This window comes from Xyrauchen texanus, chromosome 8 (genome assembly GCF_025860055.1).
Source record: "Xyrauchen texanus isolate HMW12.3.18 chromosome 8, RBS_HiC_50CHRs, whole genome shotgun sequence".
Taxonomy (NCBI): domain Eukaryota; kingdom Metazoa; phylum Chordata; class Actinopteri; order Cypriniformes; family Catostomidae; genus Xyrauchen; species Xyrauchen texanus.
The window spans coordinates 2152254-2286974 of NC_068283.1; the positions used below are offsets into that span (position 1 = coordinate 2152254).

Genomic DNA, 134721 nt, shown 5'->3' on the forward strand with positions numbered 1-134721 from the left:
TCAGTGAATTATTATGCAAATAAAGAATAATTCAGCTTAATGGCTAAATTCTGAGTACGTTTTGAAATGTATCTGTATGTTTTGCCTCTCTATATGTTATTATGTTAATCAAGTAATGATTGATATACTCAGCATGAAATAAAACATTGCAGGAGTGAAGGAAGCAGTAAACTCCCAGCTCGTAAGTCTTCCCCACAGTGGATTATGGGTAATTAACCGTTGTCGAGTGTACGTCGAATGTGGCTCATTTAGAATTCTGACACTTGTACAAGTGGATAGGGGACGGTTTGAGACACAGCAAGTGTTCTGTGACCGGGGTTGGTGCCCTACCCAGGCTGTGTACTCTGCATTTAGAGAGCGGTGGTATTGCTGTACAGAACTAATGATCTAAATTCTTTCGACACTGAAAAGTGTAACTACACTGAAATAAGAACCCACGCAGGACTTTAAAAGCCATGAAATAGCGAAAGTAGGCATTAATAAAGCATGATCTTGCTTTGGTTTATATTTCAGCATTTTATATATATATATATATATAATGTTTTCACTGTAATAATTTTTTCCCAAACCTCTCTTCTTATTGACAAATTCATCCAGATCTGACAAGAACCCTTAAAAGGATAGTTCACCCCAAAATTACAATTCTCTCGTCATTTACTCGCTCTCATGCGATCACAGATGTGTATGACTTTCTATCATCTGCTGAACAAAAATAAATATTTTGAGAAGAATTTCTCAGCTCTATTGATCCATACAATTCAAGTGAATGGTGATCAGACCTTTGTAGCGTACTTAAGTGGGTTATGAATTGAGTGCTGATACATTTCACAACGCATGAAATGTGCGTCTGCGTTCACGTACTTGCGTAGAGTATGTTTGGGCCTTGACTCGCGCAATTAACTGAACATGAAGCGCTGCCGGCTCGTGATGCACGAATGGCTTGCACACGGTGCACGAGTCTTTTGGATGTACTGCAGTCTCGTGACATTTTGACTTTTTGTTTAGCCTCCCATTCAGCCCATGCCAGGTTGCCGACCCCTGGAGAGCGGATTGTGCTTAATACATGGTTACTTAGCAAAGAAATACCTAATTGCTCACAAATAATTGATGTGAGATTAAATTATTTTATTATTCTAAAATAACGTGAAATGCATGAAAAGACATTGGTGTAGTAGCCCAGGCAGCATATAGTAATTGCCCCGAGCTCAGCAGCCTAGTGGCATCGGCAGGTATGATACCTGCTGCCAGCTGCCTTGCATGTTTTCTGTCTGTCCGTCTGTCCATCCATCTATCCACAGTGCATAAGACTTTTTACACAAAGTAGCAAAATATCTTTCCTAGCCAAAATCAAAGTCTGTGCAGATGAACTTCCCTTTTCTTGTTTTATTTTACCATAATAGAGAACTATGCACAGCTGTGCAAAATAAATACATAAAAATAAAATAAATAATAATAATAATAAATATGTTTTAAATTGATTTGTATAACTCTTAGTTTATGATGGGTAAATACTTCTAAAGGCACTGTACACAAATACATACATATATGTAAATGCATATTGATCTCAGAGGGGAAATTCATTGTCAAAAAAACAAGTCATTCTAATGGAATCATATTAAGGATCACAAAGAATAACATGATTCTGAGAGGATTTTTGTTTGAACCACTGATCTATATATATAACATATATATTATATGTAATGTATATATTACATTATATATATATAGATAGATCAGTGGTTTGAACCCATCAGGATTGGTTATAATATAAAAATACAATATCATTCATTATATATCATTATAAAGAAATATTATATAAAATACAATATTTACAACATATAAAGGAAATAATACAATTATATAATTATATTATAAATATTATGATTTTATAAGCATGCTGTTAATTATATAGTATAATTATATAACTATGATTAATATTGCCATCATAAATATCCAATTACTGTAAAAGGAAACAAAATATAAATTATTATATCAAAAAGGAAAACAAGATAAATATTAAATTAACCTTTTTTGACAAGGGATAGGGCAACATCAAAGACCGAGTGCTGAAAAACTGTATATATTGAGCAATTATGTGCATAGGCTATGTAAAATTAGTACTGTATTTATGTGCCTGTGGAGCTACACGATGAATCACGTGAAATAACGCCCATTTTTCACGAAACGAAAGTTCAGAGATGAGTGAAAGCCCCGCTCCTCATCAGCAGCTTCAGTGTGTGTGGAGAGCTTCTGGACGTGATCTGATCTGTGTGACTGAGTGCCAAACACACGATGACATATCGTGACATGTGTGTTCATCTGTGAATTCACACACCTGTACTGTACTGGATCAGGTAAGAGACAAACTAGAGAGTCCACTCGCGTTTATTACGTGTGTACCTCTTTAGCTTTAGCATGACAGATGAGGAAGAGATCAGACAGCATGACGATCCTCTCGATCGGACGCTAATATCATCATTATCAAATTATATAAAGATGAAATAACACGTTCATTGGCTCATCGTGAATGTAATTAACCTGTCTGTGGACAATTCTGGTTAGCTCGCTTGTCAAGTTTTGTACTGCGCTATCTGGTTGGTTTCGGGTAACTGCGCGGTTTGTTGTGGCAGTTTAATGATATATAAATGATTAGATTATAATGCACCAATCGTGATATTAACCTGATATGTGCAAGTTTACTGTGTTTATTGGGGCAGAAGATGGATGTCTGTGAATTACAGGTTCACCATTCCGACACTTGATGTGACCTTACTTTACTAATAATATAAAGTTAAATGAAAAGCTCGTCACATGTTGGTGTTCAAAATATTTCTCAACATGTATTCCTGTGCGCTTGATTATCACATTAATAAGCGCTACATGTAATTAGTTTCATTTCTGTTGGTGGTTTTGTCTTATTCGTACTAGTTTTAATGTGTAGTGAATTGAGCCACAGCGGCCTCTGTTGGTGGACTTCACGTCAGCGCCATCTTTGACATAACTGGAAATGAAAACAAGGCTGTGAGGGATACACTGACAGTCCCTTCAATGGCACGAACGTTAATAACTCATGTTGTCTGGAGTTATTTGTGTACTGACTGTTCTTGTACAGATCATTTATCAATGGCTATCAATGCAGATTGATCCAAAAGACTTTAAACTGCAGTACAATCCATTGAAGAGACAGTAACTGTGTCCCTCACGGTCTCGTTGTCATTCCCAATAAAAATCAACAGGTACTAGTCGAGTGAATAAGATCTATTGGGCAAAATACAGTAAATGAAGAAATCACGAATTCGTGTATTTTTGTATGATTTGACTTTCAGTATTGTATTGTTAAAAAAAAAAATGTATACATTTTTTATTTTATCTAAATATTTATTGACTTTCTCTAATAGTAAAACTTTATTGGTAAAATCACTGGAATGGATGGTCTCGAGTGGCTTTGTTGGTTTTATAAAATGTTGTCAGCAGCAATGCTTAATAAAAGACACCAATGCTTAATAATAGTTAATAAGCCTAAATAAGTGAGTGAGTGAATTTGGATGCTGACATATACACTGAGCGTTGGAGCTCTGTGGCTGTCGCAGAAACAACTTAACAATGTACTTTTAAAATATTTGGGACATACTTGTTATTCTTATTAAATAATATATTAATCAAATTAATCTTCTTGTTTGTCAAAAAGTTCTACCAAAAGTTGATAAAAAATTTAATGATTGCCACAATAAAAGAATATTCCAAGTTCAATACGAGTTAAAGGTGCTGTAAGTGATTTTAGCGTTATGACGCTTTCACGTGACTGAGCCGTTGAATTAGCCACGCCCCCTCATTCCAAAACCCCGCACTCCAAAGATAATTTTAAGGCCAAAACTGAGCAAAAGAGCAGCGTTGTTTGTTCCTGTAGCTGTCAAATTCAACAGAGGCAAAATAGCGCCCTTCACTGACAGACATTATGAATCATACCTTGAATGCAACTCTTGAGAACAAGCAAAGTGATTGACAAGCGTCAATGTCCACAGACACATATTTCTTTGCTGTTTATAAAGTCTACAGCTGTCACAGAGACCAGTGAGATATCTCAGGACACTTATTTCATTAATATCTTTAATTGAGTAGGAACATGTTTAGTACTTTTCCATGAAAAATGGCTTACAGTACCTTTAAGCTCAGTTGACATTTGTGGCATCATGTTGAGTACTAGAGAAAATATTGACTCATCCCTCATTTATTGAAAAACAAAAGAAAAAATGGCAGTTATGGAAGTGAATGTGGTTCACAAGTCATAAACATTACAGGTTAACATGACTTTAGTGTGATATAATCCCTTACTAATTTTAGAGCCAGATCTATTTTAGAGGATTGCTTGGTGATTTTGTTAAAAATTATCCTTTTTTAAGAACGACGCTTTTAAAATGCATTTAAGAAAAATTATTGTGGCAATAGATGAAGTGAAAAACCAAAAAGAACAAAATAAACAGTTGTTACAGCAATTATTTGTATTCTTATTAGGCCTTTATATGCACAATCCTAAACTATCCCCAGTCAAAGATGTTTTCTGAAGTAATAAGTTCATTCTTATTCGGTTTTTGGAAACGTCTTAATAAGGTGTGGTAGGGCTGGGCTTTATATTTGAAGATGAATGCCTACCTCATAGATTTACACTATGTTGACCTCTACACACTATAGTAGACATTGACTTCAGTGTTAAACATGTATGCTTACCAAGGTTTGCTGTCAGATAAGGTTGAGACCGTAGAAAAATTGTTAGAGGTGACAGATGGGATAGAGACACATGACTGTGTCATATTGAGATCAAAAGTGTTGTATAAGAACAACCATACTACATTTCAAATGTAATGCACTGGACATTTCATATGCTTGCTCTCTACCTGATAGGTTTATTAGGGATGATTTGTACAGTGATATTCCGGAGACGTACACCACAATGTGTAAAATAAAGAAAAGTAATAGTGCAGCAAAAAAAAAAAAAGTACATGTATTTATTTAAGGTTTTGAACCATTTCTAGGTCCCTAATCACATTTTTACTTGTTTGAAAGGTCAGATTTACTTGCTTCCATTGTAGCACACGCTAAGATGCTCTTGGGAACCTCCTGAAATCATGCTGGAGAACATAATCTTTAGGTTTTGTTTACGCCAGCTCATTTGCATGCTGTCAGGAATAGTTCAACCAAACATAAAAATGAAAATTCTCTCATCATTCTCTGCAGTACACAAATGAAGATTTTTTTAAAAAAAATATCTCAGCCCTTGTGGTCCATACAATGCAAGTAAATGGTGAACAGAACTTTGAAGCTCTAAAAAGGACATAAAGGAAACTTAAAAGTAATCCATACGACTTAAGTGGTTTAATCATTGAAGACAATTCTGAAGACGAGATCCAATCGGTTTTGGGTGAGAACAGAACAAAATATAACTCCTTTTTTTACTATAAATCTTGACAGCAGTCTCTTTGGCGATCATGATTTCAAGCTTGATTACACTTCCGATAGCTCTGTGTGCATGCGTCAAGTACTAGGAAGTGTAATCGAGCTTGAAATCATGATGGTGCCTAGAGACTACATTGCCAAAATGTACAGTGAAAAAGGAGTTCCATTTTGGTCTGTTCTCACCCAAAACCAACTGGATCTAATTTGATTATATGGATTTAACCACTAGAGTCTTACTTTTATGCTGCCTTTATGTGCTTTTTGAGCTTCAACATTTTGGACCCTGTTGACTTGCATTAAATGGACCTACATAGTTAAATATTCTTCTAAAAATCTTTATTTGTGTTCTGCAGAAGAAAGAAAGTCATATACATCTGGGATGGCATGTGAGTGAGTAAATGATGAGAGAATTTTCATTTTTGGGTGAACTATCCCTTTAATGCTAATGGAGGACATACTTAATATTAATAAACTTTTATTATGTTTAAACAGTTTGTAATGAACATTTGTGTTAAATTAGAAAAATATATATATTTAGAAATCTAGTGATCCTATGGCATGTAGTCTTGTGTTTATTGCATTCTGTCTATTGCAAAGTTTTTTTAAGGTGGATCTAACTCGATCTGAATTTATTGCCCCTGTTTCTAGACGATGAACTTTGATTTATAAGGAAATGGAAATTGAAAGTGTAAAAGTTCTTGGAATCCATGTGACTGCTTGTGAGTGATCATAAAGTTCTTGAATAGTGGGTAAATTCCCTTCTCTTAGTCTTGTGCTCTTCTTGTCCTAGTTTTCCAGACATCAGGTCAGAATGAAGTGTCCTCAATGCAAACACTTGTCTTTGGAAAATAATCCGAAATTCTGCAGTGAGTGTGGCTGTAAACTGTCACTGCAGTCCTCTGTCAAAGCACCAGGTAAGCACTTGAGTCTTCATACATATTTTACAAAAAACGAATTTTGCAAATGCAAAAAAAACCAAACAGATTTTGCTTTTGAACCGTATGTCAGTCTGAAATGTCATGATTGGGAGTTGTTGTTTTTTGTCACCCTGGATGTATCCGTTTTTATTCTTGCATTCATTTTGAATACATTTTTGTTTGTTTCCTGCATTTATTTGATTCTGTATTTTTTTTTTTTTTTTGCTCACTCTTTTTTCCATCTAATGAACTGTGTGGCATCTGCTATGTAGTGACTAGTGAATGAGTGAGCAGTTGCTGACATTGCAGGAATGTGTGTCTATTCAAACTGGTGCATCTCGTTCGGTTACAACAATAGGGCTTGCTTTAATGACATAACACTGGCATGATGCATCTAAAGGTGCCATTTTTTAATATAGGATTAGTTCACTCAAAAATTATAGTTCTCTTAATGCTGTCTCAAACTCGTATGACCTTCTTTCTTTTGTGGAACACAAATAAAGATTTTTTTGATGGATATATGATGTATATTTGCCCATAAAATGCAAGTCAGTGAGGCCCAAAACTTTAATGCTCCAAAAAGGACATATAGGCAACATAATAGTAAGCCATACAACTCATGTGGTTTAATCCATGTCTTCTAAAGCTATACAACCAGTTTTGTGTGAGAAACAGACCAAAATGCAACTCCTTTTTCCACTGTAAATCTTGCTATCTGCAGTCATTTTGGTGTGATCAAGAGAGAAGCTTAAATAAAAGTTATTGTATTCCTCTGTATTCCTCTTTCTTGTATCTACGAACACATCTGTTCTTCAAAACATTTTCTTTTAGAGTTTGAGATGTTATAAAGGTATTGAATGATGAGAGAATGAACATTTCTTGGTGAATTATCCCTTTAACTGAAGCGTGAATGGAATTTGAGAGCTGCAGTTATCAACTTGTGTTTTTCTTAGCATGTTGAAATGTGTCTGCTGTGTGACCTTTGCTTTTGTTTTATCAGACAAGCCACAAGACCAGTCTCAGACATCCTCAAACATTCACCATACCACTGATGTAGAAATGACTGATATTGGGCCTGACTCTGTATCACTGGATGACAAGAACTCCAATATATCTCCAAAACGACCAAGCGAAGATGTCATCCCCATCCTAAAGAAAAAGGTGCTGGAAATTGAGCATCTTAATTAACATTCAACTATGTTTAAACTGTCACTCCTAGCTTTGTTAAGCCTACATCAGTTTGTCTAGTTGAGCCTTCCTTCACTAGCTCTGAAATGTTGTTGTTAGTGTTTTGTGACTCATGTTTTGTATTTATCCTGCTTCCACAGATAAGAAAGAAAAAGAAGAAGAGAATGAAAGCAGGTGGTGGGGAGGGGCCTTCGTCTCTGACCTCTGACCGCTCTGATATATCTCTGACTGATAAAGAGATGAGAATGGAGGAAGTGTCTTCTGACAGTGAGGGTTCAATCCGCACTGTGGACGAAAAATCCTCTGAGCTGAACCCACCAGAGAGTGACACTGCTGGGCCAAAACAACTCAACAACCCTGCTACACCCATCAGTGCTGCTGCTGGTCAGTCTGTTGAGCAGTCAAAATGTAACGAGGAGAGTTTTGTAGCAACTGCAATGACAGAAACATCACAGTCAAACCAAGAGCTGGGTAGGAACACAAGTGTTGAGAGCACCAGCACCACCAAAGCTTCTCCAGAAGTGTCTGAGGATGCAGCTCAGAAGACTGAAAAAGAGAAGCCGAAATCTAAGAACAAGGGTCAGAAGATTGTGAGAACAAGAGCACAAACAGCTCTAGAGGAGAATGCTAATATGAACCAGAATGCAAACATAAAGAGCAGCAGTACATGCGATCAAAGGGAGCAAGATCTTCAGAATGTGGAACCGCAGAAGCAGCGCCGGTCCAGTGGAGATTCACAGGTGATTGTTGAGCACAGTCAGAAACAGCAGTCTGCTCATGGGATAAAAGATTCTGCCCCTGACAAGAAGAATCCGCAAATCAAGAAACTACAAGAAAGTTGCGATACACAAACCAATAATGACAATCATTCTGCCCCTGACAAGAAGAATCCGCAAACCAAGAAACTACATGGAAGTGGCGATACACAACCCAATAATGACAATCGTTCTGCCCCTGACAAGAAGAATCCGCAAACCAAGAAACTAGATGAAAGTGACGATACACAAACCAATAATGACAATCAGCAAGCCGCACATCCAAAAAGGTATGCAAATAATTTTATGAATGCACTATATAGAAATTGTTTATAAATTACATTGCATAGATGAATCTTTTTCTCCTAGTTTATTATCTGAACAGATATAATGTAATTTTTCAATTGCAGCAATCAGAATGAGGAACCACAGAAATCTTCTGATAAGAAAATGATGTTTGGCCCAGAGAGCAGACCAGAGGTATTACAAAATGTATGTAGTACGGTCACGTAAGGTGCCCCTAGATAACAGGGAGGGAATTTATTTTCTGAAATGGTTTTGCGCTCCTTCGCAATACTTTGTTTCCTTGCAATAAGTTTTGCATTCCCTCATTTATTTTGGGATCCCTCACAATAGCTTTATTCATCATTTACAAAAATTACCCATGATTGTACCTCAGTAACCAGTATGTATTTGTAGTAAAGTCATAGTAACCACAATATTAACTTTTTTTTTTTTTTTTACAGTAACCATATATTACCCATGATATTTGTGGTAAAACTGTGGTAATAATTCAGGAAAAACTAAACTATGGTAATAAAAATCATAATCATGAACCATAGTTAAAGGCCCCTTAAAGTGCTTTGACAAGCACAGTTTGATTTGGTGTTTTGACTTGTTTCCTACTAAACAGGAAGTGGGGGTGGAACATGTTAAATGACTCTTAAAATGACTTTTAAAAATGGCCAATAGATTTTAGTTTACAGAAATACACACACAGACACACACACACTTAAACACTCCTTTCCACCATGCTGCTAATGTCAGAGCCGCTTACAGGGGAAACAAATTTGGAACATAAAACATGCTTAATTTTGGAAAGGTGAGGTGGTAATTTGAGGCAGACTGCCACCGGACTAATGACCTTAACGATGGGAAACGATCCGATAAATTTGGGGCCCGCCTTACATGAGGGGAGATGGAGTGGGATGTCCTGGGAGGACAACCAAACCCTCTGCCTGCACACATAAGCTGGGGGCTTAGACCGGTGTCAGTCTACTGACCTCTTAACCTGAGCTTCAGTCTGTTACAAGGATTCTCTGACGGCTTTCCAGGTGTGTCGGCACATCTGCAAAAACTCATAGATGTACGGAACCTGAGCATTAGGCTCTTGAGTGGGGAACAGAGGTGACTGGTAGCCGAGGCTACACTGGAAGGGTGATAACCCTGGAGATACTTGGCCCAAAACAAATTCTCGCTCAAAGAAAAAGGTTTACAGGAGGCCATACAATGCAGGGTCTTCTCCAGCTCCTGTTTCGCTCGCTCAGCCTGCCCATTTGTCTGGGGATGAAACCCAGAAGACAAACGTTTCCCCCAGCTGTCAACAGAACTCGGCCCAAAAATGAGACACAAACTTTTTTTGAGGGGGATAAAATGAGCCACCTTCGAGAACTGGTCCACAACAGTCAAAATGACTGTGTTGCCATAGGAAGAGGGGAGACCAGTTACAGAATCCATGGTGATGGAACCCTGCGATCAGGGTCTTGAAGGCACCGACAGCGGTTGAGGATTTGAACTGGTCGTGGAACAAACAGTTTGCTTGCTGGGCAGGCAGCAGGAGACGCGGTTTGTCGAAGCACTGTGCAGACTTTAGCCTCCACCTTCCAGGATACCATGCCCACCACTCGAGGAGCAGGGAGGATGGTATCCGCTGGGGTGGTGTAGGTCTTGATTTGTAAAACATTGATATAGAGAGTCTGGTTTAACGTTCTTGCAGCCTGGACAATACGAGAGGGTGAAATCAAAATTTGTAAAAAATAAGGCCCAGCGAGCTTGCCTAGAATTTAGACGTTTAGCGCTGTACTCTAGGTTCTTGTGATCAGTCAAGACCACAAAAGGTATCCCCAAACCCTCTTACCAATGATGCCACTCGCCCAAGCTATCCAGTTGGCTTGGGCGAGTGGCATCATTGGTAAGAGGGTTTGGGGTAATTTATTTGTAATAAATTACCCCATAAATTTGTAATGAGTAATTCCCGGTTACCGACATCGTAATTACGCTCCATGGGGGTCAGCGGTGCGAAAAGAACGCACGTGGATGCATCTTTCCATTATGCATCCAACTTCACAATGAACTGACTAGCAGGGTCGGGGAAAATATAAAATGAGTGCGGTGGAAAACCGCTTAAGTTTAGTAAACTTCAGCCCGCGGGGACCAACTAAATCAGTGCGCGTAGGAGGTGAGATCCGTCAGTGGTGCAGCCTATAGTTGACTATAAGTTGACTATAGTTCCGAAAAAACCTCCGGTAAAAGATGGCAAACCCCATAAACCTCTGCAATGCCTTGCGAGATTCTGGTGCTGGTCACTCGTAAATGGCTTTTACCTTAGCCAGGTCCATATGTACTCCCTTGGATGAAACGATGAACTCTAAGAACAGAACCGACTGTGTGTGAAAAGCGCTCTTCTCCACCTTGACAAATAGCTGGTTCTCTAACAGCCTCTGAAGCACCTGCCAGACAGCACATAGTCCTGCATATTCTGGGAGAAGATCAGAATCGTCAAGATAAACAAAGACAAAATGATCTACCATGTCTCTAAGCACGTCATTCACAAGCCTCTGGAAGACGGCGGGGGCGTTGACCAATCTGACAGGCATTTCCAAATATTCAAAGTGCCCCAATGCATGTTAAATGCTGTCTTCAACTCATACCTCTTCCTGATACGAACCAGGTGGTAAGCATTGCGTAAGTCCAACTTTGTAAAGAGGGATGCCCCCTGCAAGAGTTCGAAGTCTGAGGACCGATCAGCTGCCTAGCCAGGAGGTGATGTGTCCGAGGGCTTTGTCCCAGGGTGTCGTGCACACCAGTAACCCCCTAACTACTGACAAGCGTTGTCTTTTAGCGGACAGGAGGCAACAAGGTGGCCAGAATGGTTGTAGATGTGAAACACAAACACTTTTGAAGTTGTCTCTGCCTTTCCTTGTGGGGCATGGGAAGTCTACCCACCAGCATGGGTTCAAAGTCAGGAGGAGAATCGGAAACTCTGGTTGCAGGCGTGAACAGCGGCAGAAACAATGCTTATTGCATTGAGTTAAATGGTGATCCACCCGGAGGGCTAAGTTCACCAAATCGTCGAACTGCGGGGGAAGGTCCAGAGAGTAAATTTAATCTTGAATAGTGTCTGAGAGACCTCGCAAGAACAAATCGCTAAATCATTGCGGAATCATTCCAATCACTGGAAGCGGCCAGTGAATTCAATGCCTTTAATCGACAAGTGATCGATTACCCTGGAACAGCCCTGAAAATATCCTCCCAGCTTCCCGACCTTGAGCTGCCCAGTCAAACAGTCTGTGAAGTTCAGAGGAGAAAGCTTTATATGAGGAGCAACGCGGGTGCTAATTATCCCACATCGCCGTTCCCCATTCTTCAGCCCTCCAGGAGAGTAATGTGATGAGACATGCAATCTTCAAAGTGTCTGAGTAGTACATTGAGGGCTGCAAGGAGAAGAACAGTGAACATTGTGAGAGGAAAGCCCTAAAAGACCCCTCACCTGAGAATGGCGGTGGAGGAATAGTGCGTGCCTTCAGGGGGCGTGAGAAGCTGCCAGAGGAGTGGGGGGTATGTTCTGCGCTGGACTCGGATCAAAGGGAGAGCGGAGCTGCTGAACCATCATGGTCAGATCCAAGAGCTGTGAAGACACTACCTCTAAAGCATGGTTAGAAGCAGATACAATATCTGTCATGCTTCTAAATCGGGGAATCTTCCTCCACAGTCCTGGGCACCAAATGGTGAGAGTGAATGTAAGCAGACAGGTCATCACACCTCAATAGACAGGCAACCAACAGACACTCAAGTTCGTTCCAACTACACAAGAGAGAAGATTTAGACTTCACAGTAAACAGCGCACATGTGAACAGTAACAGGGAACAATAAACTGGCAAAGAAGGAGAGGAAACTTGAGGAATAAGAAGGGAGTGCAATTAGAGGAAAGCAGGTGGCAGTGAGCATGTAACTCATCACCTTGATCAGCGTCTCGACGAGAACGATCAGCATTCCCATGGTAAAGCTGATCACGCGTGCTGGCTCCACCTGTGAGACATGAGGGGGAGAAAAACAAACAAAAGTTAGAGCCGGCACACATGCCGTGACAGATATTGACAAAAACCAGCAACATTTTTATTTTGATTTCGTGGGGCCTTTAATGGGAAGGAGTGTGTTTTTTATTGAAAACCATGATTTTAAGAACCATTGTATTTGTACCACAGATTAATCATGGTGTTTCTATAGTTGTACTGTACTGTACTGTTTTTTTTGTGTGTTTTTTTTTTGGCACAATGATTATGATTTTTGCTATCATAGTTTTGGTTTTATTAGAATTATTATGGTTTTACTATGAATACCATGGTTAAATATGCTTACTGTGTTAAAAACATGGTATATTTTGTGGTTATGGTATTATTACGAATGACATAGTTCAAATATTGTTGATGTAGTAAAAAGTTTCACTTTTGTAAAGAATGGATAAAGCTATTGCGAGGGAAAACAAAATAATTGCCATGGAACAAAACTTATTGCCAGGGAATGCAAAACATTTTGTGAGAAAACAAAGTTTAAGCTTGAGAGAACACACAACCCACATACAAAAAAAAGGCTTTTCCAAAAAAATTATTATAAATGGGGTCGCACACCAAATGCATCTGGCGAGCGACATGACGTGTTCTGAAATTCGAATCAACTGTTTGACACACACTGCCGTCGCTACTTGGCATCAGTCGCCGCCTTACTACGACTCCGGAGGCTGCTCAAATTTCTGCCGAGCCATGGAGCGCAACTCGCATATTTTCCATTCAATTCAACCCAAATCATTATCAATGGACATAGATTATTTACTCTAGCGTTGTTCATTCTTGAAGAAGGGAAAGACCTTGGTAACATTTGTATGTGTAATGTCTGCCATCTGAACAACATCAACATGCCCTGTGTTTGATACCTGTGCCGTGTCCTAGCTGCGACATGATGTAGCGCTTCTCATCTTATGCGTGACCGTCTAAAGGGGTAACTTTTTGCTCTAGGTGTAAATAGCACCTGCTACACACAGTGCAGCTATCTGTACTCAGATATTCTGGTGGAAACTCCGAAATGAAAGAGAACTGCGCCCCCAAGTGTCGCTGCAGTGGTATACATTTTGAAGATGCTGTGGATGTGTTTTTTATGACAGACGGACCATGGTTTGATTCCCAGTTTTCGACATCTTGTTTCCTGTCTACGCTCTTGATATTTCCTTAAATACTTTTAATAATAGATAGAAATATATAATGTAAAGTTTGATTGCCGAACATTAATTTGGTCACCTGACAGTTTAGGAGTTGAGAGAAAGATTTGATACGGGTAAAATTAATCATGGGTTTACTACAGTAGTATTGTTGAAACTATGTTTTTTAGCTGAAGCCAAAGTTTTAATGCAATTAACCACAATGTATCTACAGTAATAGGGTGTTAATATACTACACTGATTCTTGAGATAAGGGACAAAACACACAAAAGTCTAGATACATTGTTCTACATACAAAAGTCATCTTTATGTTAAAAATCAAGAAATGAATTCTAATAAAAATACTGGAAACGTTAAATGTATAGGAAATGTGTATACTCTCATTTCAAACAAAGTCATGTTCAGATATAACTCTGAGGATCCCTTTCCCACTTCCTGCTCATGGTGGATGCAACAGTAGGACATGTGGTCTGGTAAATTGGATATGTTTTAAACAATGTTTAAGTCTCTATGGTCACAGGTTTTTCAATATATTTTTTTTAAATTCTGGAATAATTTGGTCATTTTCGTTTAGGATATAGAAGTAGCTTCAACTGATGGGAAAAAATGAAATGGCTCCACTTTGCAACACATTGCTCAGATGGGAAAATATTCAATTTTGTCAACTCCGTCAGAATTTTCAGGATAGTGTGAAAACAGAAAAATGTAACCCCTTTAAAGTCTTTACACTCTTGTTGAAAGAATCAAGTAAAATAGCAGGCTTTTTGTGTGTCTGATGGATTTGACATAAATGGAAGTAAGATTTACTGTAAGTTGTGAAATTAATAAAAGTACATTTTCTGAAAAAAGCATTTTTATAAAAACATGTTCCCTTACATGGTTTGTTTGCTGATACATTTGTCTGCAAATTTATCCATTTCAAATTAAGTATTAAAAAATTACAAATAAGATTTTCAACATGTTTTGTCTAATATCTCAAGAATCAGTGAATAACCATGTTTAATTTTGTGGTCACTATGATGTTACAACAAAATACCATGGGTGTACTATGGTACCATAGTTAATGTTTGTAAGGTTAGGGGTTGGGGTTGTTGTAGGGTGTCTGTGGGATTCTAAATTAACAATAAACAGTAAACACTATGCTATTTGATTAAGATTGCAAATAGTATCTGCCACTGTTTGCACCCGAGCCATTTCTAGAGACCAGAAAATCCCAGTAGAGATTTGGAGGTGTGACATGTAACTGTAAGCAACGACTCAGAACTCCCCGTTGCGCCATTCAGACAACACGTGTTTGTTTTCAATGGAGATGGATGCAGCTCAACACATGGCACATAATGCAGGTGTCTCAAAAAGTTTTTAAAAGTACAAGTTTAAACTTGACACCGCACCTTAAAAAAGTGGCGAAAATGCTCAGGGTGCTAAAAATACAATTATCAAAATAATCAAATTAAAAGTTCTAGATAATTATTGTCTCTATTTGATTTATTATTCAAGATAATATAAGAGTCCTCCGGTGCATGTCATGGTCCTGATCACCATGTCAGGGTTTATTTTGTGATAAGAACTGGCTAACTGTACATTATCCCATACTTATTACACAAATCTCTTGAATACTTGATTCTGATTGGTCAATGGTGCCATCCATTGGTCAGATTATTGCTCTGTAACAATCGGACATCCAGGGATTTAGACGTATCAGACCGATCATCAGGGTTGTGCGAGCCGTCTCTGTTGCTTCTCGGTTCACTGTGCGATCTCTACAAGTTAGCTAATAAAATAATTTAAACTCAAATCAATGTTTATTGTGCATTTATTTATTTATTTGGCATGTAATAGATTGAAAATTGAGGAGTCAGATGGTCATTTTTACAATGTAAACGGCGAAAAACTGTGATGCAATCCGGAGTTGGATTTCAGCTGTTCAGTGATTTTTCTTCTCACATAATTACATAATTTCAACGCAAATCAATATTTTATGTCCATGTATTTCTTTATTTGATTAGTAGCCATGTAGGGATACTGTACAGTCAGGCGGTTGCTATCGCAAAATAAACCCTTCAGCGTTAGTCCTGATCACCTGTTGGGTATTATTGTGCACTAACAACCAGCTGAATGTAGATGATCCTTAACATAGAGTATATAATATTGATCATTAAACTACTACAAAAAGAGTGCAAATTACTTTACTGAAAAATCCCATTTGGGGTGATTTCCTAATGAATGAGTCATTAAGAAGGTATTTCGCTATCATTTAGCGATTGGATTAAATGACTTGGCTAATACATTGGTCTATCACTTTAAATTACAAGCACATTGATTTGATTGAGAATAGATATTAGCCATTTCTATTTTTTTGTTTTGTTTTTTAGAAGAATCAGAATTCCAGTCAGAAGGAGCTGTCTGCTCATGAGAAGAAGGATTCAGTGGCTAACAAGAAGAATCCACAATCCAACAAACAAAGTGAAAGTGATGATGCACAAACCGGTGAAGAAAGTCAGCTTGTCTTGCCTCCCAAAAGGTTTGCAAAATTGCTTATCGAATGCACTTTTTTTTATCTTTTATTTTATCTCAGTGATCAACTCAAATGCTGTTTAATATTTTTGAATTGCAGAAATCCAACATCATCTCAGCATATAAACTCCAGTGACAGACTCACCATTTACTTTCATGCAGTCCTGTCAAAAGACTTCAAGTTTAACCCAAAAGAGGATCTGATCTACATAAGGGCTGGGGATCACATTGGTGACTGGAATAAAGATTTGTTTGAGCTGTCTGTGTCACGGTTAGTTTAATAAAGAACAGTTTTTCTGGACCATTTATTGATTCTTCTTCTCTGGAACGAATTAAAAGCATGCGTATTTTGATTTCAGGGATCTTGGAGAACATGGATTTCTTGTGGAAGGGAACTTTGTATGTAAAAAAAAAGATGCAGAATCTGTGTCCATACCCTACAAGTATGTTGTGTATAAAGCCAAAAAGAAAAAGTATGAATTACATTATGAATACATCTATAAGCTGGATTCAAATGAAACCACCAACAGATGTCTGTTTGTCAAACAACATCTACTGAATGATGAAGGTGGGTTTTACCCTCAGGTGATTTTCCACATGAACAATTAAACCTCAGGACTACCCCATAGTGCAATGATGTAAATACATATCTAATGTACATATGTAAATTCACATATTTAATTCAATAACTGTACATACCCTCTTGCACATGTACATATGCCATGCTGTTATATGTCCTATTATTTGTGTGTCTGTTTATACTCTTACCTTGTTTTATATTCTGTGTCTCACTGTAATGTTCTGTGTGCACTTGAATCTCCTAGCACCAAACACAATTCCTTGTGTACGTGAGAACACTTGGCAATAAAGCTGATTCTGATTCTGAAGTTCATCAGAAGTCTGTTTGATCAGTATTTAGTATTTAATAACTTGGATGTTGTTTTTGTCTATTGTAGGAGAATGGCATCAGTATGATGATATCATCTGTGCAGAACCAGCTAAAAGTATGTTGAAGCGACTTAAAGAAACTTTTTGGCCTGACCAGCGGAAAAGTGTAATCCAGGGGAGAGAAATTGCTGGCACATTCATGCTGGAAACAATCTTTGACCTCCTGAGAAGCTGGAGCAAAGTCAACGTCAGCAGCTTCTTTTCTCAGCTCCGACAGTTTTATGAAGTCTACGGAAACCCTTTTGTATTTGAGAAGAAACAGATGAAATGGTTCTCACTGGATTACAGTGAAAAAGATGTAATTAACCATATTTAAGGAATAGTTCAACTGTTTTTAAAGGAAGACATGAAAGAGTGTTCAAATGTAAATGTCACTGGCATTTTTCATATTGTCTCATTTTCATCCTGTCAGGTGAGCAAACTCCTGAATCAGTTCATGATGGATCGGGTGACTCCAGAGCTACAGAAAGATGCTGAAGAAAAGAGTGCCTTCATCAGGGAGCCACTGAAGGCCGCTCTCATCATGCTCTATGTGTGGAAACAGTATCATCTGGAATTAGACAACGGGACTCTCTCTCGTCTCTGTATTGCCCTCTGCCTGCCAAAACTACCTAAAGATGAATTCCTGCCATTCTGGACTGATGTAACCGAATCATTCTCAGCAATAACAAAGTGAGTGCAGTTATCTCGTTTACAGTGTAACATTCTTTGTCACGTTTTCTTGATTATTGTGGCCGAAAACGACTAATTGTGCTAAATATTTTTGTGTTGTTTTGCAGTGTATACTCACAAATAATCATAGTATGCTTGTGTAATGTGATGTCAGTGATGTATAAATGCAATTACCTGTGCATAATAACAAAGCATATGCAATTAGCAAGCAAAACATAATAAATACTCAGAAATGCAATACATTTAATGGAAGACCATTAATACATTTTGTATTACAAGTACATTTTGGTAAGGTTAAAAAGGTAGACCTACATTAAAACAGAACACTGAAAGCACACAAGAGGATTCAAATTAGGCCTGTCACAATTATTACATTGCCTAATTGCAATCTTTTGATATAACCACTATTATTTGAGATAATTGTGATCGTTATATTTTACTTTCCAAATAAGGGAATTTTAATTGAAAATTGAAGTGCTATGAACACTTGCATCTGTGCATTATGTGAGCACTCCAAATTAACTTGAAATGTCCCCCACCGGCACCATAGGCCACACTTACAACAGCTCCAGAAAAGAGCATTTAAAGATTAAACGTTAGCTGTCAAGTATGCTCGCTGCCGTCCCGCGAAAGTCAAACAAGGAATTTAAAAGTGAATGCAAAGCGCACGGTTTTACTTCAACCTTTGTGTATGGAAAATAGTCTTTGTCGTTGCGGGTTCATTCATGCAGGGTTAATGACACACAGTGACAGAGGAGGAGGCCAGACTGTAGCTTAATAACTATAATAAATAAATACAATAAAACTGTAATTAGTCAAATTAAACTAAATCAAACTAAAATCAAGTGAAAATACTGTACATAATACCCTGCAATTTTGTTTTCTTAATATGGCTAGTCTAACCCTCAGTGCTTCAACTGCAGATCTTTGGCATTTTCTGCACCTTGGTTTAGAACAGGGTACAAAACTAACTATTTTAGCCACTTTGATTTTTACAGCCACGTTTATCTGATTCACTTAAACAGTAAATAGGCTATTCAAAATCCTTCTGCAGTTGAATGCGAACTGTAGGATTTGAAGCGATTAAAACCCAGAGCACCTCCTGAGATCATTTGCAGCGCTCAAATAAAGTACAAAACGTTTTGCAGGCCTCTGACACCGAGAAGAAAGAAAATTCTTAATATGCGCGTTCTGCGCTCATGAGCAGTTGAGTGCCATTGAGTAGTTCAACAAACAGTGAACCAGACAGGCACACTGATGGATTTTCATTAGTCTGTTCTTCAATATATAATCAAATGCATTCCTTCAACCTTGCAACTTTTTATGTAAGCAATGACATCTTTTGTAAAATGTCACTCTTGCCTTGTTCAGACCGGGTATTAACATCCATCTCAGGTGATCCGATCACAAGTGGACAGTGCTAAATACAGGTGCAAACGTACAGGTCGGCGAGAAGATGAGCTAAATTACCTGCCACTGTTCAAAAAGTACCTGCCTTCAGGTTAATTTCATACACTATTTGAGCGTAAAGAAAGTGCATATTGATGGCTTTATCTTGACATGTGTGCTGGGAGATGGAGGTTCGTTGTGTTTATACAGTACTTTCGTTTTGCAATATTTAGATTTGAGCCCAATCGATGTGGGATTTTTGAGACCAATACCGATTTGGTGGCTGATATAGGTAGATTTTGAGCTGGAATAAAAACTTACCATTTCTATGTGGATTTTGCACCGATATGACTATACAAAGATACTCAGAAGGCTATTTTCTTAAACAAATATTTTTTATCAAAGAATATTTGAGATTATTATTATACATTGTCAACATTGGAAAAAGTACAATATTTCCCTCTGAAATGTAGTGGAGTGAAAGTATAAAGTTATAGAAAATACCATGGTAATACAAGTACCTCTAAATTGTACTAATGTACAGTTTTCTTGCTTATCAAAACATCATCAGCAATATTTTGCTGTTAATGAATAACAAAACAATTATAAACAATAACTCATGATTCGCTGCTGCCAAGTCCAGAGAAAACAGCGGCAATGGTGTTACACCGTGTTCTGCTATACAAGTTCAGGGAAACTTCCAACGGTGGAAAACCAGAATTTTAAATATTACATTTTGTAAATGCAATAACTGGAATTGTTCGGTTGAAGAAATTCGTTTTGGGGTACTAAACTGCAAATCCTGAACAAAACAGTTTGGTGAATACATGTTTACTCATTAGCTTCCACTCAGCTGACAAGCAGAGTGAAAGTAGCTACGTAGTTATCTAGTTAGCTATAAGCTCATTGTCACGGAGAGTATAAGATTGACGTTGTTTATTTACTTTACAGCATAGTCTCACCAACTAGGTAACAACGTTGCATGAAATCAACACTAACAATACATAATCGACCACCGCACAGTTGTCTGCTGAGCTGCAAAAAGATGCTCTGATGTTTACCTTTCAATCTACGTTATTGACTGCACTGACAAACTATAGCTGGCTAACAGCAAACAGATGTGATAAACATGTGTGACATGGTTGTTAGGGACAGGGTTAACATTGTATTAGTTATATTGAAGGGAAAAATGATGGAGTCATTGTTTATTAACTTTCCAGTATGTATTTCACAAACTAGTTAACAACTTACAGAGAAGACACCGCTTAACTCTGCACTGTCTGCAGAGCCACCGTCAGCTCAGCTCTTTAAACAATGGAGTCGGAGCACGCTCTGCTGGACAAACTACACTATGACACCATTTCTAAATTACCCAAGCATTGTTTTCTGCATTATATGTTCTAAAAAGTTTTAATATCTGCACATATCGGAAAACATATACGCAGATATAATATATCTGTGAAAGGCTAATATCGGCTGACCGATAAATCGGTCGGGCACTAATTTAGATATCGCGCCAGTCGTCTTACTCCCAACTGTGGGGTTTAGGCAAAAAAGAAATACACAGAGTTTTGCCACCAGTAGCAAGAGTCTCATTCAATTTAAATGTTGTGGTCTACTACTTCTCACGTGATTAATGCATCACATGATGCAATCAAACTTTCAATGTGCTTGAACACAGCCCTAGCGGAAAGTGGTTGAATTTGCATTCATTCTTGTGATCACAAAGTCCTGGAGGGACTGACTGTTACTGTGTTTGTATTCCAATGTAATATTTTGTGACACTACACTGCTTCTCTTTGGAAAAGCTAGCTTGCTACTGTAAAGCTATACAATTGTGAAAATTGCTGAGCTTCTTTCACGCTACGGAAAAATTTAGTTTAATTACTAGTGTGACTATTTTTGATAGTTACTGCAATTTTTTTAACTGCAGTACAATGTGGTAATTTTGACGCAGTATTCTGCAGTTTTTCTCGTTGTTCAGTGTGGTTATTTTGATGCAGTATTACTGTAGTGTTGCAATATGAATGCAGGAGCAATGCAGTTTTCAGAACTGCTGTTGTATTGCATCCTATTTTCCCCACTTGTAGCACAGTTTAAAATGGCAGTAATGTTTTTTGTAAGGATTCTCATGAGATGCACTGATTGTGTGGTGTTTGGAATTACCAATGATGAGCAATCAGTCATGCAGAATGTTTGGGTTAGGATGCTGCCATAGAATTAGCTACCAATGTGGACACTGAGGTAGCTCAAGAGAGTTTGAAACAGAAATCTTGTTTTTAAGTTTTGACTGAAGTAATGTTATCTAAAAGATATTTATAACCATGATTCCCTCTCCAGCTTGTCGGAGATGGTGGAGGCACTGATCAACAGAGTGAGAATAGCGGAAATGCCCAAATGGATCATCGTAATTCCTCTGCTGCACCTTCTCAAAGGCACATCAAAACCATTTGAGCCTGTGTTTCATAAGGTCAACTCTACATATGAACAGAGCTGGGCTGGCCTGCAAGGACTCAAATCACTTAATGTGGTTTCCCTCAGAACCCAACAACGAAGGTACTAAATGAGTCTATTCAAATGTAGTGCAGGGTTTGTTGTGTAGGGACATTGGTGACTCAGTGGTTAAGGCTCTGGGTTACTGACCAAAAGGTTGGGGGTTCTAGCCCCAGCACCGCCACTGTTGGGCCCTTGATCAAGGCCCTTTCTTTTACCGGATATGCAAAAAACAACTGTATTTCATTGGCTCTGTACCTGTACTCTGCATTAAAGGGATAGTTCATCCAAAAATGAATATTGTCTTGCCATCCCAGATGTGTATGACTTTCTTTCATCTGCTGAACACAAAATGTTTAGAAGAATATTTCAGCTCTGTTGGTCCTTTTGAATGCAAGTGGATGGTGACCAGAACTCAGAAGGTCCATAAATGGCATAAAGGAGTGATAAAAGTAATTCATGCGACTCCAGTGGTTAAATCCATATCTTCAGAAGCAATATTTCAGGTCATTTTTTACTGTAAATCTCCACCTTTGACCAGCCCCAACCAGTAGGTGGCTGAATGTGAAAGTCACGTCCACACCAGAATGTAGAAATGAAAATGAAAGTGTACTTAAGATTTAAAGTTAAAAAAGGACTTAAATATTGATCTCTTTCTCACCCACACCTATCATATTAGAAGATATGGATGTCACCACTGGTATATGGATTACTTTTATACTGACTTTTGGGCCTTTACATTTCTGGTCACCATTCACTTGCATTGAATGGACCAACAGAGCTGAAATATTCTTCTAAAAATAATTTGTGTTCAGCAGTTGAAAGAAAGTCACACATCTGAGATGGCATGAGTAAATGATGAGAGATTTTTCCTTTTTGGGTGAACTATCTCTTTGAGTCAATTTACCTTTTAAATTGGAACCCACATACAGTAGGTTTCAATGGAAGGTTCCATGAAACTGGGAAGTCTTTAATGTTTCTGATTGTTCGACTGCTTTTTTTATTTTTAAATTGTCATTGTTGAATCCCTCTATGTCAGGGCCATGTTGAATCTGATGAAGACATATGGCCATTTGGTGGAGGTGGACAGACTGCTGGCTCGGACTTGGATGTATCTGATGACAATTGATGATCTGTTTGAGTGCAGCTCCGTCATTCATGCAGAGCTGTTGGACATCCTGCAGGCTTTCATCATGAAATGCCCGAGTGACATATCCTACAGCACTTCCACAGTGAGTATCAAACCATCTCTTGTAAAGGTTGTAATCTACAAACCAGAGCAGATTATACTTTTAATGAGCAAAATACCATTGACAATTATTTTTATAAGGAACTGTGAGAAAAATGTATCAGTTTGGGCATTTGTATACATCTCAATTTAGTTTTTTTTTATCTTTCCATAGAGGGTTTCAGAGACACTGGCACAAATTCAAAGTCAATTGCTTGAAAGCAGATACAGGTGATGATCTCTCACTGAATTTGAACTCCTATGTTTAAAATGGAATACTAACTAGCTGCTTAGTTCAAACTGTACAGTATTTACAGGATACTGCCTGCTTTTATTAACAAAAGATTATGTGAAGGAGGAAGCATTATGCAATCAAAAAACTAAAATGTTTTTGCTGCATGAGTTTTATTATGTTGCATGTTCATGTACAGTTATTGTCGGAGTTATTTTGCTTTATTCCAATTTTGTATAAAATTGTAGTGCAATCAAGTATTGTGTCAAGAAGGATAGGTTAAAAATCATGGTTGATATTCCTTCTGTTTCACTTGTCACATATACATATTTCAAGCAGTGCATTCAGTTCAAATCCTTTTAGCAAGTCAAGTCACTCCACGGCCATTTTGGAACACCCTCGGGCAGCTATTTTTCAATGTAAACAAGCGGCGGATAAATGCATCTCCTATTTACCTTAATAGGGAAAGACTGAAATCTCAAAAATGTTTGGTCAAGATTACGATCAAAGAACATATTTCAAATCAGTAGTAAAATCTGACAACACTGGTATCATAAATTGTGCTTCTTTACCTCAGATTATGCTAAAAAACGAAATTGTCCCAGCTTGTAAAGCTAATGCTCGTTCTTGAGTTGATTGACAGATGATGTCTGTATCTTAAAGGTGATTGAAATACTTACCTGTTAGGTGGGACTTACTTTCTACATCCGTTTACCATTGGGCGTTCCAATTGACCCGTCTCCAGAGCTGCATGATTCTGGATAAATTGAAATCACGATGATTTTGCTAAGAATAAAGATCACGATTCTCTCACGATTCTGAAGAAAAATTCTTATTTCAGTGATTTACAAAACCTGGACATAAGGGTACTAAACAAAGTAACATGTAATTGACTAAATGTTCTCTGCTTCAATCTATGAAATGCAATAAGTTTGTAAATGAAATACAGTCAGGTCCATAAATATTGAGACATCGACACAATTCTAATCTTTTTGGCTCTATACACCACCACAGTGGATTTGAAATGAAACGAACAAGATGTGCTTTAACTGCAGACTTTCAGCTTTAATTTGAGGGTATTTACATCCAAATCAGGTGAACGGTGTAGGAATTACAACAGTTTGTATATGTGCCTCCCACTTTTTAAGGGACCAAAAATAATGGCACACACCTTGCTGTTCCATGGCCAGGTGTGTGTTATTCCCTCATTATCCCATTTACAAGGGACAGATAAAAGGTCCAGAGTTCATTTCAAGTGTGCTATTTGCATTTGGAATCTGTTGCTGTCAACTCTCAATATGAGATCCAAAGAGCTGTCACTATCAGTGAAGGAAGCCATCATTAGGCTGAAAAATCTAAACAAACCCATCAGAGAGATAGCAAAAACATTAGGTGTGGCCAAATCAACTGTTTGGAACATTCTTAAAAAGAAAGAACGCACCGGTGAGCTCAGCAACACCAAAAGACCCGGAAGACCACGGAAAACAACTGTGGTGGATTACCGAAGAATTCTTTCCCTGGTGAAGAAAACACCCTTCACAACAGTTGGCCAGATCAAGAACACTCTCCAGGAGGTTGGTGTATGTGTGTCAAAGTCAACAATCAAGAGAAGACTTCACCAGAGTGAATACAGAGGGTTCACCACAAGATGTAAACCATTGGTGAGCCTCAAAAACAGGAAGGCCAGATTAGAGTTTGCCAAACAACATCTAAAAAAGCCTTCACAGTTCTGGAACAACATCCTATGGACAGATGAGACAAAGATCAACTTTTACCAGAGTGATGGGAAGAGAAGAGTATGGAGAAGGAAAGGAACTGCTCATGATCCAAAGCATACCACCTCATCAGTGAAGCATGGTGGTGGTAGTGTCATGGTGTGGGCATGTATGGCTGCCAATGGAACTGGTTCTCTTGTATTTATTGATGATGTGACTGCTGACAAAAGCAGCAGGATGAATTCTGAAGTGTTTCGGGCAATATTATCTGCTCATATTCAGCCAAATGCTTCAGAACTCATTGGACGGCACTTCACAGTACAGATGGACAATGACCCGAAGCATACTGCGAAAGCAACCAAAGAGTTTTTTAAGGGAAAGAAGTGGAATGTTATGCAATGGCCAAGTCAATCACCTGACCTGAATCCGATTGAGCATGCATTTCACTTGCTGAAGACAAAACTGAAGGGAAAATGCCCCAAGAACAAGCAGGAACTGAAGACAGTTGCAGTAGAGGCCTGGCAGAGCATCACCAGGGATGAAACCCAGAGTCTGGTGATGTCTATGCGTTCCAGACTTCAGGCTGTAATTGAAAAAGTGAAAGTTACATTTTTGATTGTTAATCTGTCCCATTACTTTTGGTCCCTTAAAAAGTGGGAGGCACATATACAAACTGTTGTAATTCCTACACCGTTCACCTGATTTGGATGTAAATACCCTCAAATTAAAGCTGAAAGTCTGCAGTTAAAGCACATCTTGTTAGTTTCATTTCAAATCCATTGTGGTGGTGTATAGAGCCACAAAGATTAGAATTGTGTCGATGTCCCAATATTTATGGACCTGACTGTATACATTTTAAATGTCCTAAGTCCAACAAATACATTATAAACCAGACAGCACCTTGTGATTATTGCAATAAAGAAATAAATATCCTGTTAAAAAACATAATAATAAAAATAAAAAAAACACGGTTTTACTTGTTTATTACATGCTAAGTTAAAAGCAAAACGAGCAAAAAAAAAGCTTCATTAACAGTTCTGTTAAATTGTATTGCACTTGTAAGCAAATATGCAATAAAACACTATTGTTGTTATTTTACAAAAGTTTTTTTAAATAAACATCAATAATTTAAATTAAAACAACGAGGCCTTGTTATGATCCCTTGTTGTCTGTCCCGTGTTTTCTGTTTCACCCGTCTCTGTTCACATTCCATGTCACGTTTTCCTTGTTGTCCGCCCCGTGTTTCACTGTCTTCGTGTTAAAACTACATTTCCCATGATCCCCAGCACTCATCACTGCCAGCCTTGTGTCATTGTGCTCACCTGATTGTAGTTTGTCATCATCTTGTATCCAGTGTATATATACCCTGTTTGTTCTCCATTCCCTTGTCTATCGTTTATGTTTATGGATGCTTGCTCGTGAACCCTGTTTATGCCTCTCGTGTTTTGTTCCATTTAATGTCTTCCGTGTTTTGTTTCTATTTTTTCCCATCGTGGATGTTTTGTTTGTTCCTGTTTTGGTTGTCTTATTAATTCAATAATAACCCTGCGTTTGGATCCTTGCCCCTCGTCTGCCTTCCTGCTCATCGTTACAGAACGATAGACCCACCTATGGATCTAGCAGCGGTTTTCCTTGAACTGGCCCAGGCAAATCTTCCCCTCCGCGAGTACTCACGACTCTTCTCCACGGTCGCTACCCACACCGGGTTCAACGACGACGCCCTGAGGACCATCTACTGGGTCAGGTTACCGTCATCCCGGCGGAGATAGGCGCCGAAACCCGGAGACCACCCGTGGAGGAAGTACGTGAGTCTCGTGCTGAGGAAACTCGCGCCCGAGGAACCACCCCTCGTGATTCCGGCTGTCGAACCTGAGCCCCTACCTACCCGGACCAACGTGCCAGCGCTGCCAACTTCGTCCGCCCGAAGGAGGAAGAGAAGGAAGGCTTCCGCCTCCCAACCCACGCCTGCCACGGTCAGCGAGCCAGAGCTCACGCCTGCCACGGTCAGCGAGCCAGAGCTCACGCCTGCCACGGTCAGCGAGCCAGGGCCCACGCCTGCCACGGTCAGCGAGCCAGGGCCCACGCCTGCCACGGTCAGTGAGCCAGAGCCCACGCCTGCCACGGTCAGCGAGCCAGGGCCCACGCCTGCCACGGTCAGCGCGCCAGCGCCTGTAGCCTCTACCGTCCCAGAGCCAGCGCCTGTAGCCTCTACCGTCCCAGAGCCAGCGCCTGTGGCCTCTACCGTCCCAGAGCCAGCGCCTGTAGCCTCTACTGTCCCAGAGCCAGCGCCTGTAGCCTCTACCATCCCAGAGCCAGCGCCTGTGGCCTCTACCGTCCCAGAGCCAGCGCCTGTGGCCTCTACCGTCCAAGACCCAACACTTCCCGAGCTTTCCAGAGCTCCGCCTCCCGAGCTTTCCAGAGCTCCGCCTTCCGAGCCTCCCGAGCTTTCCAGAGCTCCGCCTCCCGAGCTTTCCAGAGCTCCGCCTTCCGAGCTTCCCGAGCTTTCCAGAGCTCCGCCTCCCGAGCTTCCCAGAACTCTGCCTTCTGAGCTTCCCGAGCTTTCCAGAGCTCCGCCTCCCGAGCTTTCCAGGACTCCTCCTCCCGAGCCTCCCAGGGCTCCGCCCCTCAAGCCTCTCGAGCCTCCCAGGGCTCCACCCCTCAAGTCTCTCGAGCCCCCCAGGGCTCCGCCTCTCAAGCCTCTCGGGCCTCCCGGGGCTCCGCCTCTCAAGCCTCTCGGGCCTTCCGGGGCTCCGCTTCTCAAGCCTCTCGAGTCTGCCAGGGCTCCTCCTCCCGAGATTCCCAGGGCTCCGCCTCCAGAGCCTCCTACGGCTCTGCTCCCAGAGACTCCAGAGCTTTCTAGGGCTCCGCCCCTCAAGCTTCCCGAGCCTTCCAGGGCTCCGCCTCTCAAGTCACTCGAGCCTCCTACGGCTCCGCCCCTAAAGGTGGTGGTGGCGTAGTGGCTAAAGCACAGGGCTGTTAATCAGAAGGTCACAGGTTCTAACCCCATGGCCACCACCATTGTGTCTTTGAGCAAGGCACTTAACTCCAGGTTACTCCGGGGGGGAATGTCCCTGTAATAATTGCACTGTAAGTCGCTTTGGATAAAAGCGTCTGCCAAATGCATAAATGTAAATGTAAATGTAAAGGCCCCTACGGCGCCACCTTCCTCGGCTCCTCCTCCCGAGCCTCCCAGGGCTCCGCCTCTCAAGTCACTCGAGCCTCCTACGGCTCCGCCCCTAAAGGCCCCTACGGCGCCACCTTCCTCGGCTCCACCTCCTGAGCCTCCCTCGGCTCCACCTCCAGAGCCTTCCAGGCCGCCGCCTTTAAAGCCTCCTATGGCACCACCTCCCTCGGCTCCTCCTCCCGAGCCTCCCAGGGCGCCGCCTCTCAAGTCACTCGAGCCTCCTACGGCTCCGCCCCTAAAGGCCCCTACGGCGCCACCTTCCTCGGCTCCACCTCCTGAGCCTCCCTTGGCTCCACCTCCAGAGCCTTCCAGGCCGCCTCCTACAGCGCCACCTCCATCGGCTCCGCCTCCCGAGCCTCCTACGGCTCTGCCCCCTGAGACTCCAGAGCCTTCCTGGTCTCCACTCCTAAAGCCTCCTACGGCGCCGCCTACCTCGGCTCCGCCTCCTGAGCCTCATTCAGCTCCACCTCCTGAGCCTCCCTCAGCTCCGCCTTCTGGGCCTTCTAAGCCATCTCCCAGGCCACCAAAGCCGGCCTCTGTCCTGTGGCCTCCTCCCAGGCCTCCTGACCCGGTCCCTGTCCTGTGGCCTCCCCCCAGGCCTTCTGACCCTGTTCCCGTCCTGTGGCCTCTTCCCAGACCTCCTGACCCAGTCCTCTGGCCTCTTCCCAGACCTCCTGACCCAGTCCCAGTCCTGTGGCCTCTTCCCAGGCCCCCTGACCCAGTCCCTGTCCTGTGGCCTCCTCCCAGGCCTCCTGACCCTGTTCCCGTCCTGTGGCCTCCCCCCAGGCCTCCTGACCCGGTCCCTGTCCTGTGGCCTCTTCCCAGGCCCCCTGACCCAGTCCCTGTCCAGTGGCCTCCTCCCAGGTCCCCCAAACCGGTCCTTGCCCGGTGGCCAGCTCCCAGACCACCTGAACCTGTCCTTGCCCTTTGTGCCCCCTTGGACTTCCTGTCTGCCCCTCGTTGCCCCCTGGACTGTCTGTCTGCCCCGCGTTGCCCCCTTGGACTGCCTGTCTGCTCTCTGTGCTCCCTTGGATTGCCTGTCTTGCGTCCCTTTGGTCTGTCTAATTGTCCCTTGTATCTCCTTGGTCTGTCTCTGTGTCCCTTGTGCCCCCCTTCATCTGTCTGTTTTCCCCCCGGGTCTACCCCCTCACTCCTTGGTCATTTTTTCTTGTTGTTGTTTTTGTGGGTCTTTTCCCCTCTAGGACCGTCTGGAAGGGGGGGCCTATGTTATGATCCCTTGTTGTCTGTCCCGTGTTTTCTGTTTCACCCGTCTCTGTTCACATTCCATGTCACGTTTTCCTTGTTGTCCGCCCCGTGTTTCACTGTCTTCGTGTTAAAACTACATTTCCCATGATCCCCAACACTCATCACTGCCAGCCTTGTGTCATTGTGCTCACCTGATTGTAGTTTGTCATCATCTTGTATCCAGTGTATATATACCCTGTTTGTTCTCCATTCCCTTGTCTATCGTTTATGTTTATGGATGCTTGCTCGTGAACCCTGTTTATGCCTCTCGTGTTTTGTTCCATTTAATGTCTTCCGTGTTTTGTTTCTATTTTTTCCCATCGTGGATGTTTTGTTTGTTCCTGTTTTGGTTGTCTTATTAATTCAATAAAAACCCTGCGTTTGGATCCTTGCCCCTCGTCTGCGTTCCTGCTCATCGTTACAGGCCTTCAGTGTTTCTCTTGTAAAAATGTATTCATGCTTGTAAAGGAATTAATCAACAGCCAGTAATTAAATAGAGAACAGATTAAACAGAGATTTTTCAGCAACAGTAGCAATTAAACATTTTAAAAATAATAATATAAAACATTAAAAAGGTAATTTAATGCTAAACGAAACTGCTTAAGTGCTTGACACTCTTTACTGTGTGATTATTAGATCTTCATTAATACTGATTTGATGCAGTAAGAATGCCTGAATGCAACAAAAAACAGACAGCAAAAAATTATTTCAGTGATTTACAAAACCTGGACAGCTTATTAGACATCACACTGATCTATTATTTTGAAGAATTTGTCCCATCTGCTTATACATATATGGCTGTGTTTGCTTTAATATCTTGTCAAGATTTAATCCCGTCTGTTTACACTCTCACATTTACACATGTTATGATTAAAAAACAGGGCAGAGTCTTGTGCAGGTGCGCTTCTTAATTTATCTTTAATCTGTTTGAGACATTTCAATTGTAGATGTTTACTTATCATCGTAATGACTCCCCTGCTCTTATCAGTGTAATGACTCCCCTGCTCTATAAAAGAAATGCCCACCCCATATCTTCCCAAAATGTTCAGCTTCCTGTGGAGAAAGATGTGTTTCTTGAAGAAACACAATATCATATTTCTTATACTTAAGAATATAAATAACATTCCTTCTTTTTATGGGGTGGCCCAACCCATTCACATTCCACATGGAGAGAGACAATCCACCATTGTGTGTCATAAACAAGATTGTAAAGACCACATCCAGGCATTAGTGCAACCCACAAAACCTGAACATTCCCCAAGAACAAAACAAACAGAAAAAAGAAAAACATGCGCATCAACTCGGCAACTGGCATCCATCCCTCCAAACTCAAACAGTCCATGCACGCCTACGAGAACCTCTGCAAAAGAAATGTGCCTTCGGATTGCTCAAGTCCGGTGTTTGTATACAAATTTTGTGAGATAGAATTACACAGTAAAATATAATCTATAAAACAAACTCCAGCCAATAGGCTGAAGAAGAACAAGGAGCATGTAGATTCATCCATAAAACGTTCTTGAAGGTGTGACACTCCACAAAATAAACTCCAGCCGCTAGGTGGAACCAGCACAAAAAAGAAAAATAAAGAGGCATACAAATTTCTCAAAAAGTCAAGCGAATGTTTAGTGAGCTGGTCCACTCGGCTGCAACATGAGTTAGTTACTCAATGACTTTGCAAGAAATACTCGACAAAACAAACTCCAGCACAAGGAGCGTGTATATTCATCAATAAATTTCTCCTGAAGGTGTGTTGCTTCTACAAAATAAACTCCAACCGATAGGTGGACCAACCACAAAGAGCGTTTAGATTAATCCATAATTCTGTACTGAAGGTGTCTTACTCTACAAAATAAACTCCAGCTGCTTGGCGGAACCAGCACAAATAGAGTGCACAGATTCTTCAAACAGTCAAGCGAATGTTCAGTGAGCCGGTCCACTCGGCTGCAACGTGAGCACAAGACGAGCCACTCACTCTATTGACTTTATGAAGGAAATCTCTTGCTGTGAGCATGTAAATGTTTTACCACCATCCTTAGCATCTATTCTCAATTTGGCCTGGAATATCAGTGCAAAAGCGACCTTCCATTGATGTAAATGTTTATTGAATTCCTTGAACCGATCACGTTTCTCTCTTGACTTGAAGCCTGGGAACAAGAAAATGCTGTGGTTCTTCCAAGAAAACCTTTTTATACTCACAGGATCTGTATCGGATGATCGCGGCCTGTCAACCTACACGGATCACCGAGCCAGAACCCTGTGATCTCGCTCGATTTCCAGCTTATGGCCTGCCATGTTGAGCAGACTTGAGAAGAGCCCATCCAGGAATTCCACTATATCCTGTCCCTCTGCTCCCTCCGGGACTCCCACGATACGGACGTTATTCTGCCTGCTACGGTTTTCCATGTCCTCCAATTTCTCCCAGACATGCTCCCAATCCACCTTGGTTGCTAACGGATTAGCAGAGAATTCCTTCTCCGATGACTCCAGGTAATCAATCCATTTCCATTTCTCGACATCCCCCACTCTTGTAACCACATCAGTAAACTTCCATGGCGGTGATCGATCAACATATCACAGTAAGATCCTCCAAGTCAGCAACGACCTTCGTCAGCATTGCCGACATGTTCAGCATCTCCTGCCGCATTTCCCACACCTCTCTGATCAAATCGACCCCCTGGCCCGCGGCCTGCTCAGGGGTGTCAGCTTGAGCATGTAAGTGTCTTTTAATGTCTCCAGAGCCCAAGGATTTTGAATTCTTTGTTCCATAACTGTTCTAAGAGGGCAATATGACAAAGTGTATCGAATCTCAATGGTTATGTCATAAAAAGTATTAAAACTAGCAAAGTAGACAGATCTCGCCGTTCACATGTCCGATCCTCGCATGGCGTCACGTGACTCTGGTTATTGCATTGTTAAGCCAGCCACGAATTAAAAATAGACCGTTTAGACCGTCACTAAAATAAAAACGATGTGCGCTTACTAAAATGACTATGGTAATCTGAAGGAAGAACAGACAGACTCATGTTGTGCACATTCATTCATTGAGTTGGGCAGCGAATCGTCACATAATGTCAAAATAGGATGCACTATATTTTGATTATGCAATCTATTACAGATTATATTATAACAGTCTATAATAATGAATAGATGATGCACTGGAACAACAGATGCAATGTAGCAGCCAAAGACATCTGTCAGACATGTTATAATATATACAGTTATGTACATGTCATTGCTCCTCGAGTTACTCGACAAGTAATTAGTCAGAGTTCTCGAGTAGACAAAATGTCCAAAATAGCCCATCCCTAATATATACTGTACCAATTCTCTGTAGAAATGAACTTAGTTGGGAGGACACTACATTTTCTATTATTTTCGACATAAATAGGAGATTTGAAATCGGTCCTATTAATTATTAGCCAATTCTCAAGGATCAAGCAGTTGCTTCATAATAACATTTAACAGTTTGATAACTGTCATTTTATAGTTTCTTGGGACATGTCCTAAGGATAGTGAGGAGTTAATAATATTAAGAAGAGGTTCTGAGATTACAGGGAACACCTCTTTTAACCCTTGTAAAGTGTTGATTTTTTTTTTTTTACCCAATTTGATGTTCCTGGTCAAAAATTACCAGCCTATTAAAAATTGTTTATAAAAACTGCTTTCTTTCAATTAGCAAAGGTTTTGTCTTTCTTTTTGGAGCTTATTGATCATAGGCCTCATTGACCTGAGCTTATGCACCTCTGTTTTTGAGTGAAAAAAAAAGAATTATTTGTGGATCATTTTTTAATATTAAAATATGAAAACATTCTGTACTATTTATCACAATAGTATGCTTTAATGTTTAACTAGGAAGTTTGTTTTGAAATGCTTTTATTTTGTACAAAATGGCTAAAAGTCAAACTTGTGGTGTTCCCGTTCAAAAATGATTGGCTTATAAAAAATGCCTGTAAATATCTCATTATGCTATATTATCACCAAATATTGGAATAGATCTTTTTGCCAACTTTCTTACTTTCAATTAGCACAGGTTTTGTATTTCTTTTTGGAACTTACTGATCGTAGGCCTCATTGACCTGAGTTATGCACCTCCATTTTGAGAAAAAAAAGCATTATTTGTGGATACTTTTGTCAATATTAAATAAAATATGAAAAGATTTCACAGAGATGAACTTTATCCTACACTGAACTGAATCCAACATCCATTCATCCAGTATTACCACACACACCAGAACTGTTTTTGCCCCACAGTGACACCTCTCCAAAATAATCTTTCTTTGATCATCTTTCTTTCATCAAGCATTGTGTGTTTCAAATGCAGAGCACACATTTGCAACAGTGTTGGTATTTTTGTTCCATGAAATGTTATTTATATGATAGTGTTAATTTGATGATAGGCTTAGGACTTTGTCACAATGTTCCGATTTGACTGGGAACACCACAAGTGTTACTTTGTGCCCTTTTTAAGAAATAAAAGCATTTCAAAATAAAAGTCAGTTTTTTGTAATCTTACCCATTCATTTTCAATTGTGGGAATTATGGGAACATCATAATTCTATTGATTCTATTGGAGTGGGGTAACTGTGGGACAAAGACAGATCTGGTGTGTGTGTGTCATGCCCCTACAGGGGCATCTCACTCCTCAGTGTGCCGGGAAAGGTCCTGTCAAGGATTATTCAATATCGCTTGCTAGGCACGCTGAGGAGAGGCATGTGGAGCCTCAACCATTGCTCAACCATGTTGTGTATGCAGATGATCTGGTAATTGCTGCTCACTCAGAGGAGGAGTTGGGGGTGCTGCTGCTGAACCTGGAGCATATATACCCCCATCTTCCAATTGGTGATACAGCAGTTGTGAAGAGAGTGGAGAGTTTCCTATACCTGGCCAATGTGCTCATGACTGGCTCCAGTTTAGCAGCGGATATCTCACTCCAAATCAGTGGAGCGGCATTGTCTTTTTATCGATTGCGTAACGCTGTGTGGAAGCTACCTGGTCTGTTGCTCCGCACGAAGCTCCTCGGCCATGGTCATTCCCTCCCTTCTCTATGCTTGTGAAACATGGACGCCTTTTAATGGAATATCTTCACCGGTTAGAAACACTTAGGCTGGCCTGCCTACAATCCATCCTGGGTTTAACCAGGCTGGATTGTGTGAGGAGCTCACAAATCCTTGAAAGATCTGGACAAAGTTCCATTGTTGAACTCCTCCGGCAGGCAAGGCTGTGTTGGCTGGGCCATGTAGCCCTCATGACCTGCCACCGCATGCCTAAACAGCTTTTGTTCGGCCGGATTGAGGGTGCTAAATGGGTGCATCACGGGCTAGAGAGGAGATGGAGTGATGTGGTACAGGAGGATGTGGAACTGAGTGGACTTGCCACTTACTGGTACCAGCGGTGTCAAGATCGGCCTCTGTGGAGGAAGCTCATGAAGGATGCTACTGGGCAGTTGGAGGCAGTCGCCCTCCAACAACAATGGAGTGTGGAGGAGCGATGCTCACAACAATGAGCTGAGTGCCGGATGGCTACTACACATCAAGTTGGTACAGTAGGGGGCACAGGTGGCCCATCAGCCAGTTGTCTCAGTCAGCTGACCCGTGGCATCTGGGTCTGCCCCAAGACCTCCTGCCAGCGGGTTTTGGACACTTCACGTGGCCTCAAGGTGCAGATAGCCTGGCACAAGAGTCGTGGTGATGTCACCGCCACTTAGTGGCGAATGGCGGTTGTTGTTGTTGTGTGTTTGTGTGTGTTATGTAATGTTGGATGGATGTTGGATGCAGTTCAGGGTAGGATAAAGTTAATCTCTGTGAAAAAGAATGCATGTAATACTCAAAAGATTTGTGTGTATACGTGAGTATATGTGTGTTCATGTGTGCACGTGAGTTTGTGTACATGAACATGCATGTTCGTGTGTGTGTGTGTGTGTGTGTGTGTGTGTGAGGCTGGTCATTTTTGACGGGGAACACCAAATGTGTAACCAGGTGAAAAAAAATTTCAATTTTTTTGGGGAAGTTGTGATATGCTGTGTGAGCAAAGTCAGTAGGTTTTAGTCAAATAGGATAACATTAACTAGCATTTTCAGGCAAAAGATAATCCTTTCTTTTCAAAATGGCCAAAACACAACATGATTAGAGCAAGGTTTAGAGTTTAGCTGGTATTGGATCTAACATAGATGTTGTTGCTTTTGATGTTTTGATAAGTTTTGTAAACTGTTTATGACCTATGGCAGTGAAGTATTGAAGTTGTTTGTGAGGAAAATTATTTGACACTGTTTTCTGAGGTGATTTGGCAGTCGATTACATAATTCCAATTTTTATTTCTGATGATTTCAATTTTATCAGTAAAAACAAAATACATGAAGTCATTACTATTGTGCTGCAATGGAATGTCCGTTTCAGTTGAGACTTTATTCCTAACCAATTTAGCCACAGTACTGAATAAACATCTAGGATTTTTGTGGCTATTTTCTATGAGTTTGCTAACATATGCTGACCTGGCATTTTTAGTGCCTGTCTGTAGCTAGAGACACTATCCTTACATGCACCGCGAAATACCTCTACTTATGTATTCTCCCACTTGCTCTCCATTTCCGAGCTGCTCTCTTGAGAGCATGAGTGTGATCTTTGTACCATGGTGCGGGGCTTTTTACTAGACACTATCAAGAGTGCTAGAGAAGATTGTATTTATATTTTAAGTTCTACTAAACTTTTTGGTTTACTGAGTATTTGAGACAAATCTGGAAGATTATTAGTGAAGTTATCTTTAGTGGTCAAAATAATAGTTCTACATGAATGATAATCGTAGCATACAAGAGATGAGGTAATGATTTGAGATGCAATCGCTCTTCAGCAGAATTTCTATATTATCAACATCAACTCCATATGACAGAATTAAACTTACTAGTGTAAGTTTATGGTGATGAGTTGGTCCTGTCACATTTTGTCTGACTCCAAGAGAGTTGTGAATATTGATGCTAATCCCAATGTGTCATTTTCATTATCTATGTGAATGTATGAGTCACCAAATATTAAATTTCTATCCAGAGTAACAACTAGATCTGATAGAAAATCTGCAAATTCACCAAGGAAATCAGAATAAGGCCCAGGTGATCTATATACTGTTGCAAGGGCAAAAGACAACAGAGATGATTTTTTTTATATCTGACGATCGGTCACATTAAGCATTATTAGTTCAAAAGACTTACATTTATATCCTGTCCCCTGAGTAACACCAAAAACTTCACTGTAAATTGTAGCAACACCTCCTCCTCGACCCTTCAGACATGGCTTATGTTGATAACAATAACCTGGAGAGTAGACTCATTTAAACTAATATATTCATCCGGTTTAAGCAGGATTCAGTCAAACGGAGCACATCCAAATTATGATCTGTAATAATTTAATTTACAATTAGTGCTTTGGTTGAAAGAGATCTACCTTTTATATGATGTTTATCAATCAAATTTTTTCGAAATGATTTAGTGAGGGGTTTGTGTTTGATTGTTCGGGGAACAGACACACTCCCTATATAATATCTAGGTGATAACCCTTAAGAAGTAAATCAATACAAATCCTATAGGGTTAATTCTCTTAGTAGGTGCACTGTTTAACTGGCTTTCATTACCATTCTAGTTGTCCCAGTGAGGATTATGGCGTGCAGTGTTTACAAGCAACTGGCAAACTTCTAGAGAAGATCTGCAAAGAAGTCCGTAACTTCTCCTATGCACAAAATATCACTGACATTCCTGTTGCTTGCATGGACATAGTCGCCTCTGTATCACAACTTGCCCAGGTACTCCATTCTTATGCCATGTCATCTTTGTTTCAATCTGATTAAAGCCAGTATATGTTTATAAGTCATAAAATTGACTCGAAATGGCTAAATATTTGTTCAACCCAAAGATGACACAACAAGCAGACACTTTTCCTGAAAAGACTCTTGTATTACTCAATGAGGCCAAGCAAACCATCAGAACATGGATCAGTCAAACCTTCAAAGGCAGGATTTTGAACAGTGGATACATGACTGTAGATTTCACAGCAGAGATTGAGGTAAGCAGAGCAAGTATGTTCATGCATATTTACCAGTGGTCTACATTTTATAATTCCCCAAGTCACAAGCTTTAAATGTATATAAAGAATTACATTACAAATCTGTGCTTTACAGATCTGGAACAACATTATAGCCATAGATTTTATGAACAAGGACTTCACTAAAGAATGGAGAGAGACTTTCAAACGGGACTTTGAGGGGAAATATCAACAGGTACTTATTACATTTCAGTGAAATTGTCCAGTTAAGGTTATTCTATTTCAAATGGAAATGTTTCTTTGTTTTGTAAGATGGCTCATCTCTCATCCACAGCTTCAACAGTTGTGAAGTGATGAATGATTATTTTGTGCCATTGAAAAACCAAATGCAGCAATCCCAGTGCATTTTAAAAGTTGCTTTCACTTAAGAGAAACACTTCCAGTTGTACTACAGTAGACATTCAACAATGACCTGAATAACTGAGACATATTTACATGACGTATTTCAGTGTATTTATGAATCTGCAAATCTGTTTGCTTTTACTTACTTTTAGGAAGATCCTCTCGATCAAATCCAGGTTTATTGCTCAAAGATAGAGAAACTTAATGACTCGCACCCTCATTTGGTGGGTAGTGTTGAGAAGAGTTCTCTCCAAGCTGTTACAACGATATGCCAGGTAAAATACTTTCATTTGCTATTCTTGACAACATGAGTTCGCAAAAGTCCAGTTTGAAGCCAGCTAGTTCCCCGTTTTGTACCCTAAACCAATATCAAAATGCACATTGTGAAAGTATGCTAACTTGTAATGCTTAAAATAATGAGTGCATAGAAATGGAAATGGATGTGGTTTGAAATATTTTATGAACGTCTTAATTATTTTGAGTAGAAAATATATGTGCTGCATAAATGTCACATTTATTCAAAGTCTTTGTATTTTTGTCTTGTTTTCCTGAAGAAAAAAATCCTCATAACAGAAGCAAAACTGCACTACATATGCATTATATAGATTTCAGAGCATATATCTTTAATTAAGATGACTTTTCTTACCACATTGGCATTTTATTTCATGTTTAAAGCACCAACAATATTTGGTGAAGTTTATGCTTAAAATAAGACAAGTCTTAATATATTGCACAATTCTTCCTCAATAAATTAGTCTTGTTTAAAGGTTTAGACATTTTTACTTGAATACAATTGAAAAATACTGATGAAGAAATGTGCGTTTTTGCAGTTTAAGCATTTAAATAAGGCTGAACACAGTTGCTGTTGTGGAAAGCAAGTACAAATAAAGCCTACTTTTTAACAGACTAAATCTGAGGGGAGGCTTTTTGAGAGATTCAGTAGATACAGAGTGAACTGGAAATTTGGAAAGCTTGTGTCCACCATCATCCTAAAGTCCTGGCCAAGAGATGACAATGGGACATATCTGGACGATGAAGAAGTGATTCTCCAACATCTTGTGAATTGGACAGCTGCCAAAAATATTTTCCAGCTTCATGGTATTTCTATGTCCATTGTTAAGTTAAACGTTTCTGTTCTTTTTCTCAGAATCAATGACCTTTGCTTTTTTCGTTCTTCAGGTGCTGATGAAAAAATGTTTGAACAGCTTTCTGATGAGGCGAAAGAGAAATTTGTCATGGCAACCTCCGTATTCACAAACCTTTCAAATCAGCTTGTCAATGGAAAAATCAAGATAAAGCTTCTCAATCACATCCTCCATAAGGAGAGAACTTTCTTAGAACTGCTTGATTTAGGTAAAAATACCATCTAGATTTAGTTTTGGATGTGAAATTTTACACTAACTGTAATGTCATGACCCTACTGTTTTTCCAGACTGTTTTTGTGAAAGTGAACAATACAAGGACACCAATGCCATGAAGAGGCTCCTTCAGTGTAGACAAAAGGAGGTGAATGCTGTATATCATCAGCGCACGCTAGTGGATGTTCTCATTACAATGTGCCGCAATCTACAGGAACATGTGACAGGTATATGCATTCTATCGAACACAATCATGAAATGCTTTTATAGAAAAATATAAAGACATATTAAATAATATTAGATGTCCTCTTTTTTACAGTTGATTTTGAAGGATTGGAAGAAAAACACAATATTGACATTGATGAGATGGTCCTGGACAGGTTCATGGAAGTTAATTTATTAAATCAAATTCCCACTGAAAAGTCGAGAGTAGTCACCTACTTCAAGCTTGATGATGAGGTCCAATTTATGGCAGAGATCCTAAACACCTATAAGAACAGCTACATTTTCAAAATGTGTTGGTTGAATGAGGCTAAAAAATATGTCATGAGAAGGAATGATGATGAAGATGCTGAGGAATCTGATCCGGAGGATGAATTGTTTATTACGCTTGAAGAGATTTACAATGAAGTATTTGAGCCATGCCACGATGAATACAAAAACATATACAAAGGGCTTAGAGATGGTAGCATCACTTTTGAAGATGTTGATGTAACTCTCAAAGCCTATAAGGGAAAGTATGATGAATTGGCTGCGGATTTTGCAATCATGTGCAAACTGGACGTCAGTGATGGCCAACAATGGGTCCAGACAAGAATCCAGCAGATCGAGCAGTACCATGAGCTTCATCTTGCAGTAGCATCAGCTGAGGTGGTCAGTATGGTCAAACAAACCCTCTGCCTACAAGGAGACTTTAAAGTCCTGGAGAAGTTGCTTGTGGCTGTAAGTCATATACTGTAATTTTCACTGTGATTCCCCCTATGGTTAAATAAAGACTTAAAGGTCATGTGTAATTTGTAACATGTATAACCAAGCCATTTGAAGTTGAAACCCCCAACCCGTGTTAGAATTGTGTGATCCACATGCCGAAGTGTCCTTGGGCAAGACACTGAACCCCGATTGGCTCCCAATGGCAGGCTAGCGCCTTGTATGGCAGCTCTGCCGTCATTGGTGTATGAGTGTGTGTGAATGGGTGATTGAGACACAGTGTAAAGCGCTTTGGTAACCTCTAAGGTTAAAAAAAGCGCTATATAAGTGCAGACCATTTACCATTTTATTTAACAATACTGTTTGGTACAAACACAAGGTTTGCTTTTCAGCATAATATAAATGCACACACTGTAACACAGCTGTGTGCATCACTCTCTCTCCTGGTCTGGACTGCCCTTTTATCCCTCTCAGCTCTCACTGCAAACACAAATAGCTGTTAGAGATAATTTCCCACAGGTGTCAAGCCTTACCGCTCTTCCTCTCCCAGCCTCGCTCTCCACAGACTACGCTCACCCATGCCCACATCACCACACATTGGCTTTCTGGATCTAACAAAATATTATTCTGTTTGTTTGAGCATCTCAAGCAGCCCAACGTAGCATCATGTGGTCTTCAAATGGAGTTTGGAGTGGGACTGTCTGGTTTTCAACCATTGGCAGTGTGGAAGAGTGTTTGGAAAATCTGTTTGATAGGGTGGTCACGATCATTTGTCACCAAAATTTTAGTAGTCCGTGTCAATACCAGTGAAATTTCACAGTTCTAATTCCAATTCCGATACCACTGCAAAAATATTGTAATGTGTTATTGAACACACTCCTTTAGGCTATTTAAAAAGTTCAATATAAATAATACATTAATCAAAATGCTTGTTTCCTTAAAGTGTTGCATTACTTAAGTGTTTTTAAGTAGGTAATCAGTAAGTGATAAGAAATCAAATTAATACCTAAAACTTAACCAAGTAAAAATAGAACAAATACTTTTCAACATTCCATTGCATTTTTCTTTTACCAAACTTTAATTCAGAACAACAGCAGTCTTGTTTGTGATGTTTTGCTTAATTTGCATTTTTTTTATTACCATTTTATTATTATTATTATTACAGTGAATATTACATTTTATTATACAGTTGTAGTATATTTCTGTCGCAATTTCTATAATTTCAGGCATCTAGCATTTATTTTGATGTGAGATTTTATTTTGCCATTTGTTTTTAAAGGAAGCTTCAAGCTATATATACAGTAGTATACTTTTTTGCATTCATTTTGTCAGTCAGTCATCATGTGGGTATCGAATAAAGTCAGCACTACCGGTACCACATAACTGCATAAACACTGGTATCGTGACATCTTTTAATATTTTAGTACCGACTTTGTACTGAAGTACCAGAACTTTTGACATCCCTACTATTTGAAAACAGTAATCATTTGTTGAATTCCTTTTGTAGAGGCTGGTTGCTTCACCCTAAAGCCAATTATTTAATAATTACATTTTTATTTTAATCAGACAATGAATAGGGTAAACCCATGACATTTTCTTTCCTTCAGACACAATTGGATTTTAAAAAGGAGCGTCTTGACAGCATTGACAATGAGTTAATGCAGGCAAAAACTGTTCTTGTAGACATCACGGAGTCGCGCAGACTGTGCCTTAAGGAGCTAGGCCTCAGAAAGAACTTTGTTATGTGGGTTAAAGAGGCACTTGAAGGTAAATTAAGGTGTTCACACTTGCTGTTGAAGGTTATTTAATCATTTTTATGCTCTTTTGTAAGCAAATGTTATTCTGCAACATCCTCTTTCATCACTTCAGACATAAATGAGTTGAAAGTCTTTGTGGATTTGGCCTCCATCTCTGCGGGAGAGAATGATTTGGATGTGGACCGTGTGGCCTGTTTTCATGATGCTGTTCTTGGCTACTCTTCAATGCTCTATGATTTAAAACCTGATACTGGCTTTAAGCTGTTTAAAGAGATGGTGAAGAAATTGTGGAAGGCACTTGATAATGACCCCAACCTCCCCAAAAAATTGGTAAGATGTACTGCAAGCTAGAACCAGAGGAAAAAGAATAGATTTGATACATTCTTATTCATGAACATTATCTCTGTGTTCAGCATGATTCTGCTAGGCACATAGAATGGTTGAAGACAGTCAAGGACAGCCATGGGTCAGTGGAACTGTCTTCTCTTTCTCTGGCATCAGCTATCAACAAAAACGGCATCTACATCATCAGTGCACAAAACCAAAAGAAGGTTTGTCATCACTTATTGAAAAGTAATAGACCTATAAAGATATATAGAAATGTTGATAAACTTTCAGGTTTTTGCTAACATTGCACAACAATTCTCTACTGGAAAGTCCAGCTAAAAACAGCTGAAGGTGTTGGGTGTTTTGGAAAATGTTTGCTGCTTTAGGAGGTTAACCAGCTGGGCTATCAGCTGGTGGGCACCTGGCTCTGGTGGAAGACCAGTTATAAACCAGATACTCTGTTCCAAAACATGGATCACATGGATTTTTCCAGCAAGGTTTCCATGAGGAGCGGTGACATACCACATTAGTGCAATGTTTTGTTGTTGTTGTTGTTTTTCTTCTCTTTACCGTTATTGAAAGGTATGATTGATGCAACAGTATTTGGGAAATCTCAACCCTTGAATATTTATTTTCTTTTTCAGTTATGTTTGGAAAATATTATGAAGCTGCAGATCATAGAGGAGAATGACGAGGGCTGTGAGACACGCAATTACTCTCTTGAAGACCTAAGGGACCTTCAGAATAAATTGATGCTAATGTCTGGCAAAGGAGACCAAGGCCAATGTGAAGTTGATCGATTTGCAGAGGTGACTTCTGACCTATTAACTGTTATTAACTGCTATCTTTTCACTTTGGCAATTGTAATTATCCCTAAATGTTTTGTTTTTTTCTTGTTCTAGGTATTTGCCAGTGTGCAGAGGTTGGCCTCTGCATTTATGGATTTATTTGCTGCTGGAAATCCACTGTTCAGACACTGGCAGGCAAACATCGACTGTAACAGTAATGAAGCATGCATCGTTATGGACTTTAACTTAGGGAGTGCTGTTAGTGTTATCATGATTGAAGGTGATGTTACAGAACAGCTGCCAGAAGTCTGTAAGAAAATGGAGAGATGCCTATGCTTCTGGAAAGATTTCATGGACAAGCAGAGATCTCAGCATTACTACTTAAACTATTTTACTGCAGAACAGGTTGTTTACCTGTGCAGTCAGCTCACCCAGACAAATGTGACTGATATGAAAGATCAAGTTCATATGATGCTCTCCTTTGTCAAGCCTAATTGCTCCCCTTCAGATTTGAGACAAGCCTGGCACAGGCTGCAGTACGAAGCAATAAAGAAGGGTCCTGAGCAAAATGATGACTTAGACTTTCAAACCTTTGTGATAGTTCCCTGTAATGTTGAGAGTGATATGCATGTTGATGAGCCCTTCTCATCGTTTGATGACTTCGCAAGTCAGTTGGGGCAAGCTAGGGGATCAGAAAAGCTAGATGTGGTTTGGAATGCTTACATGCGAGACATGAAAAACTTCCTGCCAGACTTGCTTGATGTTGCAAGTCTTGGATATCTTCTTGAAATTTTGGCCACCAGCCCCACTGAATATGAGGGAGATTCCTTAAAGGTTACGGGAACAAGGAATATTCAGAGAGAACTGCCAAATGGACTGGTTAGTGGAAGACCAAATCTCATCATCTGCCCCTCTGAAGAAATGCTGACGTCTTGCATTTCAATTTACATGAGCAGCAAAGATGAGCCTCTGCCAACCTATGATGAAGTTCTCCTCTGTAGTGCTTCCACTCCATATGAAGAAGTGGAACTTTTCTTCAGGCGCTGTCTCACTGCTGGCTTTAAGGGAAAGAAGATCTACACAATGCTCTATGTGGACCAACTTACCTACGAAGTGAGCTACAAAGTGGAGCAATTCTTTCAGCATCAAAAGGCACTGTGTCGAAATGATTACAGACTGGTGTTGGTATGCAGATCTAATAAAGAACATGCATACCTTCCCTCAGCTTTTAGTCAATTTAGGTTGCACTTGGTTCCTCAAGAACCAATGAGCAGTATTCAGCAGTACCTTGTTAGGCATTTTACAGTTCCAGATGATGAATGCAGTGCTGCCGCTGTGTTCAAAGACAGGCAGTTTGTGGGAGTTGTTTCTTCTGAAAGATCTGGAGTGGGTGAGTATGCATAAAGGTTTTGAATTGTTTGAATGAATTTGTAAATTGTAAAACAATGTGTAAGATGCTGAGTTGTGCGTGATGCTTCCTAGGAAAATCACTTTACATTAAACGAATGTATGAGAAATTGAAGACGATGACCAAGAAGTCTTCGCAGCTGAACTGCATCAGGTTGATTGAGCCAAGAGTTGATGAAAATGTCATCCTTCGGTACTTGCTCAACAGCCCCAAGAAAAAGGAGCTTTCAGTCTTTCATTTTGACATCACCACCATGGTATCTACCATTTTTTTTTGTTTATTTCTTGTTATTTTTTGTTGTTGTTTTTCCATATAAATCATTGTTTGCGTACTTGCAGGTAAAAAAAGGACTACATGAATTTCTGTTCAGGCTATTAATCCTTGGATACCTCATGGACTCAGAAGGAAACATGTGGAAAAGCAATAATAAGAACTTGTATGTCATTGAGGTCCTTAGACCTGATGGTGGCGCATCCCGCAATGGCACACAAGATGTAAGTAAATTCCTATTTCATAATTGAGATGCATCATAAATGCATTACACATTATATAAATCTAGTTTTTTTGGTATTAATCAGACTGATACCTCATATGTTTTTTGGCCTTTTCGTGGCAGGGTGCAAAAGTCCACTCTACCTTCCTGGATGTGTTTCCAAGTATCTACTGTCGTCCACCCAAAGAGGTCCTTAAATTGGAAATGAGAATCAAGGAAGAGTGTGATGACCCACTTATGGATGACCAAGAGTTCAGAAGTGAAGCCTACCAACGTCCTTACCAGTACCTACAACGTTTTTACAATGGTGTCAGTTTGGATGGTTTCATGTACAATGGAGTTGAGGGAACTCATGTTGAATGCTTGCAGATGTTGTTTGTGTACTGTGGCATCATAGACCCCACTTGGGCAGAGTTGAGGAATTTTGCCTGGTTCCTGAACTTGCAACTTCGGGATTGTGAAAGATCTGTATTCTGTAATGTTTCTGTCATAGGGGACATTCTGATAGGATTCAAAAGTTTTGTTGTTGATTTCATGATTCTCATGGCTAAGGATTTTGCAACTCCTTCACTTAGCATCTCTGACCAGAGTCCAGGAAGACTGCACAATGACATTTCTGGTGCCAATGAAGAGGACTTGGCTCCCTTTAGGATAAGAAAACGATGGGAGTCAGAACCACATCCGTATATTTTCTTCAATGATGATCACGAGTCTATGACATTTATTGGTTTTCATCTTCAGCCAAATGCACAGAATGGGGTTGATGCTATTGATCCATCAACAGACAAAGTGATCAAAAGGAACATCATGACCAGAGAGCTTTACGAGGGCCTTAAACTACAGAAAGTTCCTTTCAATGTAGATTTTGACCAGCTGCAGAGATGGGAGAAAATTGAGAGACTTTCAAGGGTCTTGGGAATACAGTGGCCTCTTGACCCAGATGAAACATACGAGCTCACTACAGACAACATTTTGAAAATGTTGGCAATTCACATGCGCTTTCGCTGTGGGATTCCTGTCATAATCATGGGTGAGACAGGTTGTGGGAAGACCAGGCTAATAAAATTCCTTTGTGAAATGCACAGAAGTGGAGTTGCCACTGACAACATGAAACTAGTCAAGGTTCATGGAGGAACAAGTTCAGACATGATTTACACCAAAGTAAGAGAGGCAGAGACCATGGCATTAATGAACAAGCAGGATTATGGTTTTGACTCTGTGTTGTTTTTTGATGAGGCAAACACAACAGAGGCCATAAGCAGCATTAAGGAAGTCCTCTGTGACAATACTGCTGAGGGAAAGGATTTAGCAAGCAACACTGGCTTGCAAATCATTGCAGCTTGTAACCCATACAGGAAACATACAGACAAAATGATCCAGAGATTGGAGTCAGCTGGTTTGGGATACAGAGTTAAAGCTGAGGAAACAGACGAAAAACTTGGATCCATTCCGCTTCGTCAGCTTGTGTACAGAGTGCAGGCTTTACCACCTAGCATGATTCCACTAGTTTGGGACTTTGGACAGCTCAATGACCATACTGAGAAAATGTACATCAAGCAAATTGTTGAAAGGGTTGTAGAAATCAATTCCATTGATGATGTTTTTATCAGAACCATCACAGATGTTCTGTCAGCTTCACAGAGGTATATGCGAACAAGAAATGACGAATGTAGTTTTGTGAGTCTGAGGGATGTAGAGCGCTGTATGCAAGTTTTTGGCTGGTTTTACAAAAACAATCAAATGTTATTCTCAGCGCTTTGCAAGTTTGAAAGTAATCAGAAGACAGAGAGAATTGAACAAAATCAGAGGGATACTAATGAAAGAAATCCAATTCTGTGGTCATTGCTTATGGCTGTCGGTGTTTGTTACCATGCCTGCTTGGAGGACAAAGACAAATACAGAAGAGAAATCTGCCAGTACCTCCGCGATACCTACAGTCCAATGAAAGTGTTTCAGGAAATATCAGTTATTCAGGATCTATTTCTGAGTGGAGTTCCAATGGGTGAAACCATTGCTCGAAACAGTGCCTTAAAGGAAAATGTATTCATGATGGTCATTTGCATTGAACTGCGAATACCCCTCTTCTTGGTCGGAAAACCTGGAAGCTCGAAGTCCCTGTCTAAAACTCTGGTTGCAGATGGCATGCAAGGCCAGGCGGCCCATTCTGATTTGTTCAGAAAGCTGAAGCAGGTCCATCTTGTGTCCTTTCAGTGCAGTCCTCATTCTACACCAGATGGGATCATTAATACATTCAAGCAATGTGCTCGTTTTCAGGAAGGCAAGAATCTAACAGAGTATGTCTCAGTGGTAGTTCTAGATGAGATAGGCTTGGCTGAAGATTCCTTGAAAATGCCCCTTAAAACTCTACATCCTTTGCTGGAAGAGGGGTGCATAGATGATCAGCCAGTACCCCACAAAAAGGTGGGATTCATCGGTATCTCTAACTGGGCTTTGGACCCAGCAAAGATGAATAGAGGGATATTTGTTTCTCGTGGTGATCCTGATGAGAAGGAATTGATTGAGAGTGCCAAAGGCATTTGTTCCTCAGATGCCATGATTCTTGAGAGAGTGAGAGATTTCTTTCAGCCATTTGCTTGTGCATATCTCAACATCTATAAGAAAGGCGGAAAAGGTTTCTTTGGCCTGAGAGACTATTACAGCTTGATTAAGATGATGTTTGCTGTTGCCAAAGCCTCTGAACAGAAGCCTAGTGCAGAACATATTGTGAAGGCTGTGCTAAGGAACTTCAGTGGCAAAGATAATGTGGATGCTGTCACAGTGTTCACCAGCAGACTAAATATCAAAACCAAGATTGAGAGGATCAGTGCCATTGAGCTTGTAAGAGAGAACATAACAGCCGTTGGCCAAGATGAGGAATGTAGATACCTGCTGGTTCTGACCAAAAACTATGCAGCTCTTCAGATTCTTCAGCAAACATTTTTTTCAGAGCAGTGCCAACCAGAGATCATCTTTGGCTCAAGCTTTCCGAAAGACCAGGAGTATACTCAGATATGCCGTAACATTAACCGTGTGAAGATTTGTATGGAAACTGGTCAAACCATTGTGCTCCTGAACCTACAGAACTTGTATGAAAGCTTGTATGATGCTCTCAACCAATATTACGTTTGTCTTGGAGGTCAGAAATATGTGGATTTGGGACTTGGAACCCACAGGGTAAAATGCAGAGTGCACAAAAATTTTAGGCTCATTGTCATTGAGGAGAAAGAGGTTGTCTACAAGCAATTTCCAATTCCTTTGATCAACAGGCTGGAGAAACATTTTCTTGACATTAATACTGTACTGAAGAATGAGCTAAAGGAGCTTGTAAAGGAGCTTGAAAACTGGGTTAAACTCTTTAGTGCTGCTAAAGGCCAACAGTCAAGTGCTCTCCAAGAACGGCATTATCTTCCAGCAGATATTTTCATTGGCTACCACTCTGACACTTGTGCCTCTGTTGTTCTGCAAGTTACAGAGCAGCTCAAAGGGCAAAATGAGCTTTCACTTCCTAGAAAATGTCTCTTAGATGAGGCAAAATTGATCCTTCTGAACTGTGCTACACCAGATGCAGTGGTTCGACTAGACTGCACTGCTCTCTCCAATGTGGAAAGTGAACACTTGTCTACGGTGTACTTTGAAGGCCAAAAGCATAGCTCCCTTGCTGACTTTATCCTATCTCATACACAGCAAGCAGAGCTTAGCCATGCCTTTTTCACAGAGGTAAAGCTATTGTAATGTTTTTTTTTTAAATATTTAGATTTTTACTTTAGAGCAATCCAAAACATTTATTTCTCTGCAGTTATGTTATTATTAGGTTAGCAAAAAACAACGTTGTACACAATCTTTACCCTAATCTTGTAGGTGACTACATTCTCAAGACTTCTGACAGCAGCAGAATCTGAACAGCTACGGAATATAGTTACAAATATAGAGCTCCTGTCACTACAGCAGTTTGACACGGAACACTCATTCCTCAAGAAAATCAGGTTTTCAAAATCACTCTGTGCATGATCATCACTACATATTTCATCATGTTACATACACATTCTTTATTACAGTTAGAGTTAAAACTGTTTTCTGTATTAAGGAATTACTTGGAAAACACCACCGGGAACAAGATACTGATCATCCAAAACGATTTTGATGAAGGCTCCCAAAGTTTGAATGTCATTGCATCTGCAAAGTGAGTTTGATCTGGTCGGTGGCACCTTATTGTTGATCAGTAAATGCAATCAAATCAGAATGATTAGAATTTTAAATATATTTCCAGGTATTCTTCTATCAATGAAATCAACAAATTCAGGAAAGAGGACAATGGAAAGATTTTTGTTTACTTCATTACTAAACTACCCAGAATGGATGGTGGAACTTCCTATGTTGGATTTCATGGTGGTAAGATAACGGTTTGCTTGCATCACTGGACACCATTTTGTTTGTTTTTAACAAAATCTCATTAAAGATTCTTTTAAGGCCCATGGAAGTCAGTCCATATTGATGACCTCAGAAGATCAAAAGAGATTGTCTCTGATATAAAAGCCTTGCAATGTCTGACCATCAGCCAGCTGTTTGAGGAGAAAGAAGATGAAGGTGATGGTGGATTTCATGGTTTATTTTTAAATGATTGAAAGTCATTACCAGAAACCTCAGGAAATCTGAATTTTATTGCTTACAGATATGGAGGTTGAGAACATGTACATAGAGGTCAAACAAGAGAAGATGGAGCTAGAAGACAATACTGTGGGTCAACAACAGCAGTATATTTAGAGTTTATGTTGAACATCTGTCATGTTCATTAGCATCTAGGTAGACTCACTAGGTCAAAATTTTCTTTCTCATGTCCTATTTGTACAGGGCTGGAAAAATGTTTTGGACACCTCAGTGCTCGTGCGTAGCTGTGTTCAGAGTGCAGTTGGCATGCTCAGAGATCAGACTGAGGCAGGCACTCGCAGCACCAGGAGAGTAGAGATGCTGCTTATGCTCTTGACTGACAACGAGCCTATTCAAGGTCTGAGAGCGATTGCCATTGCTATTATTTTTACTGTTTTTATTAACTTTATTATAAGGTGTCACTGATATTTAGATATTTATATTGCCAGCTGCATTTCTGAAAACTGTCAAGCAGCGACTTCATTCGCTACTGCTGACTCTCGATGAAAACACAGTTTCGGCCAAGAGCTGGGTCTCCAAGGAAGCACAGAATATTGATGCCTTGCAGGAGGGTGGGACATTTAGGTAAGTGTAAAGAGAGCAAGTGTGCATTTTTCAAATGACTAGAAGTTACATGGATGGATGTTTCATGTGGAATCTTATCAGATTGACTAAGCTTTACTGACCTTGTGAAGCTATACCTTACATCTCAAAAAACTTAACTTTCAGGCTAATATTTGTTCAATTTGCTTTCTCAGACATGCCCTGTGGAAGCGAGTACAAGCATTAGTTACTCCTATCTTGGCCCAACTCATTTCAATTATTGATCGTGATTGCAATCTCAACCTTTTGCTGGATGAAAATTCTGGAGAATCATTGAAGAAAGTGTGGTTGGACATTTTCGGAAATGCAAAGTTATTGAATGTTCCTTTCACAAAAGTGGACAACAAGTATGTTATTCTTTGGAGTCAAGATTGATTTTGTAACCACTTAGGCCAGAAACCTAACCTATGCAAGTGCATGAACGCTGATACTGAATGTTTATTCCTAGCTACTTGATTAATAACACATCCAGTTTAATGGAACAGACATTTGAGGGTTACTCTATCATCCTCTTTAGTCGAATGCATTTCAAGTGTGTTTGTTGGGATTGTGTGCTTGAAATGCTTTGGCCAAGCACCTACTTGCATAGAGTGTTTCTGGCCTTAGTGGAATGTCTTGGTGTAACTGAAAACACTCTATCTGTGACAGCTCTGGGGCAAAGACGATCTTGGTCCAGAACTATATTGCTGTCGACCGAAACATGGGTTGCACCATGCCTTTCAGCTGGAGAATTAAAGATTTTCTGGAGGAGCTCTGGGTACACGCTTTGCAGCGAGAAGGTATCTTGCTATTTAGTTTGGTTTCTGAGCAATCCTGCTTAATTAGTGACGTTTCCTTGGAGTATTTGTCGTGCACTGTTTTTCTTTTGTAGTTTTCTATTCCTTTAAGGTGCATTGAGTAATATATTTGTTTATGTTGCACTAGAAAATATTCAGTTAGCCATGTGATCTCTACATTGCAGCGTTCATGAATGTGCACATGTAGAATAAAACAGTCTTCATCTTAGTTTAGTGTTTATTATTTTAAGATTTTAATATGTTAAAATACAAAAAAAAAAAACATTCACTTCTTGCTGTTAAAAAGTCAATAAGCAAAAAAAAAAAATGCAACTTTAACTCAACTTCTCAAATTATTCTCAAACGTCTCTATAACTTATAAATTATTTTTTTCTGTTCAAAGGCAATAAGCTAAAAGATAAATGTTTTCTTTCAATTTCTTACAATAGGACACACTATAAAGCAATTTGAAAAATTCTTTTGGAAGACCCCCTTAGGCAGGTACATCTCTGAAGCAAACCAACAGATGCAGACAGAGTTTTTCCACAGGTATCTTCAGGATTTTATCTCCATGACCATGAGTGTTACATCGGAGGTGGACCTTAAGGTGGGAACCCTTTTCAAAGAAATGTTTCTACAATTCTAAGCACAAGCACTTGTTGAACATATACATGCTTGTTCATATGTTGATATGATTGCAGTAACTTTTATACCTGTTTGTTATTACTGTTTAGCTTTTATGTGGAGCCCTCACATGTGGTGTGAATGAGCTTAGAGCCGTCCAGGAAGCCCATGAAAGTGAAGTCATTTCTCTTCCGTGGGTGCATGCTGCTTACCATCATTTCAAGATCCGCATACAGAACTTCTATAGAATGATCAGTATAGAACCTCAGATAGCTGAAATACTCCTGGGCAATAGAAATGCCAGAGAGGGCACAGAACTGGTAAGTAATTTGTAACTTGCATCCTCTGCATGGAAATGGACTGAATTAGACTTTTATGTGAATGGGAACATCTGTTTTTAACACCATGTCTACACTGGGTGATGCAACGAGATGCAACGGCTTGAGGCTGTCCACACTGGACGCATCAACACGAATGTTCTAAACCATTTAATTTGTGTAGTAGTCCCAGCGTGTGCAGCGCAACATGGAACGGGACACCCATTTATTGTCGGCACGACGGACATGTTCAGTGTAGACACCATCTTTGAATATAATGGGGTTCTGTTGCTTTTGATGCGATTCTCGTGTTCAGTGTAGACAGTGTGTAACAGTGTGCTCTCTTTTAATTCATGAGTTGGATTTGAATTGGAAATGGCCACGCTCCACAGAATGTTGAATTGGAATACAAATAGTAATGACACGTGAAATTTACTGAAATTTTCAAAAATTGGCTGTGGTGGCTTACAGTCCATAAACCAGGTACCCCGTTCTCTAGATTTTAAGTTGTTTCTGAAGTTGTATATAATTGTAGTGTAATGTTATTATTTAGTAAATGTACAATGTATTCGTTTTTATTTAAAGGGGAAAGTACGTTTCATAATTGAATTGGTTTTCCATCCCCATTTTTGTCACCATTTCTCTGAAGGTTTAGAAGGGGGTGAACCAAAAAATAAATAAAAAAATAACCTGACACACAGCAGAGAAACATCATTAGTCCAACGCACATTTTGTGACAAAATATAATTACATCATTCATTTTGATTAAATATGACTATTGATTCCCTATTATGTAGATTTTTTTTTTTTACTGATTAGTAGGCTTGGGTTTGATGCCACACATCGATAGTCAGAAGATTTTCCGATGATCATGAAAATACATTTTAAGTTAGTTGTTTACATACACTTATGCTGAAGTCATTAAAACTAATTCTTTATCCACTCCACAGATTTCATATTAGCAAATTATACTTTTTGCAAGTTGTTTTGGACATCTACTTTGTGCATGACACGAGTAATTGTTTACAGACAGAATATTTCACTTTTAATTGACTATTACAATTCCAGTGGGTCTGTGCCTTTAAGCAGCTTGGAAAATGATGTCAAGCCTTTAGGCAATTAGACAATTAGCTTCTGATAGGCTAATTGGCTAATTGCTGTCAATTAGAGGTGTACCTGTGGATGTATTTTAAGGCCTACCTTCAAACTCCTTGTCTCTTTTTTTGACATAATGGAATCAAAAGAAATCTGATTTTGTTATGGACCAAATCCATTCCAGCTTGAAGGTACCACGTTCATCTGTACAAACAATAGTACGCAAGTATAAACACCATGGGACTAGGCAGCTATCATGCAGCTCAGGTAGGAGACGCATTCTGTCTGCTAGAGATGAACGTAGTTTGGTGTGAAAAGTGGAAATCAATCCCAGAATTGTTGCTGCAAAGTACCTTTTGATGAGGAAACAGGTAGACAATTTTATATGTATATATATATATATATATATATATATCCACAGTAAAACAAGTCCTATGTCGACATAATCTGAAAGGCTGCTCAGCTTGGAAGAAAAACTGATCTAAAATTGCACAGTTTAAATAAAGCCAAAAGACTACAGTTTAAGATCTTACTTTTTGGAGAAATGTCCTCTGGTCATTATGGCCAATCAGTTCAATTTTTGTTTCATCAGACCATAGTAATGTTTGGAGGAAAAAGGGTGAGGCTTGCAAGCTGAAGAACACCATCCCAACCGTGAAGCATGGGGGTAGCAGCATCATGTTGTGGGGGTGCTTTGCTGCAGGAGGGACTGGTGCACTTCATAAAAATAGATGTCATTATGAGGAAGGAAAATTATGTGGATATATTGAAGCAACATCTCAAGACATCAGCCAGGAAGTTAAAGCTTGGTCGCAAATGGGCCTTCAAAATGGACAATGACCACAAGCATACCCCCAAAGTTATGGCAAAATGGCTTAAGGACAACAAAGTCAAGGTATTAGATTGGCTATCACAAAGCCCATGCCCCCCATGGAATGACAAAAAGTCCATCAGTCACCTATTCAAAAATGGGTCTCTGTATTACTTGTCCTGTGAGCATGATTTATATGTTATTATTATATACTGAATATAAATATATATCAATATAGCATATTTATATTAATATTAATTACAAATCAGTCATAGACCCTTTAATCATTATATGCACAAAATATGGTAGTTGTAAGTGTATCATAACAGGGATTTTTTGGTTCCTTATATGGAGTTTTGACACAGACGTAATCTTCAGAGCAGCACAGTGGATTTAAATGGCTCTGGTCATGTGACTATTTGCTCTACTCATGTAAAAATTTTCACATGAAGTCAAGTATTCTAAGGAAATATATTCGATGACATTACTCAAACAGCACCACCGCCGAAGGCTGCTCAAATTTCTGCAGTGCCATGGAGCGCTGACCCAAATGACCCAAATAATTATCAAAGGACAAAGATTATTTACTCTTGCCTTTACTGGATGATATATTATATATTTTTTTGCATTATTTCTAATCGTTCAGTTTGCAGAGTTACACCAGTTTCATATACTAACCTGCAAAACTCATCAACATCATTGTTCAAGTAAAGAAACCTTCGTAACGTTTGTGTGAATAGTGACTACGTAGATCCAAAACTTAGTTTGGACTGTGCCTTGTCCTAGTATGTGCAACTGGCTTTAGTAAATCACATTTGTTGTGGTCTGCCAATGCTATTATGCAGTGAATTGGAAAGCATGCATATTTGGCTTCTAATTTAAATGTCGGCTAATGTTAATAAATCAATGCCTCCAAAACGTTCCTATAAAGTAACACGCTGATGATCAGTTATTGACATATCAATATTTTATGACATGCCTACTGATTAAACCCTTTTCTTAACTAAATGCAAAACTACAAATTCAAATATGTTATAAAACAAATTCTATAGTGCAGCTGGCATTTCAAACACTGATTATTAATGTAATTTAATGTTTCTAAAAGTACACTACATGTTGTGTGTATGAAAACATGTTTATGGGTAATTCATACTGCAAAATGTAACTATTTATTAAAAGCCAAACATACAGCATATACATTTATTTTAATTCCATTTTATTTCCACGTCATTAAATTCTAATTCATATAACAATTCTACATCCTGTTTGTACTGCAATTCAAATTCAATTCTGAATGGAGCACAACCCTCTTTTAATCACAATTAAAACATGCAGTGGGAATCTGTTATATGGGAATATTATTATTATTTTTCACAGATCACTTTGTGTAAATGAAGGCTGGTCCATGTGGTTCTATTGTTACTTCCATCTGACAGTCTTCGTGTTTATCAGGTGTTGGATGTGTTTGGTGCTTTGGCCTGCATTGAATACCTGGAGCCTCAGACTCTAAATGGAGATGCTGAATGTCTGACCTGGCTTAGATGTGTAAAGAGGCTACAGGTGCCAATTGAGCTGGTGTGCTGTGAGGAGAGTCAACGGCAGTATAGCGCGAGGACCCAACAAATGACCACCCACATTCAGTGAGTTATGAGCTCTAAGATACACTGTGCTATCATCAGTGTTGGGGAACTTTACTTTTAGAAGTTGCATGTTGCATTATTTCTGCAATACAAATTAACAAATTACTCCTAATAAAAATATCTAATCAAATGTTTTTTCAGGCATGGCTGGCGTCGCATTTTCTCTCTTGCATTGTTTGTGGAGCACATGTTGCTGGGTATCGGAGAAGTGGAATGTAAACTAAGGCCGCTGGTTCTCAAACACACTCAAAACCTAGCACGAGTGAGTGGGCTTTTATTCTACTTCCTCCAAAAGTTATTTTTTGAATCATGTCATTTTTGCTTATTACTTATTCATTTGCCTAAGGTCCTAGAGCCGGACTCAGACCTCAAAATGAAGCAGCCATTTGAGGCAGTGATCAACGTACTCAAAGCCTGCAAAGATGGAGCGTCACAGAGCATTTTTAGGTAGAAATTGTTCTTGAAAGATGAAGTGTATAATATCTGCCCGACTAGCGCCACCAAACGGAATCGCACAAATAAACGGCTTTCCCAATACACCCTCTGTTTGCTGATGATCGAACAAACAGATAGTCCCGCCCTCAGCTCACGCCATTAGTTGAATCAGTGTTGTGTCTGACTGGACGGGCTGCTCAGACAAACAGGAATTTTATAGTGCTACAGATATGTTTAAGTAGAGTGTGCTAAAGAACTTATACCATGGTCTATTTGAAAACTTGATTCGGATTGGCTGGAATGTGTGCATTAAAACTGTTTAATATTTCCAGTCAGTTTTAATTACCACTCTGTAATGCGGCTACTCTGCTGTCCACTGTAAAAATAAACGGAAGAGACACTAGTGTCCATCAACTCCTATTTCTGAGTCTGACTTGGAGACAATGGGGGGAGAAGGAAACCAGGACTTATCAAAGGCATATTTCGCTGTCCAACAAGATGATTTAAATTATAATATGATAAACATAATCTAATATTGTAGCGTACACTCGCTTGATGATACATCACTAACTTAATCTCTGAATGAAGACTTTTTACAAAACTCAGCCTTTTGTGGTTTAGGCCATAAGGTGGTTTCTTTCTTAATCCGATCAATTGTGCAGCGTTAATAGATACCATACCGATGTCTAAGATTTTTCAGAGCATTTTAGGTGGTTTTTCCCTCATCATGAACAGTAAGTGCCACTATTACCACTGACACGTCAGCAACGCTGGTTTTTCCTCATTTTTGAAAATGACAAAGAATAGGAATTAAATATATTGCGTGTTCTGAGGAGTACCAATGTGGCAATTATTATTATTTCTGGATTGTGCGTTTCAATTCACAGAGTTCTTACAGAGTGTGATCTCCAATTTTTCTTACAGCTTTTTATGTAATTAATTCAAAGCACTATAATATTATCTTCTACTTTATCTCTGTGTCTGAATTAGAATGGGCAGAACTTTAGATCTAGTGACCCGTAGATAAAATTAACCTTTATTTTTATTCTTCCAGTCAAAATTGGTGCTGCAAAAATCAATGACAGCTACTACTAATCAATGCTGGCAATGAACATGGCGTAAGCGGGATAATTCACTAGTGACGCATCCACGTTGTGTGTTATAAAAGCGTTTACCACACACTTATCCCTTACATAAAGAATGAGTAGTCAATGAGTAGAAATGAGTATAATGGATGGATGAATCAATGTTTGAGGTGTTGATGTTCGAATAGTTTGGTTTGTAGGGGACCTCACACAGACTTCTCAGCCAATGACATTTTTGGGAAGTGCTGTAGAAAACAAGGGATGAAATTTTAACTGAATAAAACGTTTTTGGATGAACTGGAAGTTTGAAGAATAAATCATTTATAAAAATTGTCATTTGCAACATTATAAACATCCTTACTGTTATTCTTAACCATTTTAAAGCATCCTTTGTGGAAAAAAAAAAATGATAATTTTCTTTCACAAACATAAACATTACTTGTTCTTTTGTATGGTAGAGTAAGTTTTTCTAACAAGACTTAATCATTTTGTAAATGAAAGTTAAGAATGTTTTTTTTCTGGAAAACAAGTCAAAAATACAAACGATTCTTTGCAGTGTAGGGCAAGAGAGGATTTGATGCTTTTGTTTATACCCAGGTTTGGCATTCAGCCATGTCCAGTGTGCATGGGAGACCCTCAAGACCCTCTGAGTCTGCCCTGTGACCACATCTACTGCCTGATCTGTATCAAAAAGTGGCTGATACCCGGTCAGATGCACTGCCCACTGTGTATACAGGAAGTGCCTGATGACTTTGAGCTAAAGGCCTCTGACACCATACGGTAATTCACATAGTGTCTGAGCTTGAGACAGATATCTATCCGTCTATCATTCTGTCTATCTATCTGTCTGTCTGTTTTGGTTCAGCAGCCTGAAAGATTGTGTTGATTTTGATCTTTAGGGCTCTCATCAGTCGAAATGCGTCATTCAGAAAGCGCTGTAATGCTTTCTTCATTGATCTGGTGTCCACCGTGTGCTTCAAGGACAACACTCCACCCAGCAGAGACATCATCCTCCACCTGTTGTCCCTCCTCATGGTAGAGCCCGGCTCACTCCCAAACATCAGAGGTACGACTGTGTCTGTCTCAAAGGAAGTACTGTATATCCAGTGTTCATTTTTACAGTTTTTTGTATTGTGATGAAAATGTCCCTTAAATTTAGTCAATATTTCATCATGACATTATTTTAGTCAGTTTTACTTGGCATATCATTTTAGTTGATGAAAATCTTTTTTTTTTATTTGACATATATGTGAAAAATGCCAAAAACCAAATATTCAAATATTTTGAAAAATGCACAAGCTACTTGAAATTCACAAGCTACTTAAACATGTGTCAAACATATTAAAGATTTAAATGTTATATGTAAGATTATTCAAGATCAGAAAACCATCCTGAAATAATATCAGATAATGAATATACAGAAGTGTTATTTATTTTAGAAGTGGCTCTGTTGTGACTTCCTGACTTTTAGACAGTTTTGGATAGTTTTACGTGTAGCACGTTCTTAAAGATACTTTGTTGTTTGTACATTTATGTTGTTGATATAGCTGATTGATGTGTGTGTGAGGTAATTGCTAGTGATGGGACGATATATTGAATTTCCATATATTGCGAACCAAAAAATTATGAATCATCGAGGCAAAACTCGATATTTCGAAATTTGCAATATTGTTTTCTATCCATGTGATGATGTATAAAATGACCCATGAAACATAATCTCTCCTTTGCTTGATTTTACTCCTACTGCGCTTTTTTCTACAAGGTCCTTGAAGTGCTCAAAGTGCCTGAATTTTGCTTTTAGAAATTGAAGTACTGGAAAAATTCCTTGTTTTGTTGAAAAGTGCTCGAGATTAAAACGGTCCATATGTGTCCATCAAAGACGAGATCCCGCACTCCACTTTCATTAAATAATGTGTCTTTAAAAATCCTCTCTGTTCTTTACAGTCAGATAAAAAAAGTTACAATAAATTACAGTTTTAATTACAAATAGCACAAATGTTCTAAAAATGGGGACTTCTCTCGTGTTAATGAATGTGCGAGTCTATGACATGCATAGACATGCATTCTATATGACATTATAGAATTTATAATTTTTTAAAAGTTAAAATGTGATTCTAATAATCAAGACAAACAAATGATTAAAAAGTAAATATACGCTTTTTATTCAGGACCGCTTCTGTTCAGTTTTATTACTTGTTCTGCACCTGATCAGCCTGAATTTACCGCACTAATTTTGAAGGCTTATTTGTTTGTGATTATTATTTAATTTAAATATAACTCTCTTTATTAAAACTTTGAGCATTTATATTATGTATTAAAGACGTTTATTTTGATGAGAAATTGAAATGTACAATTTAAAAAAAATGTCTGTCATAGTTTGTCATTTTAGTGTTGTTACATCGAGATTATATCAAATCGGTAACCTCGTATTGTATATCGAACTAAATTGTGATTGTGAACCATTTCTCCCATCCCTTCTAATTAACCTGTTTGTAAAGTTCATTGTACTGGTGTTCAGCAGGGAAATCCACAACATGCTACGACTGGATTGTTTTCATTGTTTCTAGACTTTTCCTGCTTTATTGTTAAAATCTTGCAATATGCAGTATGTTTTAATTAAACGCGATGCATCATGATCACCTTTTTTTCATCACGTTCATGTTGGCAAAATCAGTTATTCTGCTAACAAGATTGACTCTGACCATTTCTTACACTTTCATGTGTTCTTTCATCAAACTCCACCTAGAAAATAAGCCAAGATTTCTTTCCACCCTGTATTGTAGTTGGCAGGCGCTACACACTTCTCCCACATCTAGATAACAATTCCAATAACTGTATCTGCTTCTTCAGGAATGATACTGAAGGATTTACTCTGCTTTCTCCTGATTACTTCTTTATGAACTGGGTGGACAAAGTTGGCGTTGTTGATGTGGGAGGTCTTCTTATGCTAATGCACTTATGATTGTGACCTCACAGTAACGCATGAAACGCCCACAACCATGAAGATTTGCGATCATGTCTTTTTTGCAGCATGAAATTGAAGTGTCAGTAAATGAGGTTTTTGAATAGATTTGAGATCTGAAAGTCAGAGTATGTTTTCATAAGACAATGAACTCAATACAGATCATTTACATAATACAATCCTTTTAAAGTTTGTGTGATTATAGACAATAACAGATTGTGCTGTTCCTCATTCTCTCAGGACGAGACCGGCGGTTCTTGACGAAGGCTCTCTCTCCGTTTGATGACTCTGTGGATAAAAATCCAGTGGTGCGTTCTGTGGTGCTGAAACTGCTGCTCAAGTACAGGTGAGCAAAACAGCCTTAACAGCTCACACCGCACTCTTCTAACTGATTTATCTGTATAATAATCTTGATGTTTTATGTTTTCTCTTGTTCAGCTTTGATGATGTGAAGCACTATCTTCAGCAGCATCTGAAAGAAGTTGAGCAAAACAACATCATCGAGGAGTCTGATAAAACAGAGCTTTATTCCTTATACATAAACTGCTTAGAGGTGTGTATATCACGGACCAGTGAAGCCATATTGTACAGAATGTTTGTTGTTTACTAGTAGTCTTGATAATTATATCAAACTTACTGTATTTGAGTAAAGCTTCTGAAAGATGGTCAGACAGTATACATTTTCATACCAGAATAAATTTGATGCGCTAATCAAGTGATTCAGTGACTATTCATAAAGATATCTGTCTGTGGTGCTTCAATAATTCCTCTTGTTTGTCTGAGCGGCCCGTCCAGCCCAACACAACAACATTGACTCTGCCAATGCGTGAGTTGTGGGCAGGACTGCATGTTTGTTTGGGTGATCGAAGATGAGGAAGGTTGTTCAGAATGCTGTTTGAAATCGATGTTTATTTTTCCTAGCGGAGGTGCACAAATGACACACTTCAGCTTTAAGAATGATATATTAACACTTGTTTTCACAGCATGTATCTTGCATTTAAGCTTTATCACATTTTTATTTATATACATAGAGACAGTCTGCCAATGGGATGAGAAAAAATACTCTTGTTTGCAAAACACATTATCTGAAAAAAGTTTGAACATCTTGTAAAATGTTGCTTAAAGGAAAATGTATGTTATTGTAAGAATATTATTTCAAGTTGTGCTACTAAAACTGAATTCCTTTAAAATAATAATGAAAGAATTAATAATCATTGTTTGTGTGTATGTGTGTTTGTGTGTGTGTGTGTGTGCGTGCGTGCCTGTGTGTGTGCGCGTGTGCATGCGCAGGACTCAATGAATGAGCGGATGCAGTGGCACTCTGCGGCAGAGCACCATGTGTGTCTGCAGGAGGAAACACACTTTCTGCTGGACTTCCTACAGTCTGATTCTGTGTCCAAACACACTGCGTCTATTGAACACCTGCAGCAGCTGGCCAGAGTTCGACTCGGTCTGGATATGGCTGCTGACCTGCTAGTTCACAGAGTGGTTACTGCTGGAGGTAAAATTAGTGATTTAGCTTTTAGTGTTCAGCTTCACTGGACAAGCTCCTTGTCTTGATTAAACACTACGATTTCTTCAAACTCTGCAATCCTTCTTCCTCAAAGAAATCAATCGGCATGATTGATTAGATGACACTTTCCACAAATTGAGTACAAATTGGTGTTCCAGTACTTTTTTAAAGAAATAAAATTGTTACACAGGAAGTGACATCATTTGGACCCTTTCTACAGCATGTCATGAACAGTATTTGACAAGCGCAACAATTTTTGTGAGAAAAATCGTCAAACCAATTCTTTTAATTTTTTTTTGATAATTCATGGGAAATATTTTCAGTAATTACAAACAAACATTTGGTCCCAAACCAACTATCCCCTCCTGTGTGATGATTTTGATTTAATGTGCGACCTGTTACCCATTCTGTTTTTTATTATTATTATTGTAATTTTTTATATATATAGTATTTTATATGTATTATTATTTACAAAATAATGAAATAATAAAAAATAAAAGAATGCAAACCTTGTATAACATGAATAGAAAATAAATGTGCTCAATTGATTTATAGTTTATTAGCAGTGTTGGATGTACTCTAATTACTAGGTAATGAATTACTGGAACCTAATTAGTAACTTTTTAGTCAAAAAGTAGTGTAACATGACATTTTTTAATCATATTATTGTTTCTGACTTTTAGTTGTCAAGTCATTTTTATTTGTATAGCACTTTTCACAACACACATAGTTTCAAAGCAGCTTTCCAGGAGATCATGCTTTAACAGAACATGAAACTGTAATGTGTAATAAGTCTTTGAGTCATCATTGTGTACTTTGATTAAATATTATCTTAAAATGTGTATAAAAATAAATAAATAATAACTATTAAAACATACACCAACATTTCTAAAACCCCAGCGAGCAAGACGAAGATGACTGTGGCAAGGAACAATTAGTTAATTACTTTTAATTACACTTACTAGGGTTACACATTTACAAAATAATATTTATGTGGAGTACATTTAAACATTAAGTATTTTCATAAAAACGTATTATTGCATTTCTGTGACTGCTGAAGCTAGGTGACAATGAAAAAGAAAAGCATATAGACATTTATTTTGAACTGGTTAAATGAAAAAATATTTTTTCTTTGAAGTGCTTTAGAAAGTTTATTAAATTAAAAGTAAAGTAATTCGTTATCAGAAAGAATTATAAAAGCATGGTAATCTGATTACAGTATAAAATAAGTTATTAGTAATTTGTAATGAATTGCTTTTTTAATTTACGCAACACTGTTTGTTAGTGGGTTAACTGACACTTTATTAAAAAAGGAAAATGAAGTTTCCATTTTAAGGTCTGTTTTGTATCCTTCTTGTGGAAAGGGCTAGAATAAAAACTCAAATCATGTATCAGTTTAACCATTTGTCAATCAATGGCCAGAACACTTAAAAAAAAAAAAAAGAATTATGCTGACAGAAATTGATACATTAGATTATTATGTAATATTGGTCTTGATATTTTAAATAATTTCAGGTTTATCTGATGGCCCTTCAGTGTTTTTGGAGAGTGTGGTGGATCTGTGTCGCCATAGCAGGAACGACTGGTACAGAGTCTATCTCATCAGAAAGGTCTGCAGTCTTCAGGGGGTTGAATTTGCCCAGAAACTTCTACCACAGAAAGAGTTCGGGTGGCTGTTTCCTGAGGAGATTCAGCAGTCGGTGGGTTTCAAATAGATGGTCCCGCTGATATACTGTAACTATGACTAACATGAGTCAAATGTGCTTTAACTGCATATTCATTCCTCTCAGAATCAAGACTGCAGTCAGATTGACCACTATCTAGTGTGTGGGATGGCCTACAAAACTATCAGAGATGCAGTAGCCAAAGCCATGCTGGATGGAAACATGGACAGAATAGAAAAAGCAATTGAGGTACCATTTATTACTCTGTTCAAAACTTCATTTTCCTGCCTTGTCTGCTGTTTCCATATACAGTTACCTTCTAAAGTACTGTTGCATCCTAAAGCCCAAAGTATACTTCGGCCAGACGCAAACGCTAGATGTCTGCGTGCAGGACGCGTGATGCAAATTTCGTCATTAGCATAGTGCTCAAGCACTTCAACACGTGTAGCCTGATTTTTCTAACCGTGCATCATTAAACATGCAGAATGTGCATGCACCTGTAATTGTTTGCACTGATTAAGCGGGTCCGCAAGGTGGCAACACTCACATTTGAGCCGCTGCTGTCATGAAGAAGTGCTTGTAGATGTAATCTCCACGAAAAAATGGAGGATGAAGGTGGAAACTGAAACAGTGGATGCGTACATCAAGGGCGCATGTGTGAGGAGGTCAGGAGATACCTGTAATCCTATATCTCGAGTCAGAAGGAATATACAGATAACTTTATGGATCTAACTCATGAAGAGAAATTGTCCAGTGTCTCATAGTAGTCAACCGCATGTGTATGTGTGCACAGAACATTTTCCCATCAAAATCGGAAGTATACTTTGGGCATAATTGCATAAGTGACTGACCTTTGAAAGATATTCAGAGTTGTTTAAGGCAGGTTTTATCACGTAAACTAGATATTCTGAAGCAGTACTGTATATTCAGCTTTGTTTTTGAGTTATGTCGATCCCACATACTTCTGTTGCTCGCAAACAAAGAATACTTTATAATTATTAACGCAACAACATTTGGGCATTTTCAAGACTGACATGCCTGAGAAATCTCGCATGACTGAAATGTGGGAAATAAAGGGTGTTTATTACTTGAAGATATTCCGGGTTTACACTAATTTATTATTTTTTTCCTCTGTGCAATTTTTAGTTCATTTTTTACACACCGGTCTATTATTGTGTTATATAAAAGACAGCACTAAAGTGTCCTTGTCCTATTTTACACCAAAATCAAAATAAACCAATAAGAATTACTTAAGATGTTAAATTACTTAAAATGTTACATTTATACATCATAGTAGTACTCCCTTGGTTGTGCCTTACATTTTTGCGAATTTTAAAACATTGTACAATAGCATATTTTTACTGGAAACAGTAATAAGAATCATCATTGAAAACTATTCAAATTGTAAAAGTAAAATGTCCAGATGCATTTTGGTAATGAGAATTGAGGGGGTAAAATGTGCTTAATTTTCCTAAAAAAAAAAAAATTACAATGCAAAAGAAATCTTCTTGATTAAATTGAAGCCTATATTTGATGAAATGCTTTAATAAAATGCTTAAATATGCCAATTAAATACTTGATATTTTTTCTGCACCCCATTAAACTGCTTCATCAGTATCATAATTCTTCTGCTATATCTTTGTTTGAAGGATTGCAACTGCACACCAATGAAGAAGGCTGTTTATCTGCTGATGGCTTTGTTTCGAGAGGTCACCTTCCTGTATAGATCAAATAACCCCAACACGCACCCTAACACTGCGGTAATGAAAAAGCGCAATAACTTGCAAAATAATAAATATCATATGTGCATTTTTATAAATGTATTGTGAACTCAATATTTTGTCCAGCCTGAGATCATATTCATGTTGCCTGTTTTATTTAGCAATGTGCTGCTCTTGAAGAGTTCATCAGGAGCTCAAGCGTATTCGTCAATGATGAAATGCGAGAGTTTGCCAGAGCATTGGTGAATAATCGTCTGTGCACACTGCGTGTGCGAGCGCAAGCGTCAGGAAGAGAGCATGTGCTGGTGGAGGTCACAGTTCACATGGCTGCCGTCCTGTTGTGTGGAAACCTGCCTTTACTTCAGCCACTGCAGCAGCTGGCACTGACCCCACACAACATGAGGGTACGAGCCCTTCACACTGTCACATCATACAGTCAAATGATGACTGAAGTGTGTTTGATATGTTTATCCTGATCTCCTCACAGGCTTCATTCATCCCCACTATGCCTGATGACATGTTGGCTGTAGCGCAGCAGGCCATGGGAAACCTGCAGTGGTACTGTGAGTAGAAATTAACAGTGTCATGTGAAATTGAAAGCCCTGTCAAAATGACACCTATAGTATAATATAGTATAATTGTATAGTATAATATAGTTTGACTGGATATTACATACATTACATGTAGTATGTTCCTGATACCTGAAGAAGTAATAATCAATAAACATTTGGAAATTTGTAGAATATACCAAGTTACGATTTAAATTTATGGACAAAATCGGAATATCGCAAAAACAATAAATACATTTCCATCCCAGCCAGTTTCGGAGTTTGTAGTTATTTACATGACCTGCTTCCATATCATTTGAACTTTAATAAAGCTATAACGCATTACATATAACTGTATTAAAGATGTATAAGTTTAGAGTGCATCTGGACTGTGATCTGTGAACTGCAGTGCTGCTCTCACGCTTCATCTTTACAGTTTATTGTGATCATGTTACGTTAAATGACATCAAACGACCATGGAAATTTATGTCGACATTTTTTTATTATCGACACCGATAATGTAGACTATTTTTTTTATTTTATTTAACCTTTATTTAACCAGAAGAGCTCTCTGAGATTAAAAATCTCTTTCACAGGAGTGTCCTGGCCAAAATGTGCAGCAGTACAATCAGTTCCATTACAGATAAACATCACACAGACAGACTAAAAACACTTAAAAGCAATTGCATAATGTTAGATCAGCTTCTATTCGCCGGATAACTGATTTAAAACGTTCTAGAGTCAGCAGATTTTCTAATTTTAATTTAAATTGGAAAATATTCCAATCAAACGGCGCTGCGTACATAAAAGACTTCTTACCTAACTCAGTTCGAGTAAAAGGAACAGAAAGAGTATAGAAGTTTTGCGAACGAAGAGAATAATTCTTGATAATTTTCTGCTGCATAAAACAATGTTCAATGTTTCAATGTAAAACAGAGATAGGAAGGCAACAACCCCAAGATAGCTTTGTAAATAATTAAGTACCAGTGCATTTTTCTTCTGGTAGACAGAGAAGGCCAACCTACTCTATGGTACAAGGTGCAATGATGGGTTAAAGATTTACAATTTGATATGAACCTTAAAGCACCATGATAAACGGCATCTAAAGAAGAAAGAAGATAAGAAGGTGCAAACTGATATACAACATCACCATAATCAAGGACAGGGAGAAAAATAGCAGAGACTAATTTCTTTTTTACATTAAAAGAGAAGCAAAACTTGTTCCTGTAATAAAACCCAAGCTTGATTTTCAGTTTATTCTTCAGTTGAGTGATATGAGAACTAAAAGATAAGGCATCATCAACTATGATGCCTAGATATTTGTACTCTTTTACTAATTCAATCACTGTACCTTGAAAGGTCTGAAGAGATACTGAATTATTTTCAGGTTTTTTGATTTGGAAAATAACATATACTTGGTTTTATCAGTGTTCAGAACAAGTTTTAAACTGTGAAGCCTTAACTGAATAATATTAAATGCTGACTGAAGCTTAGACAAGGCTTGCTGTCCGGAGGAAGCGCTGCTGTACACGACAGAATCATTGGCATAAAATTGTAAGTTCGCATCCTGAATGTCATAATCAAGGCTGTTTATATAAATGGTGAATAAAAGGGGCCCCAGCACCGATCCTTGGGGAACACCTTTTGAAATCTCTAATGAATCAGATTGTTTACCTTCGGCTTGAACACACTGGGTTCTTCCACTCAGATAATTTTTAAACCAAGGAATAGCGTGACTTGATAAACCAACAACCTTCAATCTGTGCAGCAAGATACCTTGATCCACTGTATCGAAGGCCTTAGATAAATCGATGAAAAGCGAGGCACAAGATTCACCATTATCCATTGACCCTACAATGTCATTTAAAACTTTCAAAATAGCCGTTGTAGTACTGTGTTTTTTGCGAAACCCAGATTGATTGATAGACAACACCCCATTTGCATTCAAGTAGCATGTCAACTGTTCACCAATGAGGCTTTCTAGTATCTTAGATAAAACGCAGAGCTTTGAGATGGGTCTGTAATTATTCATTATAGTGGGATCCCTCCCTTTTCATAAAGGAACAACAAGTGCTGATTTCCAAATTTCTGGAATAACACCAGTGTTTAAAGAAAGATTAAAAATATAAGTTAAAGCAGATGTAATATAATCTGCTGCTAGTTTCAAATACACAGGCTCCACACAATCAGGACCTGGAGATTTGTTTATGTCAAGCAGACAGAGTGCTTTATAAACGTCAGAGCTCTTAATTTGTTTAAATCTAAACTCTTCCTTTTCTAGAAGACTTTCTGCATTAATAAAATCAGAACCTATAAGATTTAACAGAATCAGAACCTATAAGATTTAGTGGTTCAAATAGAGACCCAGAGGCAACAAAATGCTTATTAAAGCAATTGAGCATATGTTCTTTATCTGATATGCTAGTGGAATCCATTTTTATACATGATGGGAAACTAGACTTGTTTTACTACCTGATATCAGTTTTATATTCTGCCAGAATTTCTTGGGGTTGTTTGAGTTAATAGTGTTTTTTTCAATAAAATAATCAGCCTTTGCTTTTCTAATAGCGACTGTGCATTTATTCCGGAGCTGCCTAAAACGGATCCAATCGGAGCCAACATCAGATTGTCTGGCTTTTGCCCATGCCACATCCCGCTCACGAATTTGAACAGAAAGGGCTTCAGAAAACCAGGGATTATCCCTACCTTTAACACGGAATTTTTTAAAAGGTGCATGCCTGTTGATGATTGATAAAAATCCATCATAAAAGTAATACCAGGCAGACTCAGCATCGGGAATGAGAAAAATCCTGTCCCAATCATAGCGTGCTACATCAAAAAGAAAGGCTTGTTCATTAAAATGTTGTGTACAACGTTTAGTGATAATACTTGGTTTATGCATGGGTAGTTTGGTATCTCTGACTATGGCAATGACGCAGTGATCGCTAACATCATTAGCATATACAGAGGCCAAAGAATACTTGTGAGGCAAATTACTAAAAATAAGATCAATTAATGTGGACTTTTTGTAATCCTTCGAGTTAGGTCTAGTAGGTGTCTCAACTAGCTGAAAGAGATTTAAAGAGTCACAAATTGCTTTGAAACAATCAGATACTGACTGTAGCCAGTTCACATTAAAATCACCAAGAAGAACAAGCTCCTTGTAATTCAAAGAAGTCACCGAGTGCATCAGAGAGGAAATGGCATCAGTACTAGCTGATGGGGGTCTGTAGCAACCAACTACAGTAAGATGTAAAGTCTTAGAAACGATAAGATTTAAAGCTAATAATTCATACTTTTTAACTACTGACTCAGAGAGCAACACAGTAACTTCAAAACTGTCCTTAACATAGATTGCTACCCCCCCTCCCCTTTTTGGTCTGTCAGTCCTATAAACAGTATAACCATATCTGAAACTGTTTTTTTAAGCCATGTTTCAGATATCACTATAACATCAGCACTGGTATTTTTTGCCCAGATACGCACCAAGTCCAGCTTAGGAAGCAGGCTTCTCACATTCATATGAATAAAACCTAATCCTGATCTAGATTTAAAATCAGCAGGAACTTTGCACATTAGGGAAGTATTAGTAAAAGGACCAGGATTTGGTAATACATTACCTGATATCAGTAACATAAGAACTATAAAACTCCGACGCCTTACTGTTTTGCTTACATTTCCAACCGGAAAATTCAAACAAGTGGAACAGTTTAAGATGCTGGGCTCCTTATTTGTTTGAGCAGAAACTATGGAGTTTTCATACACAAAGTTTGAAAGCAGTGACTTCAGACGGCAGTCCGAGAGAACGTTAAAGTTTGTATATATACCAATCCCCGTCCAATTTGTCCATTTTAAAGTTGAGGAAATATCGTTATGTAACAAAAAGTCTGAGTCATACCTGTAGCCGATGTTTCCCTGGTAGAGTATCACACCCAGAAATGCCACCAGAGCTGCGCAATTAGATGAAACAAACCTCATTGTCCTTTCAAAGTCCAACTAAGCCGACAACCAGTATAAAATATGTAGGTTTCTTTGCTGACGTGTAGACTTGTGGTACTCCAACTCTTTTCACGAAGCGCTGCCTGACACCACGATGCAGAAAGAGGGATCCACGCTAACATCAGACCGTGTCCCGCACCGAGAGAAACTAATCGTTTCAGTCCTATCAAATCTCTTTTCATATAGAAATTATATAGGAATATATTCAGTAAATATTGAAGTTTATGCACATGTTTTATCTAATAAAAATTCATCCACCTGATGTGAGCATGAAAGTTTTTATATTGTTTCCATCCAATATTTTTTATGCAATATCTCAAAACTTGCATGAAACTATGTGGATGGAAAACCAGCTGTGCTAATATCTAACACTGTAGAATTAAGTAGAATTTGGGTGAATAGAATTTTGACTGCCTTGATACATTTGATCTTCCTAACTTATCGTGTTTTGCTCTTGACAGTCTGTCCTAATGGTCATCCATGCACTGTTGGTGAGGTAGGCCATGTGACTTCATTCTTGTCATCTAGCTTGATGTTAAAGCATTAACCATATACAGCACTGTATTGCTATTGAAAGCACACATAACTTAAAGGGGTCATGTCATAAGGAATCACATTTTCCTTGATATTTTGACAAATAAGGGGTCATTCTACTATAAAAAATACTGTACTTTTCAGAACTCAAAACATAATCCCCAGTACAACAAAAGCATTTGTTGAAACCAAGCTACAAAAGCACCTTATTCTCTACTTCGGTGACTTTCCTATATCATTAGGGGGCCTATTCATTCATAAACGCCTCTACAGCAACAAAATCAATGCCTTACTTTTAAAATACTTTACATCATCGCACCCTTGGCCAAGCCAAGAGAGAGAGAGAGAGAGCAGGACAAACCAAGGAGCTCTAAAGGGACAGACAGGCCTAGTGTGGCCTAATAACTATCCCTGAAGATCAAAGAGGACCCTTCTGAACTATTTTGAATTATTTTTGTATATAAACATGCACTACACAGACATCTTTGACCATTGTCCTGTATCTCACATGCTTTTAAATGACAAGGTGTCAAGTTACAACTCTGAAAAGTAGACCCTGATTCTGTTTCATTCAGCTGTTCTGCCTCTGGCTTTTTTAAACACAACCACATCTTGGACACGTTTTTGCAACCATCAGTGCTATTTTTAATTGTTGGTGTATGGGCAGTGGTGGCTCAGTGGTTGAGGCTCAGGGTTACTGGCCAGGAGGTCAGGGGTTCAAGCCCCAGCAACACCAAGATGCCACTGTTGGGCCCTTGAGCAAGGCACTTAACTCCAGGTTGCTCTGGGGGGATTGTCCCTGTAATAAGTGCACTGTAAGTCGCTTTGGATAAAAGCGTCTGCCAAATGCATAAATGTAAATGTAAATGTGTATGTAAATACGGTCTAGATGGGCGTCTTTGACCATTTTGATGTGTTTCGAGCTATGTGTGCCCCAATGAAGGCGAGACTGTTTGTGTGTCCATCACTATGCTTTAGACAATGTACAATATAGTATGTGCATCGTGTGGATGTGAGTGTTTTGAACTCATATCAGCGTGGATTGCTTGTGAATCATTCATAATACGATTCAAGCTTTGCAATGAAACTATTAGTAAAGGATCAGGCAGTTAAAAAAATCACTATTTGATTCGATTGCAAAACCATGAGTAAACTGTTTCATTCATGAATATTTCAAATGTCATGACTGTTTGACAGTTTATGGCACTGCTGTGCTTGAGTTAACAGTTTAATATATTCGGATACATTGTGTTGGGTGTACGTTATGTGTAAACCATGATATGTAGTTTTTATTGTTATATATTGTTGTGGAGAGCTTGTTCATTCTCTTCTGATTGAGTTTCAAATATAGCTGTTTGCTAGGGCAATCAGAACAGTGGGCATTTACAATGAAATTAAATGAGACACTGAGGCCAAAACCTAAACTGAGGGACAGGGTGGAAAATGATTAATAATACTGATTGTTTTGGTGCAAAACAAAAACGTATCTAACATTACCAGTGGACCTCAGGGAAAATAATAAAATGATAAAGAGTATGGCATGACCCTTTTAATGCAATGTAAAGCCATATGTTTAGAGCTATCAATGTGTTAGATACTATATTCACCTTTTTGTCATTATAATGTTATTATATATTTATAAATATATATTTTCTTCACACTAGTGTGGTCAGCCCATGCAGATCAGTCGTTGTCCAGACTGCAATGAACAAATAGGGGGCGAGAACCACCGGCCTGTTGAGGGCTTCAAAATCTTTCAAAGACAGTGAGTTCCTGTGTCCATGAAAACGGTTCCTATTGTGTTTTATCTAGTTTGATATATATATATATATATATAGGAATTTGAATGATTTCATTTTGAATAATAATATGTTTCAGCTAAGGCTTGTAAGATAAGCATGACCCAAACTGTCCAAAGCATGAGAGCATTTTATATTACACGCTTCAAAGAAGGTCATAGGCATATATTTAAATGTAGTCCAGTTGGGTTATTTTTCCCCAGCGCATACATTTACTGGTACTGTGTGTGTGTGTGTGTGTGTGTGTGTGTGTGTGTGTGTGTGTGTATATATATATATATATATAATATGAATATTTCTCACAAAACGAAAAAAATTATAAAACAAATCACTCTTAAACTTCAACATCAAAAGAGCACAATCAGTTAGACTAAAATATTCCCTTTGTTAAATATTTGTTTTGGATGTCAGATTTAGGTTTAAATCGCACATATTACACAATAAATTATATTTTTATAATAACAGTAACTCTAACGGGATTATGACCGAGTCTCTTTAACCCTTCTGCAATCTTTCTCACAGGCCAACACTCTTAGTATTCCCGATCAAATTTGACCTGATACAGTAGTCATGTATTTTTTTATTTCTTTTTTTATATTATTTGAAGAAATGTAATAAAACTAACTTCACTAAATGTATGCATTTCTTTTGGAATATATATACAGGTATAGATACGGTATTTAGAGCATACAATTAAGCATTAATATTTGTTTTTTATAATAAATACTGGAAATACAATTTGGCTTTTTTAATGTGTTTAATCGATTAATCAAAGAAATGAACCAATTATCAAAATAAACATTGGGTTTCAGCCCTGTAATTGTTTAATTTGTCTCTGTAGAGGGGATCGCACTCAGTCGGGACACATTCTGGGCACTCCTCAGAGGCGTGACCATCCTGACATGCAGGACACCAAGGACATGTCACCAGCACCCTTCACTCTGCTCAGACTGATCACACACATGTCCATGCTGCTGGGAGCTGAGAACAGCCCTCAGGTATCACACCTGCACACACCATTCTTCTGCCAGCTTGTTTTCTGAAAAGTGTAGCTTTTCCAAATATTATGTTTTTTCCAACAAGTAGTGAATCGATTTGTTAATTTTAAAACATTTCAAATTTCAACTTAGTTTATTTCATTCACTTAATAGTTTTTGTTTTTATCTTGATCTTTGTTAATGTATTGTAGCATAATAAGTGAAATACTGCTATTTATCAAAATGTTTTGGATTCAGAAATAAAACTTTTATAATTAATTGTGGTGTAGTATAAGGGTGCATGACTGGCGCAGAAATCGCATATTTCAGCTTTAACTACTTTTAACCCTTAAATGCAAACAGTTTCCCAAACATTATTTCATACCACGGGGACTCGACAAACATATCTATCACAACATTTTCAAAGCAATTTCAATACAATGAGTAAAAAATAATACAAAATTATATTTTCTGTTGCATTAAATTTTTTAATTTTTTTATTTGAGAGACACAATATCATTTTCATATGTGGGATACAACTGGCTTTCAAAACATTGAGTTGCACATAACACATAAGCTAAAAATGAGTTACACATACTGTATATATTTTTTAGTCTAAATAGACTTATAACTTACATCATTTCAGCAGTACCTGTACACTCAAATGACTAAATCATACTTTTCATGTGTTGCACTTGCTGTAGTTTACTTCCACATTCCATCCACGTCAAAAAGCAATGTCAAATGTAAAGCAAGTCAATCACTGAAACAACGCCACCCCTTGACGAAAAAGTAGCATGTATATTATTAGAGATGCACCGATCGACCAGCCAGGGACCGGAATTAGCTGATTTTCCGCATGCTCGGCCCGGACCGGTAACCGGCCGGTCAGCCTCACGTCTTACCGATTCCAAGCCGGTCCGTTTTGTTGCCAGCGGCCCAGGCAATAACGTCACAGCCGCACGTAAACGTCATTGGCGTGGAAGATCTTCACTGTGAGTGAAGAATACATAAAGTTCGAAATGTGTAATAATTTTAAGGCCAAAGTAAACCGCGGGGGAACCACCACAATAACTTTCGGAATAACAAACCTAATTAGACATTTAAAACGCCATCACCCAGCTGAAAATGCCCATTTTAAAAAAGAAGCTAAAAAGTGAAAGCGGCTAAAGCTAGCCAGTGCTCAGAGCCAGCCACAAGTCAGCAGCCTCTCCTATCATTCCTTGGTATGAGCAGCGAAAAGACCAAAGCAATTACGAGGAAAATTATGGAATTCATGGCCCTGGATGACCAGACGTTCTCCATAGTTGAGGACAGAGGGTTCAGAAATCTGATACATTTCCTCGATACAGAGTAGGAGGTACTTTCCGACGTCATGTTGCCCGAGTTGTTTAATCTCGTGTCATGTTACACACGCAGCCTGTTAACTGTCAACATTTGGGTACACAAATCCGGGAGAGGGGAAGTGGGGTGCTGGATGGCAGAGGCAGGCTAAATACTATACAAATTGTGCCGTTGTGATTTAACGTAATTTTTCCCACCGTGTCTGATATTAAAATCAGTGCGACACACATTGCAAAAGGCGTGGGCATTGTCGATATGGCTTCGGGATATTAAATTAAATTCTTCCATCCAGCTGTTGTTAAATGTACACGTATATTTTGTTTTTATTACCGGAGCACCAGCTGAGTCTTCGCCTCCCCTCTACCACTGATGCTTGATTTAACATCCCGCGTCCACTGCCTGCGCAGATACCAACAGCGCAAATAGGTTATAGGTTGCCAGATTGAGGTCATAAATGATTTGTAATGTGTATGATGTGTCGATTGTGTGAGTAGGATGGGTTTCATTCAAGATCTGGCAACTGGACCACCTTGGAATAATATATTGATGTGATTATTCATATAACGTGGTTTGGGCTATACAAATTACGGGAGTTTTTTTGGGAGAAATAACAAAGCGGGAGACTCCCGGGAAAAACGGGAGTGTTGACAGATATGCAAGCCGTTCCCGAAGCAGTGCTCCGTTTTACAACTGATATTTGTACATCTAACGTAAGTTGAGCGTATTGGACACTTCAGTTTTTCAGATCTTTGGAATTGTTTTGTTAGACGAGTAATGAAGAGAAAAAGGTCCATTTATAAAAATAATGGAAAATGACATCTGTTTTATATAAAGCAACTCGTTTGCAGTTAATTGTTATTTCTACCTCTTTCCTGTCACAGAGCACTTTATTTTGAGAGTTGTTTAAGTGAGAGAAGATCCTGTAACTTAGTGCAGTTTGGGGGAAATTGTAATGTTTAATCATTTATTTTATTATGAAAATAAAATTTAGCATTGAAGAAAGGTAGATTTTGTTTGTATATGTTATCAATAATAGTTCTTAGAAAGAAAATAGCAATCGGTGCATCTCTATATATTATGTTTGCGTACATGCATATGGTTCATTGATAATTCACCATCGTTGTGCAGGAATTCAACGTGAAATATTAGATATTTGTATGAAAGTAGTAATCATTTGTTGTGTAATAAACAAAGAAACAGATATCCTGTGATAGTAAACTTCTATAGAAATAGAATAACATTAAAATGGGATTAATGAAAGCACAATTGTACTTAAATATGTGAGAAGAAAATCCACCTCCTATTTGCGTCTGATTTCTGTTGGTGTTTATTTTTGTAAATAATGGCCATCAGAAGGCCGTCACACACCAGATGAGAAGCAGAACACAGCACAGGTATCAAACACGGGCGGGTTGATGCAGTTCAGGTTGCAGTACACACAAAAGTTACGAAGGTTTTTTCCTTGTTCAAGAAGGAAGAACACTAAATTAAATAATGTATGTCCTTTGATAATGATTTGGGTTTCATTTAATGGAAAAAATGCAGGTTGCGCTCCGTGGCATGGCAGAAATGATCGAAATCATAGCTGTTTCAAACATTTGTTTGGAATTTTAGAGCGCCAGACGTGTCCAGTGTGCGACTCCCAACACCTCATTGTCCAGCTTATTAAAAGAATACTTGCTAAAAAAAACAATAAATGCACATGAAACATTGATTTGAAATTTATTTATTAACTAACTTGTATAGATCATCAAACGTGATCCGAGAAGCAGAAAGATGACTCGCAATAGATGAGCAGTCTGATATGTATAAAATTCCAGGATGTGTGGTTGTTACTCAGAAATACTATTGACCAATCAGAATCGAGTATTCCAGGACGCTGCCCTTACTTCCGTTCCACCAGCTATGGTCCACCCAGCCTCCTAGGAACCTGTGGGAGAGACGATGGGAGAGGGCGAGCGGGAGACACACATAGAGTGAGGAGAGAAAGAGGAAAAACTTGCCCATCGGCCCCTGGACACGCTGGCGCCTGGTCCTCAACCACTCCTCTGTCCTCTGACGGACGACAGCCACTCCTCCCCGAGCAGATGGCAGTGGTTCTTCTGACTCCCGGCAGCCAACAGCGGCGACTCTATTCCCCAGCAGACGGTCGCGGCTCCTCCCCTGGCTGATGGGAGTGCCGAGAACACCACGACAGAACATCATTCCTCCTTCATGGGTTTTGGCACCAGTGTAACGTGTTCAGGATGGGCAAGGAGGAGGCAGGAACCAGCAGAATAGTCAACAGAACTTTAATTACATAAATTCAACATAACGCAAAATAAAACACAAAGATGCACACACGCAGTGGCAGCTTGTGTCTCTCTCTCTCTCACAAACTGGCATCTCCTGCTCCCCTTTATCTCGCTTTCCCACTGATCAGCTGACTGAGAGCCGGCCCGGCCACGCCTTCCTCCTTGTCACATATAAATATATATATTGGGTTGTAGTGGTTAAAATTTCTCACGGTTCAGTTTGTATCACGGTTTCGGTATGGTTCGGTATTTGTTATTTTCATTAAAAAAAAATCATGACTATCGCTGTTGTGATTGACTGCAAAAAGAAAAAGTTCCCAGACAGGAGACTTGAATGACGCAGGGACTTCTATCTTGTGGCTTGTTTTCTCAGCTTGCCATTTTCAACTAACGCATGCAGAACTATGATGTCAACAACTGATTTAACATACTTGCAGTTAATTGTACAGATTTTGTCTGTAGAATGTTGTCCATCTACAGAGCCAAACAGGTGCATTAGCAAAGGTCCATTTTGTGCTATATTTGCTTTACCTTATTAAACTAGAGATGAACTGGCAAACCATACGATTAGTTTTTTACAGAGAACCGTTATACCCCAAATATATGTATATGTATGTATGTGTGTATGTATTTATTTGTACTTCTGATACACTACTGATCGTTACACTGAATTAAATACTAAAGAGTTGGGAGCATAACTCCAGAAAACTGATGAGGCCGAGAAGTTGAAGGAGGTCACTAAAATCCTAAAGTATGCATGTGAGGCTTAACCTGCGTCTTCACAAGCTACACTTCATTTAAAGTAGCTTTCCCAACACTGCACACTATCACACTTTCATCTAATCTTTAAAGTCAGCATGAAAAGGAAGTTGCGACTGACTTTACTTCCGTATTGTGTTGTATTTCGTGTAAAACGATAAAATGTAGGGTGGAACAGACACCCCTTCCTTTCACTGTGCTGCTTGAGCGGTAATTGGTGAAATCGAGCAGCGATCTCAACACATTGATGATCAAACTGACAACATAAATGCACAAGCATATCGCGGTCTTTACGATGAGGCTGTAGCCAATGAAAAATGAGTGAGTAAAAGTTTTTTTTTTTAACGTTTTAACGTTTTGAATCTAAATATGAAGGGGGGGAAACACTTACTGTATTTTTCGGAATATAAATAGTTTTTTTCATCAAGGGTCCTGCAATTTATAGTTCAAAGTGACTTGTATACATAATTTCTACGTAACTGATGTGGGCTGGTCAAACATAAGAGATCAATCATGGAGACGGTAGAACCGTTTTAAAGTTGCCAATTGAGAATATTTGTATAATACTCTTGAAGGGGCAGGGTTCAATCTGAATACCACTTGCAAATGTCAGCAGATTTTACCAGAACATAAAGTTTTGACATTTTGATAAAGATTACAAGGTCCATTTTTTTACTAAATTGCCAATATGCATTGGTGATCGTTCATAAAAAGACCAGTAACATGCATTTATAAAATAAATAGGGTCCATTTTGATTTCATGCTGACTTATCTTTCCCATATTCTTGCCTGTTTGTGTTCAGAGTATCATTCAAATCATCAAGCCTGCTGTGATGGATCCTGGGCCGTTCCTGATGGCTCATCTTCTGAAGGACATTGAGCAGCTGAGCAGAGCTCTGGGAAAAGGTGTAGATGACACAGTCAGCTGCATCCATCTGACCATCCACAGTCTACTGGAACCACACCAGACCAACCAGTGTAAGAGCAAACTCAACTCGCCTTACATGGAGACCTTGTTTTGTGTCATTTGTCATGGGGTTATCCTGTCTCAGAAATTCATGAAACATGGTATTTTCAAACAGGGCCTGTTCAGTATGATCAAATCCTTTCCACTAAAGATAAAAGAAATGGTTGGGAAAATGCCATGAATACTGATGTCATCACACATGAGCTGAAGGTAAACAATGTGCCATTTTTTACTGCATCACAGTGGTCAGCATTATGTTGTCTATGAATGATGTTCTTATAGGTATATCATAAGATTAATCGAGTTGATAGCTATATGAAAGAAAGGCTAATTTAAAACAACAAGAATTTTCATTTCTGTTTATGACTGTGCATTATTTCAATTTCAATTTGTCTTTTCATTCTCTATCTTTCAGGTGTTGGAGCATCAGCTTAAGGGCGTAAACGACTTCATCAGGAACGATGAGCGAGTGTCTTCTAATCCAGTGTTGAAGTTGACGTTTGGAGATCCGGGGCTTTTCCTGCACTCTCTGCCTCAGAAGTCCCTTATCCACAACTCCTCTATCTGGAGCTGCAGGAGGAAGATCTCAATGCTCAGTCTGGCTCACATTGTGGAGCAGAACGATGGGCGGGACACTTTGCCTGTGCTCTGGAGGTTCCTGCAGAAAGTAAGACATGCAGCAACTGGAGTGTTTGTCCTTACATGCAGTTAAACAACCAGAGATTAGAGGTCCCGTTGTCTGCTTCCTACACAGGCTGTTTGTATTGCACTAACCAAGTGTTTGTTTTAGGAAGCAGAGCTTCGGCTGGTGAGGTTCCTTCCCGACATCTTGGCTCTCCAGAGAGATTTGGTCAAGAAGTTCCAGAACGTGACCGACTTCACTTATAACACCATAGCAGAGTTCCTGCAAAGCCAGAAAGCAGGTACTGACCAAAACAGATATAGTGGAGAGAGTCAGATGGCACAGTTTGTGTTGTTTTTGGAACAAAGACGAGTACGGATGTCTAAGTTGATGATCTACTTCACATAATCTTTGTTTTCTTGTTGGTTCCATTTATATAAGTTATTATGAATTTAATGACACAAATGCAAATTTCAAATGTTGTAAACCTAAAGTAAAAAGTAATAATATATTTTCTTTACATGTGAATTTTTACATTTTGTTTTTTTTATCACAAATAACATCGTTTTCTTTGGATTTTACCATTTGACGTGAACCTGAACAAACCTTTTGAGACACAGTCAAGAGGGTCTACAGTGGTCCTCTCTGTTACATAATTTCATGTTTTATGCTGTTCATCTCACATGAAAACAAATTGGCTTACTGCATGTTGGTTATTCCAGGGGATTTCAGAGTTTTTGATTCCAGGGTCCCCCACATATGGTGATCCCCTTGCAAACGAACCCCTTTCTAAATTATAAAGGCTGACCCATATATAATGTGTGAGGAAAAATAGCAAGCATGATATTATAAAGACTACATGCAGTTTGTAAAATTAAACAACAGGCTTTTATGTTGTCATTATACTTAAGCCAAAATCAATTATTAAGATATTATATCGAAATCGTTATCTGTACTGTTAGATGCATAAATCTGAAAAGAAGCATTTTTAATTCAATTCAAATGTATTTATATACCGCTTTCATGATAATTATTGCTCCCAACCTGTAGTTTTACAGGTAAAAGAATATGGCTCAAAACAGTAAATAGAATTAAATAATCACAATTAAACTAATGATTTCCAGGAATAGTTCACCCAAAAATTCAAATTCTCTCATCATTTACTCACCCTCCTGGCATCCCAGATGTGTATGACTTTCTGTCTTCTGCAGAACACAAATTAAGATTTTTTGAAAAATAGGTCCATACGCTTTCAAAGGTTTGGTCACCATGCAAAGGCAGCATAAAAGTAATGCAGATGACTCCAGTAGTTAAATCCATATCTTCAGAAGTGACATGATAGGTGTGGGTTAGAAACAGATCAATATTTACATTCTTCACTTTCACTTCCAAATTCTTGTGTTTTTGCCGATTCGTATTCTTTGTGCATATCGCCACCTACTGGGCAGGGAGGAGAATTTATAGTAAAGAATGACTAAAATATTGATCTTATCACTTCTGAAAAATATGGATTTAACCACTGGAGTCATTTTGATTACTTTTATACAGTCTTTATGTGCTTTTCTTAGTTTATAATTTTGGTCACAATTCACATGCACCCAATGGACCATCAGAGCTGAAATATTCTTTAAAAAATCTTAATTTGTGTTCTGCAGAAGAAAGTCAAATACAACTGGGGTGGGATGAGTGAGTAAATTATGAGAGGGTGAACTATCCCTTTAAATGTAAAGCTGAAAGCATGTCCATTATAAAAGAGGTATATTCAAGTCTTTCTGTATGCATTGTGTTTTGTTTTGTTTTTTGCAAATTCTTTATATAAATAAAATGATCCAGACTCAAAAAATGAGTGTTTTACTTCATTAAGCCTTTTGTGTTTTCATTCAACAGCATCATTCAATGCTTGGTATGAAAAACAGATTAAAGTCTTCTTGTGTACTTGGAACCAACTCCGAGTATCTCTGGCCACCACAGGTAAGCAACTCTTACATAGTGCCATAGCAGAGTAATTACAGGACAGGCGTGTTTTGTTTTTTTCCACTGCTGAATGTGAAATGAGATTTTGTATGTGTGGCAGGTGAGATAAAGCTGCCAGTGGAGTACACTCAGGATGATCTGGGTTTGGATGCAGATCTGCAGGTGCTGTTGCCTCAGAGACAAGGTCTGGGCTTGTGCTCCACCGCGCTCATCAGCTATCTCATCACCCTTCATAATGACCTCATTTATACTGTGGAAAAACACACCAGAGAGGAGACTGGGTAAGAACTGCAGTAGATGAGCAAGACATTTGCAGACCCAGAACCCACATTTTTCACATTTTCTGTGCTGATTTTATGAGGAAATCTGAAGACGATAAACCAACAAAAAGCATCCTAGAGACTGATACCTAAATTGTACTTTTACCAAAATCGATGAATGAATGGGTGTATATTATTCATATTTGGGCCATCTATAACGTGTTAGTGCATTTGCATATTTAAATACTCCTCTATACGCCTGGCCCAGCAGTGTGGATGGTGTCCGAAAATCCGAAAACAATATACGGTTGCTGTGGTCACAAAGTAAGTGAGGAACTTACTGTCATCGCATGTTCTGGCATCGGTGGTTCTTTTGTGAATCAAACAGTCCAAGAGGTCAATAAAGTGTGACCATGAAGCTTTAGTGTAAACAAAATTCCATTTACTACCACTATTAACCTTCTCTGGTTCAGTTGCGCGCACCCCAGCATCACTGGTGAAACTTTAGGTAGGCTGAAGTATGATAGTAACAGGACTTCCTTGCAACTGGAAGAATCTTCAGAGAATCTAATGAAATGCATGTAGAAGGACGTTGGCCGAAACGCTGTGAGATAATAAAGATTTGCAAGATAAACGACAGTGTACGGGGATTTTTCCATTTTTTTCCTGTTGTATTGTGAACACGTGGCATGTTTAGTTATAGATTTAACAGCATTAACATTGACCATACATTATTAACTGAACATGATTTATCAATGTCTGTACTGATTTAGTGAAATCTAAATTATAGAGCTTACAAAAAACTGTCCAAGCAATTACAATTGAGGGTATACATTTTTCTGAGAAATGCCAAGCACTTATGCTGAAAAAAATTATATAAAATGTAAGAAGCTGAGTTGGGGAGAAACTACACAAGAAACATTTTCAATTAAGTATATGATTTAAAAATAACCATTTTTTTTTTTTTTTTTTACAAATTTACTTTATTTTTAAAGTGCACCTATTGTTGTTTTTAAACTTGCCTAATTTTTTTAAGTTTTAAAGATCTCATACAGTAGATTTACATGCATCCAAGGTAAAAAAAAAAACACTTTAATTGGCTCATAATTTAAATTGCAGGATTACCTTTTTTTTCCCCAGTGTCAAAATCGACTCGTTCAATGATCCGTTCTAAAGCTTTCATTTGAAACTCCTCCTTTCAGAGAGCCTACTCTGCTCTGATTGGTCAGATGTCCCAGTCTGTGGTGATTGGTCTACCGCTTAGTGTAGTGTTTTAGGCCAGGTCAAAGCTGTTCGCGTGCAGCCAATGAAGACCAGAGGCGGGTTTTAAGTCTCGTTTCAGGTGTTCAGAATCGGTTCTTTAATTTGGGAGTCAATAACTCCATTTGTCTTGCACTTTGATTTTTGAAACTTTGCATTCTTTTTTACATTCACAAACAGCTATATAACACACTACATGAAAGGTAATATTTGAAAAACCATAATAGGTGCTCTTACAGCTTAGTTTTACTCATTTGATATTTAGTAAATTCTTACTTATTTATTTTCACTTCTTTCAAAATGTTGTCATTGCAATTTGTCTAAAAGAATAAAAAACATTTGGATGATATACACATGGTCTGTTCATACAATGACATTTTTTGTGATTCATATCTAATTGCACAATGACATTACAGCTTTATTTGCTGTTATAGCATCATTTTCTGTTTTGAAATGACTTAAAGCTGTTCTTTCAAAAGTGAAGTCACATAATTTTTTTAAGAACGATTTACACAAATTAATTTTGCTCGTGTTTTATGAATGAGGCCCCATTATGTGTGTAATTACTATATCTATTTCATTCATTCTAGTGTGGCCACAGATAATGATGGAAACTGTAGTTTAGATTGTAAGCATTTGTTTGTATGGTTAATGATAACTATAGATCTTGCCAGAAAATAACATCATTTAGTCAGTTTAAGCAACAAGTTTTGCAACAAAACTACACAGTAAAACTGAATCATTACTAATAACAATTAGCTTCCACCATTAGTCTTAAATCAACATGCATCCAACTCGGAAAGTCGGAGCTCACAGAAAATTCTGTTTCCCACTTGTAATTATGACTTCATGGTGGCGTTCATGTGTGCTTAATTCGTAAATACAATCATTCCGACATGACTTAAATCTGCCTCACAATATTTCTTGAAAGAACATTAAACTAAATTTCTTGTATTTCAGTTACACTGTGAGCCCAGTGGATCTGACGGAGCTGCACGTGATCCGTTATGAGTACGAGCGAGATCTGCTGCCGCTGGTGCTGTCTAACTGTCAGTACAGTATGGAGCGTGGTCAGGAGACGCTTCTAGAGTACGACCTGCCCAACATACAACAACAAATCCTCACACGCTTTCTACAGGGCAAACCACACATCACTGTTAATGTACGTCATCCACAGCACTGCAAAGAGCCTTTTGATAACTTATTGTCACAGTCTAAGAGGGGTTTGAAAAAGTTTCCGAAAACTCAAAATGTTGTATGGAATACCTACAAAGCAATTAGAGTACTTCGTAATGACATTATTTTGGCCCTAACATATCTATTCTTTGAAATGTGGCATCTTGGTCATTTTCTCCACTCTTTTTAACTTAGGGGAACTGCTGGGACACAAATAAGTTTTGTTTTCCTGTAAAAAAACTAAAGTGCTTTTAAAGAATACATTTTGTAAAATTCTGTCATCATTGACTCTCGTGTTGTTTCAAACTCATGAGACTTTCTTATTTAGTTGAACATTAATGGAGATAGACAGAGTGTTAGTTTCAATCATCATTCGCTTTCATTAGATGCGTTAAAAATGGGTCAAATCTTCTGTTTAAAGAAATATTCTGCGTTCAATACAAGTTAAGCATAATGTTGATTGCCAAAAAATGTGTCTAGTCCCTCCATTTATTTAAATAAGTGAGTTACAATGAGGCACTTACAATGGAAGTCAATGGGGTCAATTTTTGGAGGGTTTAAACACAGAAATATAGAAAGATTATAATTTTATTAAAGCACTTCTATTCATTCCTCTGTTAAAACTCATGTATTATTTGAGCTGTAAAGTTGTTTAAATTGACATTTTTACAGTCATTATAGTGTTTGTTGACATTACATCATCGTCATGGTAATGAAGTTGTACAATTGGCTGTAGCTTTCCACAGATGTGGTCACGTTAACACTCATATTGTTTATATCTCGTGTCTATACTTTTGAATCAGTGATTATTTGAATGTTTACAGATTGACCCCATTGACTTCCATTGGAAGTGTCTCACTGGAATACACATTTGTATTTTTTTTTAAGAAAAGGAGTAACAAGTCGAAAATTTAGTAATCAACATTATGCCACAACTGCTGTCGATTGAGTTTAACTTGTACTGAACCCGGAATATTCCTTTTAAGAATTGTTTTGTAGTGTAGGAGGAGATAACAGGATAAAACAAATGTATTGTGTTGTTTTTTCAGGGGATTCCGACACTGGTCAGCAGACATGACAGAAATTACGAGATCATATTTAAAGATGTGAAGAGCAAAGTTCAACAAGTAAGTCTTCTCATCATCTGCCTTAGCAAGATTTAATCCAGCCCATCATATTAACCCTTGTGTAGGGTGACCAGATGACCATAACAAAAAATGTAGCTTGAGCATAATGGGATTATTCGAAGAAATGTACATAATTACAATTACATAATTTGAATATTTGACAAATTACAACAGATTGCAATGCTCTACTCTCTTGAATTAAAAAAGAAGACAAATCCATTCAAGTTATGTCATTTTATTTGTAGCCTACTTCTGGAAAACCTATCCCAAAATGTGGGGCTACTCTTTTCCTAACCAAAAGAAAATATGATCCTTTCTTTCTCTTTAAATCGTGAAGGCTGACTGTTACGTATATGGATTGATGCATGATTTTCTGAAGTGTTTATTTGAGGATGTGTTTTTTCATGACTTCAGACAGAGAACTTCAGAAACAGCAGTAGTTAAAGTGCTCACAGACAGCACAGATTCACAGTGGGCCAGCTTTACCTGGGTTATTTTTAGGGATTTTATAGAAGATAAAAACACTGTATTCTTTGTTGATGTGCGCAGTCCTGGAAAAAGTCAGGAGAAATTCTGATATGCTCGCTTTGGACGGGATTGAAATAAAGGAGAAGCTCTTGTAATCATTACATTGCCACACATAAAATGAATCCCGTCCATATAGGGTTTGACATCACATGGCTCACTGATACAGGGTTGTGATTTTACTGATGGTATGTCAGAGCAGCGGTTCTCAACCTTTTTGACTACAAGGCCCCTCTTTGTTCAAGACAATATTCAAACTTTTTCAACTGTAACTCAGTCAGGACACGGGACACATCCCAATTTTATTGGGACATCTGGTCACCCTACCCTTGTGTTGTGTTCGTTTTGTGCTAAAATGACCGGTCACGAAAACAAATGAATAACCACTTGCTTGATCTAAATAAAATAGGTGTCATTTTAATGTTTAGTATCTGGACTTTACAATGCATATAGATGATCCTATCAATTATTCAATAATATTTTTTAATTTGCTGACAAATAAGAATTGTTTCGTTCTCATCATGTGCAAATTTGTTATCATAACAATTATATTGAGAGTTGGTAAAACTATAAAAAAAAACATTTTTCTTACTTAAACATACATATAACAGAGTCAATTCCATATCATAACTTACAGCAGACTATCCTGATTCAAACGAGTGCAAACAAAACATAATATAAGCAGATCTTGAAATATTCCTCAAAGAGTGTACATGGAAAGACAATGCACAAAAGGGAGCTCAACACACATTGTGTGTGTTTGTGTGTATGTATGTATGTGCTATGTAAAGGATTTGTATGCTGCTGCACAGTTAATATTTCTTCATTTTGTAGTCTAATCCATTCACTTCATTCAGGAACACAAGTGTAACAAAGTTAAATAAAACCAAAAAAATATATAGAAAATGGTCCATATATTTTGTGTTTCCAGATACCAGATGTCAAGAATTTTATTCCAGTTGTATTAAGAAAAAAAAAAAAAAAAGTATAAGAACAAAAATATCATCCAAGTCAAAATGACAGGAACTCAAGAGTTAAAGAAACATTTAAGCAGAATATTCACAATATAGCACGGCTTTGAGTGCCTTATTGCTTCTTTGTAATATGGTATTGTGTATGTGCAGGAGTCGTTGCAGCCTCTGACGCAGTTCGAGCTGGTGAAAGAGCTGCAGAGCTACAGTGACGTGTGTGAAGCGCTGTCTACAGTCGAGCTGGCGCTGGGGTTCCTCGCCATGACGGGTGGAGAGCCGCACATGCAGCTGAGCTCATATTTGAAGGAGGTGTTACAGATGGCAGAGCAGACGGCCCCACATGTCTTCAAGGTTTCTCAAGCACACTCACGTTCATTATTATCTGTCTCTGAAACTGTGTGAACACACTGACAGTTTATAAAAACACACTCAATATCAACCTTCAGAAAATGTTGCTAGTTAAACATAATATTATATAAGCTGTTTATTTTAGATTTATTTTAGAGTTTTTACATTTCTGCAACCCTCTAAGCAAAATGTCTGAATACAGTTTAAAACTCTGATTCTATGTGATCTATAAACATTAAATAAACAACATTAAATAATCATAAAAATGTATTACAATTTATAAAATTTTAAATTGGAAATAAGAAAATACACCAGAAAGGATAACAGAGCAATTAATATGGTTGCAGATGTAGCCTAATTAAGATTAAGATGTAGCTTGCTAGCTAAAGTGCTGTGAAAAAGTATTTGCCCACATCCTGATTTCTTCTGTTTTTGTGTATATCTCATACTGAATAAAAATAAATTCAAACAAAATCTTACTTAAAACAAAGGCAATCTGAGTAAACACAAAATACAGTTTTTAAATGATAATGTTATTTATTGAAGCAAACAAGTTATCCAAATACCAACTGGACCTGTGTGAAAAAGTAATTAATTACTAATTCCCTAATCTGTGAAACTGTATTCATAATGGGGTTCAACTGGACTAGACACATCAAATCAACACCTAAATAGAAGTTTTTCAGCAGCATGAAGTTGGCTGAAAGGTCTCACCCAGTAGCACACTATGCCAAGGTTGAAAGAAATTCTAGAAATTATGAGGAAAAAGGTGATTGTAATACTCAAAGGCTCTGGGACTCCAAAGAACCGCAGTGAGAGCCATCATCTCCAAATGGAGAACATTTGGCACAGTAGTGAACCCAGAAGTTGCCAACCTTCCAAAAGTCCCCCAAGAGCACAGTGACGACTCATCCAGGAAGTCACTACAAAGCCAAGGACAACATCAAAGGAACAGCAGGCCTCTCTTGCATCAATAAAGTTCACTGTTCATGACTCCACTATCAGAAAGACAGAAGTTGAACTGATTAGTCAAAAGTGGAACTGTTTGGAAGAAAGTGGTCCCGTTACATCTGGCATAAATCAAACACAACATCATACCTACAGTCAAGCATGGTGGTGCTAGTGTGATGTTGTGGGGATGCTTTGCTGCTTCAGGCCAGGTCATCATTTTGTGAGTTGAAGCTCAAGCGCTACTGGATTATGCAACAAGACGGAGTAATGGAGTAAGCCCACCTCTGAATGACTCAAAAGAAGCTAAATGAAAGTTTTGGAGTGACCTAGTCAAAGTTCTGTGTTGAACCCGATTGAGATGCTGTGGCAGGACCTTAAACGGTCACTTCATGCTCAAAAACCCTCCAATGTGGTTGAACTAAAACAGTTCTGCAAAGAAGAGTGCGCCAAAATCCACCACACCATTATGAAAGACTGTAGTCCAGTTATCAGAAGTGTTTGTTTGCAGTTGTTGCTGCTAAAGGTGGCACAACCAGCTATTAAGTTTAAGGGGGCAGTTAGTTTTTCACATGGGTGATATAGGTGTTGAATACATTTTTTGCTTCAATAAAAAGTTATCCAGATATATCTCAGTTATCCAGAGTTCAAAGTCTGCAGGTTTAGAGCATTTTTTATATAATAAATTTTTATCCCTTTTTCTCCCAATTTGGAATGCCCAATTCCCACTACTTAGTATGTCCTCATGGTGGCGTGGTTACTTTCCTCAATCCGGGTGGCAGAGGACAAGTCTCAGTTGTCTCCGCTTCTGAGACTGTCAATCTTATCACGTGACTTGTTGTGCATGACACTGCTGAGCATGAGCCTCCACATGCTGCGAGTCTATTCTCCACACACAACTCGCTACACCCTCCCATTGAGAGCGACGACCATGAGGCGGTTACCCCATGTGACTACCCTCCTTGGCAACCGGGCCAATTTGGTTGCTTAAGAGACCTGGCTGGAGTCACTCAGCACATCCTGGATTCCAACTCTTGACTCCAGGGTTGGTAGTCAGTGTCAATACTCGCTGAGATACCCAGACCCCCCGTTTAGAGCGTTTTTGATGGTTTTCATCATAAACTGAAAGGGCTACTTTTACAACTGTTTTGTCAGCAACATCGTTAATGTGAGAATTACAAAGAATAGAAATGAAATATTACATGAATACCCTTCAGTATTTAAATTCAGTTGTTTCTCATTTATACATTATACATTTATACATTTACATTTGGCAGACGCTTTTATCCAAAGCGACTTACAGTGCATTTAGAACAGGGACAATCCCCCCGGAGCAACCTGGAGTTAAGTGACTTGCTCAAGGACACAATGGTGGTGGCTGTGGGGCTTGAACCAGCAACCTTCTGATTAACAGATATGTGCTTTAGCCCACTACACCACCACCACTCCATATTTTTTTCACTGTGTCTGATCTAAAATGGGCAGATAAAGTCAACCGTTATTGTTAATCTTCCATTCAAAATTTGCACTGTAAAAATCAATCACATCTGTAACTAATCATTGCAGGATAATCCATGGCTAAGTGTGCATTAAACGATTTGAAAACAATTAGCGGAGGCAACTCTGCTTTGTGTCGTGTGGTTCTTCGCCTCCCCTTCGTGCATTCAAATTGTTTAACGCACACTTAGCCATAAATTATCACTTACTTAATTACAGAAAAATATTAGTCATCATTTGTTTTCCTATACATTAGTCACAGAGTAGGATGGTAAGCTTGACAGATGCAGTCAATGCAAAATTTGTGTTAAAATATAGAGATAAATAGAATGAGATAATGTACATTTTTTTTAGCCATGCTGTAAATGGAGTCACAATTATATGGATTGTTCCATTTTCTAATAGGGGCAACCCTGTTGGTTGCATGCAGAAAGTGGGGCACAGATAAAAATGATGTCTATGGTCATTAAAATAAGTTTTTTGTACAGTTAATTGAATATCAGATCAACATATTCTCAAAATTATGAATTCAAATCTATCCAGTTTCCGTGCTAGCATGCTGATAATATTTTATCCAGCTATAGCCATCTTTACACTGCAAAGGTAGCACAGAAGCAGCATTTGAAGTGGTGTTTGAGTGTATTTACACAGACTGTTTAATGCTGCTCCGAGCACAGCGGTTACAAATACATACATTTTGTTATGAGGTGAATATTTTAAATATAAAGTTACGAATATAGAAAAAAGAAATACAGTTGCATTCATACAGGCATCAGAGCTGCCTTTGACTAGGAGCTGCGATGGGTCAGACGAGGCTTAATTTAGTCTGGCGTTACGTCTTTTTTGAAAGACAGCTTCAGAGCAGGCTTAACTTGGCTCTGTAAAGATACTTGTACAGTATCTAATAGTTCTCACTCTGAAGAACATGGGATTTGTGCCTCTAATGCTTGAAAACAGTCATGGGATACCAAAGTATATTTTCATCCTATTTGAGGAATGTCCCAATTGTGAACTGTTGTCTTTTTATATGCATATCATGTAATGTGCGAGTGATAATTGTGTGTTTGTGTGCAGGCTTTGAGCAGGTGCAGTTTGAAACACTGTGTGGTGCTGTGGCAGCTTCTCAGCTCTCTCAAATCAGAGACGATGATTCGCCTGAAGAGGGTGAGAGACACAATGCTAAACAGTGTTTTACTTTGTGCTTCAAATGACTTTGAGTGTGCCATAATGACTGTGTTCATGTGCTCTTCAGGACCCATTTGTGTCGATCAGTGAAGAGTACAAGCGTCCCCTGCAAGAGGAGCACAAGACTCTGCTCACTAGTTTTTTCACTAAAGCCAGTGCTGATAACTTCCTGCTGGAGATGCACGAGTTCCTACAGTTGGTCCTGAAGAACCCTAAAGCCACAGACACCTTCAAACCTGACTGGGGGTGAGACTGCACCACTGTAACCCAACAGGAATATTGCATGCTTCATGAATGTTATCTGCATGTTAAAGTAAAGGAGTATGAATGAACCAGTTTAAAGACCTGATGAAATGGCTTGCAAACATGTTAATGCATTTCTTATTGAAATAGGAAGTTTGTGCAGGACACATTGAAGGGCTTGTCTTTTTTTAATAACCAATAGTTTGTGTCACAGCCCAGATTAACTACATGAAGTCCATATCAAGTGATATTAGGGGGAGGCGACATTCTCATTCTAGAGAGCTTTTTATTGGATGAAAATGTGTATACGTATAGTGCAAAATTATTATTTTTTTGGTCAGTTTTCCTGGAAGAGAATGGCTGTATGCTATTCAGGTGTATATCTTCTTACTTACAGTAGGAGTACACTTCCAAATAGATGACCTCAAAGCTGATAGACTAAAAGCTACAAAACAAAAACAAAATATACAGGTGTATATATATACTGTGCATATTTATATATTTATATATAAGCATGCCATTGGCGCAATTCAAGATGGAAGTACCGCATTTGTGTTTGTGCAAAGCACAGTCAACGGGGGGCAGGCAACCCCACTCCAGCTGTACAGACTACAGACCACGCCGACTGACGCGATGGGAGAAAGGTGCCTCTGGTTGTTCCTTGATGGGGATTTAGCCTTACCGGCTGCAGATGGTTAGGATTAGGGTTGGGGTGGGGTTAGGGCATCTGCTGCTTCCCAGGAACACCGACTGAGAGCATAGGGAGCCATTCATAAATGGCCAAATTGAGCACAACAGAATGGGACAGAACGCAAGGGTCTTGTGACTAGGGCTGACACGATTATTAAATATGGCTTATTAATATTCATAGAAATAATTACCATTCACTTTTTAATTTGAGGCCGCAGGGAATCACAGCAGTGCTGATATATGGACAAAACGGCAAGTGTGGCATTGCTTTTAAACAGTTCACTGAACAAGTAAATAAATAACTATGGTAAAAATAAGTACTGTCCCAAACAAATGTGTGTGTTAAACAACTTTCTTATGCCACCGATCAGGATCTGCTATTGATAGTTCAAAAGATGTTCCCAAGCCTCCTTTACTCATTTGAAAACATCACTTTTAAACTAATTGTGACAGCTTGGGCCGTTTCTAACAATTTATTGGAGTAACAAGGGCACGTGTGTATATGTGTGTTAGAGAGAGAGAGAGTGGGATAGAGTGTGTCGTGACACCCAAGCAGTAATGAACAGACCTGAACACATTCATACTGAATCTCATAACTTTATTCCTCAGCTGTAGTGTGGTTGTAATCGAAATATCCTACGAGTATTTCACTCATGATCAAGTTGTTGTTTTTTTTTCATCAGAGTGAAAACATGGCAGATGCCAGTTTCATTCTTTCTTGGGGAACTCAGTGTCATAATAATGTCATAAATCCTGTCCTGATTCAGACATAGGAACCTCCTCCATGTTGAAAATTTCTGTGTCCTCACAACTCTGTAGCTTGGTTATGAGGTAACGTGTGATTACTCTCAGCTGTGATTGGAAGTAAGGCTGAAGCGGTTCGTTTAACTGTGATTACTGCTACACTATAGCTGAGAAATAGAGCAATCGTGGAGTGAGAGACAATGGCAGATGACTTCACTGAAACACCTACTGACAATGTCTACTCAACTCACTTATTACACACAAAAGACGTCCTTTTCTCGCAACCTTCTGGCTCAAATCTTTTTCACAGGAATGAATGTAAATCCCCATATCTAGCTGCTCGTACACATCTGCTTAGCTTGTGTTTGTGGCATTCCAAACTAGAGTATGAGTGATACAAACAGACCTTTATCATCACTCTTGGACCAGCTTCTCCTCCTCTGTTGCTTGTTATTAACACTGCATGTATGAACCAGCAATGAGCAAGAACACTTGCCATTATGTAAACGTTAAATTGAAGTAAATCCTCAGTGCTTTGCGTTCACTGTAAAACTCCTCGCTTATATTTTGGTGAGAGTTTCATGCAAACCACCACAGATGGCTTGCACATCAAAGTGCTTCAAATGCTCTTCAGTGAACATTTTTCAGATTAACAATTTTTTATTGATTCTCATAAATGAACAGAAAAAATATAAAAAATATTCACAGAATCAATCTTAACCCCCACTATTAATCCCAACCCCACCCTGGGCCCAACAATATCCCAATGGTCACAAATTATATAGACACACAAACAAACAAATAAATAAATAAGTTGCTTGACTTTAGTTGCGTGTTGATATTTGGAGCAGATCTCAAGTAACTCACGTGTTTCTGTTTGTTTCCAGTCTGAAAGACACTGTTGGATCCTACATAGAGCGAAAAGATCTGGACATTCCTCCAGAGGTGGATGAGTTCTTCCCTCAAGAGATCCTGCTCTCACAATACATCGAAGCGTGGAAATTCTTTGTTCTTCTCAGACAAGAACGAAACCAAAGATAGATCCTGGATGAAGCTCTTTTGTAGTCTTTCTCAGCCTCTGAGAGCAAAATCCCAATTCCTCATATCAGGGAATAAATCTTAAACTGTGATGTAACTTTGAAACAGTGCCTTTTGTGCACCAAAGGCGTTACATGCTGTTGCAGACGCCCTCCATTTATAAACATAGATGACTTCGTATTCTGTAATAGTAAGGTACAATCTGTCAGTTTTAAGTCACCAAGTACAATACATATTAATATAACAATTCAACGCGACTATCTCCACCACTATAAACCTTTCCTTCCAGTTGTATGTTTTGGAAAAATAATTTGTATTTGTTTTCTTGAAGTTGCTTTAGGATACACCTCTTTTTAGAAACATTTTTGGATTTAAAATGGGGTGACTTCTCATATACACTCCACAACATGACCCAGACCTGAACACATTCATCTCCATGTCTTAAAAGCACCTTTTGTGATGGTGTCATTGTATTGCTTAAAAGATGTTTTCAGATTTACAGCTTTTCAGGGATTTCTAACCTTGTGTTGAATTGCACTTTGTCATTCTCTGTGCCCTTACAATCTATAAGCAACATTTCTATGGACCAACATGTTTGCTGGAATTTTCTGACATTTGACTAAAAGATTATTAAATATCTTTACCTCAAGTAGTCATGTTGCTTTACCATTTCTGGATGAAGATCATGATGCCTTTTTTTGCATGTCAATGATTTTCCCCAGTTTAAAGGCTGGAGGGGCCCGGTTGCTGTTCTGTTGCTGTATCTACTAGGCTTTCCTACTCCTTTGCTGTATCCAACTTGGTGTGAGCTTCACTGTCTGCACTGCCATTGATGACCATGTCACACATTTTCAGTTGAACTCTGTACATTACTGTCAGTGTGAATGACCTTTAAGGTGTTGTACATGTGAACACTGTTGTATGGAACCAGCATGATTTAAAATCCATTCTAACCAGTTCTTTGTTGAATTAGCCAAACTAATGTGTGTAAATCAATTGACCAACAGAGCCACTGGTGAATTTCTTTTTAAGTCAACTTAAAGCTGTTCATTCCAAGATCAAGTTGGATTATCCTGATATTAATAATAATAATTTGTTTTATATATATAGCACCTATCCAAAGCTCTAGGACACTATACGGTCAAGCAAATTAATGCAGGAAAAAAAGTTCAGTACACCAGAATGTACAAATTACAGAATTGGATCAACTCAAGAGTTTTGATGTAAATTTAATGGTGCAAGGTCCAGCACCAATTGAAGAGATTTGGAAACATGGTATAGTGAGCTGTGCAGTCAGAGGACCTGAGAGTATGGACTGGGGTGTAAAAGGATGAAGCAGTTCTGAAAGGTGGGAGGGCATGAAAAGGTCTAAACATCAGAAGGATTTTATAATGATTATGGGACGAGACAGGACGCCACAGCGTCAACATGTCATTCCCATTGTGATAATTTCTATTAAAAATGGTGGCATTTTAGATAGTGTTTATATAGATAGTTTCAACTGAGGACAAATTTGAACTAAATGGCTCCAGTGCACAACAAATGTGCCATGTCCCAATATCCCAGAGTTTGTCACGATCAGGAGCCACACCCCACCTACCTGAGCACACAGACATTTACACCTCTTGCAACCACCCTCCTCCCCTCTCTTGCTACTCAACCTGCAATTAATATCTTGAAAAAGAAGACAGGAAAAGCAATGGGTCCAGATGGTGTTTCACCCACTTGTCTAAAATCACATGCTGACCAGCTGGCCCCCATATTCACACAGATCTTCAACAGATCACTAGAGCAGTGTGAACTTCCCTGCTTCTTTAAATGCTTCATCATCATCCTTGTCCCAATGAAACCCAAAATCACAGGACTTAATGACAAAAGATCTGTTGCTCTGAAGTATGTGGTCAGGAAGTCGTTTAGAGACAGGTGTTGCCCACCAGGGCATCTCACCGGACATGAAGTGGGAGACCCACATAGACTCAATTTTGAAAAAGGCCCATTGAGTCTGTCCTCTGCACTTCTTTAACTGTCTGGTTTGGTTCAGCTACCAAGTCAGACATCAGAAGACATCAAAAGGATAGTTCGGAGTGCTGAGAGGATTATTGGCACTCCCCTACCCACCCTGCTAGAACTGTACACATCCAGAGTGATGAAAAGGGCTGGTCAAATCATTCTTGACCCCCATTCACCCAGCACACTTCCTTTTCAAACTGTTGCCCTCTGTCCAGCACTACAGAGCACCGAGAATCAGAACAGCCAGGCAAAGGAACAGTTTTTTCCCTCAGGCCATCCACCTCATGAACAGTTAAAACTGGTCCAAGAATAAAAAGCTAACATGCAACTAACCAAGAGAGAGAGAGAGAGAGAGAGAGCTTCAGATTTCACATCCTGCTGCTGCTAACAAACACAACGTCATCTTTATGAACACCATTTATCAATCAAATACTTAACGTGCTGCACACCATTCATAAGGGAGAGGCACACGTGTGCTCAATAACAGAGAATTCATCATAACATTAGCAACTGCATTCTCTAATAAGAGGCGCAAACCAATCCCACTCAATAAGGAATGCGCAGACACTGACAGAAATAATAATGATAAAAAAACATAAAAGGCATTTTATTGGTCACTTATAATTATGATGCATGCAACTTTTTGAAACTTTAAAGGCACTCTGAAGTGTTCATAATTGGTAACTAATATAAAACTTTACTGTACTTACCAATCGCACATACATGGTAAATATGTTGTACTAATGTGGCAGAACAATATCTAAAGTGTACCTACATGGTAACTAATGTAAAACTTTACAGTACCTCTAAACTGAAATAAGAACGAAAAAAGAAAGAAAGACATTGTGTTAAAGTTCCTGATCAGCTTTAAGGAAGTTTCCCCACTTACAGTAAAACAAATTAAAATAAAATAAAACTTAATGTGATTAAAAGCATATAGGACATAAATAACAGGAGTGTCCAGAGTTTGAAGTTGATTGATGCTGTACTTCCAACACTGTTTAAATATCTCCTATCAGGTCTGATCCATAACCTCACATTCATAAACATCAGCATTTTCCTTCACAGAAATGCTGTTAATGAGTTTCCATTCAGTTTAGTTTTAAAATAGCAGAAAGGTGAATCAGTCAGTCTAACAAAACACCTTAAACTTAACCCATGCTGTTGCCCATTAGACACATGTAATACTGTTGAAGGCCTGATGGGAGCGCACCATCTCCACTCTTCAGGGATGTTTGTACAGACAGGAGTGCTGGCCTGTGCTAAATTCAGTCTGGGGAATGAATGAATAATGCCAGATATCTTTTTCTTTTTGGACCATTCTAAGATTTGATAACTATCTGATTCTAATGTTTAACTGTTATATAGTGTCTCTCTCTATCAACAGGTGAACATTCAATCAATCTGTTGCGTTCAGTTCTGACATTTCCTAAAAGGTTTCATTAAAACATATTTGATGTTGGCACTTGAAACATTTCTAGATTTCTTTCTTGGTGACCTGCATGTAGTCTATTTTTCTGAGTTAAATGATTCATGGTACAGTCAGACTTTACAGCACATTCACATACAGTTGTGAACTGTAGTTTTACGTACCATATTTTAGGTGGTACACAATGCCATTCAAGTTTTACCTCTCAGAAAAGATTTCACCAAATTGTTTATATCATAAAATAAAAATGACAAAAACTGACATGAAACATTAAAGACAGCCTTACTCACAGACACACACTCATGGCATTGTACCTTTATGATCTCAACCAATCATTCAACGGTTGCTGGGTAAATGGATGAACATGTTTTCTCTGTGCTCATATCAGATATCAGTGTGTCTGCTGTGGTGAAGGGCCTCATGAGACAGTGAGTAATATGAACAGTGTCAGGGTTTATCATGAGTCAGATGATACGCAGTGTCTGTGACTCTTAAAACACTGGTTAAACACACAACTCATTTCTGTCACAGAGATTTATGTATTTATTCTTTTAGTACCTTAGTAAGAGTAACTAAAGTTAAAGCTACACTATGTAAATTTGGGCCTTTAGCGGTTGAAGCACAAATCTCAAGTTACTTGCGGAGGAACATTTCACTTGAGTTGTAATTTGGAACTGGTTTTCTGCACGCATGAATCTTTACGGGCCTGCTCGGAGATATTTACCTGCAGAGCACAAGTCATGATGTGCTGTTGTCATGACGATATTATTGAATTCTTTTAAACATTTACAGGTGAAACTCGAAAAATTAGAATATCGTGCAAAAGTTCATTAATTTCAGTAATTCAACTTAAAAGGTGAAACTAATATATTATATAGACTCATTACAAGCAAAGTAAGATATTTCAAGCCTTTATTTGATATAATTTTGATGATTATGGCTTACAGCTTATGAAAACCCCAAATTCAGAATCTCAGAAAATTAGAATATTGTGAAAAGGTTCAGTATTGTAGGCTCAAAGTGTCACACTCTAATCAGCTAAACACCTGCAAAGGGTTCCTGAGCCTTTAAATGGTCTCTCAGTCTGGTTCAGTTGAATTCACAATCATGGGGAAGACTGCTGACCTGACAGTTGTGCTGAAAACCATCATTGACACCCTCCACAAGGAGGGAAAGCCTCAAAAGGTAATTGCAAAAGAAGTTGGATGTTCTCAAAGTGCTGTATCAAAGCACATTAATAGAAAGTTAAGTGGAAGGGAAAAGTGTGGAAGAAAAAGGTGCACAAGCAGCAGGGATGACCGTAGCCTGGAGAGGATTGTCAGGAAAAGGCCATTCAAATGTGTGGGGAGCTTCACAAGGAGTGGACTGAGGCTGGAGTTACTGCATCAAGAGCCACCACACACAGACGGGTCCTGGACATGGGCTTCAAATGTCAAACGCCTTACCTGGGCTAAAGAAAAAAAGAACTGGTCTGTTGCTCAGTGGTCCAAAGTCCTCTTTTCTGATGAGAGCAAATTTTGCATCTCATTTGGAAACCAAGGTCCCAGAGTCTGGAGGAAGAATGGAGAGGCACACAATCCAAGATGCTTGAAGTCCAGTGTGAAGTTTCCACAGTCTGTGTTGGTTTGGGGAGCCATGTCATCGGCTGGTGTTGGTCCACTGTGCTTTATTAAGTCCAGAGTCAACGCAGCCGTCTACCGGGACATTTTAGAGCACTTCATGCTTCCTTCAGCAGACAAGCTTTATGGAGATGCTGACTTCATTTTCCAGCAGGACTTGGCACCTGCCCACACTGCCAAAAGTACCAAAACCTGGTTCAATGACCATGGTATTACTGTGCTTGATTGGCCAGCAAACTCGCCTGACCTGAACCCCATAGAGAATCTATGGGGCATTACTAAGAGAAAGATGAGAGACATGAGACCAAACAATGCAGAAGAGCTGAAGGCCGCTATTGAAGCATCTTGGTCTTCCATAACACCTCAGCAGTGCCACAGGCTGATAGCATCCATGCCACGCTGCATTGAGGCAGTAATTAATGCAAAAGGGGCCCAAACCAAGTACTGAGTACATATGCATGATTATACTTTTCAGAGGGCCGACATTTCTGTATTTAAAATCCTTTTTTTTTATTGATTTCATGTAATATTCTAATTTTCGGAGGTTCTGAATTTGGGGTTTTCATAAGCTGTAAGCCATAATCATCAAAATTATATCAAATAAAGCCTTGAAATATCTTACTTTGCTTGTAATGAGTCTATATAATATATTAGTTTCACCTTTTAAGTTGAATTACTGAAATTAATGAACTTTTGCACGATATTCTAATTTTTCGAGTTTCACCTGTATAACCAATATATTACTGACTTTGAGGAAGATAAACAACACTCTGAATTATATCTTAACCTGATTATTCAATCTGCTAAAAAGAAAAATGGTAAATGTCTGCACACTTCAACACTTCAACATCTCTCTGAGCAGCGCCGTCGTTCCAACGTGCTTCAAGGCCACCACCATCATCCCCATGCCAAAGAAGTCTTCAGTGTCCTGCCTCAACGACTACCGTCCCGTCGCACTTACACCCATCATCATGAAGTGCTTCGAGAGGCTCGTCATGAGGCAGATTAAGACCCAGCTGCCCCCCTCACTAGACCCACTGCAGTTTGCGTATCGTTCAAACCGTTCAACGGACGATGCCATCACCACAACCCTCCATCTGGCCCTCACCCACCTAGACAATAAGGACTCATACGTTCGAATGCTGTTCATAGATTTCAGCTCAGCATTCAACACAATCATTCCCCAGCACCTGATTGGAAAGCTGAACCTGCTGGGCCTGGACACCTCCCTCTGCAACTGGATCCTGGACTTCCTGACTGGGAGACCTCAGTCAGTCCGGATCGGGAACAGCATCTCCACCACCACCACACTGAGCACTGGGGCCCCCAGGGCTGTGTGCTGAGTCCACTGCTGTTCACTCTGCTGACTCACGACTGTGCAGCAATGCACAGCTCGAATCACATCATCAAGTTCAGCCGATGACACGACCGTGGTGGGTCTCATCAGCAAGAACAACGAGTCAGCATACAGAGAGGAGGTGCAGAGGCTGACGAACTGGTGTAGAGCCAACAACCTGTCCCTGAATGTCGACAAAACAAAAGAGATGGTTGTTGACTTTAGGAGAGCACAAGGTGAACACACTCCGCTGAACATCGACGGCTCCTCTGTGGAGATCGTCAAGAGCACCAAATTTCTTGGTGTTCACCTGGCGGAGAACCTCACCTGGTCCCTCAACACCAGCTCAATCACCAAGAAAGCCCAGCAGCGTCTCTACTTTCTTCGAAGGCTGAGGAAAGCACATCTCCCAACCCCCATCCTCACTACATTCTATAGAGGGACTATTGAGAGCATCCTGAGCAGCTGCATCACTGCCTGGTTTGGGACTTGCACCGTTTCGGACCGCAAAGCCCTGCAGAGGATAGTGAGGACAGCTGAGAAGATCATTGGGGTCTCTCTTCCCTCCATCAAAGACATTTACAAAAAACACTGTATCCATAAAGCAACCAGCATTGTGGACGACCCCACACACCCCTCACACAAACTCTTTACCCTCCTTCCGTCTGGCAAGAGGTACCGAAGCATTCGGGCCCTCACGGCCAGACTGTGTAACTTCTTCTCCCAAGCCATCAGACTTCTCAATACTCAGAGACTGGTTTGACACACACGTGTCCTGAGTTGCACTTTAATAACTGTCAGCTTTATAACTGTCTGCTACCTCAATAACTGCTATGTGCATAGAACATTATCTCATAGTATGTTATGTTTACATTTTAGAAACTGTCATCTTTTTGCACTACTGAGTACTGGTCGAGCTGCACTGTCTATTGTCCTGTTCATTGTCAGTAATTTGTTGTACTGTCCTGTACTTTTTGCACATGTTTGCACGTGCACTTTATATAGGTATATATAGGTAGTTTATATAGGTATTTTATTTCGTTGTGTTGTCTCATGTGGTCCTATGTTGGTCCTTTGTTGTTTTTATGTAGCACCATGGTCCTGGAGGAACGTTGTCTCGTTTTGCTGTGTACTGTACTAACTGTATATGGTTGAAACGACAATAAAAACCACTTGACTTGACTTGACACTGAATTATTGCTCCAAAAATACTTTTGGCATACACTTTCTTGCAACTTGTAGCCCATTCTTCTTCAGGCAAAAAATGTAAATAAAAATAATAAAAAAAATGTTCTGCTTAAAGGACAATGGAAAGTGACAACAACTTAGGCTGCTTTTTTACTTCAGTCACAGAAATGCATAAGAAAACAGCGGCACTCACACTTTAGGGATCTCAAAACTGCAACAATGTTATAAAATATTCCAAAGTCATGAATATTAGTAAACATGTTACAGTAGCTTGAAAACGCATTACGGCCGGTACACCTGACGACTGTTTAATTCATTAAAGCATGACAACCAATGTAAGCTTCAACAACCCTACCAGAAAACATATCCAAGCATTATAGCAGGTAAACAACTTCGCCAACAGTGTTGGGGTTATGCATTATGTAATCAGATTACTTTTTTGAGTAATGAGTAAAGTAACACAATATTTTTTACAATTTTAGACCATAGTAGAGGAGTGATTCATGTGTTAATACACACTGCATTAAAAAATCAGTAAATGTGTTTAGACAGAGGAATTATAAGACTAGTCTTCCACTGGCCACAACATGAAATACTTTATTGAAAGTACAATTCACTGCGCATGTTACAGCTCCCCATAACTGGGAGAATGGGATGAGAAAAGCTGACTCTGGATCAGTGGCTCCGAGCAATGTTCTACATCGATTGTGTACGCAGAGAAAATGTCTTAGTTTTAAAAAGATTCCACATTTTTGTTTTATAATAAACAAGTAGTTTGATTCATGAAACAAATGGTTTTTGGTAGCATTAAAAATTATTCCATTCAAGTTGTATCAAAATGCGCCTTTGAAGTTGTATGCGATCAACCAGTGACATCTGTACGCACTGTGGATCAACTCATAACAAGCGTGCACTGAGATGACTTAAGTGAAAAATATTCATTTATTCATCAGATTTAATCCTTGAATATGTTAGGCTGGCATTTTATCAGACTTTTTAAAAACATCTTAACATCTGGCATTGTTGATGGGCACAGCACATGATGACATACATGATGCAGGTTCAAGTGTTCGACTTTACTGCTTTAGGTAAGACAGTGGTTATTCTTCATTATTCATGTTGACTGCCATGTTAAAGGAAAAACATATCATGTATATTCATGTTATTGATTCTTTAGTATAAATATGACATGAAGACACAGTAGCTAGCATGATCCGTAATGTCTCTTGTATGCAACGAATGGCTTATTTGTATGGAATGCATAACATAGCAGAAGAGAAAATGACTGAGAGAAAAAAGTGAAACAAAAATAATGCAACACTGTTTGCCAAACACCAGGAGGAGAGTAATTTCAGGCCACTACTTAACATCTGTTGTGCCCGCTTCCTGCTTCCCTGACACTGACACGCCACAGCTGGTATTTCTTACGGACTTACGACATAAGAGTTTAAGAGCGTACGGACATAATGTAAACACGCGTAAACAAAGCGAATTATGTATGCCTACAATTTCCACCAAATTCGTCTCGACAACTCTAAATAAAAATCGTTATTGTAGACTACCGTAGTGATTGGGGAAAGACAAGGACAGGGTTTTGAACATGGATTGTTTTTGTACTCACTCAGTAATTCACTTTTGTTAACTGGAACCAAAACAAATGTATGCAGTGCAGCTTTAAGATTTATTCTTTTAGAATAAACAGTTATTAGCACTCTCGAGGATGTTCTGCCAAGTTTCATTTGTTCTCTTTAGTTGTTTGATTGGACTCAATGAGTGTGTTTACATGCACAACTATATGCTGAGTCAATCAAAAATCATCTTACTCCAAAACACAGACAACACAAGAAATCCGCATTTACATAACATTTAAAATGATCATGTTTATCTCTTTTGACATCAAAACGTAAACATGGATATTTGTAAATTTGACATCCATACACAGAAACATGCAAACATTGCACTGATCTCAACTTATAGAGGTCTTATAGAATCACGTTACTCTACCAACTTTTTTGCAAAATGAATTTCACGGGCCTCGCTCTACGTATCAGCAGTTTTTTGGTGAAATAAACAAATCAAGTAAATATCTTTTGATAGCTGAGAGCATTGGACTTTGAATGCGGAGGATGGGTACAAGTCGACACATGAGCCGAAATTTTCACAGAAACACCACAAAATTATGTGGTTGCTTCAGCTATTGCGTTTTTCATCTCACACTTGCTTTTATGTCACTATCGTTTAGGTTTAGGTTAAAGGTTTAATAGAATCTTAAAAACCTCATCTCTTCTGGAGAACATTTAACTTGCTTTTTGCCCCCCTCAGTGGACATCTCATCTCGAAACAGCAGTGATTCTTTTCAAGAACCACGTCATTTCATTTTGCTAAATTGTTGCCACAGTCATGTAATTTTTATGAGCTCAGGTTGACCAATATAAAACAGTGAGTACATAATATTACACATTGTCGACTTATTAAAACAGTGTAAAATTGAGCACTTCAAGCACTCGTTGTGATCAGGTGTCTCGGTTAGACATGGAAAAAGAGACATTTTATATTTATATGTTCTGGCGCTGGACGTCAATACAGCAGTCCAGTCATACTAAAATACACAATATAGTATCTATAGTATGTGAAACACCATTAGACAGCACATGTCCAACAACTATTATACTTAGTTTACAATTCAGGATCTGTAACTTCTAATGGTAGGATGCCACTTCATGAATTTGCTTGTAAAATGATGTTTTAATTCAAATTTGTGTCGGTGCAGGCTAACTTGCCTCGTGAAGTTCAAAGGTTACACCTACAGTAGTTAGTAAGTCTCTTTTGAGGAGACAGAATGAAATATAAGGGCTAGTAAATGGCTAGGCAAATGTAGATGTTCATCAGGTTCATACAGGTATAACACGATCATTTTCTCTCTACTTTAATTGTGCTTCATTATTGTTTTATTACAAGAAAAACAAATGGCCCTCCCATTTTCATTTGTGACTTCTCTGTTACTTTGAGTGTTTTGTAAAACACAGCAGGATTCCTTTCAGAATAACTTTTTTGAGAATTGTAATTCGGTTCTCAACAGTAGCGGAATAAAAGCGCTCATTTTATAGTTTGGCTGCTTTTAAAACAGCAGAGAGGGCCTGAAGTGCCATTAGCGGCTAACACACAGCTGGAAGCGATTCCAAAAACATGGTGCGCTGGCAGTCATCTAAAACCACATGTTTTCACTGGGTTTCACGCTGTTCCTCATATTGTTTCTGAGCGAGTTAATCCTATAGTAGTCATGGAGATTAGAGACAGTATATATGACAAGAGAAGAGAGATGATTGCTATTATATATGAACCTGAGTTGATTGTGGATTTGCTCAGTAATGTTTGTTTATTAAAATAATTAAACAGTATGTAGAAACAACATGCCCTTACTTACTGGACCCCTTTCTTTAAGCAACCCGACATGTATATCTATCATAAATCCATATATACAATTCCCAGACAGTGTAAAAATGTCAAAGCATTTTCAAAACTATCCAAAAAATTATATAGAATATATTTTGTAGTTTGATGCTTTATGTTTTACAAATGTTCCATGCTGAAATTTTATAAGATGCAACTGGCTGTCAAACAAATATTGAGCACCTGTTAAGACTAAATAGATATACACATCTTAATATGATACCTGTTTTTAAGGGTGTTCCTCAAGGTTCAGTTTTAGGCCCAATTTTATTCACAATATAAATAACATCATATTCCCAATGCTAGATATCATCTTTATGCTGATGATATATCAACTCACAGTATGCTTTTGACTCTGTCACATTTACATCAACTTGTAAAATATGCAGACAAAACAAAATGTATGATTTTCTCGAACTATCATATCATTTAACTTGTTGTCATCCAGGTCCTGCATTGATCACATTGTTATGAAATTCAAGCTAAAATTGTATTTCAGAAAAAAATCTTCCTTTTCTGTCAGTGCTAGAGAGTACCTAGTGTCTGCAACATGTCTACTCATACTTGAATATGATGATTATCTGTCTGGCACCAACAATCATGCCACGGACCAAATCACTGAGATCAAAAATGTTCCCCATTCTGATGGTCGATGTGAACATCAACTGAAGCTCCTGACCCGTATCTCCACTGCTGCCACATGCTTGGCTCGCATGGATGATTGTTGGTGCCAGATGGGCTGGTTTGAGTAGGTCTGTAACTTCTGATCTTCTGGAATTTTCACAAAAACAGTCTTAAGTTTACTCCGAATGGTGCCAAAAACAAAAATCATCCAGTGAGGGTCAGTTCTGTGGATGGAAATGTCTTGTTGATGAGAGAGGTCAACATAGCCAGACTGGTTCAAACTGACAAAGTCTACGGTAACTCAGATAACCGCTCTGTACAATTGTGGTGAGAAGAATATCATCACTGAATGCTATTCTGAGATGCAGGTTGGCGCTGTTTTGGCAACACATGGGTGACCTAGAAAACAATAAGGCAGGTGGTTTTAATGTTGTGGCTGATTGGTGTATATTGCAACATATTGCAATATTGCAACGATTACATATCTCAGGTCACTTATGACCCTAAACACTTGGTAACTAAGCAAACATTTTTGTATAAAAATAAAATAAATAAATGTCAAAATTAAAAACTTAAAATATATAAATATATATATATATATATATATATATATATATATATATATATATTTATTTATAATTTTATTTTTAAATGTTTTTAATTTTGACATTTATTTATTGTGAAGCAAATGGGGTGGAATGAGGTCCCGAGTCACTAAAGACCAGATGCATGCATTTAAGGGTTAAACTACACTGTCAATTCTCAGCAAGCCAAGAGTAACTCATTATCAGTGACGCCATAGCCTTAAACTGCTGCGATGGATTTTATACAATTGTAAAACCACATCAGTGCAATTTTACTATGTGGACTGTGGTTTTTAATAATGGCCATTAGATATTTAATTTGCTGCATTAAATTAGTCAGAGTCAAAATTGCAATGTTAAGTTGAAGTTGTATCTACTTAAAAGCAAAACTAAAGCAGGGCCAATTTTGATGGGCTGATACAAAATGCACTGAAGTACCCAGCTTATTAAGCTGGTGCAAAATTTTCCATAGTCCATTATAAACGACATGCTTCTCTGTGTGCATTTTCATTAATAAAATTGCTCATGAAGCACATACATGGTGTGTGGCCAACCACATACCATTTAGAAAGGTGCTCTGTATTCTAATAGTGTAAATTAATGCATTTCAGCTTCTGCGTTTAAAGTATCTGTAATACCGGAAAGATTACAGAGATTTGAAAATGTGTGTCTCAGTTTAGCTGAACTGATTTTACTGATCTAATAGCAAAATAAATAGCTCTTTATTGTTTGGCTGACCGTAAATTTAATGATAGCGGTTGGGTTGTGCGTTGTGTTTTTGGTCCTTTTTATTAGGGATTATTGTTCCAGTGCACTGTTGTCAGCAAAGAAAATAAATTGTATGTTAAAATTGAGGGGGTATATGGAGCATTGGACAAAATCCAGGACAAGCCTTTGGGATCGCTTTAAAAAAAAAAAAAGTTTTTGTTGAGTTTAGAAACACGCTTAGAAAATATTTTTCTGCATTTCAACTGCACAGTCAATCTGTAGTAAGAAACCAACAGGATGATGACGTATATGGCGGCACTAATCATACATGCTTTCGCAATGATGATTATACTCAAATCACTGAAAGAAAACTCCAAGAAACATTTTCCTGAGGAACAGGTATGCTAAGGTCAAGCAGACAATCAAATATTTGTTATATATGTTATAAATATAATGAGTGAACTCACATAAAACGCTGCAATAGTGATGCTGCAAACACCATTATTAATCACAGTGTTCCAGAATTGTCAGGTAACATTTCATACAGAACTGGACAGGAAACCAACACAGGATCATGTATCTCTCTCTCTATATGAAACGATCATAAAATTGTTTTGTGCAGCTGTTGCTGATTATGACACATTATTACGCTTATAATAAACACACTTTCCTTTTCTGACAGCCAACCATGACAGCTGACCTCTGACCTGCTGACATCAGCTGTACGTCATACATGAGGGATGTTGTTTGTAGTGGGTCAAAAAGAAATATCATGAGATCTACTGCTTAGCCAAAACTGCAGGCAAAACCCCCTTCAGAGAACACATTGATTCCCATTTATAGAGCACAGCAGCTGTATACAATCCCACTGTATCTATAAAAGGAAACTTCTGTTTTGAAACTTGGATCAAATTCAGATTTTCCTCCTATAATGTAGAAAAATACATTGTATGGCTTTACCGAGAAATGTTAGAAGTACTTTATGTTATTAATGATAAATACACAGTACGATTGCCTAATGTTAGAGAACAGGTGTGCTGTAAATGACTGTTCTGCCACAAACTTAGACTGGGGAGTTGGCCATCAGGAATTGATTGGATGGTGAAAAGCGGTCTCTATATTATAGGACTTGCTTGGTGATGTCAGGTGATGTGCTCCAACCTTGTCTCATAAAATCACATTACTATTCCAACATTTTTCCAAAAAGATTTTTATGTGGCTCGTTTTACTTATCGCTGCAGTTCCCTGCGTGAACAGTAGAGGCGCTACAATAACAATCACTTTATGCACTTTCACACAAATCACAAGTAAACAGTGTAAAGGACCGGGATAGGATTCCCGTAGAGCAGGTGAGTCGACACTTGAGCTGAAAGTGTCATAGAAGCACCATAAAATAATGTAGTTGCTTCAGAAATTGTGCTTTACATCTCACATTTACTTTTAATGACACTATCGGTTGAGGTTTAAGGTTTAGGGTAGGGAGGTTGGTTTTGTTGATTTAAAAACTCTATAGAGAATTAATCTAAACAACATCATCTGTTTTGGAGAACACTTAACTTGCTTCTAGCACCACACAGTGGACATTTTACTTCAGAACTCCTGCAATTCGTGTAATGAACCACATAAAGTCATTTTGCAAAAAAACAGTCACGTAATATTCTCATATCTAACTTATAGTTTATGAAACTACCAACATGGTAAATTCTACATTGGAGCTGTTACAACCATATTACATTTTTTTAATTTAAATTAACCAATTTGGATGTAAATGAAGAGCATAGTTAATGTCATGTCATGACTACAGTCCTATGTCTCATGTAGGATATCTGTTCCTCATGTTATCTGCTGCATGATGCACACCTTTGCATATGTGATGTGTTTGGGGGAGGAGGGGCATGTTCGTACGTAATTTGATGTCATCATCGCTCTGAGACTGTGCTGGGGTTTGATTCATTCTGTGACGGATTGTGAAGGCTCTTTCACGTTGTGATGGTTAAGCACTGAACGACTTCTCCACACGAGGAGGGAAGCAATCTTTCCTCGTAGAATCTGATTAACTGTTTTGTGGGTCAGATGTTGGAGATTTCAAGCTAGTTTTGCACAACAGTTTTCACATGCTCCACAGGGGAACAGCTTTAATCACACATTCAAACCAGATCATCAACACGGTTTTATCCGTGTTTGCTCATGGACCCCAGTGTCTCTTGGCAGTGGAATACACGTGAGGAGAGCAAGAAAAGTGCACAAACCACACACACACACACACGCACACCTCAATATTTATGTCCTTTTTTACTGAAAATCTACACTTTCACATTCCACCTACCAGTTGGGGCTGGTCAAAAGTGAAGATTTATATTAAAAAGGACTTACAAATTGATCTGTTTCTCCCCCACACCTATCATATAACTTCTGAAGACATGGATTTAACCACTGGAGTCATATTGATTACTTTTATGTTTGCTTTCTCAGTTTTTTGCACTGTCTGAGTTCTGGTTACCATTCAGATGGTTACTTCATATGGAACTGCAGCACTGAAATATTCTTCGAAAAATCTTCATTTGTGTTTTGCAGATGAAAGAAAGTCATACACATCTGGGATGGCATGAGAGTGAGTAAATGATGAGAGAATTTCATTTTTGGGTGAATTATCCCTTTAGAAGATTTTATTAGAAGAAGCAGATTTTTATTATCATCTCTTTAATACAAAACACAGCAACAAGTGAATGATCCACTTGCTCTTTAATTATTAATGCAGATGTTAGAAAGTTATCCTACATTAGCATATTATTCTGCTATACATCCTGTGGTTGTGTGATAGTTTATACACATAAATCCCTAAATTCTGGTATTATTATCCTTCTAGTTATTTACATTGCGGCTAATGACAGTGAAACTTTGTCACACACCAAGTTGCCTACTTCCACACTGCAAATTAAGGTGGAAAGCAGAATGAGTTAGACATTTAGTTGGGAGAAATGAACCCATTAGAATGTAAATGAACCAATTTAAATATACATTTCTGTTATCATAATTTTAAATTGTGCTTGAAATATGATTTTTGTGCCCTAACATACATTATTAGACTCAGATTGTCACTTAAAAGAATATTCTGGATTCAGTTCAATTAAGCTCAATCAACAGCATTTGTTGCATATGTTGATTAACACAAAAAAATTATCTCGATTCGTCCCCCGTTTATTTGGGGTAAAAAAAATTATAAATAAATGGTTACAATGGAAGTGAATGGGGCCAGTGCCAGTCCAAAAACACAAAAATCCACATAGTTTAAAAAGTATAGCTATTAATGTTTATATCTAACACTGAAATAACAGGATGTCATTGTCATGGCAATAAAGTTGTAATCTTGGATTTAACTTCACACAGATTGGTAGTGTACTGTTGGTAGTCTGGCTTAATGTGACCTCAATTTTGAGTCAAAAAATATTATGCAACAAATGCTGTTAATTGAGCTTAACTTACATTAAACCCAGAACATTCCTTTAAAGCACAAGCACAATTTGTTAGCAACACCTGCATAGAGAATTTACAGCTAACAGGTTACACAAAACCCATAAACTGAAGCCTTATTGAGGGAAAGTAATTACTGGAAGCCACGTCTGACAAACGGCAAACAAACAATCGTAACATTTGTCCCTAAACCTCCGTGTTTATGAAACATTTTTACAAGGAATTAATGACAACAAGCCCTTGGGTTACAGACAATTAGCATGAGCAGAGCATGCAGCAATTAGCAAGCAATAGTGCAGCACTGTCAGTGTTATGAGGTGAGTGACAGGGAACAGATGGCAGTGCTGTGCGCAGGTGAAATCAGAGGTCAAGACCCCTATAAACACAGTGGCACATCCAGCTCTGACATTTAGTGTGCAGTCAGGCCATTAGATGACAAACAGCACAGAATGTAGATTTTAAAGTTCACTTGTAAGATTATGACATGAAAAAACCTGCCTAATACTGTACTCTAAACTGTCATTGCACACTGGACTAATCATACTTTTCTGTAGAATAAACAAAAATGCATTTAAGAAAAGAAAATATAAAGATAATCTTAGAGTAATAATAAAAAATACAGTATGTTCACTTAAAGGAATAGTTCACCCAATAATGAAAATTTGCTGATAATTTACTCACCCTCAGGCCATCCAAGATGTATGTGACCTCATTTCTTAATCAGATTTTTAGGAAAGCATCCCAGGTTTTTAACTTCATCCAATGTAAGTGAATGGACACCAATTTTTGATGGTCCAAAAAGCACACTTAGTCAGCATCAAAGTAATCCACATTACCCAGCCAATCAAGTAATGTCTTCTGAAGTCAATCGATATGTTTGTGTGTAAAACTAATCGCTAATTAAAATTGTATTAACTTTAAAAAATAACTTCCTGTAAACACTCAATGCCTCACTTCGCTGTCATGTGACGTCATCACGTCATGTGACGTCATGCTCTGTTTACAGAGGAATGTACAGCTTTCAGTTTCAGTGTGAGAATTGAATATGGTGAACCCTGACTGGATTAGAAGCTTGATGGATGTGACACTCATCCTTTTTTTCATTGGATCCATTCAGTTACTCAGTTAAATGCACTTCACAAAAAATTAAACACTTCTTCTAAAATGAATCTACAGTATCTATGAATAAAAATTTCATTTAAAAAACGTTTTGTAAAAAAATAAATGTGTATATTTAAGTGTTTTCATTCATTAATAATGCGTTACCATGACCCTTACTTTAAAATAATTTGTAATTCCTTCATGTTTATGTGGTAACATTACTCATTACTTATGGGTAACCAAAATCTAATTCAGTACTTATTGATTACCTAACAGTGAACTACCTCATCAGTTCACTATTACTTACTAAAAGTGTTAATGTAGTACTACTCGTTAATCCTGCATTAATTCCTGCATAGTTATCTATTAATGATGGACCATTATTAAGTTGGCTTGTGAGAGCCAACTTACTGAAATCCTACTTAAACTTATTAAGTTGGCTTGTGAGAGCCAACTTACTGAAATCCTACTTAAACTTATTAGTGGTGCTTGCAAAGCATCACTATTGTAATCTCACATACTTATTTTTCTTTTTCTTATTATTATTTTTCTTATTATTATATCTCCGTACAAAACTTCGGCACCTAACTCGTCCCGCACCGTTTGGCGTACACCAACGAATGAGGTGTCAAATCGAACGGCCTATTGAGGACACATGTGCTATGAAAAATGCTAAAAACGTGCTAGCATCATGCTAACACATGCTAGCATCGCCTAGCGAAGTGCTACTAAATGCTAAAAACGTGCTACCATCATGCTAACACATGCTAGCATCGCCTAGTGAAGTGATAAAACATGCTAAAAATGTGCTAGCATCATGCTAACACATGCTAGCATCAACTAGCGAAGTGCTAAAAAATGCTAAAAACGTGCTAGCATCACCTAGCGAAGTGTTAAAACATGTTAAAACGTGCTAGCATCATGCTAACACATGCTAGCATCGCCTAGCGAAGTGTTAAAACATGCTAAAAACGTGCTAGCATCATGCTAACACATGCTAGCATTGCCTAGCGAAGTGTTAAAACATGCTAAAAACGTGCTAGCATCATGCTAAATATGCTAGCATCTATCTGTCTGTCTATCTATCTATCTGAGGGTCAATATCTATCTATCTATCTGAGGGTCAATCACTATCTCTCTCTCTCTCTCTATCTATCTATCTATCTGAGGGTAAATATCTATCTATCTATCTGAGTGTCTATCTCTCTATGTATCTATCTATCTAGCAACTAAGTTAAACTTTAAACTACTTTAAACTACAAACTACTTTAAACTTCAAACTACTTTAAACTATAAACTACTTTAAACTTCTTCAAACTTTCTGGTCCAAACTTTCACAAGCCAACTTAAAGTTTGTCTCGACGAATTTTTTTTCTAGTTAAGTTGGCTTGTGAGAGCCAACTTACTGAAATCCTACTTAAACTTATTAAGTTGGCTTGTGAGAGCCAACTTACTGAAATCCTACTTAAACTTATTAAGTTGGCTTGTGAGAGCCAACTTACTGAAATCCTATTTAAACTTATTATTATTATTAGTGGTGCTTGCAAAGCATCACTATTGTAATCTCACATACTTATTATACTTTTTATTTTTATTTTTATTATATCTCTTAACAAAACTTCGGCACCTAACTCGTCCCGCACCGTTTGGCGTAGACCCACGAATGAGGTATCAAATCGAGCGACCTATTGAGGACACGTGTGCTATGACTTTTATAAGCTGATCGGAGTGCGGTATTTGCCCCAGGGGCAAAAAAGCGGCCGAAAAATCCCATAGACTTAACATTGAGACAAACTTTGGCGTCCACAGCTCCAAGCGAGGATTTCAGTAGAAGCGTGTGATTTGCCACATTTGAAGAGGCTGGCAGGCTCTGTAAGAGCATACCTCAATATCGGGTAAAAGTTGCACCCCTGGGGGCAGGAGCTGCCCAAAAATGCCCCAATTGACTTATAATGGTGTAGGACGGCCCATGAAATGAAAAGGCATAGGGATTTGTATTGAACATAGCTCTGGATCACAGTGTCATAGAGACGAGGGGTGGGCTCATTTTACTCAGACAACCAATCAGTCTCTCTGGATCATTGTGAAGCTATCAAGCCACGCCCTAGCAACCATTAAGAGCACCTTAGCAACAAGTCCCATAGACTTCTATTGAAAAAGATCAAAGGGATATCTCCGGATAGAAGTGTCATAGAAACACAAGGGTGGTCTCGTTTGACTCGGGACAGCAAACAGCCAATCATGCATCAAATCAACACTTCCTAGCCCCTCCCTAGCAACCATTGTCGAGCACCTTAACAACCAAAATCCATAGAGGGATATCTTCCATTCTGAATGTCACAGAGGCATGGGAGTTGGTTTATATCATTCATACTGACAAGCAGCCTTTGGACATTCATGATTGGCAGCTGCCAAGCCACTCCTAGCAACTAAACAGAGTACCCTAGCAACCGTTTAGCAGTAACTATATCTCTGCACCAGAAAATCAGAGAGACTTCTGGGTTGATTTATTTCAATCAGGATGGCAAGGACACTTGATTAGTATCACTATGGTAACTGCCTAGCAACCAGATGGGGTTACCCTAGCAACCGAGTAACAAATCACATATCTCTGCATCAGAAAAGCGTAGAGACTTCGGGTTGACTTATTTCAATCAGGATGGAAAGGAGACTTCATTAGTATCACTATGGTAACTGCCTAGCAACCAGATGGGCTTACCCTAGCAACCCAGTAACAAATCACATATCTCTGCATCACAAAAACATACAGACTTCGGTTTGACTTATTTCAATCAGGATGGCAAGGACACTTGATTAGTATCACTATGGTAACTGCCTAGCAACCACATGGGGTTACCCTAGCAACCTACTAACAAATCACATATTTCTGCACCAGAACATTATACAGACTTCTGGGTTGATTTATTTATGACCACAATTTCTGTTCTTTTCAAGCAGGCTATTTGACTGAGTTTTGCCACGGCAAGCACCACTCACATTTTCTTCAGGAAATGTACCTATCTAGTTTTTATTTTTATTTTTATTTTATTATATCTCTTAACAAAACTTCGGCACCTAACTCGTCCCGCACCGTTTGGCATAGACCCACGAATGAGGTGTCAAATCGAGCGACCTATTGAGGACACGTGTGCTATGACTTTTATAAGCGATCGAGTGCGGTATTTGCCCCAGGGGCAAAAAAGCGGCGAAAAATCCCATTGACTTAACATTGAGACAAACTTTGTGGCGTCACAGCTCCGGCGAGGATTTAGCAGAAGCGTGTGATTTGCCACATTTGAAGAGGCTGGCAGGCTCTGTAAGAGCATACCTCAATATGGGGTAAAAGTTGCACCCCTGGGGGCAGGAGCTGCCCAAAGTTGCCCCATTGACTTACAATGGTGTAGGGCGGCCCATGAAATAGGGATTTTTAATTAAACATAGCTCTGGATCACAGTGTCATAGAGACAAGGGGCCTGCCTCATTTTACTAAGGCGACCAATCAGTCTCTCAGGATCATTGCAAAGCTATCAAGCCACGCCCTAGCAACCATTTAGAGGACCTTAGCAACAAGTCCCATAGACTTCTAATGAAAGAGATCAAAGGGATATCTCCGGCTAGAAGTGTCATACCAACACAAGGGTGGTCTCGTTTGACTCGGGGCAGCAAACAGCCAATCATGAATCACCTCAACACTTCCTAGCCCCTCCTAGCAACTATTGTCGAGCACCTTAGCAACCAAAATCCATAGAGGGATATCTTCCATTCTGAATGTCACAGAGGCATGGGAGTTGATTTATGTCATTCATACTGACAAGCAGCCTTTGGAATTTCATGATTGGCAGCTGCCAAACCACTCCTAGCAACTACACATAGTACCCTAGCAACCGAGTAACAAATCACATATCTCTACACCAGAAAATAGTACAGACTTCTGGGTTGATTTATTTCACTCAGGATGGCAAGGAAACTTGATTACTATCACTATGGAAACTGCCTAGCAACCAGATGGGGTTACCCTAGCAACCGAGTAACAAATCACATATCTCTGCACCAGAAAATAGTACAGACTTCGGGTTGACTTATTTCAATAAGGATGGCAAGGAGACTTCATTACTATCACTATGGTAACTGCCTAGCAACCAGATGGGTTTACCCTAGCAACCGAGTAACAAATCACATATCTCTGCATCAGAAAAGCGTAGAGACTTCTGGGTTGATTTATTTATGACCATAATTTTTGTTCTTTTCAAGCATGCTATTTGTCGAGTTTTGCCACGGCAAGCACCACTCACATTTTCTTCAGGAAATGTACCTATCTAGTTAGTGGTGCTTGCAAGCATCTATTGTAATCTCACATACTTATTATTTTATTTTTATTTTATTTTATATCTCTTAACAAAACTTGGCACCTAACTCGTCCCGCACCGTTTGGCGTAGACCCACGAATGAGGTGTCAAATCGAGCGACCTATTGAGGACACGTGTGCTATGACTTTTATAAGCGATCGGAGTGCGGTATTTGCCCCAGGGGCAAAAAGCGGCCGAAAAATCCCATAGACTTAACATTGAGACAAACTTTGGCGTCACAGCTCCAAGCGAGGATTTAGTAAAGCGTGTGATTTGCCACATTTGAAGAGGCTGGCAGGCTCTGTAAGAGCATACCTCAATATGGGGTAAAAGTTGCACCCCTGGGGGCAGGAGCTGCCAAAAATGCCCCAATTGACTTATAATGGTGTAGGGCGGCCCATGAAATGAAAAGGCATAGGGATTTGTATTGAACATAGCTCTGGATCACAGTGTCATAGAGGCGAGGGGTGGGCTCATTTTACTCAGACGACCAATCAGTCTCTCAGGATCATTGTGAAGCTATCAAGCCACGCCCTAGCAACCATTAAGAGCACCTTAGCAACAAGTCCCATAGACTTCTATTGAAACATATCAAAGGGATATCTCGGATAGAAGTGTCATAGAAACACAAGGGTGGTCTCGTTTGACTCGGGACAGCAAACAGCCAATCATGCATCAAATCAACACTTCCTAGCCCCTCCCTAGCAACCATTGTCGAGCACCTTAACAACCAAAATCCATAGAGGGATATCTTCCATTCTGAATGTCACAGAGGCATGGGAGTTGGTTTATATCATTCATACTGACAAGCAGCCTTTGGAGATTCATGATTGGCAGCTGCCAAGCCACTCCCTAGCAACTAAACAGAGTACCCTAGCAACCGTTTAGCAGTAACTATATCTCTGCACCAGAAAATCAGAGAGACTTCTGGGTTGATTTATTTCAATCAGGATGGCAAGGAGACTTGATTAGTATCACTATGGTAACTGCCTAGCAACCAGATGGGGTTACCCTAGCAACCGAGTAACAAATCACATATCTCTGCATCAGAAAAGCGTAGAGACTTCGGGTTGACTTATTTCAATCAGGATGGAAAGGACACTTCATTAGTATCACTATGGTAACTGCCTAGCAACCAGATGGGCTTACCCTAGCAACCGAGTAACAAATCACATATCTCTGCATCACAAAAACATAGAGACTTCGGGTTGACTTATTTCAATCAGGCTGGCAAGGACACTTGATTAGTATCACTATGGTAACTGCCTAGCAACCAGATGGGGTTACCCTAGCAACCGAGTAACAAATCACATATCTCTGCACCACAAAATAGTACAGACCTCTGGGTTGATTTATTTCATTCAGGATGGCAAGGACACTTTATTACTATCACTATGGTAACTGCCTAGCAACCAGATGGGGTTACCCTAGCAACCAAGTAACAAATCACATATCTCTGCACCAGAAAATATCACAGACCTCTGGGTTGATTTATTTCACTCAGGATGGCAAGGACACTTGATTACTATCACTATGGTAACTGCCTAGCAACCAGATGGGGTTACCCTAGCAGCCGAGTAACAAATCACATATCTCTGCACTAGAAAACAGTAGAGACTTCGGGTTGACTTATTTTACTCAGGATGGCAAGGAGACTTCATTAGTATCACTATGGTAACTGCCTAGCAACCATATGGGGTTACCCTAGCAACCAAGTAACAAATCACATATCTCTGCATCAGAAAAGCGTAGATACTTCTGGGTTGGTTTATTTCAATCAGGATGGCAAAGACACTTGATTATGATCACTATGGTAACTGCCTAGCAACAAGGAGGGGTTACCCTAGCAACCGAGTAACAAATCACATATCTCTGCACCAGAAAATTGAAGAGAATTCTGGGTTGATTTATTTTAATCAGGATGGCCAGGAGACTTGATTAGTATCACTATGGTAACTGCCTAGAAACCAGATGGGGTTAACCTAGCAACCGAGTAACAAATCACATATCTTTCCACCAGAAATTTGTACAGATTTCGGGTTGACTTATTTCACTCAGGATGGCAAGGACACTTCATTACTATCACTATGGTAACTGCCTAGCAACCATATGGGGTTACCCTAGCAACCAAGTAACAAATCACATATCTCTGCATCAGAAAAGCGTACAGACTTCTGGGTTGGTTTATTTCACTCAGGATGGCAAGGAGACCTGATTACTATCACTATGGTAACTGCCTAGCAACCAGATGGGGTTACCCTAGCAACCGAGTAACAAATCACATATCTCTGCACCAGAAAACACTACAGACTTCGGGTTGACTTATTTCACTCAGGATGGAAAGGAGCCATGTGTTGTATTACCTTGGTAACTGCATAGCAACCACTTGGGCTTACCCTAGCAACCGAGTAACAAATCACATATTTCTGCACCAGAAAATCGTACAGACTTCTGGTTTCATTTATTTATGACCATAATTTTTGTTCTTTTCAAGTTATAGCATGCTGTTTGGCGAGTTTTGCCACGACAAGCACCACTCACATTTTCTTCAGGAAATGTACCTATCTAGTTATTATTATTATTACTTTGTATTACTATTATTATATCTCTTAACAAAACTCGACACCTAACTAGATCCGCTTTTACCGTTTGACGTAGACCCACAAATGAGGTATCAAATCGAGCGACCTATTGAGGACACGTGTGCTATGACTTTTATAAGCGATCGGAGTGCGGTATTTGCCCCAGGGGCAAAAAAGCGGCGAAAAAATCCCATAGACTTAACATTGAGACAAACTTTGAGCGTCACAGCTCCAGCGAGGATTTCAGCAAAGCGTGTGATTTGCCACATTTGAAGAGGCTGGCAGGCTCTGTAGAGCATACCTCAATATGGGGTAAAAGTTGCACCCCTGGGGGCAGGAGCTGCCCAAAAATGCCCCAATTGACTTATAATGGTGTAGGGCGGCCCATGAAATGAAAAGGCATAGGGATTTGTATTGAACATAGCTCTGGATCACAGTGTCATAGAGACGAGGGGTGGGCTCATTTTACTCAGACGACCAATCAGTCTCTCAGGATCATTGTGAAGCTATCAAGCCACGCCCTAGCAACCATTAAGAGCACCTTAGCAACAAGTCCCATAGACTTCTATTGAAAGAGATCAAAGGGATATCTCCGGATAGAAGTGTCATAGAAACACAAGGGTGGTCTCGTTTGACTTCGGGACAGCAAACAGCCAATCATGCATCACTTCAACACTTCCTAGCCCCTCCCTAGCAACCATTGTCGAGCACCTTAACAACCAAAATCCATAGAGGGATATCTTCCATTCTGAATGTCACAGAGGCATGGGAGTTGGTTTATATCATTCATACTGACAAGCAGCCTTTGGAGATTCATGATTGGCAGCTGCCAAGCCACTCCTAGCAACTAAACAGAGTACCCTAGCAACCGTTTAGCAGTAACTATATCTCTGCACCAGAAAATCAGAGAGACTTCTGGGTTGATTTATTTCAATCAGGATGGCAAGGAGACTTGATAAGTATCACTATGGTAACTGCCTAGCAACCAGATGGGGTTACCCTAGCAGCCGAGTAACAAATCACATATCTCTGCATCAGAAAAGCGTAGAGACTTCGGGTTGACTTATTTCAATCAGGATGGCAAGGACACTTCATTAGTATCACTATGGTAACTGCCTAGCAACCAGATGGGCTTACCCTAGCAACCGAGTAACAAATCACATATCTCTGCATCACAAAAACATAGAGACTTCGGGTTGACTTATTTCAATCAGGATGGCAAGGACACTTCATTAGTATCACTATGGTAACTGCCTAGCAACCAGATGGGGTTACCCTAGCAACCGAGTAACAAATCACATATCTCTGCATCAGAAAGCGTAGAGACTTCGGGTTGACTTATTTCAATCAGGATGGCAAGGACACTTGATTAGTATCACTATGGTAACTGCCTAGCAACCAGATGGGGTTACCCTAGCAACCGAGTAACAAATCACATATCTCTGCATCAGAAAATCATAGAGACTTCTGGGTTGATTTATTTCAATCAGGATGGCAAGGAGACTTGATAAGTATCACTATGGTAACTGCCTAGCAACCAGATGGGGTTACCCTAGCAACCGAGTAACAAATCACATATCTCTGCATCAGAAAAGCGTAGAGACTTCGGGTTGACTTATTTCAATCAGGATGGCAAGGACACTTCATTAGTATCACTATGGTAACTGCCTAGCAACCAGATGGGGTTACCCTAGCAACCGAGTAACAAATCACATATCTCTGCACCAGAAAATCATAGAGACTTCTGGGTTGATTTATTTCAATCAGGATGGCAAGGAGACTTGATTAGTATCACTATGGTAACTGCCTAGCAACCAGATGGGGTTACCCTAGCAACCGAGTAACAAATCACATATCTCTGCACCAGAAAATCAGTAGAGACTTCTGGGTTGATTTATTTCAATCAGGATGGCAAGGACACTTGATTAGTATCACTATGGTAACTGCCTAGCAACCAGATGGGGTTACCCTAGCAACGAGTAACAAATCACATATCTCTGCACCAGAAAATCGTAGAGACTTCTGGGTTGATTTATTTCAATCAGGATGGCAAGGAGACTTGATTAGTATCACTATGGTAACTGCCTAGCAACCAGATGGGGTTACCCTAGCAACCGAGTAACAAATCACATATCTCTGCAACAGAACAACATAAAGACTTCTGGCATTGTTCATGGGACTCAGGGTAGCAAGGATCAATCAATCAATCAATCAATCAATCCATCCATCCATCTATCTATCTATCTATCTATCTATCTATCTATCTATCTATCTATCTATCTATCTATCTATCTATCTATCTATCTATCTATCTATCTATCTATCTATCTATCTGTCTATCTATCTGAGGGTCAATATCTATCTATCTATCTATCTATCTATCTATCTATCTATCTATCTATCTATCTATCTATCTATCTATCTATCTGTCTGTCTATCTCTCTGTCTGTCTGTTGTCTATCTATCTATCTGAGGGTCAATGTCTATCTATCTATCGATCTATCTATCTATCTATCTGAGGGTAAATATCTATCTATCTATCTCTCTATCTATCTGAGTGTCTGTCTGTCTATCTATCTATCTATCTATCTATCTATCTATCTATCTATCTATCTATCTATCTATCTATCTATCTATCTATCTATCTATCTAGCAACTAAGTTAAACTTTAAACTACCTTAAACTAATTTAAACTAAACTAATTTAAACTATAAACTACTTTAAACTAATTTAAACTTCAAACTAATTTAAACTACAAACTAATTTAAACTATAAACTACTTTAAACTTTAAACTAATTTAAACTTCAAACTACTTTAAACTTCTTCAAACTTTCTGGTCCAAACTTTCACAAGCCAACTTAAAGTTTGTCTCGACTGAACTTTTTTTCTAGTTAAGTTGGCTTGTGAAAGCCAACTTACTGAAATCCTATTTAAACTTATTATTAAGTTGGCTTGTGAAAGCCAACTTACTGAAAATCCTATTTAAACTTATTATTATTATTATTATTCTTACTCAGTGAAATTTCTATACGCTACTCCTCCTAGAGCTTTTAACTCCACATACTCCAAACTCGGCACAGACACTCAAACTGTTCTGACTCGAGTTGCTATATCTTTTCTAACTGATCCGGACTTACGGTTTTCCTAAAAATGGCGATCAAACTCGGAAAAAACTCCCATTGACTTACATTGCTGGAATCTTCAGAAATTCAAATTCCAACTGACATTTTCACACACACAGACAAAAGGGCCTGTCAGCCCTGCATCTCTCCCTCTCTCTCTCCCTCAGAGGATTTCTTTTATCAAGCAGCCAAAAAGTAATGACCTAAAATCTTCATAGCCACACGCTAAAACATGCTAAAAGCGTCTTTAGCATCATCTTAACACATCTTAGCATCGCCTAGCAAAGTGCTAAAAAATGCTAAAAACGTCTTAGCATCATGCTTAACACATCTAGCATCGCCTAGCGAGTCTTTAAAACATGCTAAAAGCGTCTTTAGCATCATCTTAACACATCTTAGCATCGCCTAGCGAAGTCTTTAAAACATGCTTAAAACATCTTAGCATCATGCTTAACACATCTTAGCATCACCTAGCGAAGTCTTAAAACATGCTTAAAATGTCTTAGCATCATCTTAACACATGTTAACATCACCTAGCGAAGTGTTAAAACATCTTAAAAGCGTCTTAGCATCATCTTAACACATCTTAGCATCGCCTAGCGAAGTCTTTAAAACATGGTAAAAGCGTCTTAGCATCATCTTCAACACATCTTAGCATCGCCTAGCAAAGTCTTTAAAACATCTTAAAAGCGTAATAGCATCATCTTAACACATGTTAGCATCGCCTAGCGAAGTGTTAAAACATGCTAAAAGCGTCTTTAGCATCATCTTAACACATCTTTAGCATCACCTAGCGAAGTGCTTAAAAAATCTTAAAAGCGTCTTAGCATCATCTTAACACATCTTAGCATCGCCTAGCGAAGTGTTAAAACATCTTAAAAACTTCTTTAGCATCATCTTAACACATCTTAGCATCAGCCTAGCAAGTCTTTAAAACATGCTTAAAAACATCTTTAGCATCATCTTAACACATGTTAGCATCGCCTAGCGAAGTCTTAAAACATCTTAAAAGCGTGTTAGCATCATCTTTAACACATCTTGCTATCGCCCTAGCGAAGTGCTTAAAAATGCTTAAAAGCGTCTTAGCATCATCTTAACACATCTTGCTTATCGCCTAGCGAAGTCTTAAAAATGCAAAAAGCGTCTTTAGCATCATGCTTAACACATCTTAGCATCGCCTAGCGAAGTCTTAAATCATGCTTAAAATGTGCTAGCATCATGCTTAACACATGCTTAGCATCGCCTAGCGAGTCTTAAAGCATGCTAAAAGCGTGTTAGCATCATCTTAACACATCTTGCTATCGCCCTAGCGAAGTGCTAAAAAATGCTAAAAGCGTCTTAGCATAAGCCTAGCGAAGTGCTAAAAATTCTAAAAGCGTGCTTAGCATCTATCTGTCTGTCTATCTATCTATCTATCTATCTGAGGGTCAATATATATCTATCTATCTATCTATCTGAGGGTAAATATCTATCTCTCTCTCTCTATCTATTTATCTATCTATCTGAGGGTAAATATCTATCTATCTATATCTATCTATCTATCTGAGGGTAAATATCTATCTATCTATCTCTCTATCTAACTATCTATCTGAGTGTCTATCTATCTATCTGTCTATCTAGCAACTAAGTTAAACTTTAAACTACTTTAAACTACAAACTACTTTAAACTTTAAACTAATTTAAACTACAAACTAATTTAAACTTCAAACTAAACTTTAAACTTCAAACTACTTTAAACTTCAAACTACTTTAAACTTCAAACTACTTTAAACTTCAAACTACTTTAAACTTCTTCAAACTTTCTGGTCCAAACTTTCACAAGCCAACTTAAAGTTTGTCTCGACGAACTTTTTCTAGTTATTATTATTCTTCTTACTCAGAAATTTCTATACGCTACTCCTCCTAGAGCTTTTAAGCTACAGGCACCAAACTTCGGCACAGACCTTCAGACTAATCCGAATAGTGTGCTATATCTTTTCTAACTGATCGGACTTACGGTTTTCCTAAAAATGGCGATCAAACTCGGAAAAAACTCCCATTGACTTAACATTGCGGAATGTTCAGAAATTCAAATTCCAACTGACATTTTCACACACACAGACAAAAAGGGCCTGTCAGCCCTGCATCTCTCCCTCTCTCTCTCCCTCAGAGGATTTCTTTTATCAACCAGCCAAAAAGTAATGACCTAAAATCTTCATAGCCACCACGCTAAAACATGCTAAAAGCGTCTTAGCATCATGCTTAACACATCTTAGCATTGACTAGCGAAGTCTTAAAACAAGCTAAAAATGTGCTAGCATCATGCTAAAATCGCCTAGCGAAGTGCTAAAACATGCTAAAAGCGTCTTAGCATCGCCTAGCGAGTCTTAAAACATGCTAAAGCGTCTTAGCATCGCCTAGCGAAGTGCTAAAAAATGCTAAAAGCGTCTTAGCATCATGCTTAACACATGCTAACATCGCCTAGCGAAGTGCTTAAAACATGCTAAAAGCGTCTTAGCATCATGCTTAACACATGCTTAGCATCACCTAGCGAAGTGCTTAAAACATGCTTAAAAGCGTCTTAGCATCATGCTTAACACATGCTAACATCGCCTAGCGAAGTGCTTAAAACATGCTAAAAGCGTCTTAGCATCATGCTAACACATGCTTAGCATCGCCTAGCGAAGTCGTTAAAACATGGTAAAAGCGTCTTAGCATCATCTTAACACATGCTTAGCATCGCCTAGCAAAGTGCTTAAAACATGCTAAAAGCGTAATAGCATCATGCTTAACACATGTTAGCATCGCCTAGCGAAGTGTTAAAACATGCTAAAAGCGTCTTAGCATCATGATAACACATGCTTAGCATCGCCTAGCGAAGTGCTTAAAAAATGCTTAAAAGCGTCTTAGCATCATGCTAACACATGCTTAGCATCGCCTAGCGAAGTGTTAAAACATGCTAAAAACTTGCTAGCATCATGCTTAACACATGCTAGCATCGCCTAGCGAAGTGCTAAAACATGCTAAAAGCGTCTTAGCATCATGCTAACACATGCTTAGCATCGCCTAGCGAAGTGCTTAAAAATGCTAAAAGCGTCTTAGCATCATGCTTAACACATGCTTAGCATCGCCTAGCGAAGTGCTAAATCATGCTAAAAATGTGCTAGCATCATGCTAACACATGCTAGCATCGCCTAGCGAAGTGCTAAAGCATGCTAAAACGTGTTAGCATCATGCTAACACATGCTAGCATCGCCTAGCGAAGTGCTAAAAAATGCTAAAAGCGTCTAGCATACGCCTAGCGAAGTGCTAAAAAATTCTAAAAACGTGCTAGCATCTATCTGTCTGTCTATCTATCTATCTATCTATCTGAGGGTCAATATATATCTATCTATCTATCTATCTGAGGGTAAATATCTATCTCTCTCTCTCTATCTATTTATCTATCTATCTGAGGGTAAATATCTATCTATATCTATCTATCTATCTGAGGGTAAATATCTATCTATCTATCTCTCTATCTAACTATCTATCTGAGTGTCTATCTATCTATCTGTCTATCTAGCAACTAAGTTAAACTTTAAACTACTTTAAACTACAAACTACTTTAAACTTTAAACTAATTTAAACTACAAACTAATTTAAACTTTAAACTCGTTTAAACTATAAACTACTTTAAACTTCAAACTACTTTAAACTTTAAACTACGTTTAAACTACAAACTACTTTAAACTTTAAACTAATTTAAACTACAAACTACTTTAAACTTCAAACTACTTTAAACTTCAAACTACTTTAAACTTCAAACTACTTTAAACTTCTTCAAACTTTCTGGTCCAAACTTTCACAAGCCAACTTAAAGTTTGTCTCGACCGAACTTTTTCTAGTTATTATTATTATTATTATTATTATTCTTACTCTGAAATTTCTATATCTAACTCCTCCTAGAGCTTTTAAGCTACAGGCACCAAACTCGGCACAGACCTTCAGACTAATCCCGAATAGTGTGCTATATCTTTTCTAACTGATCGGACTTACGGTTTTCCTAAAAATGACGATCAAACTCGGAAAAAACTCCCATTGACTTAACATTGCTGGAATGTTCAGATTTTCAAACTCCTCAACTGCCAAAAATTCAAATCTAAATCCCTTGAAACCAGAGACTAAATCAAACTGCCATTCTATATACTATATGAGCCATTGAGACTCATTTAAACTAATAAACTCATCTATCTATGACACCTATCTATCTATCTATCTATCTATCTATCTATCTATCTATCTATCTATCTATCTATCTATCTATCTATCTACTTTAAACTAAATTCAAACTTCAAACTAATTTAAACTTCAAACTAATTTTGTTAAAACTTGTACACTAACTTGTACACTAATAAACTCATAAATTCATACACTTATGAACTCTTAAACTCAAATGAACAAACTTATAAACTCTAAACTCACACACTGAGTGTGTAAGTTAGTGTGTGTGTGTGTGTGAGCGTGTGTGAGCGAGTTAGTGAGCATGTATGTGTGTGTGAGTGTGTGAGCGAGTTAGTGTGTGTGTGTGTGTGTTTATGTGCATTAGTGTGTGTGTGTGACAGTTAGTGAGCATGTATGTGTGTGTGAGTGTGTAAGTGTGTGAGCGAGTTAGTGTGTGTGTGTGTGTGTGTGTTTATGTGCATTAGTGTGTGTGTGTGTGTGTGTGTGTGTGTGTGTGTGTGTGTGCACATAGCAACCACTCAGAACACCCTAGCAACTGACAAACAACCACCCAGAACACCCTAGCAACCACCCAAAATACCTTACAACACCCTAGCAACCACCCAAAATACCTTAGAACACCCTAGCAACACCATAGCAACCACCCAAAATACTCATCTATGACACTTAAACTATTAAACTCATAATAATTTATTTTTAAATTAAAATTAAAGTAAAATAAAATTTACTTTACACTTCAAACTAATTTAAACTAATTTAAACTTTAAACTAATTTTAACTTCAAACTACTAAATGTACTTCATTTAAACATAAACTTTCATTAAACTCATGAATTGATACACTTACAAACTCTTAAATTAATAAACTCTGAACTTTTAGACTTATATTTAAACTTATAAACTCAAACTTATAAACTCGTATACTTATAAACTCATGAATTCATACACTTATAAACTCTAAACTCAAAAACTCTATGAAAAAAACTCAGTGAAATGTATTCATTTAAACTAATAAACTATTAAATGTTTTATGTTTAAAAAGAAGCATTAATAATGTCCTTTACTAATTAAGTCATTACTAATTCCCTGTGAGCTGCATTAAACAATGCTATTTTAGATGCTGCTTCTGTGGGGAAATTACTTCAGAAAAAAAAAAAATTCTGTCAGAATATATTTGTTTTAATTCACTGATTAAATGTAAGGATTTGACACAAAAGATGATGCACACATCTAGCAGACAGTATTCCCCAAAAGGTTGAAGCTGTTATCAAAACAACTTTTTACCTTGTAAGTGAAAAACATCATTATTGTCGATCATTGTTCGTGATATAATGATTAATGTCATTACAAGAATACAGTAAACGTTTTTGTGTGGGGTCATTCTTGTGTGTCGCACAGTCAAGAACAGTTTATGAATTAGTTAATTGCTTTTTATGTATACGACAATCAATATATTGTTATTTTAGTAGCATGAAAAACAAAAGGATTATAAATCAATATCTTACTTACATCCTATCTACAATTTCCCACGACAGAATTCGCTATCTGTCTGACTGACTGACTGAGGTAAACAGCACATGGTGTTGAACGCAGCAGCAAAAACTCCCGCGAATTCGCAGTTTTTGTTCTTCATCGGTGACTAATCTAAACTAATCTGATTGGTTATTGCATTATGAGCTCAACAGAGACTTGTGTGATTGGTGGTAATGCTCAACGCTGCAGAAAGTATAAAAAGTAATCTTGCCTGCCACGTGAGCATCTTTAACTGTAATGACGCAACACTTTTTTATTTCGCTTCAATAGTGACAGTTGTAATAGATTAATTTTGATTGTGTATAAGATTTTTTTTAACCCTTGTCGAATATGCTGTTTTGTCCATCTTAGAGGGAACAGAGCAATTGTGTCTCAAAATGTAGCAATTTAATTTCCTCATTTCCTTCACCTGGTTACTGTGACAACGCGTGCCCACATTAGCTGTTCTTACAATAATCTTATCTCTTTCTTTCCCACTAGAAACACCCTAGCAACTTTAAATGACTTCAAACTATACTTTAAACTTCAAACTACTTTAAACTATTTAAAACTTTAAACTAATTCAAACTTTAAACTAATTTAAACTTTAAACTAATTCAAACTTTAAACTACTTTAAAATTCAGACTAATTTAAACTTTAAACTAATTTAAACTTTAAACTACTTTAAACTACTTTGAAATTCAAACTAATTTAAACTTTAAACTACTTTAAACTTCAAACTTCTTCAAACTTATTGGTCAAAACTTTCACAAGCCAACTTAAAGTTTGTCTCGACGAACTTTTTCTAGTTATTATTATTAAGTTGGCTTGTGAGAGCCAACTTACTGAAATCCTATTTAAACTTATTATTATTATTATTATTATTATTATTCTTCTGAGACTAAAATTACCAAGACTAACTCCTCCTAGAGCTTTTAAGCTACAGGCACCAAACTCGGCACAGACCTTCAGACTAATCCCGAATAGTGTGCTATATCTTTTCTAACTGATCGGACTTACGGTTTTCCTAAAAATGACGATCAAACTCGGAAAAAACTCCCATTGACTTAACATTGCGGAATGTTCAGAAATTTAAATCTCAACTGACATTTTCACACACACAGACAAAAAGGGCCTGTCAGCCCTGCATCTCTCCCTCTCTCTCTCCTCATTGCATAGATATTTTGTATTGAACATAGCTCTGGATCACAGTGTCATAGAGACAAGGGGCGGGCTCATTTTACTCAGACGACCAATCAGTCCCTCGGGATCATTGTGAAGCTATCAAGCCACGCCCTAGCAACAATTTAAAGCACCTTAGCAACAACTCCCATAGACTTCTAATGAAAGACATCAAAGGGATATCTCCGGATAGAAGTGTCATAGAAACACAAGGGTGGTCTCGTTTGACTCGGGGCAGCAAACAGCCAATCATGAATCACCTCAACACTTCCTAGCCCCTCCCTAGCAACCATTGTCGAGCACCTTAACAACCAAAATCCATAGAGGGATATCTTCCATTCTGAATGTCACAGAGGCATGGGAGTTGGTTTATATCGTTCATACTGACAAGCAGCCTTTGGAGTTTCATGATTGGCAGCTGTCAAGCCACTCCCTAGCAACTAAACAGAGTACCCTAGCAACCGTTTAGCAATAACTATATCTCTGCACCAGAAAATCAGAGAGACTTCTGGGTTCATTTATTTCAATCAGGATGGCAAGGAGACTTGATAAGTATCACTATGGTAACTGCCTAGCAACCAGATGGGGTTACCCTAGCAACCGAGTAACAAATCACATATCTCTGCACCAGAAAATCAGAGAGACTTCTGGGTTGATTTATTTCAATCAGGATGGCAAGGAGACTTGATAAGTATCACTATGGTAACTGCCTAGCAACCACATGGGGTTACCTTAGCAACCGAGTAACAAATCACATATCTCTGCATCAGAAAAACGTAGAGACTTCGGATTGACTTATTTCAATCAGGATGGCAAAGAGACTTCATTAGTATCACTATGGTAACTGCCAAGCAACCAGATGTGGTTACCCTAGCAACCAAGTAACAAATCACATATCTCTGCACCAGATAATCGTAGAGACTTCTGGGTTGATTTATTTCAATCAGGATGTCAAGGAGACTTGATAAATATCACTATGGTAACTGCCTAGCAACCACATTGGGTTACCCTAGCAACCGAGTAACAAATCACATATCTCTGGACCAGAAAATCGTAGAGACTTCTGGGTTGGTTTATTTCAATCAGGATGTCAAGCAGACTTGATAAGTATCACTATGGTGACTGCCTAACAACCAGATGGGGTTACCCTAGCAACCGAGTAACAAATCACATATCTCTGCACCAGAAAATCAGAGAGACTTCTGGGTTGATTTATTTCAATCAGGATGTCAAGGAGACTTGATAAGTATCACTATGGTAACTGCCTAGCAACCACATGGGGTTACCTTAGCAACCGAGTAACAAATCACATATCTCTGCATCAGAAAAACGTAGAGACTTCCGGATTGACTTATTTCAATCAGGATGGCAAGGACACTTCATTAGTATCACTATGGTAACTGCCTAGCAACCAGATGGGGTTACCCTAGCAACCGAGTAACAAATCACATATCTATGCACCAGAAAATCATAGAGACTTCTGGGTTGATTTATTTCAATCAGGATGACAAGGAGACTTGATAAGTATCACTATGGTAACTGCCTAGCAACCACATTGGGTTACCCTAGCAACCGAGTATCAAATCACATATCTCTGGACCAGAAAATCGTAGAGACTTCTGGGTTGGTTTATTTCAATCAGGATGTCAAGAACACTTGATAAGTATCACTATGGTGACTGCCTAACAACCAGATGGGGTTACCCTAGCAACCGAGTAACAAATCACATATCTCTGCAACAGAAAATCGTAGAGATGTCTGGGTTGATTTATTTCAATCAGGATGGCAAGAAGACATGATAAGTATCACTATGGTAACTGCCTAGCAACCATATGGGGTTACCCTAGCAACCGAGTAACAAATCACATATCTCTGCAAAAGAACAACATAAAGACTTCTGGCTTTGTTCATGGGACTCAGGGTAGCAAGGATCAATCAATCAATCAATCAATCCATCCATCCATCCATCCATCCATCCATCCATCCATCCATCCATCCATCCATCCATCCATCCATCCATCTATCTATCTACCTATCTATCTATCTATCCATCTATCTATCTATCTGAGGGTCAATATCTATCTATCTATCTATCTATCTGTCTCTCTGTCTGTCTGTTGTCTATCTATCTATCTGAGGGTCAATGTCTATCTATCTATCTATCTATCTATCTATCTATCTATCTATCTATCTATCTATCTATCTATCTATCTATCTATCTATCTATCTATCTATCTATCTGAGGGTAAATATCTATCTATCTATCTCTCTATCTATCTGAGTGTCTGTCTGTCTGTCTATCTATCTATCTATCTATCTATCTATCTATCTATCTATCTATCTATCTATCTATCTATCTATCTATCTATCTAGCAACTAAGTTAAACTTTAAACTACTTTAAACTAATTTAAACTAAACTAATTTAAACTATAAACTACTTTAAACTAATTTAAACTTCAGACTAATTTAAACTACAAACTAATTTAAACTTCAAACTAATTTAAACTATAAACAAATTTAAAATTCAAACTACTTTAAACTTCTTCAAACTTTCTGGTCCAAACTTTCACAAGCCAACTTAAAGTTTGTCTCGACGAACTTTTTTTTCTAGTTATTATTCTTCTTCTTACTAAGAAATTTCTATATCTAACTCCTCCTAGAGCTTTAACTCCACATACTCCAAACTCGGCACAGACACTCAAACTGTTCTGACTCGAGTTGCTATATCTTTTCTAACTGATCGGACTTACGGTTTTCCTAAAAATGATGATCAAACTCGGAAAAAACTCCCATTGACTTAACATTGCGGAATGTTCAGAAATTCAAATTCCAACTGACATTTTCACACACACACAGACAAAAAGGGCCTGTCAGCCCTGCATCTCTCCCTCTCTCTCTCCCTCAGAGGATTTCTTTTATCAAGCAGCCAAAAAGTATTGACCTAAAATCTTCCTAGCCACACGCTAAAACATGCTAAAAACGTGCTAGCATCTATCTGAGGGTCAATATCTATCTATCTATCTATCTATCTATCTATCTATCTATCTATCTATCTATCTATCTATCTATCTGAGGGTAAATATCTCTCTCTCTCTCTCTCTCTCTCTCTCTCTCTCTCTATCTATCTATCTATCTATCTGAGGATAAATATCTATCTATCTATATCTATCTCTCTATATATCTAAGGGTAAATATCTATCTATCTATCTATCTATCTATCTATCTATCTATCTGAGGGTAAATATCTATCTATCTATATCTATCTCTCTATATATCTAAGGGTAAATATCTATCTATCTATCTATCTATCTATCTATCTATCTATCTATCTATCTATCTATCTATCTATCTGAGGGTAAATATCTATCTCTCTCTCTCTCTCTCTATCTATCTATCTATCTATCTGAGGATAAATATCTATCTATCTATATCTATCTCTCTATATATCTAAGGGTAAATATCTATCTATCTATCTATCTATCTATCTATCTATCTATCTATCTATCTATCTATCTATCTATCTATCTATCTATCTAGCAACTAAGTTAAACTTTTTTAACACTACACTGTAGAACTGGCTCATTAGAGTCATTCATTTGGGAATCAGACTAAACTGGTCACACTGTATGTTTCACACTGTAGAGTCAAAAGAACCGGCTCATTAGAGTCATTAATTTGGGAATCAGACTATACTGGTCACACTGTATGTTTCCCATTTTAGATTCAAAAGAACCGGCTCATTAGAGTCATTCATTTGGGAATCAGACTACACTGGTCACACTGTATGTTTCACACTGTAGATTCAAAAGAACCGGCTCATTAGAGTCATTAATTTGGGAATCAGTCTAAACTGGTCACACTGTATGTTTCCCATTTTAGATTCAAAAGAACCGGCTCATTAGAGTCATTAATTTGGGAATCAGACTACACTGGTCACACTGTATGTTTCACACTGTGGATTCAAAAGAACCGGCTCATTAGAGTCATTCATTTGGGAATCAGACTACACTGGTCACACTGTATGTTTCATACTGTAGATTCAAAAGAACCGGCTCATTAGAGTCATTTGTTTGGGAATCAGTCTACACTGGTAACACATGCTAGCATCGCCTAGCGAAGTGCTAAAACATGCTAAAAAAGTGCTAGTATCATGCTAACACATGCTAGCATCGCCTAGCGAAGTGTTAAAACATGTTAAAAAAGTGCTAACATCATGCTAACACATGCTAGCATCGCCTAGCGAAGTGCTAAAAAATGCTAAAAACGTGCTAGCATCATGCTAACACATGCTAGCATCGCCTAGCGAAGTGCTAAAACATGCTAAAAACGTGCTAGCATCATGCTAACACATGCTAGCATCGCCTAGCGAAGTGCTTAAAACATGCTAAAAAGTGCTTAGCATCATGCTTAACACATGCTTAGCATCGCCTAGCGAAGTGCTTAAAACATGCTAAAAACGTCATTAGCATCATGCTTAACACATGCTTAGCATCGCCTAGCGAAGTCTTAAAACATGCTTAAAAAGTGCTTAGCATCATGCTAACACATGCTTAGCATCGCCTAGCGAAGTCTTAAAACATGCTTAAAACGTCGTTAGCATCATGCTAACACATGCTTAGCATCGCCTAGCGAAGTGCTTAAAACATGCTAAAAGCGTCTTAGCATCATGCTTAACACATGCTTAGCATCGCCTAGCTGAAATGCTAAAAATGCTAAAAGCGTCTTAAGCATCATGCTTAACACATGCTTAGCATCGCCTAGCGAAGTGCTTAAAACATGCTAAAAGCGTGCTTAGCATCATGCTTAACACATGCTTAGCATCGCCTAGCGGAGTGCTTAAAACATGCTTAAAACGTCGTTAGCATCATGCTTAACACATGCTAGCATCGCCTAGCGGAGTGCTTAAAACATGCTAAAATCGTGCTTAGCATCATGCTAACACATGCTAGCATCGCCTAGCGGAGTGCTAAAACATGCTAAAAACGTCGCTAGCATCATGCTTAACACATGTTAGCATCGCCTAGCCAAGTGTTAAAACATGCTAAAAACGTCTTAGCATCATGCTAACACATGTTAGCATCGCCTAGCGAAGTGTTAAAACATGCTAAAAACGTGCTAGCATCATGCTAACACATGCTAGCATCGCCTAGCGAAGTGCTAAAAAATGCTAAAAACGTGCTAGCATCTATCTGTCTGTCTATCTATCTATCTATCTATCTATCTATCTATCTATCTATCTATCTATCTATCTGAGGGTCAATATCTATCTATCTATCTATCTATCTATCTATTTGAGGGTCAATATCTATCTATCTATCTATCTGAGGGTAAATATCTATCTATCTATATCTATCTATCTATCTATCTGAGGGTAAATATCTATCTATCTATCTCTCTATCTATCTATCTGAGTGTCTATCTATCTATCTATCTATCTATCTATATATCTATCTATCTATCTAGCAACTAAGTTAAACTTTTAACTACTTTAAACTACAAACTACTTTAAACTTTAAACTAATTTAAACTTTAAACTCATTTAAACTATAAACTACTTTAAACTTCAAACTACTTTAAACTATAAACTACTTTAAAATTCAAACTAATTTAAACTTTAGACTACTTTAAACTTTGAACTAATTTAAACTTCAAACTACTTTAAAATTCAAACTAATTTAAACTTTAGACTAATTTAAACTTCAAACTACTTTAAAATTCAAACGAATTTAAACTTTAGACTAATTTAAACTTTAAACTAATTTAAACTATAAACTAATTTAAACTTCAAACTACTTTAAAATTCAAACGAATTTAAACTTTAGACTAATTTAAACTTTAAACTAATTTAAACTATAAACTAATTTAAACTTCAAACTACTTTAAACTTCAAACTTTCTGGTCCAAACTTTCACAAGCCAACTTAAAGTTTGTCTCGACGAACTTTTTCTAGTTAAGTTGGCTTGTGAAAGCCAACTTACTGAAATCCTATTTAAACTTATTATTATTATTATTATTATTATTATTATTATTATTATTAAGTTGGCTTGTGAAAGCCAACTTACTGAAATCCTACTTAAACTTATTATTATTCCGCTTATTCTTCTTAGCGGTGAAATTTCTTTATCTAACTCCTCCTAGAGCTTTAACTCCACATACTCCAAACTCGGCACAGACACTCAAACTGTTCTGACTTGAGTTGCTATATCTTTTCTAACTGATCGGACTTACGGTTTTCCTAAAAATGACGATCAAACTCGGAAAAAACTCCCATTGACTTAACATTGCGGAATGTTCAGATTTTCAAACTCCTCAACTGCCAAAAATTCAAATCTAAATCCCTTGAAACCAGAGACTAAATCAAACTGCCATTCTATATACTATATGAGCCATTGAGACTCATTTAAACTAATAAACTCATCTATCTATGACACCTATCTATCTATCTATCTATCTATCTATCTATCTATCTATCTATCTATCTATCTATCTATCTATCTATCTATCTATCTATCTATCTATCTATCTATCTATCTACTTTAAACTAAATTCAAACTTCAAACTAATTTAAACTTCAAACTAATTTTGTTAAAACCTTGTACACTCAACTTGTACACTAATAAACTCATAAATTCATACACTTATGAACTCTTAAACTCAAATGAACAAACTTATAAACTCTAAACTCACACACTGAGTGTGTAAGTTAGTGTGTGTGTGTGTGTGAGCGTGTGTGAGCGAAGTTAGTGAGCATGTATGTGTGTGTGAGTGTGTGTGAGCGAGTTAGTGTGTGTGTGTGTGTGTTTATGTGCATTAGTGTGTGTGTGTGACAGTTAGTGAGCATGTATGTGTGTGTGAGTGTGTAAGTGTGTGAGCGAGTTAGTGTGTGTGTGTGTGTGTGTGTTTATGTGCATTAGTGTGTGTGTGTGTGTGTGTGTGTGTGTGTGTGTGTGTGTGTGTGTGTGTGTGCACATAGCAACCACTCAGAACACCCTAGCAACTGACAAACAACCACCCAGAACACCCTAGCAACCACCCAAAATACCTTACAACACCCTAGCAACCACCCAAAATACCTTAGAACACCCTAGCAACACCATAGCAACCACCCAAAATACTCATCTATGACACTTAAACTATTAAACTCATAATAATTTATTTTTAAATTAAAATTAAAGTAAAATAAAATTTACTTTACACTTCAAACTAATTTAAACTAATTTAAACTTTAAACTAATTTTAACTTCAAACTACTAAATGTACTTCATTTAAACATAAACTTTCATTAAACTCACTTGGTTATGTTTAAATAATACATGCTCAGATTTAGTCCTTTATAAACTTTTCATTAAACTCATGAAAGTTTATGTTTAACTTCAAACTACTAAATGTACTTCATTTAAGCAAACTTTCATGAGTTTAATAATACATTGGCTGGTTGGATTAAATTAATTTAAATGGCTAAGTAATTTGAGAGAATGTACTTTATTTACCAACCCTGTTAAGCAAGTATAGTTCAGACTAAGGTAATAGATATTCCTTTAATTGAACTACTATAGTATTGCAGTGTTCTAAATTTAGTGAACACAAATTATGCATACTAATACAGAGATGATTGTTTGTCAGACCT

At 38.3% G+C, this 134721-nt stretch overlaps 1 protein-coding gene across 1 annotated transcript; it reads left to right on the plus strand.

Annotated features, from left to right (window-relative positions):
• Nucleotides 1–2206: 2206 nt before the first annotated feature.
• Nucleotides 2207–93722, plus strand: rnf213a (ring finger protein 213a). Its single transcript, XM_052132117.1, has 68 exons — nucleotides 2207–2354; nucleotides 6242–6365; nucleotides 7369–7529; nucleotides 7697–8601; nucleotides 8722–8791; nucleotides 16175–16323; nucleotides 16417–16587; nucleotides 16676–16884; nucleotides 17273–17562; nucleotides 17677–17936; nucleotides 21666–21881; nucleotides 22858–23050; nucleotides 23222–23277; nucleotides 37048–37207; nucleotides 37318–37467; nucleotides 37583–37681; nucleotides 38001–38123; nucleotides 38754–38946; nucleotides 39028–39201; nucleotides 39281–39433; nucleotides 39526–40148; nucleotides 41741–41900; nucleotides 42003–42220; nucleotides 42304–42441; nucleotides 42862–43026; nucleotides 43120–44395; nucleotides 44488–44669; nucleotides 44752–44907; nucleotides 45030–48623; nucleotides 48765–48889; nucleotides 48991–49086; nucleotides 49174–49295; nucleotides 49374–49490; nucleotides 49576–49640; nucleotides 49755–49908; nucleotides 50000–50135; nucleotides 50309–50500; nucleotides 50802–50932; nucleotides 51379–51536; nucleotides 51664–51873; nucleotides 55229–55416; nucleotides 55558–55678; nucleotides 55763–55863; nucleotides 57534–57716; nucleotides 57836–58002; nucleotides 60139–60244; nucleotides 60337–60451; nucleotides 61189–61399; nucleotides 62927–63111; nucleotides 63202–63324; nucleotides 64725–64835; nucleotides 64958–65200; nucleotides 65284–65359; nucleotides 69805–69839; nucleotides 71542–71642; nucleotides 72518–72674; nucleotides 77854–78028; nucleotides 78133–78227; nucleotides 78433–78684; nucleotides 78808–78940; nucleotides 80527–80610; nucleotides 80714–80894; nucleotides 83094–83295; nucleotides 84359–84436; nucleotides 86086–86283; nucleotides 89800–89889; nucleotides 89978–90156; nucleotides 92475–93722. The coding sequence occupies exons 2-68, from the start codon at nucleotides 6263–6265 to the stop codon at nucleotides 92626–92628; spliced, it is 15897 nt and encodes a 5298-aa protein (XP_051988077.1). The 5' UTR covers nucleotides 2207–2354; nucleotides 6242–6262; the 3' UTR covers nucleotides 92629–93722.
• Nucleotides 93723–134721: the final 40999 nt, after the last annotated feature.

Coding starts and splice junctions, on each gene's coding strand:
- rnf213a (XM_052132117.1), top strand. CDS start 6,263: ATGAAGTGTCCTCAATGCAAACACTTGTCTTTGGAAAATAATCCGAAA. Junction 50,501..50,801: donor TTCACAAAAGTGGACAACAA/GTATGTTATTCT, acceptor TATCTGTGACAG/CTCTGGGGCAAAGACGATCT. Junction 80,611..80,713: donor AGTATCTCTGGCCACCACAG/GTAAGCAACTCT, acceptor TATGTGTGGCAG/GTGAGATAAAGCTGCCAGTG.